The 144,179-nt window shown below is 38.7% G+C and overlaps 1 long non-coding RNA gene and 1 pseudogene across 1 annotated transcript; one reads left to right on the plus strand and one right to left on the minus strand.

The window, feature by feature from the left end:
* Positions 1 to 18,908: 18,908 nt before the first annotated feature.
* LOC111564077 (N-acetyltransferase 9-like protein) lies at positions 18,909 to 72,027 on the minus strand (annotated as a pseudogene).
* Positions 72,028 to 107,350: 35,323 nt separating this feature from the next.
* On the plus strand, positions 107,351 to 109,769 carry LOC118469829 (uncharacterized). Its single transcript, XR_004846794.2, has 4 exons — positions 107,351 to 107,490; positions 108,766 to 108,874; positions 109,031 to 109,143; positions 109,288 to 109,769. It is a non-coding gene; the product is annotated as an uncharacterized LOC118469829 (long non-coding RNA).
* Positions 109,770 to 144,179: the final 34,410 nt, after the last annotated feature.

Below are 144,179 nucleotides of genomic sequence, written 5' to 3' on the forward strand. Positions count from 1 at the left end.
CAGAGAATGCTGTTCATGGTGAAAAAAAATGCTGTACATGTCCACAGGAATACTGACTATTGTACAGGTGTGTAGGAATGGCTCAGCTGTTTATTACAGTGATGGCAGTGGGGAAGAAACTGTTTTTGTGTCTGGTGATTTTTGTGTACAGGGCTCTGTAGCGCCTGCCAGAGGGGAGGAGGGAAACACTTTATGTACAGGGTGAGTGGGGTCTCTGATGATGTTTTCTGCAGTCCATACTATAGGCTGTAGTCTGTTTCTGTCCTGCTGTGTGGCTGATCCAGAGGTGCACAGGACAGATTGGATGACTGCAGTGTAGAACTGGATCAACAGCTCCTGCAGCAGGCCATGTCTCCTCAGCTGTCGTAGGAAATACATCCTCTGCTGAGCCTTTTTCAGGATGGAGTGGATGTTTGTCTCCCACTGCAGGTCCTGAGAGACTGTAGTCCCCAGGAGCTTGAAGGACTCCACAGCTAACTATGATGTGATGTCTTTAGCCACCTGTCCATCTATTTTCAATCATGATCATGTCTTTGATACTTTAATAAACTTCTGGCACTCTGCACTTTAACCAAAGCACAAGCAGTACCTCCTCCACCACAACTAAAAACAACATGGTGTGAACTTCATTTCATCTTGTGCACATTTTGGAGTTGCTAAGAACAGCTGTGTTTTCTTATTTCTATGTATATTTTCATCCAGTCATTCAGTTTCACAGCTACCTAGTGACTATAAGAAGAATGGTTGCAATACTACATTGCACGAGAAAGTAAATTAATTAGAGTGACTTGCTTGTTAAGTCAATGGAAAAAAAATGCAGCTTGCATGTGTTCTGTTTATGTGTCTCTGTAGCTACATGTAGCTTTCATCAGGCGTTCCTGAGCTGGCAGCTGCACAGTTTGCATTTACACCTGCCTGAATTCTTGGTCATTGGCCTCGCTGTTCTGATCATGCTTGCAGGCATTTACACCTGTAGTAATAATAACAATGCGAAAATCAACCATGGTCTCTGTTTACCGTGTCTTACCAGTGATAAGACGTTGCTGTTACGTGCTGGAGGTTGATGTTGACAGGGTCGGTGTCCGAGTTGTTACTGGTGCTGAAGCTGGTGCTGGGGAGGAGCCGCTGCTGGTGTCGGAGAAGAGGCAGGGGAGCTGGGGGCTCCGCGACGGAGGGGGAGTAGGCTTCGTACGTGGAAAGGATTCTTGAACAGAAATAAACATTCACCCTAAGTACACGAAAAACACGACATTGTAACTTGTGAAAAAAATAAACCTGTACGACCACTAGCTTAGTTCGTCATGCTGACTGAAGTATTAGCTTCTGAGAGCTAAACGTTAGAAACAGCAGCACGAAATACAAGCAGAGCACGGAGTTAGCGCTGATGGCTAACTAGCTAGCGCCGATGGCTAACTAGATAGCTTATTGTCTGCAACAGGAGACAACAACGTTACTTTCTAAATATACTTGTTTGCTTAAAAGAAGCTTGCCACCAATGGGATAAATGATGTAAAAGTTTCTTGAAGTCACAAAACACTCACCATCCTCGAACGTCTCCAATAATGCAGCGGCTGAGTCTCCCTCCTGTTGGTCGCTGGTGCGGTGCCAGTAAATAGCTTCCATTAAACCTCTTCCAACACCTCCTGGTTGACCCACGCCGGCCGTTGTGGTCCTTGGTGGACCAGTAGTCATTTTTGAGCTTTTTCAGCTTCTCCCTACACTGCTTCTGTCCTCTTTATATACAGTCTACTGTATATGTGAGCGGCCATCCGCTCAGAGACCTCCTGATAAACCTTCTCCGTCCAGCTCCCTCTGTATTCTTTGGTCCACCACCAAAGACAGAAAAGTCTCGACCTCTTCATTCACCCACGGTACAGGTCTGGCTGTCATATTAAAATTATGAAGAACAGAGAGTTCCGTGAAGAGCAATGCACACCGTCGCTGTTTAGTTTTTTTAAATGCTGGTTTTGTTTTCGTGCTGGAGTCGCTCTCGTTTGTCGTCACTCCCTGTCCAATCAGTTGCCTGCACTATGTAAACGTCACATCTCGGCTCACTTCATCTCGCTTGGAACGTCAGCCAAGAAGGTACGGAAAATTGTGCCTGATACCGTGCACTAATCCATATGGAAACGCTCGCAAACAAAGACGAGCCGAGTCGCACCGCGCCGAGTAGGTGCTTGTGGAATCGCGGCTATAGACTGTATGCGCACTACGGACAGGAAAAGCTCGGGACTTAAAGGCAGCTTTGGCATCTACTAAGAAAAACATCTCGTGGAGAAAAATGTACCATTAGAAAAGCTTGTTTCAGTTACGACAGACGGGGCTTCTCCATGACGGGTCGGCATGCAGGCTTCATTGTACGATGCAGAGGTGATCCAGACTTCCCAACATTCCTACATTACCACTGCATCATTCACCAGCAGGACATATGTATGTACAAAAATGACTGGATTTGATCATGTGATGACTCGTGTCATGAAGATCATAAATGGCTCCAAAGCCAAACAACCAGGACATTGAAGGTGCTGCTGGAGGAGCTGTCAGCTGAACATGGTGATCTGTTACTACACACAGAAACCCCATGGATCAGCAGGGGACCAGTTTTGCAGCGTTTTTTGTCACTGTTGGCCAAAATCAAAGAGTTGATGCAGTCCAAAGGGGAAAACACCTTGCTGCTTGAGGACACTGAGTGGATTCTTGACCTGGCATTTTTAACGGACATCACTGGGAAACTGAACCATCTGAACTGTGAGCTGCAAGGTAAAGGTAAGACATGATAAGCTCTGCAATGCCAGGCTTCCCATTAACACACATTTACAGACAAAGAAAGAGGTAACATGTTGTCATTCAAAACACCATGCCATTACACAAAAATGTGAAAAATAATTAGTTGAAAACATGTAATGATTTGTTGTTATGTTCTGTTAAAAATGTTGCAATGCTGGTGAAAAATGCTGGTGATTAGTACTAATGTGATAGGATTCATTTCAAAATGTGAAAGAGTTGATTTTTTTTTCTTACATACCTGCTAATTTGTACAAACATGGGACAGAGTTCATGAATTGTTCAAAAATCTTACAAAGGTAGGGGTTTGCACAAATGAAGCATAATTTGATGACGGTTAATGATTTTCTAAAAATGTTAGAAGTAACAATTTGCACAGAAATGTAACTGGTGTAATTTTGAGCAAAATGCTGCAAATATGCTGATTCATACAAAACTGCCAAGAAATATATTTACCAAAGTTTCAGAGATGGGATACCTCTGACTTTTAAATATTGGAACAGATTTCCATATATATGTGTGTGTGTTTCGTACCGTCATTGTTGTGGAAATCGTTGTTAATAATTATTGTAAGAAATAATTAACATAAATGTGATCAGATAGTCTTTTACATATTATTTTCATTATGATTATTATTGTTGTTTAAAGATGATGGCACAAGTTTGCTATTGAGGAAGTTTGTATCAAACAAGGTGCCCTTCGTACTACTCAGTACCCTTGAAGTTGCTCTCAGGTTCAAAAAGGTTGGTGACTCCTGGTCTAGATCCACAAATTTGTTAAAGATTTCTGTATCATTGCGAGATAGCAGCACAGCTTTACTGTAACTATGGCTAGAAATGAACACTACGTCAGCTACCTGCTGACTATCACGATTGCGATCCTAATACAAATCGACCGCTGTGGACCACAAGTGTTTTTTAAAGATTTTCATCCGTTGGAAATCATACGACGACTGAGCAACCTTGGCAGAGTACTGCTCCCTCTGAGTAGTTTGTGAAACACATCTTTGTATTAACAGGTGGACAGGTTTGGTTAGTTTACTGATCTAGTAGAAATAATGTGATGTGATAATAGCTGAATGATGATTGAAGACTAAGTCATGGTTTTTACATCATTAAGGTGTGTTGACTGACCTTGAAGATGGACATTGCACGAATGGTTCTGTTCATGCCCATCACATCAAACACAGAAAAACACACCATGCTCCCATGGATGTTTTTAAAAGGCTGGATGAAATTTTACACATTTTACAGGATTTAATTACAGATTGGACTGTAGCACCATGTCATTTAGTATATTCTGAGGTAAATGTCTGGAGTTTGTTGCTTGATTTCTGGAAAATTTTGAACTTCCCACTATGTTTAGGTGCCATCGATGGAAAGCATGTACAAATTATTCTTCTATTATGCTTCTAATGCTTCTTGCGGGCACTTGTGAACTTTGGCTAATGATGACATTTATGACATGCAGACCCTTCCAGATATACAGAAAGGATGAACTGGCCTTAAATAGACCTGAATTAAAGCTTGGGGGTTCAAACCAATGTCAGAGACTCAGCAGGTGTTGTAACAGCATAAGCGAAAGGTGAATTCTAATGGGAGCCAACATTAGCAAGACTAAGAAGCATCCATAGTATGATAGGAAGCTAGCTACCCTTGCTTGCTTGCATCCATACATGCACAACAGCATGAGTCCTATGAAATGCTGAATGTAAGGTACACAGAGGTATGACATGCTCCAAGTAGTGTATCACACATGCATAATGGGTCCTCAAATATCAGTCTACTGCAATCATTGGAAACATCGCTTTCACAAATATATCCCTCTCTTTGTTGTGTCTTATAGATTGATTAGCAACCCAAAGACAAAAAGAGGAGGTAAAGCATCCCCCCTGTGCATAACATCATCATAGTGTTTAATGGTGAAAGAGGAAAGCTTAATATAGTCTTGTTAGAAGCACTATGACTATAGGCTTGAATGGTGCTCATTACAGGGAGAAAGAGAGATATAAAGAAAGCTTAACACTGTTAGGTTCACTATCACTGTTGCTCTAATGACTCTCATTCACATTGTTCAACTGATCACACCTCATTTGTAAGAGAAACGAGAAAGGAGGAAGAGAGGAAGAAAAAGTGAGAGAGGAAATGTGGTGGAAATTGACAGAGGGAGAAGTTAGAGAGAAAGAGTGAAAGTGCTGCAAGTGCCAGACTCAATATATCATTTATCAGCATTACAAGGAACAATTACACTGCACACCCTTTTGCATTTGTGCACGCACGCACGCATGCACACACACACACACACACACACACACACACACACACACACACAGAGCGATCCCAGCACTGAGCCAGTTAGCTGCTCAACCATACTGACTGTGAAATGCTAAGGAGGTACTAGTGTGTGTGTCTGTGCTCTCAGAAAAGTCCAAACTTTTCACCAAATGAGAAGTTTTCTAAATAATTTTTAAGGCAGGTGGACAAGCACTATTTGAGCATTTCAACTTGTAGGTGTATGTGTAGTTGTTTTTAGCATGCACACGGCTTGTGTGTCACTTTGCCTCTGCAGCACAGTGGCACTGAGACTCAGCAATTCAGGCTATTCATTTGCTTCTCAGCAGGAACTTGGCTATCGGCTTGTTAGCACTTTCTCTAAAGTTGTTATCAACACAGTGAGGGAGAGAGTGCTAGAAAAAAGGCGACAGACTGAATGACAGCGAGAAATGGACAAACAGCACCAAAAAGATAAAGCTGGGGGAGATTATTGAATTTAAATTGGACGTTTGAACAGCTCCAGACATACTAAAAGCTGATTTGGCGTAGTTTTGTCATAACCAACCAATACATAACATACTGGTCCAAATTTCTAACATACAAATCTAAGATGCAGTACATACAGTACTAAGATGCTAGACAGAAATCTCAGCTCCTGATCAAGTGATAGATGCATTAATGATACTGATGAACAGCTCCATCAACCTCTACAGTTACATCAAGGATATTTTGTGATACTGATAATAAAAACTGAATTTATGGTTTACTTTTGAATGGACTACTGTAGCATGAAAACATCTTATTGCTTTCATTTTGCAGTGTGGGTGCATGCCAAACAGCCACTGTTGCCTGTTGTGATTCATTACACATAGTGGAACAGAATTACTTACAGGTTATTTGTCAGATTACTTCTGGGTCTTCATCTTTTTCCATTGTAGTGGAAAGTTTCTGTTGCTGAGCCAAAGATGAGCCATCACACTAGCAGCTATTTCACTGATGACAGGGAGGCAGAGCAGTTCTAATACATCATATGAGAGATGTCTCCGGGAATATCTAACCAGGATGAGCATCACAACCAAAATATGCTTGATTTACTGAGTATTTTACCTCGCTGTAGAGCCCTTCAAGATCCCCAAGGATGAGCTGGAGAATGGAGCTGGGCAAGGCAATACCTGTACTAGTCTGCTTAATGTGCTGCCACAGGAGTCCAGCCTGGATGAGCAAACAGACTAATTGGTTGGATGGTTGGAAGATGGGAAGCTCAGTGAGACAGAACAAGTGACTGGATGAGATGAACCACACAAAGTGAAGGTTTGGTGAGTTCTCAAATACATCACTCAGTGTGGATGACTTAGGAAATTCTAAAGTCATACATTGGGACTGTACTTATGCACAGATGTAGAGAACTTAATGCTAACAAGCTTGCAATAAAAATGCAACATCAACATTTGCTAAACATAGTAAGTACATCTGAGGCTGATGGACATGTTATTATTTTAGAGATATTTGATCATAAAACAAAGACAAAGTGCAAAAAAAAAAAGAACACATCCAATGCCTGTTGAGATTTGACAACAAGAGAACAAAATTGTACTGTATAAAAATGTTGGCTGGCCACCTCTAGCGATAAGACAAGACAGGCATTGATGTTTGTTTATCTATAAAACACTGATTAGCAAAATGCCACAATACATCACTTCCTTGTCAAATTCATCCCAAAATCACTATTCAACTCACTCAAGCAGTTGGCTGACACTTGAAGTTCCATGTAAGTACTCTTACGCAGCTGGTGAAAATGCTTTTAGCTTTTCAGCCGCACGTTGTTGGAACATCTTGCAGAGAATATTATAGCTTGGTGCAGCTGTAGCTGTTGAGCAGTTCAAATCCATGATCATTCACTATACTGCTTCTGAATGTGACTGTTTTTAACTGTGCTCCTTCCTTTTGTTTTCTTGCCAAAAGAGCCTATTTGTCTGAAAACAGCTACTCATGTTTCTCTGTTGTCAAAATAATAAAAACGGTTAAGGTCCCACAAAGGGACCCAGGTTGATTAGAAGTCAATACCTCTCGAACCATTTGAGGAACCAGTTTAGTTAGGTCCACGGCCCATTTTATGTTCTATACTCAAGTGTAATGAGCTCAGTGGATCAGAATACATGGAGAGCAGTTCTACAGTGTTCATTGTTTAAATGTAATATGCAGCAGAGCTGTAATGACTGTGTGCTCATTAGAGGCCTGAACCACTTCACATTTACATTCCAGGCAATCAGTTGACTCTTATCTTGAACATTGAGAGTAACACAGAATAAGCCTCAAATCATAGCTCTCACTTGGGACTTTTAGCACATTTGTGACCCGAAGTACATAAAAGAGCACATGCAATAAATCCCTTCACTTGTTACTGCTGATGTTTTCTGCAGAAAATTGTTTTGTATACGAAGAAGTACCACAAAACCAAAAAGAGTTCTAGCAAGATATAGCTTTATCACCTGTACCAAATGTAATTTTACTTCAAATACTGTATCAGATGGCTGTATTATACTTCGTTTGCTCGCCATACTTACATCACTGCTTTTTCCTGTTGTAGTCTTATCTATATTATACGTTTTGCTGCTGCTGCCCCCTGGGCAATCATTAAACTTTCAGCACTTTCACCAAATCGTAGCTTAAGGGGAACAATGTGACAAACTTTATACATTTGGCTACAAATAGTCAGATACTGCCAGGATTTCCTGAAATTAGTGCAAACATCTGTGATAGTCTTTAACATTAATCTTATTTTACTGAGAGTGGAATTCGAGGTCATGTCTTACAACTTTGGTACATGTTGTGAAAGCAGTGTAAAAGGATGCTTAAACCTCCTTAAACGTACTTGCGTTCAACCTACAATAGTAGCCCACATGCCCTCAATGGCAAAGGAGCACATCATTCACTAACTAGTCCATTAGTTTGGAGGGTTACAGTTTGCACTGTGTTGTGACTTAACCTGCCCACTAAGGGCAAGTGATGATCAGGTAGCTTTGTCAAACAAATTTGCAAGTCTTCAAAAAGTTCTCAAGAAAGAGTCTTCAAGCAGTCTTCAGAGTCTGATGCGAATAATGTTTATTCAATACAGAAGCTGTAAGAACAAACATAAGCAAAATCTCGAGATTTTAACTCACTACACAAAGCGTTACATTGTCTTATATACCTATGCAAACTTCTCCTAAACACTCCTCTGTTCTGGAAAGCCACAACCCATCGTTTAAGACCCAATCAGGATGTATATGATGTAATCGTATCAAACGTTTAATCACTTCCAGTTTTTTTATTTCTGATAGGGTAGCATTGTTTCTGCCTTGTTTAGCGTGACCTTGGTTTCAACTCACGAGTGCAGAGGAAGAGAGGGCATGAACTTCCAGTCTTAATGCCTTATATGGCTGTTGCTGTTGAGTTGCCGCTTTCCACATGATTATTATGTATTATGCATAAATTCAGTTGACACGTTAGGTTTTCCAGTCTTATCATTGTTTGTACTAGAATCTGATTTACTCATCCTATTCATCTAAATTTATCATTTGTTTAATCTTAAAAAGCCACAACAACTGTAAAGAAATCACATTCATGGCTAGCATGTCCATGGTGTAGAATTACCCTTCCATGTGGAGTTAGAGTTAGTTAATGTAATTGTCTCGTTCCTGCTCTGTATTAGATTTGGAGGACTTTACTGGAAACAGTGTTGTATTTGTCAGGTAATTCTTATCCTAAAAAACCCTTTCACCTCTAAGGTTAAAACTGTAGACGTGGTGCAAAACGCAGAAGAAAATAGTCTAATATCACATTTATGCTTTTCCCACTTAGAGGACTAAATAGCTCTCTACTGCCATTAGAGACTACAGCGTTCTATATTTCCATGGGTCAGCCAACCCATTTGCTAAGGCCAATTAGCTGACTAGCTTTTGCCACTAAAACCTGTCTTTAATAGGAGACATTCCAACTTTAGAAACAAGGTGAGAAGCTAGAAATGAGAACTCTGTCTAAAATCAGGAATACGGTGTTAAAAAAGAAAAGAACTAGAAGCCTACCAGAAGCAGCAGCTTCAACCTATTGCATGGTCAGTTGGGAAAATATGACAAGATACTTTCAAAGTATCTTTAGAAATCTCATCTAACCTTTTACATTCGATTCTGAATGTTTAGGAAAATGCAACAAGTTTACATTACACCAGCATAATGTAAATACTGAAGTGAACTTCAGATAACTTTTTTTTTTTTTTTTTTAAACATGTGAGGCATTTTAGTCTCCCTGTGATCCACCTTTGGCCCCTAACAAAGTGTTTGACAACCACAGCAGGTTCAGCTCAGCAGTGCTTCTCAGTCAGAGGAATAACTGTGTGCCTAGTAGGGTGTGTGATGTTGTCAGCTTCTGAAGCCTGTGTTCACACAGTGAGGCTCACTGAGACACAGAAACAGTGTGGGAATGTGTATATCTGTCAATGTGCTTTGTGTTAGTTTTGCTCTACTGAGCACCGTTCTAGTTTCACACAAGTCTGTCATTCTCTGTCTCAGTCATCTACCGTCTTCTGTTTCCCCATAGTGTCTCTCTGTTTTGGTCATAGACGCTGTTGCTTTTCTCCATCATTGTTCCTGTCTTATACTCTTTCCTTACTTTTTTCCTGAACTACAAGCTGCAGGTCAGGTCATGCTGTACAAGCCAGGCCAGCCGTCTTTGCTGTTGAGGAAAGCAGCCCCAGTTGGTGACAGCTGAATTTAAACTGTATTGGTTATTTCAGGCCGTGAACCTTATATGACCCTAAAGTGGAAATACCTGTCCTAGCAAGTGTTTTATCAACTATTACATTTTCAATCAAATGCTTTTTCAACTGTTTTGTCAGATTTCCTGGAGGCTACGAAGTTGAACTTCCCATTTCTTAGCCTATCCCAGCTGACTTATGGCGAAGGCAGGGGACACCCTGGACAGGTCACCAATGTATCGCACTGCTACATATACAGACAAATGACCAATCCCACATTCACACCTATAGACAGTTTAGAATTACCAGTTAACCTCAGCATGTTTTTGGACTGTGGGAGGAAGAAAACTGGAGAAAACCCATGCATGCACAGGAAGAACATGCAAACTCCATGCAGAATAGAATAGAATAGAATAGAATAGAATAGAATGTTTTAATTGTCATTATACACACACAATGTATAACGGAAGTAATGACAACTCTTGTGTTGTATATTACACTGACAATTGAAAAAAAATTGATAGCAACTATGATGTGTTCAGTACTTGTATTGCACTTGGTTAAAATGTGGTGGTGAATCTGGATGTGCGGGCCTGGATGGATCTGTATCTCTGTATCTGTAGAAAGATGCCCAGAAGGTCGGGACACCAGAAAGCTTCTAGCTGCAAGGCGAAAGTGCTAACTACCAAGCCACTGTGCAGCCCCTGAGACAGACATGTTAAATTGTTATCTGGTTGAACACAGAGTACACGGCTATGGAGTCACAGGAGTGCCACAATAAAATATAAATAAATAAATAAATAAGGAAATAAATGTGTAAATATAAAGAGAAAAATAAATAAATAAATCTGTTAAAAATAAGGAAATAAAGGTGTAACTATAAAGAGGAATAAATAAAAGAATAAATAAATAAATAAAAAGGAAAATTTTGTCTTTGCCTTTCCCTTTTCTCTTTTTTCCTTTTACTTTTCCATTCTGTTATTGTCTTTTCCTTTTTGCATTTGCTTTTTCTGCTTTGCATTTGCTTTTTCATTTTGTCATTCCTCAGTCCACCAAGTAAAGCCCCGCCCAGAGCCATTTGATTGACAGCTCAGTCCACCAAGTAAAAGCAAATTACTTTCTTTCTTTCTTTCTTTTTACTCAGGGGTCCATTAAAGTAGTTTCAATGAAATACAAAAATCTTAACAAAATCCATAGAGTATCTTGAAATTCCCCATGAGTTCTCATAAAATGTACTTTAAAAAGAAGAAAAATAGTAGCTGTTTTATTTAAAATAGACTGCAAATTGTGACTGCTGAAGTTTTATGTTTTATAGCTGCATAGTCCCTCTTTCACCATTGGGTGTGGATGAAATCTTAACACCTTGTTGGTATCAAAGACCCCTGGAGTGTTGATAGAGAATCTGATGCTATTTTTGTGTATTATTAGTGTCAGTGTGTACATCTCCTCTACTTTATCACAGTCTTTCAGTGCATGGCCTTTTCACTGACCTGAGGAAATGACTCCATAGAGGGGAGGTGAACTGCAACAGTGACAGCAGGGTTGCCAGGCCTGAAGTGAGAAAGAACCTCTTGTGGACTCTAATGTTGTTGGTTTGACCTTTTCAGCTTCTTTGCCCATATGCTTTGATGTAATTGTTGACATTTGGATCCCAGGGTGTACAAACCGCTTCTTGTCAATGGACCGATGGCTCTTTGATTGGAATGTTTGGTATTGCTGAGAGGTTAAAGAGTCTACAGTAGACATCCTAGAGCTGTATTCCTGGAGACTAAAGTGCTCTCTGTGGATGCCACACACCAACATTCACTATGTTCATGATGGGAGTGTTTTTACTGTAATAGATTTCCTCTGAGTACCGATCCTCATAGATTTGTAAAGTCCACAAATAAACCTCTGCATTATTTTAGAGCTGGGATGTCTGATTATACCAACATATATACAGCACTGTACAAAAGTATTTGCCCCCTAGAGAAATCTTCTATTTTTGCATATTTGTCACACTTAAATGTTTCAGCTTACCGAACAAATTTTATTTTATGACAAAGACAATCCAGGAAAACGCAAAATGCAGTTTTTAAGGGAGGATTTCATTTTTTGAAGGAGAAATGCTGTCCAGCCCATCTTGCACTATGTGAAAAAGTAATTGCCCCTTGAGCTACCAATCTACCAAATGACCAAATTCCCATATCAGTTGGGTTCAGTCTTGCCAGCCACATCAAAATATGATCACTGCCAGGCTGATTGAATCTAAACATCACTAAACAGAACCTGTCTGGCATTGTGGCATAGATAAAGGGTCTCAAAAAACAGCGCTTGATGCCCTGTTCTAAAAAGATGGAAGAACAAATTTGTTGACATTTATCCACAAGAAAGTAAGGTTTAAAGGGCCAATTACTTTTTCACAGAGGTGATATAGGTTTTCAATATTCAAAAAAATCCTTATTTAAAAAAAACTGCATTTTGTGTTTTGTGGGTTATGTTCATATCATATTTAATAAATATGAATATTAGTTTGATTGTCTGGAACATTTAAGTGTGAGAAGTATGCAAAAATAGAAGATTTGTGTAGGGGGCAAATGCTTTTGCCCAGCATTATACGTTAGGGGAGCTGCCAGCAATTACTGAAATTTATATATAATGGTGTAAAGTAGTAACAAAGAACAAATAGTAATTTCCACAGGTGAGACCCAAAGTGGTAGGCCCAACATTCAAACCCAAATGTCTACAATTAATTATGTTATGCAATAAACATCATGCTAATCATTGACAGCACATAAAAGAGCGAGCATAAACATTTGTTGAGAGCATTAAGTCAAATCCTGCTCTACTGTTTTCCACACTTTGCTAATGTGATAATGCTGATAATGTGAATGTTTTTACATAACACTTAGGATAAAGTTACTGTATATCCACCTTGTACTACATCTACATTTCTATGAGGGTTCAGTGAGTTCTGGCAAACTGAGATCTGACCCCAGACTGAGTAGAAACTCTATTCATAGTAGGTAGGCTCTCGTACTTCCAGGTCTCCAGTCTATGTTTTATTTTTTATTGTTGTTGCAGAAGGTGAGAAAGTCACTTTAAATCTTTTGCATATGCTAAATTTGTCTTTGTGGCATAGAAAGTAATTATTTCTTTTCCAGGCCTTCACATTTTAGCCTACAGTATTATTTTATTTCTGCTCTTTCCCATCAAGCTGCTTGTAAATTGTTCAGGTTGGCTGACAGTATTTTAGATTAGGTCTAACTATCTTTGGTTTTGTTGAGGTCCATTCTGAATGTATTCGAGCCCTCTAGGATTCTGGTCCTCTTCAAAAATTCATGCTTGGATGTTAAGTTTCAGCAGGTTTTCCAGGGGTCTGTTTTGGATTTTCGATTTATTTTAATGTTATTTTTTTTATTTTGGGAGAAGTTTAATGCCTTTATTTTACAGTGGCATTGGAGAACAATAGTGGTGAAAGAGGCTTAGATGAATGACAAGCATCAAATTATTCCCAGCTAGGAACAAAGCCAGGGACATGATGTCCAGGCCATTTGCACGCTTTGGTTTGTGCTCCAACCATGCATAACGCCATCAGCCATTGGTGTCATTGGGTTTTAGACTTTTTGTCACACAAAACTTTTATTGAAAACTGAAATGTGATTGATAAAGCTTCAGGTGAATTAATGATTTTTATTAGAGTATAGAGTATGTATTTGTTTTATATTTCAGTTTAAAAGCAGCATGCTGCACATTGCTGTTTGTCTTCATTTGCACGATCCTTCATTTGAAATCCAGATATCGTGTATAGCCGGTGCACTAAGATGACAATGTGTACTGAAAAAGTGGACAGGTGAAAGTAGTACAGTAATCTTACATGGAATGAACAGGCATGATGCGATCAATTCACCCTCACTCTTCTGATAGAATGGAATGATGACTTTTGTAACACTACTCAACCCAATGACACCACAGTAGGTTTGACACATGGACAGCCTGTGAGCTAATGCAGGAACATAAACAGTATTTATCACACAAAGATGCCCCAAGGGCCTGCTTTCATGTCATATGTATGGTCACATTGGAATTCAGTCCATGGACGTGTTTTCATGCCACAGAAACAGATGGTGATGAATCATTTGTGACACTCGTAGCTGCCGAGCACCGGCAGATAAGCTCCTAGCATGCTATAAGATAAGCATGATTAGAATAGTTGAACAAACAGGATGATAGTATTTGTCACTGTCTGGCCCAGTCGGACTGCTGACAGTTGTTTTGCAGCATTTTTTAGTCTTCTAGCACAGGGATCAGTCATACAAGACATAATGGAGGGACAATCCCAGCATTCCAGTAGAATGTGAGAGTCAGTGCAAGTGTGATCCTGCTTCTGTGATGCTGTATGTGGTTCAAATAGGGCTCTAGCCAAGACTAGTTACAGCAAGTTGAGACAGAGACAATGGCAAGTCTGAGCAGCTCCCAGTGAGAGTCCAATAGATAGTAAGATTGAGTCAAGATCAAGTCAAAAAAGAGTCCACCACTTTATTTACTGATTCCACAGACGCTTGATATGCTGAAGTCAATTATGATAACAATGCACGTTATCTGCAAGCACAATGTTGATGTAGGTCAAAATGTGGTAGAAACTAATGGGTTTTTAATTTTTTTTTTTTTAACAAAGTCAGAGATGGGGGCAGAAACCAAGTCAGAACATCTACTAGACTGAGGCAAATTAGAGAGCTGCACATCTTAAGACTAAACTCGAGACCAAAGCCAGGCTTAAGTATTACAGTGCTAGATTAAAAAAACAAAACAAACAACAAAAAAAAAAACGTTTGGTAAGTTTGGACATTCAGCTTTAGCTGTTGTTATATTCAATTTTACATTGCCACAGATGATGTACAGTCTGGTAAATATATGCATTTTCTCAGTAAATGTGAACACCGTGTGTGGCTTGTGTGTTGCTTTCCTGGATGTAATCCATGTTGATTTGCAGCATTTCTACTGTCTTAAACATGTGTCTCATAAACAAATAGTTTCTATTGATACATTCAAATGTGTATGTGATTTTTTTTTTGTGAACATTATAGTAGCAGAACTCCACTGGTGAGCTGTGATTGGCTCCTCTCATTTATTTCTATACTTCACACACATCTAACTGGATGGAATATATATATATATATATATATATATATATATATATATATATATATATATATATATATATATATATATATATATATATATATATACATACACACACAGAACTTTGATGCAAGTGACATTCATATGATTTCCAAGACTTCTAAAATTTATTTTTAAATTTCCTTAACCAAATCACATTTCTGGAAAACTGCAAACCACTGAATTATGTGTGGCACCTGTTTTCCTGATCAACAGTGTGTCTACATGAGACCATTTTGCGTAGGTGTTGACTAATGATGTCCACAAATATATTTTTTGCCCCATGAGCCATTGCAGTCACTCATAGTAAACACCGAATGAGCAACGTGTGTCCCGACTTCATGTATACGCCTCCCGATTTCTTTATAATTAGACAGTGAGAGCATAAAATGGACCATAACTACCAGCTTCATCTACCGCTAAAAATGTTTTTTTTCTCAGCAGCTGGTTCCAACACAACTTTTAATGGTTCATGGACTACATTTTATAATAATAAAAGTGGGTATATTTTGACTCAACAAATGCTGAATGGTGCTCTTGTCAAAAACAGTTTGAATCTTCAATATGTGCCAAAGAGCGAACATGATTGATGAAGACCTGCTGTGGTCAACAATGTTCATTTTTAAATTGTGCTTCACAAGCATGCCATGTAGCCAAATTAGGCTTGTAGCAAAACTGCATATGGGCTTCTACATCAGAGCTTAAATTTTCAGAGCTTAAGACTTTTTTTTTCTTTCTTTCCTTTGTTCAGACCAAGTACAGGTATTAAAATAACAGTACCCTTAGCTAACAGCCGATACAGGTATTCATTCATGCTAGTTAGGGCCATTTTCCATTATTCTGCTTTAAAATGCTGCTGAGCAACTTAAAGAGAAAGCTAGATTTGAACCAGTGAGCCAAGCATAGCATAAGCACTGGAACTAGGAAAAGATGTTTCATCAAAATGTCAAAAGACAACTGCACCGAAATGACAGTTTACTCTATTACTGGGGTTTATGTGGCTATCTATTTCTTGGTCAACACCAGTAACCTCCTTTTTTTTAAAAGATATGTATAAGATCGGACGGAGAGATTGGAACACAAAATGTATACACCAATCAGCCACAACATTAAAATCACTGACAAGTGAAGTGAATAACACTGATTTTCTCATTACAATGCCATGTTCTGCTGGGAAACTTTGGGTCTTGACTTTCCTGTGGATTTTACATTGACACTTACCACCCACCTAAGCGCTGTTGCAGACCAAGCATGCCACCGCTATGGCAATGGTATGTCCCAACAGCAACAGTCTCTCCTAGCAGGATGATGCCTAATCATCCCAAAGACACATTGTCACTATCCTGTCCTGAACATCGGGGTTGTTTTGGCAGAATGAAGGGGACCTACACAATATTAGGCATGCAGTTTTAAAGTTGTGGCTGATCCATGTAAACTCTTGGCAGAATTAAGCCAGTGAATAGCTTCTTCCTTTCATTCTTCAAAATGTATTATCGGTTTAACAGTGCTCTCTTGCTCAGGCGTAAAGATTAAACCAGAGTTGATGTTAGGTATCGTCCAAAAGTTATTCCTGTGCTTCCTATCAGCTCACTGACTGTATTCATTTGCATTCTTTGAGATAGATTCTGAAACCTTCACTGCTGGCTTAGCTTTCACCCTCATTGCTTTAAATCCACATTCCTCAGAAGCTAAATTAGCTGCAGTGGATTCATCCTCTCCATTTAGATTATTTAGCTGTAATGACAGTGTACTAACAGATGCTCTGGCAGAGAAGAGGAAGAGAGGGGCGAAGATAGTTTCCAAAGAGCCCTGTTTTATTAATGTTAACACGGTGACTGGGCAGAATGATCAGTCTCCTTCAAGCATACATAATTACTGTGGTACCCAGAGAAAGGAGGTGTGGGGATGGGGGTGGGGGGGATAAAGAGCAGAGGGGGAGAGGGAGAAAGGTCCAGACAGGTGCAGTGAGGTGAACAGCACTGGGGAAATGAGGCTCCATTAAGTTTGTCATCAGCAATACGCCACCCGAGGTCACTGCAGAAGATGACACCCCCCATTCCCTCTCTCCCCACTTCCCTCCTTGGCTTAATTGTTTGCATCTTTCCAATCCTGTCTCTCAGCTTCCCATCACTCCTGTATTTAAAAGCCTCTCTGTCCGTGAGGGCGATTAAAGTGGAATGGAGCGTGTACTCGACCATCTCTCTTCCCCAATCCTTCCCCTCCCGTCTCTTTATTTAATATGCATGGCTCCAACCATTAAGGTGAACACAGCACTGTGCTCCAGTGTACCTCGATCCAGCTCTCTCTACCCATTACGCCTACACAATAAGGAATAATTTAAATCAAAGCCTCACTTTGGGAGAGGAGGGCACAGAATTCACTTATTCACTGATAGTGTAAAGGAAGTGAATTTTCATGTATAAAACTGCAGATAACAGCAGGAGTAAATCGGCGGACTATAATTTTAAATAGAGTGGTATTACTCTGATATGGTGACAAGGTTTAGGATTATTCAAATTAAGGCGTAGAGGACGACTAATTTTGTATTATCCAATAATGTCGAAGAACAATTTATCCCTGTGTCAGGATGTATGCCAGAGAGCAGAAATAAAATGAAATAGGTAAAGGCAGGGAAATGAATTCACATGACACAAGCATAATGAAATTAATATTTTAGAATGAATTCATTTGTAGAGGTGGGCAGTTTCCATTCAGTGGCTAATCGATATTGTTTCGCTCAGCATGATATTTAGTGTTTATGGGGCTTCATTTGTTTCAAGTATAGCTTCTATGGCTTCTTTTCATAGAACAAATAAGGTTAACGTTATCTTTAGTTAACTCTCTATCTTAGTGCACTATTTGTAGAAGTAGACAGAGCAAAGCAAACTTTCACATGTTGCTACTTTTTTTTATTACAGGTAATACTGCTCTTACAAACATGCATTGCCTATTAAATGTGGCTTCATAAAGATTTCTTGCAATATTTCTTGCACATCGACTCAATATCCATGAGAATAACAGCCAATAAAAACCCCTTTTTTCCCATAAAATGTTTGCAAAAATGTATTTTTTTAGCACAGTGCATCTATGGGTGTGTGTGTATATATGTGTGTGTGTGTGTGTGTGTGTGTGTGTGTGTGTGTGTGTGTGTGTGTGTGAGTGTGTATGTATGTATGTGTGTGTGTGCATGCATGTGTGGAAAAGACCTCTGAGCTTGCATTGTGATAAAGGAGATCTTTTTAAACTTGAAAAAATGTAGGGAAAAAGAGAAAACATACACTGGACTGCAGAGGAAGAGGAGTCAGAGGATGAAGATTACTGAGAAACAGGCCAAAGCCATGTGTTATCAGGATGCAATGAGTGATTTATTTTTTTCTTTTCTTTTTTCTTTTGTATTCATGTGTCCATTCCTTCTAACTCTTTCCTTCTCTTCTTGTGTTACAAATGTTACAGTTCATCTTCTATACACCACTTAATCCTCATTAGGGTCGTGGGTGGCTGGAGTCTATCCCAGCTGACTCGGGCGAAGGCAGGGGACACCTGGACAGGTCACCAGTCTGTCACAGGGCTACATACAGAGACAAACAATCACTCTCACATTCACACCTACGGGCAATTTAGAATAATCAATTAACCTCAGCATATTTTTGGACTGTGGGAGGAAGCCGGAGTACCCGGAGAGAACCCACGCATGCACAGGGAGAACATGCAAACTCCATGCAGAAAGATCCCGGGAAAGCCGGGACACGAACCAGGGATCTTCTTGCTGCAAGGTGAAAGTGCTAACCACTACGCCACTGTGCAGCCCTGTTGCAATTCATTCCACTATGAAATGTTTTCCCCTGATCAAGCCAGCATCACCCAAATCTTATTATATTTATGCTTCACTTCTCACACTTCTCCTTCACGTGAGCCATGTTGTCCAGCAGCTTCATCCAAATGGATTTATCCACCATCAGCTACAGAGTCACCTCTTTGAACACCTTACACAGCGACACCTCCTAGAAGAGCAGCTTCTTGAACATGGCGATGCTGACCTGGCTATCCAGCCTGATCTTTGCTTGAAACTTTCCGTAGCTCATCATCATACGTGTCACCTTCTTCCCGATGCCTTTTCCTCTGTAGCTGGGCTCTGCTATCATGATCTCCAGCTCAGCTAATGATGGATCTGTGGGGTCAGTCAGGAAGATGTTGACATCTCCCACCATGCACTGCTCCTCCTCTAGACTGGAGTCCATCCACCGCTGTTTGTCCAAGATGATGAATGTGTACTTCTCGTCATCTTCCCTCCAGCTCCTCTGCATGTTGTATTCCTGAATTAATTAGTAACATGTTGCTGTTACAAATTAATTTCCTATTAAGGATTAATAAAGTATATGTTCTTATTACAAAAAACTGACTTGGCTTCTGGCTGCTTTTGATGCAAAAAGTAAATCAGTAAAAACAACAACAGCTCTGTAAGTGCCTCAATGAGACATGCAGGCCTCAGTCCTCAAATCAAAACAGAGTAGAATTAACACAGACCATAAGTATATAACTTCAAATAAACATCACAACTTTAATAATTTCAAACAATTCAACTAAAAGTTTTGTTTTCATTTATCACAGCCCTTCAAAACTTATTAACACATAAATGTATGAATTTATAGATTTTTTTTAAAAAAAAGAAGAATTAGGTGTGACTTGATACAACCAGTTAAATCAATGTGCTGTTGGCAGTTTACTTAAATTATTAAGTTTCTAAAACATATGTCAACCATGTATCTGCAGACTTCTCAGCATAAATTGTTTGAGAGATAAAATGGTCCAGAAACCCAATCTTAAACAATTTTCTTGGCCACATAGGAGCAATTGAAAAGCGACCGACACAGACACACTATCACCTTTAAACTAATACAGCAAATGTGCGTCCGCAGTTGCATATTTTCCAAGCCTAGCAGTTATTTTTTTATTCATTTGGAATATATTTATTCACTCTCCTTTCAGCTTTGTGTTGCTTTCCTCTAACCTCTAATGGAATTATCTTTTTAGCTGCTAACTGCTGCATGCTTACTTTATAGTCACTAACTTTCTTTTGAGATGTACTCTTAAATCTATACATGTTAAAATGACACTTTGTGCCTCGGACCACAATAAACAACATATGCACTTAAAATGGAAATGAATGTTGAATGTGATGGACTCATATCATTTAACAAATGAAGGAATTTGCCACTAGCCAGAAACGCTAAACTACACACAGTTGAGTGATATATTCCGTGAATTTTTTCAACCAAAGGAAGATGCAAGTCTGTTTAGATACTCTGAGTGAAGGATTTTATTAACATGCTCAATGATCCTCTTGCCGGCAGCCCATGCTATAGCATTAAATCACTATGACTTTTCTTTTCTCTTTGGTTTTTAGTCTCTTTTCACATTTACTCAGAGATAAATCGCTGCCTTGATTCAGTTAAAATCATAAGATTTGTGTCCATTCAAACACAGGAAGAGACACATTTTTGTCCTTGTTGAAGCATCATTCTAATAAAGCCATGGCTACAGGCTACCACTCAAATGCTCTGTAAGATAACTCAATTTAGGCCCGAAAGAGACAGAACATAAGACAAAGGGGGTGAAAAAGGGAACAAAATGATGGAGAAAAGGTTACCAGGAAGCAAAGTAATGAGAATAGTTAGAGAGTGATGTAAATGGTCAAGGGAGAGGATGGACACCAGGGAAGAAAGGAAAGAACAGCAGGGGAGGAAGAGAGAGAATAACTGATTGTAAATGATCCTTTATTACTGAGCAGAGTGCAGCACTCAGCATTCTGTGAGCTGATGAGCCGCATCATGTGCTGTGTGATCCTCAGAGGGAAGCCAGGACTCACATTTATTCTGGAGCCTCTGTAGACTCTACTGTCCTGCCTGCTACCATTACTTTGGCTATTTGTTTCATATAGGGGTGTGTGTGTGTGTGTGTGTATGTGTGTGTTTCTGATCTAGTTCCTGTCTGCAAAATGTATTCAAATGTTTGATATTCTTTTGAGCAGTATTAGTGACTTCGTAAGTGTAATAAGTCAAGTTTCTATTTGCTGAAAGTCAAACTTCCTCACGGTTTGTTTTTCAATTGAGTTTGACATTTTAATTTAACACCGACACATTTTAGGATGAGTAGTGAAAAAAGTCAGTAGTAGTATAGTAGTTTATCTTCCTTTTTTTTTTTTCTTATCGTAAAAAACGCCCAGTGAAGTTGGGGACTTTGCGGGGAGCTGCCATGCAGATGAGTTCTTGCTGCTCCTCCCTGGTCAGAGGTCAGAAAGAGTTTCACTGTGAGTTTAATACCAATTAAAGAAAATAACCTTCCTCTAGACAACTTAAAGTCATCCTTAACAGCTCAGCACTCAGGATGCTAATTTCCTTAACTGAGTGTTGACCAATTATTTGTTCTAATAAACAAACAAAAACAACTTGAGATGCATTTAATATTACAAAAGCTAGTGGGACAATTTTCAACTGGCAATACTCATGTTTGAGACAAAACCTGAGATTTAAGGGAAAAAAACTGTGAATCCCAAGTTATACAAAACAGTAACGTCATTTAAAACTGCAGTCCTTGTCCTTTGTAACTTTTTTGTGATTGGCCCTACAAAACCTGAAGTATATAGCAAACAGCTGCACAACGTCGAGCTAGATGTGTTGGAGACATCTAATTGAGTGACCTCTTTGCTGTATTTAACAGTGCAGCTGCTGGAAACAGCTGCTCAGCTGAATGTCCACGAATACTGTTGCATCAACTTCAACGTGTCACTATTTACAGCCACTGCTAAAGTGTAATAAACATGTAAGGTGTATGCAGTTGGAGTCCTGCTGATGCTGAACATCAACAGCATCAAGCCCTCATTATACTCCCTATAGCTGCAGACACCACAAAAGCTTCTGTTATTTAACCTGTCTAATCTGCAGAAGTCTGCTGGGAGGACAGTATTTCATATCGACGCATTCACACCTGTACACTTTTGCTAAGCATTAGTGTACTCAATGGATGGGTCTATGAGGACTCTTGCAAACTTTACAGCACACGGACATGCAAACGTGGAAAATCAAAGCCTTTACACTGCAGTGTGCATCAATTGGCTACAATTAGAATTCATAGTTTAAAAGTCCAGTTGATATGAAGAAATAATCTTCACATTTTCATTAAAGCATGGAACTTGGTACATTTGCACATTCTGGGGCCCTAAACATTTGTAGAAATGGAGCCATCACTAACAGCCATAGGAGGCATTTTTATTTTTCTGCAAATCCAAATGTATTTTGCATCATATGTCCAGAACTCGGCATGACATCACAGAAAAGGTGATGTTCGCCCATATGTTTTGACAGTGATTACAATGAGACTGTGCACAACATTCTAAACTGTCTAGATGAATAGGTATTTGTGAATTCAAAAAAATGCTGTTAGAAAGAAATCATAGTTTCTGAGCATTTGCTGGATTTTATATTATCAAGTCTGTAGCATTCATCTTGTGTTGAGTTCTTGAAGGTTGATCCTACTGTTCACTAATCCTGACAATACAATGACTGTAAAAAAGTAGAACATCATGCAGTATGACCCTCTGAGCTTCAAAAGAGTCTGTCAAACACAAATATTTATTTCAAAAATATATTCCAAGGACATATTTGATAGTTTTTGTTGTTGTTGTTGTTGTTGAACCTATTCTTCTCCTTCACAGTCTGTTCCACACTAACACTGAGCTGCGCCCTTTTAAAAGGCTTTTTCTGTATTTTCACTGCCCCCAGCCTTTCATACAGCCACAACTTCAGAATTCAAGGATGGATACAGTTGTGAAAGTTCTTCTGTGTTGCTGTCTGCTTGTTGGTTTTTGCTGCTTATGCCAAACTAGCAGCCACTGCTTCACATAGTAGAGAGCAGAGTTCACATTCGGATACAGCAGGACATCCACAAGATGTTTCTGTGATGGTTCCATAACTAACTAGCAGGAATCAGATCTCTCACTGCTGAAACTGTCTTTATTCTGCTTATAGAGGCTACACACCTACTGAATGGTGGTGAAGTGGGCAGACATCAGCTTTGCATGTCCTCTGGGGAACAAGCACAACAGATTGCTGTGAAGGCGCATGTTTTTTTGTGAGTGTGCGTGCGTGCGTGTGTGTGTGTGTATGTGTGTGTGTCTGCACGCCCCCCCATAGTGTTACTGACAGAAAGTAGTTGACAGTGAATGGAAACTAGCTTTGTGGACACTGACAGGACCCAGGATGATTTCACAGGATTATTACATTTCTGTGACAGCTACCACACTTTCAAAAAGTTTTGACTACGTTTGTGAACAGGAACAAGCCTCTCTGACAGATGGAGAAGAGAAATAGGATATACAAGTGTAGTGCCAGATTCAATGTTAGTGTTTGTTACCTTCACAAAAACGAGATATGACGGACATAAAAAGAACAACTGCATGAATTACTGTATGAATTATTACATGACGGGATGAAAAGGTATAAAAAAAATTAAACCTATAATAGAATAAATACAGTGATAAATGCAGCTTTTGTTAGCGGTGGCTGTGACTCAGGTTGGTCATCAGGTTGTCCTCAAATAAAAATGTTCTTGGACAAGACACCGAACCTTCAGTGTGTCCCAGTGTCAAACCAGTGCCATGCTTACTGTTGTGTTTGTATGAATGCGAAGGCACAGTAAGCACTAGACATTTCACCAAACAACAACACAAATACTACAACATATATTACAACATTTAGACATTAGGAATAAAAAAGTTGCCGCACTGCATCAATTTAATGACTTCCTGCAGTGTTTAATCCACACGTTGGAGCAGTGAGGCCTGTAAGGAACCCAGTTTGACACTGTGAAACCAAAAAGTTTTGCAGTCAGTTTAGCTGACCTTATGGGACTCAGACTTCTCTGTTTGATGACAAAAGCTGATATACTTCAAATACACGATAACGACTTGAAGAAAATATGGCCTGTCAGAGGCAACATTTTTGAGTGTACACTACTTTAAAAAGAAGTAAAACCATTTGAGTTTTAAACTGTACAGAGGGACAAACTGCACCACTGCACACTCGAAAAACAACAGAAGGATCTATTTACTTGCTCCAGATGACCTCACTCTCCTAAGAAGATAAATATATTGTTGTACCTTGCTACAGTATAATCTATATGTGTACTCCACAATAAAGCCCACATAGAAGCTCAAACGTTTCAAGGAAAATATTGTTCAGCTGAAAATAGCAATTCAACACTGTAAAGTGTCTGATTAGAGCTGACACAATGAGTTGTTTAATTGACTTTTTTTCACAACCAAGTCATTTTCTGAGAAACAGTAAACATTATCAAGTTCCTGCTTCTCAAATGTGAGGATTTACTGCATTCCTTGGACTAAATAGTTATTTGAGGAAATAATCAGCTGATTGTAGCTGTGATACACAACACTGAGTTGTAGTCTTCTTTCAATTTCTTATTATTTAAATGATCCAATATTGGTTCTTAAAACCCCAAATCAATATTAACAATAATTTCTTATTGTCATTTTTCTCAAGAACTGTAAACATTTTGGCTAAATGTGATGCGTGTAGTGGTTGCTTGATGTAAATGGTTCAGTTAGGAATTTATGATATCTGACGTGGCCACTTTGGGGCAGGTATCATAATTTGCATGCAAGATTTGAGTGTCGTGACTCAGGAGGGTTGGTGGACTTGGGCTATCTATAGATTGCATGCATGGGTGTGGTAGATGGAATTCCACACACGGCTCTGAGTTCGTTTTTTTTTTTTTTTTGTGGGCATGAGGTTTACTTTGGTTAGAAGGAAGTTGAGTGGACAGTCCTGTCTGCATTTAGTGCAATTGTCAAATTACGCAGACTTATTTAAAGTATTAATTTTTCTTTATTTCTTTCTATGAGCTGATACACCTATGTGGTATGTGCTGTAAGTATTCAGTTATACACATGTGGTCACATTATTTTCAGTCTTTACTAGGGGTACCATCATTTTTGTCCAGGCCTGTTTGATGAGTTTATTTTTAAGAAATAATTCTGTTGAACCACGGTTCACAAGCAATGTCTGATTTTCATTGGTTAATTTTCATAGAATTTTTATTTATTATTACTTTTGTCAGATTCAAATTATTTGTGTGACCATTGTGGGCTTTTCTTTCATTAACTGAGGGGTACCAACAATTTTGTCCATGTGTGTATGACCTAAGCAGCAAATCTCAGGTTAGATTCTTGGCCGGACCATTTTTTTTTGCATGTCATTCTCTCTTTCTGCACATTTTCTTTCACTTCTACTGTCACTGCAAAAAAAAGGAAAAACAGTGCTAACAAAGCCTTTACAAGTGGTGCAGGACTTACATTATCTTGCTGAAATAGAGATTTTTCTTTAATTGTGGATTTTGTGGTTTGAAATTGAATCAGAATCGATACCTTGTCAGCATGTATGGTCTTGTCAGTGTGTATAGTCAGAATTCTGGCTGCACACAAACGTATGTATTCACAGATTTTCATGGGCTGAGCAGATGACAAAACTGACATCATTTAGGTTATTAGGTTTACTCAGATGCTGAGAGAATTAAGTCTAAGGCAGAATACAAAAACAACACATGCAAATGTAGACAAATCCAAGCCTGATATTTCCAGACGCTTAATGTAATTTTGCAGACAACAGAGCTTTACATGCAATACGACATGTGACTGATCTGTCAAGACATTTTAATTATCCATCCTGTTGACCAAGTCCCTTCAATCCACTGAGTCCAGCCCAAAATGATCTATAACACTTCAAATGAACTTGAAATGGCTTTATGTGCTGCATCTTTATCCAGCAAGTCTAAATTGCACATAAAAATGGCATAGAATATGACTTTAGGGTTCATTATCAGATTCAAGTAATATAGTGATGCTTCTCTTAAAAGGCAAAAATTGACATTTTAGTTTAACAACTTGTGCAGTGATTGTACCTCTTCAAGTCTGTTTTAAGGTATGTAGGGTTTTACACAATATAGGTTGTTTCATTAGGTTTGCAAGTTGAGCATCAAATTCAAATTGATTATAAGAAGTCAACATGTGTAACATGAGCTTTAGCAGCTGCAGGATGTTTTTGTGATGTCCTCCTATCTTACATTGCTGTTACACCTTCACAGAATGTAAAGCTTCCACACGATCACAAGATGCAATTAAGCTTTTAGGAACTCAACAAAAGTGAATTTCTTAAAGCTGTGATGCAGATGTAAATCCCACCTACACATGGGTTCAAGCTGAGTAGCAAACATCGCAAACACAAAGGAGCCCTCAAGTGTTGACAGAATTATTTCATTACACTCAAAAAGCTATGGTTTATAAGAAAATAAAATTCAAAACATTTTCCAAAACATCAATTGGCAGCACTAAATGCAAGTTTTATGATTCATAGTAAGACCAACATTTGTCCATTGGGAATCAGGCATTTCAAAACAGCAGCTGAAGAAAATCTGGTATTATTGCCAAAGACCTGCAGGAAGACCTGAATAAGGCTGGAACAAAAGTGTAGATTATTAGAAAAAACAAGCAACGCTTCCATGCCCAGAAAACTGGCTGTGCTCCATTCTTGACCAAAAAACACATAAACGTTGACTTAAAGATCCCAGAAAAAGCATTGCTTATAGGCCTGTTAAATTCTAGGAGTCTTTTTTTTTTATAAAGTGAATAAACTGGAACTGATGGATCAGAAGTATATCTATATGATAAGAACACAATCCCCAGCAATCAAGCAAGGATTCCTCTGTCCTGTTGTTTTTGCACTTGATATTTTACATTTATTTGTCAGGCACCATGCACAGAAAAATATTTTTCACAGGAAAAAAGCTTTTTAGCTATCGGCTCATTTCTATCTGAAATCCAAGAGTAGGCACAATAGTAAATATAACATACAAATGTATATCCAAGATGACATGATTAAAAATCCACACACAGCCTGACAATCAGGGCTGGATTGGGGCAAAAAAGCAGCCCAAGCATTTTTGGCCCAGACCGGCCCACAACACTATCGGTTGACTGATTCAAGCACTGATTTTTGAATGTGTTACAGGCACCAGACCTAGGGGTAATCTGGACTGGCAGCAAAGATTACACAGGACAGGAAACACTGTGTAACCGGAAGTAATTAATGGCTGTGGATTAACAGACAGAGCACCAAGTTAGTGTCTTCCTCATGCCTCATTTATTTCTGGGCTGGGCATGGGCAGAGCTTACAGATATAGCTCTCTGATGGATCCACAACAGAACCAGATCACCACCTACTGGAGAAAAAGTGGAATTGACCTTAAAATACTGTTAAAGCAGTTCAAAAATTAGAGGGGAGGTGTCTGTTCAAATACAAAAACGTTAAATATGGCATTTCCAACCGACTACAAATGAAAGGACAAAAACTGACAGGTCAGATTTTCAGAACAAAAATTCAAAAACATCTTTAGAGACCTAAACAAATTTGCTGACAAGTTGGAAAAATTGCAATTCAGTAAAGCAGGGGTATTCAACTAAAATTCAAAGAGGTCCAGTCTGAGAAAATGTATTGAAGCAAAGGTCCTGAACATCATAATGTCCAACTGAATTAGTGCGATATATGTTGATGTAACCTAGTAGTTTTATTAGTGTCTGCATGTAATCAATAACTGACCGTATACCTGTACATCTTAAAATAAAGTGCAGAACTTCATAAAATAATGACCGAACAACCTGAAACAGCTTATATACATCTTTAATAATACCTAAATCTCAAAAAAAAAATCAGCAATTGAACACTTTTACATTTTTTTCCTGTCTTCTATCACTCCCCTTATATCCCTGCTGCTTAATGGGAGAACTGAGCTTCAGCTGCCAGTATTCTGAATCGTGGTCTGAACGGTGTCAGGGTTGTTCTCAAACACATCTGGAGCTCATTGGTGAGTCTGGAACCATATTTAGCTGTTCATAGTTGAAAAAGCTGCCTCGCAGCTGTATGTTTAGCCGAACATAGTCAGCATGTGCAGAGCTACTTTCTTCTTGGTGTCACGTTATTTGTTTTCCTATTTTGTCTATCCTCTTTTCGTCTGTCCCTGTCTACTGTTTTCTGAATGCAGAGCTTAGATGTTTAACCACAGACACACCACAAAACTCACATATGCAGTGTACACTGACTCTAATCCAGACCATGTTGAAGAAGCATGTGATGCCCCTTGAACTTTACAGCAACATAATGATCCCAAACATACATGCACGTCAAACACAGCTTGGTTCAAGAACTGTTCCTGAAGTGTCCTTAAGTGGCCTCACAGTCCCAAGATTTAAATCCAACTTTTGGTGGAAATTACACAAGGCAGCAGCAGCATGAAAACCAAAGATTATGAGTGATCTGGAGGATTTTACACACAAGGAATGGCTTAAATGGTACAAAAAAGAGGTGTCAGAAGCTTTTGAGATATTGGTACTATCAATAAACTCAAGATTATGTTTTTTTCTTTTTTTTTCTTTTTTGGAATCTTGTCTTTACTAAGGCTTTCGTTGATGTTTTCATTAAATTGTATTCATGTCAGCTGAATGTCTTAATAAATGGAATCCACATTAAACAGAGACATTTTTTTTCACAGTGGAAACTGTACATTTGTGTTTATTCCATGAGGTAAACACCAGCAGTTTTACAAGAGCTGTCTATCCCGACCTCACTTTCACCCATGGGTGCTACAGTTTGCTCCCACATCAACCCACAGAGCTGTTTACCACTTCGAAACGCCACTCAACCTGAGAACTGTCAGTGTAACCCCACCACCCTGCACCTGCTGGGAGACTACCAAGTTCATCCTCCAACACACACGTACACACACACACACACACACACACACACACATACAGTAGAGTGTTTGGAAATCTGGAGACAGGGTGGTTTAGTCACAGTTGACCCTTTAAGAAGCTGAGGAATGAAAGAAATAACACACACACACATGAACACACATGAACACACACACACATACACACACACACATTGGGACCAGTAGCCAGACAGGCGGCACCTTGTGTCCTCACTTTGACTGTTAATACTGTTAATTCCTTCAGAGCAAACCTTGTTGGTTCAACCTCATTACCAGGTCAAGGCTAAAGGTTCCACCAGCTGATACTGTGTGTGTGTGTGTGTGTGTGTGTGTGTGTGTGTGTGTGTGTGTGTGTGTGTGTGTGTGTGTGTGTGTGTGTGTGTGTGTGTGTGTGTGACCTGCTCTTAGTAACTGATTCTAGGTATATTTTTGTGCCATCTTTTGAGAATATCCTCCACAGAGGGAATTGATTTACATTCTTAATATTATATTAATACTTCAGACATGCAACAATCCTTAAACTTGACTATTTTCATTCACCTCTGTTATCTAGTGTAAAGCAGCATGTCTGACAGTTAAGCATTTTGGCATGTGTCTCGCTTATAAAACAGGGTAGTAGAGCAGCACTTTGGAGAAATATTTTAGGGCTATGAGACAAACAGGTTTAACATTGAGGCTGGAAGCACAGCTAGGGTCCAAACAAGCTAAATACAACAGGCCATTTCTCACTGAAGGACTTTGCAGGTCATTTCAGGGTGGCCTAAACCTTTATATGTGTTCTCACCATGAGAAACGCCTCTGTTGAAACTCTTTCAGGGATATTTTCTGGATAGATCTAAGCACCTCCTCCAGGTACTTCTGAATGGCACCTAAAAAACTCAGAAAACCCAAAATTATTGCTTAAACTCAGAGGAATAGGTGCCCTTTTTCTGCACTCTCCTTATTGAGTAGCAGTCTTCTCTTCTTTAACATCACCATCAACAATATAAATATCACCATATAAAGCTAACATAACAAACGTCCATTATTCTTTTAGTCATTATTTTGGCGCATAAGCTGTCGAACAATACACCCCAATTGAAAATAAAAGGCTTAAAGGGCTGATTGCGTGGCCATTCCTGTAAATGTTCACACTATCGCGTGTCTGCATCATCCCTGCAGTTATACGTTTCTGTAGAGCCTAATAATAAGGTTTCAGTTCACTCCCAGCCAGTCTGTCTGGAGCTCCTAAATAGTGCGACTTCTTGAAGCTGAAGACAAGAAAAAGATACTTTCACTGGATCCCAAGACCAAAAGAAGTTACTGCAGCTGAAAAGCTTGGATGTTTGGTTCCCCATCAGTCTTGTTCCATTTGAGAAATATTGCCAAGCTTCAGTCTTTTCTTAGCCAGAAAGGTGGTGAAAAACTAACCCGTGTCCTTATCTCCAGTAGCTAGATTGCTGCAGTGCACTTTTTAATGAAATTATCTACTCAGAGGCCACATCTTACTTAAAACTGTACTGTCTGGACGGCGTATTACTGTCACCCACTGTTTAATCAAACTCCTCTGGTCTCGTATAAAATAGATTTAATTTGTCTTCAGTGTCACGAAAATCATCCAGTGTTGGTTTATTGGAATTTCCAAAACAAAGGATGAACAAACTGAAGGTTGCAACTTGTTTATAACTAAGCTCCTAAACTATGCAAGCTCAAGGCATCTTTGAGATAATGGTTTTATTATTTATGTGTTGACTTCATGTGCTCTTCAAGGTGATTTTGAAAGATAATCTTGCAATGCACTAAGTTTTATTCTAATCATGCTATCTGTATTTGTCTGTACTTGAGATATATAGTGTCCTTGAACACAAGTAACGGAATTTTGCTGTTTAGCTTGGTATTGTTAAACATTTTTTCCCCTTCTATTTGCATTTTCTGATGTATAAAATGTAAAAGCAAATAAATGATCATTATTCAATAAGTATTATTAAAGGTATACTGACAGAGCTGCTGGAAGCTCCTGTTGCCACTGTACCCTTTAATGCACCCACCACTATAACTGGACTACTTAGATACTGAAGAACTATGTAATATATATTGATTCTGAGGTACATTAAATGTGTTTTTGGGATTATTTCTTTCTTTCTTTTTTTTTGCAATGAATATTACTATCCTTGGATATGTTGAGTCACTCTGAATTTTTATTTTTATATATATATATATATATATATATTTGCATAAGGTCTGTGTATGTGAACCTCTGCTATAAATAAGTTTAAAAAACAAATCTTTGCTCTGTGTATATATGCATTGTAGGAAATCTGCACTGAAAACCACAGACTGTGTTTTTTTCTTTTTACGTGTGTGTGTGTGAGAGAGAGGAAGAGACACAGTGAGCGAGGCCTTAAGTTAATTAAAGTTAATAGAGGTAATTTATTTTTCCAACCTCAGTCACCCTACAATCCGCCTGTAAAGAATTAACCTCATGTATCCTCACTTTATCACACCACCACATGCACACACACACACACACACCTATACTGTGTGCGCATACACAGCAGAATCTTGAACCAGCTGTCCTGGAATATCCTGATGCTAATCTCTAATAAGGTCCTGCTGATATTTAATCTGACCTCTGACCTGACCTCTTTTACAGATTATTTGTGTGACACTCCACTCTGTGGCACTGAGTGGAACTGCAAACCAGACAGAAGGTCACAGGTGCAACACACACCGACAGTGCAGTTTGCTGTCTCTCGTAACAGAGCAGCTCTGCTATGAGTATTAGCACAAAGCAGTTCAGCTTCTTAGAGTTGACAGAAACCTGCTACACAATGAAATAAACTCAGCAAATGCTGTTGAAACAAGTTTTTGGCTCAATTTTGAGCCTGAAAAGCCATAAAACACATTACCTCAATCAGCTTTAAACTACACTGATCAACCGCAACATGATGACAGCTGACAGGTGAAGTGTGAAGTAAATAACATTGATCATCTTGTTATAATGCAATGTTCTGCTGGGGAACCGTGAGTCCTGACATTCATGTGGATGTTTGACATGTACCCCCTACCTAAACATTGCAGGTCAAGAAGAATAGAATAGAATAGAATAGAATAGAATAAAATAGAATAGAATAGCCACTTTACTGTCAGCCAGAACATACAGTAGCTGGTGCAAGAGGTCCATATAGGTTTCATTATACAATCAAGCTCTGAAAATTATGTATTAAAAACCAATTCAGTGGCATCACTGTCTTATTTAAAAAAAATCAATAAATAAATAATTGAGTTTTGAAAGCTTCATTGATCGTTGCTTCATCAAATGAATCTTTAAATGCCTCAGTAAATCAGTGCCACAGCCACTCTGTGGATTCATCCAAAGACAGGACGGCAGCAGGGTCACCAGAAGGTCAAACAGCAACAACTGCAAAATATCTTACCGCAGAACTACATTTGAACAGGCAGCCTTTTCAATCAAAGGCTGTCACATCTGCAACGCATTACCAAACAAAATTAATATGATAGCAGACTTAAAAACCTTTCAGCAAAAGTTAAGTATTGGCTGAAAGAATAACAAGAATGTACCCACATCTATAAGGTCCGACTGACTGTGGATTGTGTTATTACGTGTGTGTGTGTGTGTGTGTGTGTGTGTGTGTGTGTCTGGGTGGGGGGTTATAAGTTTATAATGTTGTCTATGCTGGTTTTTTTTGGTGTTGTTGGTCCTCTGGCTACTATGAAGATATCACTTTTCCTGGTTACATATTTTTCCATAAAAATAAGTTGAACTGTTTGTGTTCTAGTGCTTGTGGATTCTAATGGATGAGTAAACTTTCTTGTCCCAGAGGGAAAACCAGGGCATAGCGCTACTGCTTTAAGTATAGGCATGACCATATCATAAAAACATGAAGAGACCATAAAATATACAGAAAGGAAACTCTACAAATTTCTGTGCTTGTGAATGTATTGCACATTATGCTTTCTCACTTTGCTATATTGCCCTGATGTTTATTATTGGAGCTCGACAGCTTGTTGTAGGGCGCTGGAACAAATGATAGCTTTCAGTGGTTTGATTTGCACTTTAGCACCTCGAGTCTTTCTCCTAATGCCAGAGGTTTATATCCAGTGAAGAGGGGATGTTGAGAGTCTGCAGTGATTTTTTGTTGCTTGTTTCTTGTTTGCCTGCTCATACGGGCTTTGTATAAGCTTGTATTCTTTCATTCCTGTCAACTTCATAGATGTTCTCTATCCTGCCAAGCTTCCTTTTCTGCTGTGCTGTTAGGCTGCCACACCATGCTGTAATTCCATATTGAATGGTGCTTTTGTGGATTGACCGCTAGAACATTAGGATGCCTGTATGACTTTAGGAGGAGAAGCCCTTTGTTGCAGCCTTTTGTGCAAATTTTCAATATATGTTTTCCAGTAAAGGAGGTCGTCTATGTAGATACATATGGTTAATTTGACAATACTTAATTTAGGTGTCTGTTTCATTGTGGCACACAAAATGGACCGTGCATTTGTGGATAAGGCCCAGAGGCACAATTTTATCAGATGATTAAATGATAGAATTATTGTGGTGTAAATTAGTACTGGCGTTTGAAACTAGTGTAAAACGTATAGGTGACGCCACACAACTGTTTGTACATGTGGTCACGTCAGCTAGAAAAGCAACAAAAGTGACATGATAGGAACTGAAAGGCACTAAAATACTGTTATTTATGGAAGCTTATTCCACAGTCAGATCCGACCGTCAGATTCAGAGGCAACACAAATGGCTTCAGGAGGGGCGGGACAGATATTTGCTGCCTCTAATGCTGAATAATACAAGGAAAACATTTTTAAAAACTCTCCACTTGATGAGAAATTTAGGCCTGTTTCTAGTTTCATAGCTAATTGGTTTCATAATTCATTTGTTACTGCATGGGTAAATTGCTCTGGGAGGTTGTTCATGAGATGAGAGGGAGGCGACTGAACTGAATGTGCTGTCAGAAAGTGCTCCAGCCAGTTGTTGAGAATCACTGATGTGACACCAGATCCATGCACAATATTTAACACACACGCACACACACACACACACACAAACAAAACACATTAAAAGAAATCAATGACTATGATTTATACAGTGGTTTCATAAAGTATTCAGATCCCTTTGCTTTTTGCATGTTTTATTATGCTGAAGATTTTATTTCATTTCAATAAAAGTGGCCTTTCCCCCATTCATCTACACCTGTTAATGACAAAATGACAGCAAGTTGTTCTAGATTTTTGGAAATCTCATTTCATTTAAGTATTCAGAACCTTAATTCAGTCCTTTGTAGAAGTCCCATTGGCAGTAATTACAACTTTGAGTCTTTTTGGGTAAGTGTCTGCAGGCCTTGCATACCTGGATTTAGGCAATTTATCTTTTTTGTTCTGTTTTTTTAGAGAGGGAAAGAGAGTGAGTGAGTTACACCCTAGTGTGAAGAGGTTATTGAAAGGCTAAATCAGGGAATGGAAGTCATAAAGTATTAATTAGAGTACAGTCAGTCATCATTAAGTGTCAGATAGCCAACGCGGCAGAGGCGACCAGTGAAAGAACCAGAGAATCAGAGATTCAAATCTGTATTTCTTTTTATTGTTGTTTGTACACCATAATTCCAGACAATATTCTGACATGTTCCTCCAACCATTAAAAAAAGTAGCCTGTGGCACTTCTCTCCACTGATTTATATACCCTGTACCTATCAGGCACATACCACCTGAGAGGTAAACCCCCAAACACACCCACATAAATAGATATTAAGTATTTACATTAAAACCATTACAGACTATATACACTCAATAAGCACAACCAACTTAAACCCAATTTAATAAATACCCCCCTAAATACTTTAAACAATTATTTACACAACTGAAAACACAAACTCCCCTCTACCTACTTCCCACATGGCACCTCCGTCCCGGAACTAATAAAAGGCATCCGAACCCCCGGGGAATGCTTTTGTCCGGACACCCTGGGATGAAGAGGACAAGCAGAGGTACGTTTTGCTACCAGTAGACCAATAAACTAACATTACATTTGCACAGTTTGGTTAAATTGTACACCTTGCTTCTTTCCACCACACCATCTACTGCCATGAATCACCTGCTACCTTTGTTCACAGGTGAAGGTCCTGATGGAACTGTGGCATCACAGCTGCAAACCATGTGCTCCAATCAAACAAAAAAGCGAACAAATCACAACATACACCTAAATAAATCATTTTACAAATGAAAGAGTGTGTTGGTTTTTATTTCAATATACTAATTAACAGACCTCTGGTAACGGCAGTCCGTCGTTAGATTAAGAAATGGAAAGAACATGGCACATGACGTGAATCTGACTAGAATAGGTCATTTTAAAAAAACTGAGCGACCCCATGCCAGAAAGAGTACTGGGGATGCCACCAAGACATCAATGAGTCCTCTAGAAGACATGTGAGTTTGATAGAAGAGAGAACAAGACGTCATCTGGAAGATTATTTGGTCTGATCAAACCAAAATTTAACTTTGGTCATCGACTAGACACTTTGTTTAGCAGAGACCAAACACGCACATCCAAGCACACACCACTCCTAACATGAAGCATGGTGGTGGCAGCATCACAATATGGGGATGCTTTGTCGCAGAAAGCCCTGGAAGGCTTGTAAAGATGATGTAAATGATAAATGAATGTAGCATAGCATCCTGGAGGACAACCTGATGTAGTCTGCAAGAGAACTGCAACTTGGGAGAAGATTTGTTTTTCAGCAAGACATTGACCTGAAGTTTCCAGGAAAAGTTACATAGACCTAACTTTGGAATCTAACAGTTTGCAAATATGGGGGTAAAATTGCAGTGTTTACATGGACGAGGCCGGTTCATATCCTTTCACTAAGGCTCAATGTAATTGCAGTAAAAGATGCATTTAATAAATACTGACTTAGAGGGAGTAAATACTTGTGCTTTCACTTATTTTAACTTTTATATTTTTAATTAATTGGCATTGCTTCATAGAAATCTGTTTTAAGATTTCTATAAAAAGGGAAAACTTCCAAGACTGGGTGAATGTTTTTTTTATTGGCACTGTATATTCATTTAATTTGAGAATTTAGCAATGAATAATGTTATGGAGAAATCAGATTCTATCTAAAAAAAAAATGTACAAAATGTGTACACAAGACATCCTCCCACTAAAAGGTGAACACTGAATAAAACATACTGACTCAAGGCTTTTTCCAGTCACCTTGCGTGCACTTAAGGGTAACGTGGATGTTTTGACCACTGGCAAGAGAAAGCAGATGAAGTACTACGGATTCCTGGCAGTGGTAAAATGCTACCCCACTGACTGAAAACTGAAGGTGATGTACTGATAAAATATAGTCAGTCAAGTACCTTAAAGAGATTATACTGAGACCTAATCAGAGTAATCTTGTCAACTGTTCTGGAAACCACAAGCCATGGGTATCACACCTTCAGGTATAGATGATTAAAACCCACATTTGCAATATAATACAGACTTTAAAGGTTATAACTTTGGTTTCTGCTCAGGTTGACTCCACTAATGTTAATTTTATTGTAAAAATGACTGCCAGTCAGACATCACAAGTGTATTGAATTAAGTGAGCTGTGTCCCTCTTTGATCATTCGAAGAGCCATTTCCCACATTCTCATGTTTGTGTTTGTTGTTTCATTGATGACTTTCTGAAAGTGTGTCAAGCCCACACATCTATTCAGGCAGGGTGAAATATTCCTCTTTAGTTGAACAGCTTGTATGCGTGGGCAAAGTGTGCATGTTTATCTGCGTGTGTGTCTGTGTGTGAGAGAGACAAAATGATTTCATTTTAAGACTTTTATTTCTTGCTTGCTTGTCTTTCATTGAACTTGTACAGCTTTCAAAACTAAATGTAAATTTGAATAAAAAGGGTTGTCTTTGAAAGCATGTGAGTCATCTGTCGGTTTATCAGAACCTCCATGTCCAGGAGTGAAATATACACAGAGAGCCAAGCTGGGACATGAGGAAAGAATCCAGAAGACGGCACACTGAGGGTATATCTGACTCACTTTTTTGACTTTGAAATTTTTTCTCTCTCTCTTGTATATAAAATGTTCCACTGCACCTGCTGTTACTTTATTTTTATTTTTTTTACAGAACTCCCGATGCCCCCCTCCACTTCTAACTAAATAGTCTTACAAAACACAATAGCAGATATCATTAGCAACATTTGAAAACTAGATAGCTTTGCCTGCCAGGTCCGGTGTCCAGTTTTAGGCATGACGGCGACCACACAAGCTGACTGACTCTGGCCATCTATTGCAGCCCACAGGGGCACTACATTACCCATCTGAGGAAACTCCATGGAAATGTTGACATTCTGGCTGCAAAAATGAACATGAATGAAATCCCTCGGTTAATGAAAGAAAAACCCACAATGGTCACAGAAATAATTTGAATCTGACAAAAGTAATAATAAATAAAAATTCTATGAAAATTAACCGATGAAAATCAGTCATTGCTTTTGAACTGTGGTTTAACAGAATTATTTTAAAAAATAAACTCATGAAACAGACCTGGACAAAAATGATGGTACCCTTAATATTTTGTTGCACAACCTTTTGAGGCAATCACTGCAATCAAACCATTTCTGTAACAGTCAGTGAGACTTCTGCACCTCTCAGCAGGTATTCTGGTCCACTCCTCATGAGCAGACTGCTCCAGTTGTCTCAGGTTTGAAGGATGCCTTCTCCAGATGCCATGTTTCAGCTCCTTCCACAGATGTTCAATAGGATTTAGATCAGGGCTCATAGAAGGCCACTTCAGAATAGTCCAATGTTTTCCTCTTAGCCATTCTTGGCTGTTTTTAGCTGTGTGTTTTGGCTCATTATCCTGTTGCAAGACCCATGACCTGCGACTGAGACCAAGCTTTCTGACACTGGGCAGCACATTTCTCTCTAGAATACCTTGATAGTCATGAGATTTCATTGTACCTGCACAGATTCAAGACTTCCTGTGCCAGATGCAGCAAAGCAGCCCCAGAACATAACAGAACCTCCTCCATGTTTCACAGTAGGGACAGTGTTCTTTTCTTGATATGCTTCATTTTTGCGTCTGTGAACATAGAGCTGATGTGCCAAAAAGTTCCAGTTTTGTCTGGTCTGTCCATAGAACATTCTCCCAGAAGCTTTGTGGCTTGTCAACATGCAGTTTAGCAAAGTCCAGTCTGGCTTTTTTAGGATTTGTTTTCAACAATGGTGTCCTCCTTGGTTGTCTTCCATAAAGTCCACTTTGGCTCAAACAACGACGGATGGTGCGATCTGACACTGATGTACCTTGACCTTGGAATTCACCTTTAATGTCTTTAGAGGTTGTTCTGGGCTCTTTTGTTACCATTCGTATTATCTGTCTCTTCCATTTGTCATCAATTTTCCTCCTGCGGCCACGTCCAGGGAGGTTGGCTACAGTCCCATGGATCTTAAATTTCTGAATAATATGTGCAACTGTAGTCACAGGAACATCAAGCTGCTTGGAGATGGTCTTATAGCCTTTACCTTTAACATGCTTGTCTATAATTTTCTTTCTAATCTCCTGAGACAACTCTCTCCTTGGCTTCCTCTGGTCCATGTTTAGTGTGGTACACACCATGTCACCAAACAGCAAAGTGACTACTTGTAACCCTATAAATAGGCCAACTGACTGATTATATGTTTGTAGTCACCTGTGGTGCTAATTAGAGGACACACCTTGATTGAACATGTCCCTATGGTCACATTATTTTCAGTCTTTTCTAGGGATACCATCATTTTTGTCCAGGCCTGTTTCATGAGTTTATTTTTTAAATAATTCTGTTGAACCACGGTTCAAAAGCAAGGTCTGATTTTCATTGGTTAATTTTCATAGAATTGCATGAATTAGGATATTCAAAAAAAAGCAAGTACTTATTTTTCAGACAACATGGATTCTGTTTTACAAGAAAATATATGTATAGAAATGTATGTTTAACTCAATGCAAGTTCACCACCACTGTGAGCCTGTTGGATGTCAAGGGGATCGAGGAGTAGGTAATTGTTTTCAGTCCAATTACAACATGAAAAACAAGGTAGAGTTCTATTTTAATGCTCCTGCAACACTTAGTGACCAAGTAAGTGTGTTTACATGGAACACTGTGTGGGCAGTGGGCATGTTTTATGTGGGCAGCATGTCTTGGAACAACACATGTACTGTGTCACAGACAGAGTGGATTTTATGTAGCTCCAAAACAGAACACGTCTTGCCCAAAGCAAGACAACTGAGCCAGTACTCTCTCTTATAATCTTGTCAAGAGAGACTGTCTGGAGCTGTTCCTTTCACTTCTTATGGGAGAATGACTTTGTGGTTTCAGATTGTTTGCTTCAGTCTTTTACACCCAAGTGATTTTTATTTCAGAGCTGCACTAACAGCTCTGAAGTAGAAAATGGTACCCCTGACTGGCAGTTCACCCGTACTGCTGTCAGTTGTTCATAGTCAGCCAATTTAAAGTCAGGCAGTTCATGTCATCTGCGCCCTCGTCTTGTCAGCACTAGAGAGCATCTCTTGATGACATTACAGATTTTAAAACACGGCTTTGTAGGAATGATGGTACTGTGTTGCCTTAGAGACTACAGCATTATCAAGAAACAAATTATGGCCAAAGCTTCACCTAAAACTGGAAAAAACTGTAGATAATGATTGTCAATCAATTGTACAATTGCATCCATCAATAAATGCTACTAATTAACAAATCAGTGGACATAAAAATTACTTTAAATCATAACCACAACTGAAAATAAGCCATTTCTTATGTTTCTTAATGTAATCCATAGTGTAAACTTGCCAAACTTGAATTTGCTTACCAGCTGAAACACTTAAACTACTTTTGAAGACAGTGAACTGTAATGCTTCATATTTTATAGGATTGTGTCCTGGTGGGTTTAGTTCATGTTAACTTTCCTGAAACCTTTGATATACACAAAACAGATGTTCGACTTTGCACTTTCAACTAACACCAGATTAAGACAATGTGTCTGACAGTGTACATACAAGGCTTTTTGATTTCTTTTTAGGATTCTTGACTGAAGACCCTTAAAACGTCCGCTCATGTTTGCAGCGCCATCATACCCTTGACCCCGGATGTTTTCCAACTTCAGATCATTTTCTTCCAGTAGAGCTATCACTTTCTTTTCAAGAGCATCTCCACTTGTGTCCTGCACATTGCACACCTGAAGAAAGCGCTCCTTGATTGCAGCATCTGTAGTTTCATCCATGAGAACTGAAAAGGTTTTGCTCTCTTGGATTTGTTTTTGGATTACCCGTTTTACTGATATGGCCAAAGCTGATCATATCATTCTGACTTCTGTTGGAGAGGAGTGAGACAGGAGGTCGTTTACCAGGTCCCTGCTTCTCTTTTATGGCGTCCAGGTGGAATCTAATTACACTGTCATATTTGCTAAAAAGCTCCACCAAGTCAAGGAAATTACCTCGATTTTGGCTTGACAGGGTTTCATCGTCTCCTCTAAAAGGCATACCCTGTCTTGCCAGGTAAAGACTGATGGCTAGTAAGTGGGACAGAATTTCTCAGTTTTTTTCTCTTTCCCTGTCTTTTGCGGCTTGTAATGCATGGTCACTCATTTTGAAAGCTGCCTCCAGTGATTTCTTTTCGTAGATGTTCCACCTCACCATACCGCACATGTGAGATTCTGAGGCACTGTGATCTTTATCCCTCTCGAGAGCCTTTCTCCACCGACTGACTCCTTCTGTTATCTAGGTTTTGCGGCTTGTGCATTTTTGATCATTCAAAAAAAGACGGCAGCTAAAACAAAACATGGCATCAAGACTTGGGGGGTATTCTAGCCATTGATTATTCTCATACCATGTCTTTTGAAATGACCGCCCCTCTTCATTTTTTGGAACTGATGAGAGTGCTGGTTGACAGGGTCCAATATTGTTACAAAACTGAATAAAGGCCTCATCATATTTGATGTCTTGTTATTGTTGTTTTCGCTAACTGAACGCCTCTGCAATGTAAATAGCTGGTACATGTCTCATTCTTGCCTTTTGTGCTCTTTCTCATCCAGCTGGTGAGGGATCCACTGCCTTTCGCAGCCTCACGCAGCTCCTTTTGTTTTTCTCTTGACCTCCTCTCCTTATGAGGCATCTCTGCAGAATGAAATATGATTGATGAACCACAATCTGATACACACACACACAGTGACATTTCATACCTTTTCAAGACATATACTGTATAGCCACAGATTTGCTTCATTGTGCTGATTCATAATTTGCCCTTTATTATTCACAGTGCTAATAATAAAGTAAAAAAAAATGAAATGATATAGAAATCATGTATTTAAACGTATTTGTGCTTTTATTCAGTTTGACTATCCACTTTGCACAAGACAGCAAGGTTATAATATTTAATTTATATATACAGTATATATATATATACACAAATGTTCTGCACAAGTACTGATATGTTTAAATGAGAGGTTGAGAAAGTCACAATTCAAATTCTTCTAATTCTAATTGTTATTGTTGTTGTATTTATACTGTAATACAATAATTTGTAGTAGTCCAGAATTAAGTGAATATACATGTACATGGCATAGTTTTAGTGAGATAACATAACCTATGTCTCATTGCCTCTAGAAACACAGGAAACACACTGCAACTCACTGACAGTAAAATAATACATCTCTCTAATGCACTTTGCCCATGACAAAAGAAACAAAAAGAAACAAAAACACATGTTGTATGCCACAAACACAACACATTTTTCTCACTCAATTTGCTCTACACTGTCAAATGTTTTAGGTCACAAAGTGAAATGCCCATAATAATGAAAGTTTACTGCATTAAACACACATTTACAGCGGAAAGATCAATGATACTCATCGATCATGAATGTAATCCCTTTCACCCTTTCTCACTTGTGTTTTCTCTCCTTAATTAATTCTCTCTGTGTAGATGTGGTCCTGTGTCTTTTGTCAGTTCGTCATGTTGGCTTCTGTTGATTTTTCATCTTTTTGCACTCTTGTTTTGCTACTTTTACATTTTCTTGGTTTAACTTCACCCTTTCTTGGATGTGTTTGTCTTTGGATTACCAGCCACTTTTTGTTTGTTCACCTGTACTTCTCAGTAAGTTTCCTAAAATTATTAATACTTTTCCACAACCTGTATGTCATGTCTGTGCTTGGATCTTTTTCTGATGAACCCTAACACATTAATATGTCTGAATGGCTGCATGTTGTCACCTTAAAGGACTGATGAAGCTAGCAATGCTACACAATTGTTTCCTGCTAACTGTTGCAACCATTCATCTATTGTTCTTAGAATTTTTATTTATTTTTTCATCATATCTACAGTGAAATTTCATAATCATTTTAAATGTCTCTTGTCTTGCGACCACCTCAGATTTTTCTATGAACCTATGTGGGGTTCAAAGCCCACTGCACTTTTAACTTCACTGAAGATTAGCATACTTTTTCTAACTGCAAATAAAAACTATAAAAAATAAATAAGCAGTATGTACAGTAAGTCTCAGAGAAAGTCTACTAATTGTTATGTAATTTCTACTTTCCTCTGCTACCTAAAATGCTGAATGAGTGTGTAATTGATTGGGAAAGAACTCCTATAGTTTTGAGGGTGGGTCTCTTTGGGAGAATGTCATGTAGGTTTTGTTCTTCTTTCAGTTATTTCCAGTTGAAAGAATAATTAAATAATAATTTATTTCTCATTCCACAAGTAACTGCTGTGCACTTTACATCGCAGGATGCTGCTATGGACACTTAATAACAATTCAACTGCCACTTTGTCAATATTGCGAATTTTGCAAAATGACATCTTAGGGATGTGTGTATGTGTGTGGGTGGAATAGTTGAGTGTGTGATTGCATAAGTGTGGGTATTCTTAATTTAATTGCTTTAAATTGAATCCTTGAGAAACACTCTCATTTTGCCTGCACTGCTGTTGTATGTGCAGCTGAATGACAATAAAGCTTGATTTGATTTAATTATAAACATTCCAATTTTCAGCCCATGTTAAAACCACTTCAGACACCAGACAAACACATAATATTCATGTTATTTATCTTTTAAAGGGCCTCAATACATCTGTTGTTTCACCTACGCAAGAGATTTCATTGCTATGTAATCAGTTTGCACTGATAAATGCATTTTAATGTACAGAAGGCTACACTGTGTATTGCATAACAATTTGTAAATAACTAATGAGTAGTTCTATTTTCATTAGGCAAAGGTTTGCTCAGTTATTTCTGCTTTAACTCGCCCTTGCATGACTGACACTTTGTGACTAACTGCTGTCCTCCGCTGGTCCATAATCATTAGTCACGTCAATGTGGGCGCTGAGTGATGGCAGTCAAGCTCATAAATAAGGCGGCCATGATTGCAGTAAACTGAGGATTTGAGGCTGAGATGTTCCTGAGCTGAGCCACAAGTAGCCACATATGATGGTTAAAATTTGATGTATTTTACATAAAAATGTTCAAAATTGTAGATCTAATGTAAATTAGCACTATATTTGGATTTTGGGGCTTTAGATTCAAAATAATGGGCATGTATTTGTCATGGCCACAGCCAGAGGCTGTGATTAGTGGCAGTGCTCTCCCCTCCTCCGGCCCTGCTCGCTCCTTCTCTTAGGTGTGCACTGGCTCAGAGGCCTGGCAGCAGGTGTTTGGAATCAGTGGTTGACAGAACGTGAGCAGGTGGGAGTCATGCAACCAAGCTACTCCTGCTCCTGCATATAACCAGACGCCACTGTGCATCGGATGCGGGACCATGAATAACTACTAGTTAGTGCTTAGCACTATTCAGTTTGCACCTCGTTTTTCTTATGCTTTCAGTAATCCTGCCTGTTTCTGCCACCCGGATCTTCAGTTTCCCTCGCTGTCTGGCTTCTTGGTTCTGCTTCATCACCAAACCACCCTCTGAAGGAAAACACTTGCTGCCAGTCACGCCTCTGGGAACATCCAGCCTTGCCACCTAAGACACCATACACACCACGGCGGACGCCAAACCGAGGGACGCCAGTCTTCTCAGTCCCCTTCTTCTTCAAGCTCCAGCCGCTCCACCGCTGGTCCCTAACCCCAGAATTCACTACCTGGACTGGTCTGTGCCTGGCTCTGCCATTCCGAACTCCTAGTGTCAGTCTCCATCAGTGAAGTTTCCTTTCCAGAGCAATACCAGACCTACTGTTTAACCTAACGTTAGTATTTACAGTCTGTTTGTAGTATTTGTGTCCTGTAATATTCTCTGGTTAAATCATTTCCTACGGGTTTCTTAATACTAGTTTGTAATCTAGTGTTTAAATCTTGTCTCTGGTTACTCTTCAGGGCTACTGGTAGTTTTGATTTTGTGGTTTAGTAGTTCTTGCATTTTCTTATCTTATTTAGTGTTCCTGCCTTGGTGTTACCAATCGTGGGTTTGCGCTTTTCAGTTTCTCTTTCGTGTAATTAGTCCGCCAGTTCATTAGGGGGATTAGCCCTGGTCTGTCTACGGCAGTTCAGTTTGTGTTTCCGTTTTCTAACTTCCGGTGTTAGTTGTAGTTCTTTGTTGATTCCCCTGTGTTGTAAATAAAGTTCTAAAACTATATCTTTGTCTGTAATCTCTTCCCCGCACTTGAGCCTCTGCACTCGCCGTAACAAATATTTCACTTTGTTTGATTTCTTTATTTTTTAATTTATTTTTTATTTTTTTGGTTGTGTTCAATTCTTTTGTTTCTGCTCTTTTCACCTCCTGTCTCCCCTCCATTCATGCTTGTGCAATATGAACCATTCCCCATTCACCTCAGCTCCTGTTTAACTTAAGTGAATTTGATAATTCAGATACAGATAGCACTTCACTCCCCCCCCTTTTTTCTCCAACTCTCTCTTCTTTTCCCTTGTATTTGTTTTTCACCATCCATCCACTTGCTCACTTTGATTTCCCATGTGCTCTCCACATCCCATCCCACCCCTTTTTTTCTCTCTCTTGCTCTTTTCCATCTCATGCATGGTATTTAAATTCTCCACCAGTCCTGCCTTAACCCCATGTTCGTCTAACTGAAAGTGATAGGACGGGGCTGCATAGCGTGTGGGAACCGCCATGTTGTTCGCTGAAAATGGACCGATGATATATTCATCACGGCACACACGACTGGAATCCCGTGTCGTGGAGACAGAGGGTCTAATTCGGCTCAGTCCGTTCGCTGTGATGGGTGGCATGGGTGGGCGGATGTATGTGTGAGCTGATTGTTTGCGTGTGCATGTGTGTGTGTGTCACATCATTCAACTGCCCGCTTCTTCAGCTGTGACACCTTGCATAAAAGCCCATTGCGTGCAAGCAAGCAGCAACAAAACACTGCTGCTAATGCAAACCCCGTGTTTGTGTTTCTTTGTGCCTGTCTGTGCTCTTCATGTGTCATGAGATGTTCCAAAACTCAGTTTGTGCCAAGGAGGCATCAAAGTCACTTTGCTTTAAAAATAATAATAATAATAATAATAATAATAATGGCAGGTTATTTAAAAATACTGTGTATTATAAGAGTCCAGATCTAAATCCCATTGAACACCTATGGAGAGATCTCAAAACTGCTGTTGCAAGAAGACACCCTTCAAATCTGGGAGACCTGGAGCAGTTTGCAAAAGAAGAGAGGTCCAAAATTCCATTTGAGAGGTCTAAGAAGCTTGTTGATGGCTAAAGGAAGCAATTGGTTTCAGTTGTTTCTTCCAATGGATGTGCAACCAAATTTTGAGTTGAGAGTGCCAACAATTTTGTCCGGCCCATTTTTAAGTTTTGTGTAAAATTATGTCAATTTTGGCTTTTTTCTCCTGCTTTTTTGTGTTTTTCCAATGCACATCAAGGAAATAAACACGTGTATACCAAAAACATTTGTAATTGCAACAATTTCTGGGAGAAATTATGTATTTTCTGGAAAAATGCCAGGGGTGTCAATACTTTCGTCCATGACAGTACATTAGGAATCGGTAAAATGATACGTGCTTACAAGAACATATGCTGTGTGTAAATGGTTGGATTTTTAGGTCTTTCTTTAGTTAACTGCAGCCATTCATTCTCTACGTTTGGACGTTGTATTAAACATTTCTAAATTAGAGAACACAATGCATTAAAGCGTTTTTGTCTACCATTAAATCTCCTCACGTGACAGTGATTGAACATGTCACACTGTAGGTGAACTGCTTCATCATTACAAATAATTTACTTTATGATACAGTGCTGTGCATGTTTTGCTGAAGGTGAAGGTCATAGATGTTACCTGACGTGCCCTGCCTTCACAGTTTTTTGCACTGAAGCTGGGCTCCTCAGTAGTAATCTGTGAATGTATGTGTCACATTGCTTCAGAGACATCTTGTTCCCAAAGTACAGCGGGCAGGTCATAATGATGGTTCCAGGCTCTCTCCCTCCTCCTCCTCCTCCTCCTCCTCCTCCTCCTCCTCTCCAGCAACTCGCTCCTCTGTCTCTTTCTGTGTCTGTGTGTTAAAGTAGGACAAGGACATACAGAGACAAAGTAGTGCTTATGAGTGTCCTGCCCTGGACACACAGACACACATGTGCAGTGCCACAGCCTCTCGCCTGAAGGTGACTGCGGGAGATGAGAAGAACTAGTCATTTTGTTACAGTTACCTCCTGTTTTATCAGATAAGTACAGACCATCCAGATGGTACACTAGGTAAGGACACATGAGACTTCTCTTCCGTGATTATTGTCCCATTTTAAAGGTTGAGAAACAGTGATGCTAAAGCTCTGGTGCAGAAGCCAAACTGGAACAGACAAGAGCTGGAATAGATTTTTTTATTTTTTAATGAGCAAGGACAGAGAGTTTGATGTCATTAAAGCTCTCAGTGACTTATGATCAGCTGTGAGGAATGTCAAGGTATTTTAAATGCTGCATGATATCAAATCCCACCTCAGACAGTGATTTATAGCACCAACTGTGTTATGTTAGTAGCATATTACAGCCTGACAAGTTGTACAAAAATATTAATTTACTTTTGTTGACTGTTGGGAAACCTTCCCAAAAAACACTGATATTGTGGCCTGAAGCTATTATCATTCGTTTAGATAAACCTCTGCAACATGGGAATTTCCCCGTTGAGGGATCAATAAAGTTTATTTTAACTTATCAGAATCAGAATTAGAATCACAAAGCCTTTATTGCTAAGTGAGTACACACAAGGAATTTCACTTGGTGTATAGAGAGCAGTGCCTAGCAACAACAGACAGTAAAAGAATAAACAAATCTAAATCTGTAAATTTTAAATAAGGAATGCTACAAGTGTAAGTATAAGAAGTACTGTGTAAAAGTAAGTTCAAAACCAGTGTAATAAATTAGAATATTTTTTTAAATTACAGCATTGCACATATACTTATCTTAGCCTCCAAAAATAATACTTGGCAATGCAGTATCAAGACTTAAAATCCCTGTTTCCACATTGTGTTTTCTACAGTACATATAAAAGCCAACTGCAGTGCATTTAACCTGATTAACAGTAAACATGGTGGAAGTCCTTGTACACAACTTCTGCTTTGTATACTCAGCATGTATGACTGCTAAAGGTGTTTATTTACAGTGTTGAATACTATAGCCAAATTAGCATTGCAAAGGCAGAGCATTAATCAATTAATGATAACACCACTTTCTTAGAGTTTCGAGGAATAAGCAAAGAAAGACTGTCCCTGAAACTTTCTCTCTGAGATGGAGCTGAAAAGAGGAAATCATTTAGCAGCCATTCAGTGCAATGAAGCTTAAATGAATTGTTGCTGTTTCTGTGAAGGCCAGTAAGTTCTGGAACAGTCTTCCACTCTCCATCAGGGAGTGTCCCACACTAGCAACTTTCAAATCTCACCTAAAACAGTGGCTGAAAGTGAACCAATTCTGTGACCACTGACTTATAATTTCCTTGTGTACACTTTGTAATGTCCTTTTTTTTATTTTTTTTTGCAATCTACTGACCTTTTATTGTGACATATTGTCTTTTTTATTGTGACCTATTGACCTTTTATTCTGATCTATTGTCCTATCTTTTATTGTATGTTTCACTGTTATGTTTTCTTTGTGCACTTTTTGCAATGTCCTTTTATTGTGACTTAATGTTTTATGTTTCACTGTTAGGTCTTTTTCTTAGGGACTACAGATGTAAATTAGCATTGTGCTATAATCCATATTTACGCCCATTTCTGAATAAATGGGCATTCATTAATGGGCACTGCCCCTACCAAATAAAGAAATAAATACAAAAAATACATTTAAAAAAATGTTTGATAGCTCGTCTTTACTTTGGCAAACTGAAAAATGAAAAAAAAAAAAAAGCAAATTGGCAGGACTGACCTTTGAGGGGCTACACAGAGGAGCTGTCATGTTTAGTCTGCTTCACTGTGAAATTAGAAATGCTCAGCTGTGTGAAATGAGAGGCAACACTAAAAGAGCTCTTCTCTTGAGCAAAACAGGTTTAAACCATGATGAGCCTACAAGTGGCCTACTGGTTGCAAAGATGACATTTTGCTGGTGTGAGTTGGTGCTCAGATTCATTCAGAGCTTGCAAGAAATGCTGCACCCCACGTTTCCCGTGATACAACCAAAATACACTTTTCACGACCCTCTTCCTTTCCGACTGATTAAACTGCATATTACCAAACACACTGCAAATAGTCCATCAAGAATTTACCTGAACATACTCATGCTAAATAAAGCTTTACTGATTGTCTGCCTGACTGTCTGACTGATTGAATGATTGATGGCACACCTCTATAGCTTAACCAATCAGGGAGTATTTATTTATTAAATTTTTTTTTAAATCCCTGGTATGACAGTTAACCAGATCTGTCATTAGCAAAGACCATCTGTCACTCAAAGCAGGCGTTCACTACCAATTAAACTGCACAAGCTGACAGAGCAGTGTGCGCATATATATATATATATATATATATATATATATATATATATATATATATATATATATATATATATATATATATATATATATATATATATAGTGTGTGTGTGTGTGTGTGTGTGTGTGTGTGTGTGTGTGTGTGTGTGTGAATGAATAAGAAAGCGACGCTGCCACATCAATTACTGTGGCTGTGCAGCTGTCAATAGTACGCCATGTGTGTGCATCCAAGCAGAGTGTAAGAGTTAAAGAAATGCACATATGTAAGTGTGCACATGTAGATTTCTGTCAGTCTAAGGAATCATGACAATGACATGGTTGGTTGACAACTTTCCTCTATCTCTCCTCTCTCCTTCTCTCTATGCACCCCTGACTCACTTTCTGTCTTTGTCTTGTCCTTTTTTTCCCTCTCTTTACCTCTCCTCCTTCTTCCTTTTCACAATCAATCCCTCTTTATCCCCCTTTCCATCCTGCTGCTTTTTTGTTTCACTTCATACCTTACACTCTCTCCCCCTCAATCAATGTCACACATAATTAACGCCTGCAGCTTTAGCTGGGCAGACCTATTAAAGTCAACCGTGGGATCAACCTCCTGTTGACCACCTACCTGGAAGGTACAAATGTGACTTAGTGTCATTTGTCAGTCCTCATCCTGGCTTTAGTACTGACCACATCCAGACTTGCGCATGGAGCTTGAGGGCACAAAGTGTCAGCTTCATTTTACAAATCAATTAACAATCACTACTCATTTTAAAAAGAGATTAAAATAACAGTGAATGCTAACAACACATTTTAGAGCAGCTATAGTTAGTATTTTTATTACAATGCAACACGATTACTTGTTTGTAAGGAAACAAACAAAGAAACAAAAAAAAACTAAAGAAAAACTTCACTATCTGCTCAGCACCAAACAACAAATAAACACAATTTGGAATTTCCTAGTAAGCATGTAAGTAAGCATTATGTGTGTAACACAGCATCACATTGCTTGCGTTTTTATTGTTGCTTTTTGTGTACAGCACTGTTAGTTGCAAATATTGTATGAAACGTGCTATACAATTACATTATATTACATTATGAGAACATTATTGGGGGTGGAGTTTTATTAATCGAAAATAGATGTAAAATCAATATTAATTTGGGGAAAAAGCAAAATCACTTCAATATTTGGGAGAGAGAATAATCTGTGCATATAATAGTGGAAAATAATACATGACTAATCTGAACAAAATACTGTTTGACCTCAAGTTAATAAAATATGAACATTAATGTGCTGAAATCTAAGACTATGAGTGAGCAGGCACTTGAGCTGCTTAATGTCCTGTCATAACCACCATGATATATTCAACATAGGTGGAAGTGCTAATAGGGTCATTAGCTAAGGTAATTAATACAATGATTAGGAAATCTTTTTTTGTGTCAACGTACTTGTCGTTTCATATGCATGAGTGGACTTATTTAGCCAGCCATGGTGGTGGGTTTTTAAAGGGTGCATGTTGATAGGATCAGGTCAGTCTATTCAGGTTTTGTAAAGAAAGGAGAACAAACGAGTTTGCAGAGAGCAGTAGTCAAGGTCCAGAGAAAACAATTCTCTTTGTTTTTGAATGCTCACTCAGCCATCAAACTCTCAAAGTTTTGGTTTCTGAGAAAATAACCACAGAAAATCCACCTCAGTGCTTTGGTACGGATATTATCCTCTCTTTTTCTACAATACCCACTGTTGCCTTTACAGCTGGAAATGCTCTACAGTATGACTTGTGTTGTTCAAGGGGTGGAATTTTAAAGCTTTGCTATTCTTGACAAAACTAAAAGTGCATTCACGTCAAATGGGAATGTCCACCACCACAATTTGACAGCTTACAGCAGAAAGTTGTTTTTCATGTATTTTTAACCTGTTTGAAGCCATCAGAACCCTGAGTAGGATCTTGTGCACTGAATTAGCTGAATGAATGTGAGAAACGGTTAAGTGGGAAGTGATTCGCGCAGCCCAGAATCAAATTCTACTTATTTGATCGCTCATTTCCCTCAGGCTCGATGTGACCTGTCAAACAGTGGCTTACAAGCAGCTCTAACCTCCAGGTCTCCACCATGAGGTTAAAACATTGATGCAAGACTGCCAACTCAAGCACACTGACAATTACCCTGCCAAGATAATGATGTATAATTTTGTGTAATTACTATTTTCCATCCTCAGTGCAGGGGGATAAATAATATCTTCATCATGATATTATCATTTATAGCTGCAAACATTCACAGTGACTCTCAACAAGAATTAAGTGTGTTGTGGGTGCTTTTTTTTACTTCATAATTAAAGCAGCACAGTTGTGTGGTTTAATTACGCTTTACAGCTTCCTAATATGAAGACACATCTCGTGTGATACCTTGCTCACCTCACAGTTGCATCCCATACTTGTACATACATGTTTGTTTCTGTCCTTTGTCCTCTTACCTCCCCAAAGGGCTAATTTCTAAATAAGATTTGGATTAGAATTACGAGAAGCACAAGTACACAGATGTGAGCACATAAGCCTGAAGTAAAGCTCACACAAATAGGGGTTCTATCCTACTGTAAGTACATGATTCCTTTTGCATTAGAAGAGTAGTTACACACATAGGAGCAACATTTGTGCTATCACACATTGTTTCATAGCCAGTCCTTGTCAAGTGTGGTGAGGAAACACTGATGAAGGTAACACCTTTTATCTTGTCTTTAAACCTCATCCCCCTTTTGTGGTCGATGGTGTCAAATGCTGCACTAAGGTCCAACAAAACACGTATAGAGACCATTAACCTTCCATTAAACTGCAACTTGTCAACATTAATCATTTTTAAGAGCCAACCCTTAAATGCATATCATGATTCTTTAGTGACCTGGGATTATGCAGTAGTCCTGTATAATTCACTCACTTGCTTTCATCTCCCTCATAGATATAGGTGTTTAATAGAAATTTGGTGTCAGAATAGAAAAAAAAGCTTTTTGTTCCTACACTTTTTGCCTAAAAACCCACATAACTGAAACTGAAGGTTGATAAAATATAAAATAGAAGCAAACGTTCTGATTTGCAGTTTGACTTCATGAAACAAACCCCATACACAGTCATACAGTTTGGCTTTATTGTCTGTGACATAATGATAGAAAGCTGCCTTAGATTTGGGGCTCACAAACAACATGGAAATATACACTCATAAAAATTTAATTAAAACGCAAACAATTTCATAAATAAATGAGAGCAGACATGCAAAGATGTGTCAAAAAAAGCACTGACAGTCTAGTTGGCCTTCTTTTAAATAGTTATTGCAGCGAGAATGAAAGACTTTTGCGAGTTCTCCCTTCAGCCAGAGGTGCTCTGAAGTTGCTCCGTGATGGGAGCAGCTGAAAGGAGTGGTGAAGGGTCCTTAATGATGGAGTCTGCCTGTCTTTTTACTGCAGGACTGTGAAGGTCTGAGATTTGGGTTTGAGTGGAGTCTGTGATTTTGGTTGCATGTTTGATTTGTTTGAATTTTTCCTATTCTTTTTTAGTTTGAGAAAGTTGCACCACAATGCAATGTTGATTGTGAGGACTGATTTAATGATATACTCTTGTTAAAACAGGATGTCTGACATTAAGACCTCCCAACCTCCCCAGAACAAACAACAGACATTATTTGTATGTTTTGTGAAGGACAGTTGGTGGTCGATCTCAGTGTCCAGGTGATATGATGACATTGCACCTGGTTACACACTCAGTTCAGAGCAGCATTTCCCTTGATATTAAAGGGTTTGAATGAAAATAGCTCTGCAAAGAAATACGCACCTGAAGCTGTTGATAACAAGTTTGCATGCACTCTGAATAGCAATAGTCTACTATCAAAATACGTCCCAGTAGAAGAAAGAACTGATGAAGGAGTTTCATATTACCTGCTAACTGTTGAACAGAAAACCCAAGGCAAGATAACTTTAGCTTAGTGCTAAAATGTTTTCTTAAAAGTCCCACAGGTCAAATGTAAACTAACTTAACACAAGAGTCCCACACGTCTCATTAAATCTTGATCTTCCCATACATTCGATACACCATTATTTCCTTGTATCGCTCCATGTGAGTCATGTCAAAGGTAATTGCTGCCCACTGGGCAAACAGTGGACAATCATCTAATTTATCACAATATACCCCATCCAATAAACACTGTTGTTATTGATGGCATCTGTTGAGCACATGCAGGTTTGAGGGTGTGTGCTGTGTGCACTGCCGTGTGGGATTGACAGACAGTATAGAACATGTGCTGCAAATGAAGGTGCAGTGTAGCTCATTGCTCATAACAGACGTTACACAGAGGAAATGGCAGGGTTACACATGCACACTGCTCACACGCCCTGCACCACCAGAGAGCTATTTTACAGTAAGTGTATGTGTAAAAGCAGGCACATGCTTGATTGTGATCGATGTTTCCCATTAAGAGAAAAGAGAAAGATGGACAGAGGGAGGGAGGGAGAGGAGGAGGAAACAGAAAGAAATGAGGAATAAAGCTCTTGTAGGGGGAAAAAAAGTCCTTTCATATCCTCAGCTACATTTAAACAAACTGTAATATTCTTTTTGTTACTGAGGGTAACTGTACAAATAGTCTATTCATTAGGTGGAAAATATGAGTGTCACATCTTATTTAGAGCAATCTGTGAAGTCATACATATAAATACAGTATCCTGGCAGCAACAGCAATACTAAAGCAGTGTTTGCTAATCAGTTACATGATCACTGTTTGGTATGTTGCTCTGCTGTTTCCTCATCTTGCTGCATTAAGTAGAAACATGCACATACAGGCTACTGCAGAGTGATAAGTGACATTTACCGAATTAACTTGGGCCAATAATTTATTTGACTTAGTCGAAAGTGTTCTGCGTCTCTACACAGTGTACTGCCTGTGATTCATTGACTGCATAAGAAAATAGTCAGCAGTAAACTCCATCTGCTATGTGTCAAAATTAGGTAAAAGTTTAAGCTAATTCCGTCTAATGTTGAATGGTAAATGCAGATCCATTAATTAGCATTTGCCATTTAGCAGTGGAACTGTTTTATTGGGTAATTTTTTTCTCTTTCTTTTCTTTTTTCTTTTAATGGCAGAGAATAAAACAGATGGATTATGTGATGTATAAAAAAATAAAAAATCATTACAAAATAAGAAAAAAACTAGCTACATAGCCATCCCTTAACTATATATGTTGCTACATTTGAATGTGATATTTATTTATATTAAGTGTTAATCAATCAATCAATCAATCAATCAATCAATCAATCAATCAATCAATCAGTATTTAGGTTTTTTGAGATGGGTACTAGAGTGTAGCTTGTGGGCAAAATAACAGTTCCATCCTTTTAAATTAAAATCTAAAACACAATTATGTGTGCAAGAAGTCATTGGGAAAAAAAACAAAAACAAGTGAATGGAACACACGTAAACTGATTTTCTCAGCATTTTTAAACAAGCAAACATGCAATCCTACAAAGGTGATATACTCTAACAAAGCCTTTTTAGTTGTTTTCATTATTTAAATAAATAAAACAGATCAGCCACATGGAATAAATAAGTCCCCCAACATCTGTCCCACCTTCACATCCATAAAGGCAGGATAGCGATTCCAGAAGAGGTCCCAATGTTTAGAACCCCTCAGGGACTGACAGGTGGAATCTGTCTTATTCAAACGTCAGTTATCCACGATCCGGTGATCTCTTTGCTATTGAACTCTGTTGTGTCATCATGACAAGATCTAAAGAATTCTCTCACCTTCAGAAAAAAAGGTTGTGGATGCCCTTGAGTCTGGCAAGGGATATAAAAAATCTCCAGTTCATTTGAAATAAATCCACTGTGGGGAATTTCAGCTACAACTGATGTAGATATCAAAGGACTCCAGATTTGTCCGGGGTTGGCTGCCCTAGAAAATTCAACCTAAGATTGGGCTTGATTCAAAGAGAAGTCTCCAAGAACCCAGCATTTCATCAGGGGATCTGCAGGTAACTCATGCAGCTGTTGGTGTCAAAGTACATGTGTCTATAATCTGAAAGAGATTGCACAGATTTGACCTGCATGGGAAACGTGCCATGAAAAAACCTTTGCTGTCCAGAAGGAACCCCACTTTGCCAATACCATAGAAAAAGAACAATTTCAATGGAATGTATTTCACTTTTTCACAACATTAAATAGCATACACAGTAATAAGTGATTAATTCCAGTTTTTACATAACTTTCTGGTTAAGCCAAGAGCAGTATTTAACAGCTATTCAAGTTTGTGGACAGCTGTGGATGCCACAGATAGTTGGTGTTGTCTGCTTAGAGGACTGAGCTCCGTGCATATGCAGTAGGTTGTCATCTATGTACACCACACACACACTACTGCCCTTGTGTAGTCCATGCACACACACAATCTGTGGAGGGATCCAGCTGCAAACTCATCCAGATAGTGGAATATACCTCACACAGAGAGAGGGATGGATGTTTTCAAATCAGTGAGGACCACAGAAGAATCCTTGCGGGACTGCCTCATGACTGCTTGGAATCCAAAGTGCATAAGGAGTCTGTACTGACAACAAACCATTTAACAGTTTAAGACTGGATAAACACCGGAGACAAGAAAAGCATCCACTGAAATGTGTCAAAGCTGAGAAAAAGTTCAAGGAGGTTAGGGTATTTACATCTAACAATGGACATATTAAAAAGAACTAGATATTTGTTTAAGCCCATGGAACTTGTTCTATAGGATCAAAAGCAATTACAGAGTAGTATTGAAATACATTGTGATATTTAAATAGGAAGCCTGCCAGGTTGGATTTTGAGCCCCCTGAGCTTGTTGATTTCCTTCTGGCTCCCTGCACACATGTATGAGATAAAATAAAATAATCACTTGGCTCTTCTAGACTTAACAAATGTTGTTTAACCGAATGGATCAAATTGTGATATTTCAATGGTTACATTTGCATGCTTTGCAATGCCCAGAAAAATGAGATCACCATTTTCCAGCCTCCTTTTCCAATGGTGTTACATGAGAAAAATACTTTGTAGACCATTCTGTAATGCAAATCATGTGATGAACTTGGAAATTGTAGAATGATTTAAAAGACCAGCACTGTTTGTGAAGGTCTGCATCGAACATCAGGGGCACTTTTTCTTTCTTATTTAGGATCCCAATCAGCACCAGCATAACTGGCTGTTCTTCATAAGGTCTAGTCAAACATGCACACAGAAACCCACATCATCCTGGCCTTTAACTTGCAGCGTTTGTTGTAAAGGATGGGGAGGGTGGTCCTGATGGTGCGCTCAGCCGAGCGGATCACCCTCCTCTGGGCCAAGAAGTCCTGCTGGGTGCTGCTGCCCATCCAGGTGGTGATACTCCCAACCAAAACACTCTCAATGGTGCAGGTATGAAAGTTCTTGAGCACCTTGAGAGGGAGCTTAAAGTCCCTCAGGCATCTGAGGTGGTAGAGACGCTGTCGAGCCTTCTACACCAGGTTGTTGATGTGACAGGACCATGTCAGGTCCTGTGTGATGTTAACAACCAGAAGATCTTCAAGAGTCCCTTGTATCAAAAAGAAAAGAAACTTAAAAGACAATGTGTAGCTGTTGTTAGAAAATGTTGATGTAATTTGTGTTCTAGCCAACAATTGAAGATGAATACCCTTCATATGGCTGTTTCATAAGGACAACAATCAGATTTGGTCTCAAGGCTGCAGACCAAGAAGCAACAGGGCCACCAACAAGAAGAAGATGTCACCAACAAAGTTCTTCCAGCAGAGCACAGTAACCGGCAGCACATTGACTCAAGGGGAACAATTGAAAAGCAACTTTCAAGCTACTTGCAGTCACTTAGTGTATAGAGCAATACAGATCCTCTTAAACGGTGGAAGGAACATGAAATGTCTTTCAAGCACCTGGCAAAGAAATCTCTTCTGGGACCAGCCACCAGTTCTCCTCTTCTCAAAGGCTTTTCAGTTGCATCGGTACATTGTAGCCTGCCGCAGGGCATTCCTGAAGCCACAGGCTGTAGATAGACGAGTCTTCCTTGCACAAAACCTGTAACCGATATAAAGGAGGAAATACTTTCTGCTTCAGCAGAAAAAATAACTGCTTTGTCAGAGCAAGTAGGGTTGTTGTTATTTTTGTTCTGTTTACTATTTTGGGGGGGGATTTGCTGTCTGTTTTGTTAAGCTGAAGTGGAAAACTCATAACCGTAGTCTAGTTTAATCAGGCTGTTCAAAACAGATAGGCAAGTGGCTTTTTACTTTATTAATACTTTTTACATTTTGTCGCTTATTTATTCAGCCCCACTATATCCATATGATTTTTGGTCCATATCTCCGAAACCTCACCAAATGTAAATAAAAGTATTTGAAATGTCATCATGATTTTATCCAGATGAACACCACTAGAAACATTTAAATATAACTAAGTATCAGATTAACCTTGTCAGTGTTATTTCACAGCCGCTGGAGGTGATGAGCGCTGATGGCAAACAACTGCTGGTAGGATGCAGCTGCAGCTCATCCTGATCACCTCCTGTATAAAGACTGTCTCCCCACACAGTTCGTTGTGAGATTCTACTAGGAGTCACAGACAACGGTGCATGACCTGGAACAGCCTGCCGTTTTTCCCTGCCATCCCGAAGGACATGGACCCCTGCCGCCTAGTGAAGAAAGGGCATAGTGAGTTTTTTGGCCTGAGTGCCATTTTTGTCTGTTTTTGTGAATAAAGCCCTGTGTAATCATTCCTGCCTGCCATCCGCTCTGTGCTGCTCTCACTTTGGGTTCACACCCCCCCCCAACGCACCGTCACATGTTCTTATAGGTTTCATCTTGCTTGATAAAAGTCCTACATTTACAAAACATGATCTGAAATTTGTTGTTCTCCAATGAATGGTTTAATGTCATTGAGCTTTATAAGAAGTTATATCCTAGTGTTAGTATCCCTGATTTCCCCACAGACATCAAAATGACAAAGACACTCAAGATTTTAAAAAAAGAATGCTTAATAGGACAATAATTCTTGTAATTGTCACCAAGAAAGAGTCAAATTAAGTGAGACCATAACTTCTTCTTTGATATAATATTTCAAAAGACATGGGAGCACATTATGAATAGACCTCTCTGAAGCCAGAGGGTTATAAAGGCAGCATTTAGCTGAGGTTCAATAACAGCTGCACTTACCATCCTTTTGTAAGAGAAACCAAAGACAGAAAAGCAGCCAGTGTCCATTTTTGGCTAATTAAATACAAAATTATCTGCTGACAATCACTTAAGTAACCCCCAGTTCAATTTATAAGGAGAAATACCATTATGTTATCATCCCAGGGGTGGAATACTTTTGGGTACACTGTGCCAGTTTTTATTGCTGGATGTGACAGGGCAGGCACAGTTGGAGGAAATGAACCCAGAAAGCGAGTCTGATGGTCCTGATGGTGAAGTTGGCAAGGTGCCTTCTGTAATCTATTCAGCTCTGACATGCTGCTGCTGTGTTTCAGGCAGCTCAGGCTGTTGAAACACTCCAGACAGTCCAAGCAGGCCAAATGACCCAAACAGAACAAAGCAAATCCAGAGACTGATGAGATGATGCCTTTGAACAACTGATGAAGTTTAGCACATTCAAAGCACAAAGGACAAAATATTTGCAAAAGGGCAAGTCATGATTTAACCTGATCATGTTTATCATGGCCTCCTCACTTCATCCACCTTCATTCATGCCACCAGCTGGTTCTTTAGCTTCATTATACCTGTTTTTAGTGGTCATGGAAAGTAACTGTCATAATAGGTAATGCATGTGTTGGAAATGAGTGATAAAATTCCATTTTTATTTATAACATGTTTCCAAACCAAGTCTTTAAATACTGGGCATTTGCTGATACAAATTCCAATCCAATAAAATGGGTCCGATGCAGTGAACGTTTCTAAACGCTGGTGTTTATGATGCAGACAATGAGTCGGGTCATAACTCAGAGAAAGGCCATTCAAGTTTTCCAGTTCCTCCTGAGGGGCTGTTATTTACCAATCCTGAGCATCTGATAACACATCTGACAACCCACCAGAGGGTCCAATCCGGCCCGCAAAACAACTTTGTAAAGTGTAAAAATTAAAGAGAAGACATTAACTGCAAATTGTAAATTTGTAAAACAATACATTTTAAATAATTTCCAGACCTTGACAAGTTGTTTTGATCATACAGTAAAATATTATATTGCTCATTTTCTGTCTTATTTTTGCCGTTTTGTGTCTCGTCTTTGTGATTTTTTGTCTTGTTTTTGTTGTTTTTTGTCTGACTTTTGTCATTTGACTCATGTTTTTGTCGTTTTGTTTCTCGTTTTTGTCATTTTGTGTTTCCTTTTTGTCTCTGGTGTTTTTTTGTCTTATTTTTGTCATTTTGTATTTTACTTTATTCATCATTTTGTATATCATTTTTGTCGTTTTGTTTTACACTTTTGTCAATTTTTGTCTTGTTTGTGTCATTTGTGTAATTTTTTGTCTTGTCATTTGTCCATTGGTTTGTCACCTTGTAACATTTTGTCTAATTTTTTTTCTCTTTATTGTTTTGTTTTTTGTCATTTGTCTCATTTTCTGTCATTTTGCTTCTCATTTTTGTTGTTTTGTATCTCATTTTCATAATATTTTGTCTTGATATTGTTGTTTTTTGTCTTTTAAAAAGTCAAACACTATATCATTCAGTTCCAGATACCTGTGACTAAATGTTTTGTGCCTTTATAGATACTGGAAGTTGTAATGTGTAAATGATAAACTGAGGCATAATGTTGTTGAAATTGAACTTATTTTTCTTCACAAATTTCAGTTTGTTCATAATGTTTTGTAAAAAGATAATTCTTTAAATGTGAACATGGTGTAACTGGTCCGGCCCACTTGATATGAAATTGGACTGAATGTGGCCCCTGAGCTAAAATGAGTTTGACACCGCTGACCTAATTGAAGGTGTTTGACTGTAATAATTAAAGTCACTTGAATTAGATTTTTTAAAATTGGAATATTGTATATTTTTTAACCTTTTTTTACATTTCTTTATCAGCAAGCACTCTTGCTGATAAAGAAGACAAACTTTATCAGCAATAAACTGACAAACAGAGCGACACTCAGCAAATAAAATGAAAGGATACCAAACTGAATGGCCATTTACACATGCAGTCTGATGAGGCCAGGTTACAATCGCTGATATAGATGAACAAGTACAGATCTGTGTGAAGTAAAAAGGAAAAAGAAGATTAAAAATATATGACATTAGTAGTTTTTATTTGTCGCTTAATGTCACACAAAATGTTGTAGCGTACACAGAGAATTTCAAGACACTTGGCAGGTAGATTACTTCAGGCATCTTGCAGATCTTGCCACACTTATTCTGTAGATTTATTCTGACTCTGTGTCTTGTGTGTCCTGCTGTAATATCAGACTGACTGTGATGTTGTCATCAGAGCTCTGTGGGGACCAGACCATCTGTTGTAGGATTCCTTATTATTTTTATGGCTGAAGGTACTTCCTTTTGATTTTGGTTGTGTCCTACTACAGAATAAATTTAAGAACAATCAGATGCCTCTCTAATGCTGTTGCTTGATGGGTAATAATCTAAACATTGCAAACTGATAGATTGTACAGAACAGTTAATATTTCTGCACATACGGATTGCAAATCCATATACAGATATTGCATCTTTTTGCTTGGCTCCATAATTGCTATATCTCTGACCATAGTTGTGGTTCTGTGTGGGCCTAGAATTCCTGCCAAGTCACACATTGAGCCCCACTGTGCTGACTGAATGTACAGTCAGGCCTGTCTAGGTAGCAGTCAGCTACAAGTTTTCTTTTAAAAATCTTCCTGATGGCAGCTTGGATAAAAGCGTGGCATCACGGCACCACCTCATTGTAAAACATGTTGCTGTTAGCACCAGAGCTAACGTTAGCTACGACAGTCCTGCTAACAGCTAACGGTGTAGCCATCCCATAATAGACCACTTTTCTAGACAGTGCTTGAGTTTACAAAAAGTCTTAAAATGTTGAATAAAATTGCTATAATTGCACTTTGATATTGCAGTAATCTGTGAATGTAGCAGAGAGATGAAAAATGCAGATAAATAGAAATGAAGCAAACAGTTTTGTGGTTTAAGTTTTTATTCTGTCGAGGCTCTGCCTCCTTGGAGGAGGAATAACTTAAACAACAAAAATATCTGTTGTTTAATAACTTAATCATAAACTTTTTGTTTATAAAAAAAATACATAAATAAAAATTTATATTCCTATAAAAAGAACCATCAAAATTACACCATTTATCAGACCCAGAAATAATGAAATCGGTGGATTTTCAACTTTCTGAAGCTCCTTGAACTACTTATGCTGATTTTATGTGCCATACAGTGGAAAAAAACAACAAAATCCAGGCTTTAAATCATCAACATCATTTTTTTCTTTGTCCCATTTTACTTTTTTTAAAAAAAAAAAAAATTAAATTCTAATCTGTTCATTGATTCAACTGTCAACCGCAATTTTATTTTGATTGAAAAACTTCACTTATTGTGTCAAATATTGCTATTTGACAAAACTGCACTATTGCAATTAATTAATTACAAAGCCTGTAATTAATTATTTTTTTTTAATTGCATCCCCACCACTAATGAAAAGTGCTATATAAATCAAATTTGACTGAGTGATTGATTGATTGATATCATGCATAAGGTAAGAAAAAGTAAAATGATTTTAAAAAATGAATATTAAACCTGAGGGTGATGCAACAGGGGCACATTGCAGAAACAACTTGGTGTACGTAACAGAAAAGAGTTCAAAGCTGGGATGGAATACAAAAGCTTCATCATCCCTTCACATTAACCTGGACTCTGATACAATAGAGAGATTCATGCAATACTGATCCTGTAAATGTTTGAGCCCTTCAATTGCATGCATGTGTGTTTATGGGTTCCTATTTCTTGAATGTATTATTTTCATTTATTTACATCATGAGCTTTTCTTTTACTTTTCAACATAGGCAAGCGTTGTATGTTCTTTTTTGTACTTCTAAATTACTGAAAGAAATACTCTGACAACTTTCTCTACATTTGGTTGAAGCAGCAGTTGATGGTGCTTTGGAATTTATTGATGTAGTAATTACATGTCTCTGAAAGTTACAATACTATGCAGTGAGAAGGGTGGGCATTTCCCAGTGGCAATGGATGCCTAGTTTGACATTTTGAATACATTGTAACTGACCTCCAGCTCCTGCGAATAAAGGAATTAATGAACCCATGTGAAAATAAGGTGTAAAGACTTGTGCAGCAGGAAGCTAAATGGGTTTACTACCTGTGTGCTGTCAATCAGTTCTGAATGAAAAACTTTTATTTCAATTCAGTGGATTCAGAAAAAAATCTATGCCTTTCATGTTTTCCCTTTTTTTTTTGTAGTGTACATTTCATATTGAATGGATACTAATTGCCAAATTGCCCATAAATTTACATATATTTACGCGATGCAACACAACACGTTTTTAGAAATATTAACCTATAATTACAATAAATAAATACAGGTATGAAGGGGTCGGTTTTTATGGACAAACGCATGTTTTATTTTTTTATATCCTAACCTGTTGATGTTGTGGTTTTTAATGAGATTTTATTGCATGCATTTTTACCCGACTGACCCTGAACGCCTCACAGACAGGCCACAATCAACAACATTAGCGTCAGGTGTGGGGATGGTGCCTTTTAAACTCTTTAAGCAGCAGCAGGGACGTAGTACAGCAGAAGAGCTGCCTCCACTGTAGCCACACCAGACCCGTGGGGAGGTTAGCAGGACGCTATCTCCGGGAGCCGGCAGAACCCCGACCTGGCAGACTTGACGAGAGGAGGGGAGCCAAGGAGACGGCCGCCGGGCCTCAGCACAGAGGGAAGGTGCAGCATCACTGTCTGGGGCAGAGGGGAAGCTACATGGGATAGTAGAGGGGTGTGTTCACGATGCACCCCCCTTCAAGCTAAGTACCCTCTCCATTCATTTTAACAACATATTTTACCAGTAGATTTTATTCAACTTCTTTTAAGGAATTTTTATTACTTTTATCCTCACCCACTGAGTTTTCTTTTTTTAGAATAAATTGTTGAACATCAATTTGATTTTGCGTTTTTTTTTTTTTTTTTTTTTTTTTAACCCTGCTCACCCCCGATTACAAAGAACCTGCATAGTTTTTAATTGAGTCCTAGGCTCTTTTTAACCTAGGTGGCGTTGTCTGCCTTTTATGCATTTTTATCTTATTTTAAACTGAATTCTAATTGTTCAACCTCGACACAGCCACACATGACCAATTTAGATTCGGCTGATACATTTGGTCGTCCAGAATGGGGTTTGTCAATGACATTGCCTGTTTCTTTAAACGTTTTAACCACCTTCGCCGCCATGGAAAAAGCAAGTGGAATCCTCCTTGGATGACGTGCATTAAATTCAACTGCTATCTTTCGATATGTCCATCCTTCACGTCGTTTCTTCTTTCAAGAAAGCCATATTAATCTGTGGAGGCAAAAAAAATATATAGTTAATGAGATATCCTATGTGTCCAAACTTCAGGGACACCCTGTATTATTACAGTTTTTCTGTGTAAAATGGATAGCTGAGTAAACTGAAGTCATTCAGCTGCTTAGTTTTTCCTCCTCTTCTAGTCACCTGACCACTATCTGTCTTTTAGCACAGTTGCTCTTAATTCAGTCACAAACTCTCTATTATACCGTTTTCTATTACTAAATAGATGGATTCCCTCACATCTCTCTAATGTTGTTGCTACACAGCCTTTGCATTCCTAATGTTTCTCTTTTTCTCTATATCTGTTCGTGTATGTCTATTTAGATTCTCAGTCGTCCTGATCACGATGATCCTAGGCGCTTAAGTAAAAAATAAATAAATAAATAAAAAACAACTACGCTTGTCTTTCTTTGTTCGTCTTCCATCACTAATGAAGCCTCTTGGATGAGAGATGAAATGTCTTTAAAAACCTGAAAGACAAACTTGCTGCATTTTACTGAAAACACTAACTGTGCCAGTGTATTATACTGCCTTTTGTTTTTGTCACTTGAATTTCGTTAGTTTTTAAATTAGTACAAAGTGGGAAAATAAGAGAAAAAAAGAACACAAAATGTTGTAGTACCATCTCATATATTTACTATATAGCTTGCAGGTTCGTTATTCAGAGCACAATTCACAGTGATAGCATCGTACATAGGATGTGTTAATTGAAATGGTAAAGAGAAATGAATGAATGAGTTTCTTTACTTTCTTCTGGTATCCTCAGATTAGTCTGACAGGAGTCTAAGATTTACTGATTTTTTTTTTTTTTTTTTCTCGCACAGGATAATAAATGAATAACCTTCCTGTTCAGCATCATTGTTTACAGTTTCATTAGTCTGAGGGTTGGGGTATTTATTCACTTAGAACAACAATAGAACACAGTAAAATTACACTACGCTGACAAATATAAGTGCATATTCACCTGAGGAAATGTGCTGCTCTTGTGTTGTTTTGGTTTTGTATTTAAACATTTGAATATGCGATTAATCAATGTTTCTCATTTTCTCTCAAATACAGCACTGGTCAACCTCAGAGCGAAAGTGATTTTTTTCAAATTCGAAGATTTCGGTGATGATTTGAAAACCATTTTCTGCAGACAGGGGATTCTCCTGCAGCCAGTTACACATGATGGCCTTTTTCCTGCGGCTATGAAAATTTTCAATAGGCATGGGTCACTCCCTCTCACTTGAACAAGGAGATCCACAGGTACAGAGCAAGGAAAGTCTTTGGAATTTGTAGGCTCAGAATTGTTGCCTTTCAAACTCTGTAAATTGCCTCAGAGCCCTCCTGCTGTGCTTAGGAGTTTCTTCATCTTTTAATTCAGGGTGTTTTTTTGTAGCACTGAAAATTAAGCAAAATATTAGAGATGGGGAATAAGTACTTGTTTTAGATCTCCTGAACAAAATCATCTCTCTGAGATTAAACACAACTCTGCCACCATCCACTTCATTTAAGTGTCTCTTTCACAGAAAATGGCTTGCTGCTCTCGCTGAAGGCGCCAAGCTGCTAAATTACTGCAGAAATGTTGTGGAAAACTACTGTCAAAGTACCGACCAAAATGGCCACACTCGCACTGACCAAAACACCCCATCTTTGAGGCAGATTGAAGAGAGAATAATTTAGTCAACATGCCTATTCCAATCTCTTTGTATGGAAGAAAACCCTTTTGTTCTGGCACATATTTCATATGAGTAAAACAATTATTTTAAGGTGCATAAATGTACAATTTCCGCACCCTCTTACACTTAAAATACTGCCACTATCCTCCTGCTGCTTTGTACACTTAAAAGCCTGTAGCTCTCTCACTGAAAGACGCAATAGACATATATGATCTGACAGACATACAAAAGTCATACAGTTAAGAATATACAACTCTAAGTCAATATGACCAAGCACCCTCTCATCTGTGCAGGTCAATATCTCAAACACAACACATAAATGCACACAGAGGATGTCACTCACACACACAGTGATCTCAGTGCTAGTGTGCAGTACTTTAAGATGAAACACGCAGAGTGGGTTCCATAACTCAAGCATACTCAGTCAAAGATGGCAGGTTAGCATGCAAATGTTAATGGAGCCACATCATCCATGATTACAATGCCTGAGTGGTTGTATATCAACCAGGAGGCTTCTGCATAGATTCAAAGAGGGAGTCGTACATTCCCACCCTCTTAAAGTAATACTGAAAAATTTAATGGGAGGTGTTTACGTCCTTTTGTGGCACACAACATGCTGTGCACTAATGGGATGAGCTTATCATGTTGGTACGCATCTGAGAGAAACAAGCTCCTCATGTGAATGCAGTTCCAGTTCAGTGACGGACTCATAAAACACCCCCACTCATACAGCCGAGCTCTCGCTGTCGTGCTGTGAGTCCACTGAAGTTGAGTCACTGCACAACTTTCATTCTTTTCATGGTTCGGCTGAATGCTGTTGCAATACAGTGTAGTATAGTGAAATACGGGCCCACAGCTATTGTACTGTAGTCAAGGTTACATGAGTTGCAATAATATAATTGCTCAACAATGGGGGATTTAAGAGCAGTCACCTGATGAGGGCTTGTTATGACTAAAGGTGTGATCTATATTTGTCTTTGCCTTTCTTACTTGGTTTTAAATGAGTCCTTGGGAGTTGTTTTGTGAATATATTTAATTTGCTGTTCCAAGACAGAAAAAAATGCTTGTATTTTAGTGAATATTTTAACCAGAGTTACGGACTTGAGTAAGACGAGGCCACAAAATCAAGATGAATCAAAACCAGAATTGGACTTGACTGCTGTGAGATTTCATTACTGTGACCTAACTCCCTAAACGCTTGTCTTGACTTGACACTTGAAGGCAAACATGATTCACTTTTCAAAGTTTTGACTTTGTAAAAAAAATCACAGAATAAATTATTAAAATGAGAAAAGTTCTTGACACAGTTTTGAAAGTAAAACTCTCAGAGGCAACTTTATCTTTAAGTGCTTCTTTAAGCAGAGGCCAAAAAACATGTGGAGCCTTATTTTCAAACTGCCTAACAAGACTTGAGACTTGAAAAAAGTAGCTTTCAAATGTGACTGAGGACTTGATTTCACACGACTTGAGACTCGTCTTGGACTTCTATCAGATGAGTTGAGATATGACTTGTATTTTATTGTGCTGGCTTGACACTTCAAGTTGACACAGCCTTACATCACATTGGACTTGCCTCGACTGATTTCAGACTTGTGCCCTTTTTAAGCAAATCATTGATGGCCCCCCCGTCTCCAGCATGCATCTTGCAATTTTTCGGCTCAAAATACTTAAAGACGGTTATTGTCACTATGACTGAATCACTTGTGATTTTAGTCCTGTTCTAAATGGGCTGTTTCGGCATCTAAAGCTCTGAAAACCAATGAGATGCTGCTGTCCTTGCCCTCTTCTTGAAATAACCTCTCTCTGCATCTGTGATCAACAGCATATACACCCAGTGTGTGTGTGTGTGTGTGTGTGTGTGTGTGTGTGTGTGTGTGTGTGTGTGTGTGTGTGTAAAACAGTATATAGGGTGCAACTGACAGCTCTAACTACAGACCATCGCACTGCTGTATGGAGTTAGAGCTCAGGTACACTATAAGTGCTTTTCAAGGTAAGGATTCACTTAAGTACAAGTGTGCCACATTGGATAACTATATGAATTTGTCCTAAATAGTTTATTTAAAACTGATTAAGGCCAACTTGTAAGTAGATGCTTCTCATGAGAGTAGATGATTAGCATAATTAAGGCCTTCAGAGTGCTGTAATATAATTATTCTGCCCCCATTTGCAGGTTGGTGACATTCTTAAAAGTGACACCGAAGGGTAGAAAGAAGAACATTAGAAGTGTAAAACCAGCACTGGGAGGATTCGCACCACAGTGCTGCTGTTCACTCCATCCACTGAAAGATTCTCCCAGGCACAAAAGCAGCTCAATTATTATTTGACTAATTTCTCCCTGATGTTTTACTCCAGAACTTGTCACAGCTAACTTTAGTTAATGTTGTTATTTTTTGTTGTTTTCCATCTGGTTGGGACTGCAGGTACTGGGGGTTTCTGCTTACATATGATGCAAACATGCTGACTGTGATACACACTGGCATTGAGAGTCATTTCTTGATCACCTGCCAGCAAAGAACAATTAGTCTCAGTAATTAAAGCATAGAGGTAGTATTTACTGTGAGCTGCATCGATGTGTAGTAGCGAGGCAGTGCGTGTTTGAAGTATTTTGCTTTCGTTCTCTGCAGGCATGGTGGGGCATGCCGACCACTTTTTTCATTTCTCATAAAACACACTTCAGGTTTTATGGCTGCAAGAAGAGACCAACAGTCAGCAAGTTGCCGATCACAGATTTAAACATTTGCCAGAAATACACCATTCGCAATAACTGCATTCTGTAAAAACAAACAATTAGGTGCTCTCTGGCATAAATGAAAAACAATTAGCAATTTGGCAGTGACCAATAGTCTTGTGACAAAAGTTTAGATGCTTTTTGTTGGGACTGTGCTGAAATGCAGGCTGTCTTTTACACATAACACATAGGGAACTGGCATGGAAACAAATAAAAATGTAATTAGTAGAATATTCATAGTACATGGAGCTACCATTCTGTTTCCAGTGTTGGTACCATCTCTGGGCACTTGATAAATGTTGTACATATTAAAACCAGGGGTTCCATCATATTTTGAGTTCTTTCTTATAACCATGGTTGTCTGTTTCCACAGAGGTGCAGGACTTTATATAATAGTAAAAGAAGCCAACGGTGAGTAAAAATGTGCTAACAACACCTGGAGACTGTTTGGGGTCACAGCATCGTGGCCATACCTTCAAATATAAGTGAAACAAGTGTAATTTATTTCATGACAAGCAACCTTTTTCAGCATAAGACTTTGACAAGGTAAATATGGCAACTATAAATGTTTAATCAGTTTCCTGCAAAAGTAGAAGAAGTGAACAATTAAAATGCCCAGTAAATTACTGCTGCTCTTAGATCAGCAAGGACTTCACCTTTTGTAAGCAGCAGTGTGACATGTAAAGATGGAGAGAGGTGCACATGTAAAGAGCTTATCTTAATGAGGAGTTCCTCCAGTTCTGGTTGTTCTTAAATTTTATTTATTTCTTTTTACATCCTCACTGCCTTGCACTGATATTGTGAAAGCAATTTCTGATTTTCTTCTTTTAATCAATGGGAAAAAAAACAAAACAAAAAAAACAACAAGAGTTTAGATTTTGCTGGGGTATCATTTCAGTGTCGAGGTTGATATATTCAGGTAGGTCCTGTAGTCATAATTAGGTATTGTGACAACACTAGCAGGGACTACCACTGCTACTACCACTACTACTACTACTACTACTACTACTGCTACTACTACAACAATAACTACTACTACTAATAATAATAAAAACAATAAGAAGAAGAAGAAAGTCAAAAAGAGGACTATAGATTACATTTCACAAAATAAATTTTTAATACATTTTAATAAACGTATACTTATAACATTAGCTAAATGACTAAAGAGGCCAATATCATCTGATGAGGTATCATTAGATCAGAGCTAATCAAGGAAATTCCAAACTGATAGGTATTGGCAAGAACCTAAGCCCAATCATTTGTTTTTGTCCTCTGTGGCAATCAGTCAGTAATTGATTATCTGATAAATTGAGCACCCTTTTAATTAATTATGTGCTAATATTGCTGTCAAAGCTGAAGACATACAACACAGGCAACAATAGCAGCGGTTACATATGCCACTGGGATATACATTTGCAGTGGTCAGAGGTAATTAAGCCTCACCAAAGGCTTTGTCATGGTACCCTTCTGCTGGCTAAAAGCGCACAATGCTCTCTGCCATTTCCTCTGGTCTTTATACTGGTGAACAGTAAGAGGCTTTGGCTGGTTGTGCAAGTAGGTACTAAAGATAATCTACAATACTTGAAGTGTGTATCATCTAGGAAAATAGTATAGTATCTGCAGATGCTAAATATTAAATGACTCAGACAAGATAAGGGGCAAAAATTGCTTTTTGGGACATTCATAGTGACAGATGTGAATATGTAGAAACAATAAAATAAAACACAATAAAACGTGGTAAAAAGGAGATGTTACTAAATATTTTGCATGAGATATTTTTTTTACTCAATCTATCCTGCATGTTTACCATGAAACATGTCTTACTGTCTGCACAAATAAATACAACAAAGTCATGCTTGAAGTCTAATAAATCATCTGGCTCCCTAAAATCACATTTTTTGGCAAATAAATTACACCTTATGAGGACAAGGGGACTTTGTGTTTACACAGATAATTGCTTTTGAGTAGGACGACTAAAAATATCAGGCATGACTACACCATGATACTGGCAGTGACGTGTCCTTGTCCTTTTAAATCTGTCTGCTCGGCATCAATGGATGGGTCCTTGCCACCTGATTTCTGGCTTTTTAATGAAGTTTACTTTTCAGGCACTAGCAAGAGACAGCTGTTAACCCCAGGAGACACACATCTGTACAGCTCAAACACATCCGTCATGAGTGCTCATCATTCACCACATTAATTAGGACGGAGCACAGAGATGCAGCAACACCTCTCCACTCTGCTGTGTGTTCACACACTCCGTGCGACCTACCGCACAAATACCCACTTTAACACGCCACCTGGCGCGCACACACACACCCCTGACTCTACATCAGCATGCATTCGCACACTCCTCCTGCCCCCAACACAGTTTTAATGGCTCTTTAGTGAAAGACACCTGACATGCTGACAGCAGGCACATTACCAGGCACACGCATTCACCCTCACGCTGGCATCCTCCATCATAGCAGCTTTTCAGCCGCGAAAATCAACACACACTTGATATGGAGACACGGACAGATTCACCGGAAGGTAGATAAATGCAGACGTACTTCATGAGGAGGAATTCAAGCGAAGTGGCAGGCCACCCCGCATGTATTCACACAGCATGCCGTATACACACAACTCGTCAGGCACACATGCATACAAGTAGACAATTTTAACACGCTGCAACACATGCTCTCAGAGTGCATGCATCAAGCTGATCAGACACCCACCCACACGGCAGACAGGTAGAATCAGTAAAATAACATGAATGCAACTGTCACACTGCAACAATTAATGTAATCAGCGCACTCCGGAGGCATCTTCTATGTGTGTGTACATTAAAGGATCACTTGAAATCTACCTTACTCGCTGTCAAGGCTTTGTGTGTGAAAAGTAGGCCAGCAAATGACAAGCTCCATTTTTCATTGCTGCAATTTCAGAGAGCGAGTAGGAACGGATGCCCCGCTGGGACACAGAAACACACACACACAATGACACCCTCCCACATGAACGCACATTCACACCAAAACTGCCGACATGCAGGCCTTAGCCGACCCTGTTCGGTTTAAATTAAAATCACTCTCACAAGTAATTGAACCAGTGCCACACTACAAACCAGAGATGACTCCTCTCAATTTGCCACACAAATTCAAGTTTGCAATAATGTTATGATATTTTGGTGACATTTCATAACATAGCACTGAAAGATGTGTTTTCTAAATATAGCCTATAATGCAACCCGAATGCAGGAAACATAGCCAAGAAGCTGAGAGTGTGTGTCCTGCTCTAGTTAAGTCAAAGTTGAAAGAACACACACAAAAAGTCCACAAATATGCACGAGGCAATGCTCAAACAAACAAGTAAACATCAAATCCAGTGTTCTATACTGCAAAAAGAGCCACATATTAAAATTGGGTGTGTAGAAACATGGAGATAAACAAATCTCACAAATGACCCTTACCTTTTAGCTGGACTTATTCTGCCTGTAAAAAAAAAAAAGAGAGAAAAGGCAGCATTAAAGCACAACATCCACATTGAATGATCTAATCTGCAGAATGTTACCTTGAACCCCAGTCCACATACTTTTGTGTGCTTGGTTTTTACTTTATTTCTTGCAGCTCTGGTTAAGAGAAATGTCTGTAAAGCAGTGACGTGCAGTGAGGTTCATGGTTGGTGAGGCACTGACATCATCACAGTCAGATTTACGAACATGAACGCTACAGAGTAGCTTATTCACTATTTGACTGGCAGCAGTTAAAGTGTTTTGTTTAAAATTTCATATCAGCATTCTTTACATGTACAAACTGTAGCATAGAAAAAAAAGCACATTAAAAAAAGCGTTATTATCATCTTACCTTCACTTATAAATGAAGTCCATGCATCGCTCCTTCTGCAGAAAAGCATCGATAACTTGTTTGTAGAAGTCTTCCTTATCTTTCTTCAGTTTTGATAGTCTCTCTGTCTCAATGGAGATCACTGCCAGTGAAGAAAGTCGTCCTTGATCAGTCCTGTTTCGACTGCATGCTTTCAGTCTTTTCAGTGCTGAGAATGACCGCTCCACCGATGCTGTAGTAGCTGGAACAGTGAGCACCAGCTGGGGCAACTTTGTCGCCTCAGGAACAGTTTGAATGAGATCCTTCTGGGCCAAAAAGCTGAGAAGCTGTCCAGGAGATTTACATTCATCCCTCACCGTTTGTGAGCTATACAGTCCAACGAGATCCGCCTTTACTTTCACAAAGTAAACAATTTGGCATATTTTGACAGGCTCTACAGTTTCGCGTCATCAAAATGTTGTGACATTTCACTGAATTTTGCGCAGTCCATCAAACCAAGGAAAGCCAGCTCACCAAAATGATCAGACCTAGCCTTCATTTGACTCTCTCAAATCTCTCAGTTCTCCTTTACCTTAGCATTGTGGATGCTGATGTTGAGTCTTCGCTGGTCGTCCAAAGCCAGGTCTATCCTGGACATCCCGAACGTTTTTAGCGATTTGACTTTGAATGTGCGTGGTTGACCGCTCATGTTTGATGAGGCTTCTTTGCAATTGTTCAAGTCACAATATCCCATCTGAGTCCAGACATTGTCACAAGATGAGAAAAGAAGGCAGGAAAATCAGAAAAAGCGGTTTCTTGCTGGACATCCACACAGCCAGCCTTTTCGTGTGTACCACTCCGTCTTCTGTCCCGTAGTCTGAAGCAAACCTTTTAGCTCCGGCGTTGGTCTTCCCATAAAATATTATCTCCTGCTTCGACTGAAAGTCCAGTTTAGAAAATTCTTTTAGTTTAGATATGTAATCCTCCATTTTGAAAATAAGGCCAAGCAATAGGAAAAAATAACTGGATGGCTGCACTTGACTTGCTAACTGTTTACTGTAGCTTGCTGTCACTAATTGTATTATGTGGCCGATGAGTCGTAAGAAGAATCCCTGGGATCACCTCCTACCATGAGGCAGGAGAACTGCGTGCCTCACCTAGTGCCTCTTCGCAGCCGTTTTATGATTGCTCAGCACAAGAAACACGTTACGCACATACAGTTGGTGACAAAAAACACAGTACGTTATGTACATCAGCTAAACTATGGAAATTTAGTTCATACGGTGAACATGTTTGAAGATTTTAATAGCGACATACAGAGACACAGCAATATGGTCTCACTGCATAGCATGCCAGCACAGTTAGCAAAGTCATTGTGCAATTCCTGGTGAGGCTCAGCTGGCTGCTGTCTTACCGCTCATCTCTTCTTAGTATTTGAATGGCAAATGTGAAAATTCAGCGATTTTGAAAAAAAAAAATCAAAAAATGGTGAAGTTAAATGGAAAATAACTTTATAGTACAAATCACTAAATAAATACAACCATTTATTTTTTCATTTTACATTTTTTTCTTTCTGACTGCTTCGGGAAGTGGTTCAGATGTTGCCGCAAAGTTTGACAGCAAAACAAACCCCTCAGGCTCTGTTTAAAATGTGGGTTTTTGATAGAGAGTTACGGTCAGTTGCGAGTTTGGATAGTTTGGATACTAGAGTTTGGATAGTCTTTCGATAGCGTTTATATAATTTGGAGGGTTTAGATAGAGAGATAGTTTGGAAATTTAGGAGAGTGAGAAGAGAAGGATTGGTGATAGGATGGAGCCAGCCAGGAAGAGGAGGATTTCTTTTCTGTGGGAACACTTTGATTTGGTAACTCCCAATAAGTTAAAAGCTAAATCTAACATTATAACTATATTGCAGACACATTAGATTTGCTTATCAAGAACTATATTTTGTTACTGCTTCTTCTTTTATTCAAAGGTGAGGTGTTTAGTGCATGTGCCATACAAAGGGATCGTTTAAAACCAAAAACTGTTGAGAAACTGTTACTTCTAAATGAAAGGAATAAAATCTCCCCTTTCCTGTGCATCATTGTCCAAGTTACACAGCATATTCAGTGCCATCTTCCTAGTCCCACAAGCACTTTCACTGTCCTCTGCCTGCTTAAGGCCATGCTATTTTCTTAAAGTGACAGAAAAACATTATTACACAACCTGCCACATCATATGATACTACCATTTGGGGAAAGTTTACACACACAGAATACATGAAAATGATAATTTATGTGCAGAAATTATTTGGTCATACATTTTTTTGTAATTCATAGTCATTCCCAACAGCCATAACAGACACAAAAATTCAACGCATCACACATTATGTTGTTCAGATACAGCTGCCTGTGATTATACACCTGGCCAGTAGGTGGCTTCGTGTGCTCATGAAGCTTCAAGAAATGAACCCTTTCTTGAACAAATTGGCTCAAGTGGTTCGATGCCTCATGAGACTTCATCTCACCATCACTACCTCCATCCTTGGCTTTAAATACAGGAAACCCCTCCTACAATACTAAACTATGCTTAGCCCATAATTAGTTTAGGCATTCAACTTGTGTTTTTATATGAAAGCAATATAAATTATTTCTGACTGGTTTTAATCATCCTGCGCTAGAAATATTAACAGCACACATTGTTTTAAGATCCTAAAAAGAAGACTCCCTGAAAACAATGAAAATAAAACCGATGATGGTGAGCAGGAGGACGGAGAACCGACTGCGGGAGCAATTAATGAGGAGTTCCATAGGAGGCTAGCGTGGCTAACGCTAGCTCGGCGGCTAGCATCCTTTGGATTGGAATGTTTCACCGCACTCTGTTTTATGGACCAAACAGCGTTGCAACACGTTGTTGCTTCAGACTGAACACGGACAGTGAGTAGACTTGTATGTGTGTGTGTGTGTGTGTGTGTGTGTACGTGTACGTGTGTGCGCGATCATGGAGCACAGATCGAGTTGTGTTGTTTGGTGCGGGTGCTGCATCAGGTTCACAGTTTGATGAAATGACAGCTGCAAAGTTATTATCTCCACAGTTTCAGTTTGGTCTGGTGGTGCAGAGGTAGTCGAAACATGAGAACTAGGTTGATGAACTGAACAGCTTAACTTCTTTTTTTCCAAAACTTTCCATCTGAAAAACATCCCCAAATGTATTTAGTAGCAACTCCACAACTGTAACGTCAAAAATGAACAAACTTTGGAGCTATGAACAGGAGACGTTGCAAGACAGCGTCTTGAGTTTTTGGAAAAGCGCTTTATAAATAAAATTTATTATTATTAAGACAGTCCAGCTGTCTCTGTTACGAGCATGACATCTGAAAAACTCGAGCAAAAATTGACATTTGGATTTCTGGCTAATCATTAAAGCTGTAAATTTAATTAGATGTGCTTCAGTTCTCCGCAACTGCCGTACTTAGAATATTCTCCAAAAGTTTTCAAAAGCCTGAATGGGAGCCTAAATCAAATCTTTAAAAAAAAGATTTTCTTTGCCTCCAGATAGAGCTTTCTCACAGTGATTGTGAATTTGACATTTACGTCATTGTCATATGATGTGGACATTCAACCAACACATCATCCAGTCTCATTTCAGCGATTAGTGCGTGCAGTAAAACAGACAAAAACAGATTGCCTGTCAAATGTGTTTTCACTCACTAGAGCAACACCTTCCCCCGGCCTCTTATCCAATGTCCAAATATCAAAACAGTGTTAATTGTACTGATATTTAATACTTGAGATCCAAATTGTTAAATGGCCCCTACTCTAACTAGTGTCTATTTTAGGACAGTTATCGTCCGCTGTCACCCAAAGGCGTTCTGTCAGACTGTGACTAAACACAAAGTGGAAACAGCACTGCCCTTTAGCCAGAAGTATAATAAGCCAAGTTTCCTTTTTTCTTTTTTTTAACTTTAAAAAAAAAAAAAAAAACTAGTTTGCTGTTTCAAACAAAGTACTATTTAGTGACTGAACTGTAGTTCATTGTTTCCTATCAATATGCAAATGAGAGTTTAAAAGTTGTGGTGTTGGTGTGTGTTATGAGTTTGTGTTGGTGAGACTGATGACAGTGTAACAAAACAGAAATGTGATCAAATCTCCTTTTTTTTCGTCTTTTTGTCATTATTTGGAGGCAGTGGTGTATTACAGTTTATTTTCAGTACATGTGGAAATAGAATCAGAAAAGTAATTAACTCTGCAATCGTACAAAAACCCAGATGATAACAGCGGCAGAAATACAAATACATACTCAAGAGACCTCACAGTATATACACAGCTGTCAAAATTATAGTTTCAACACCTGCAGTAGCAACTGTTTGTGTGATAAAACAGTAAATTGTCTTTCACGCTTATTTGATCTGGCCAGCCGAGCATTTAGCTTGTTCACCCATAGAGCACGTACCACAAGAGTCCAATTAGGACTACATTCTCACCTGTGGCGTAGCAGCATTTGGAGAAGTTGGGCGAGAGCATTTAAACCTCAAGACAACCCCCCACCTAGCTCCACTACCACCAAAACAATACTTTAAAGACCTCTTCTGGTTAAAAAAAAAAAAAAAATCTATACATTTTTTTAACCTACTTGACATTTCTATATGGTGTTTTTCATATGCTACAATACTGAATATTCCTACCTTGAAGCTACAGTGTGCTGATGACAGTGTCAAAAACACAAAATCAGACTTCTGCGCTTTCATATGCAACATACCTAAGGGACCAAATCTGTGCTGGGAGGAGCTTTCTGTATTCTGTTTTGTCTTCAGAATCAGTTTGAGCTGATGTGCTTGAGCTACAACGAGTGATATAAGGGTAGGTGGGGATAGATGCAGAGACATGATAGTTCATCATAGTGTTGTTACATTAGAGACATTCGAAGGCAAGAAGGAATTATTTTCACGGACGAAACTTCAAAATATGCAACTTTGGAACCTAGAGATCAGTTTCAAGTGTTTAATCAATGACCAGAAAGAGACTTCAATCAAGAAAAGTGCAGTATGTGCATTAAAAACTATGTTTGCAGTGTTCAAAATGAAGATGCTTCAATGGAAACAGGACAGCCTTTGTGGATATCAGATTAATGCCACTGATGGACAAACGAGTGTTAGCACAAAGGTCCAAGCAGCAGCAGGACTTTGTGAAATTGGATGACTCTCTCATCGTATTCTTTGACAAGTGATATGATTTCTGAACAGAAAATGTAAGTGAAACTGATTGCCTTCTATGTGGAGTTCTCCTTCACTGATGTGGAGCAGGTGGTGTCTGCCCTCCTAATCACAGAGAGGGTCAGTGTGGACCAATGAGTTTTGTGCTACCCTGGAGGAAGTACAGAAAGCCAGACAGGATATCACAAAACCCACCAGTGAGAAGTGGATGGCAACTTTCCAAAATGTCGGGAGAGCCAATTTGATCAATATGTTCAGGATTGTCTCATTTGTCTTCAGTGTGCCAGACTGAAATGCTTTTGTTGAGAGGATTTTTTTTCTCTAATGATCATTAAATGTCAGATTCAGGAAACATGCAGTGATGCACGATGCATCGTGTCTGGACTTTGATTTCGCTGTGCAATAGGACTGCTTCAATTAGCCAAGAACAGCAAGAAATATTGATTAATTCATTTTCAATTTGCACAGAAATAAATCTTATGGGACAGTGCAATAGAGGCAGGCTTAGCAAAAAAAAAAAAAAAAAAAAGCCACATGTAAAGCTTATGACAAAAGAGACAAAACATAGTGGCAGATGGAAACACCATGAAACCTATGGGATGATTAGAAACATTCCTGAAGGTAAATCATGAAATGAACGTAAAATTCCATATTTCCATCAGGTTTTCAACATTCTTCTTTTGAGGTTTGATTGGTGCTCTTTCATATACATTGTCTTGTGTTGTTTTCTTTTATATTGGCTGAATGGCACCCAATGGAGAGCTAGTGCCACCAACTCAATGAATCAATTCTTAATTTTTGCATGATGGTAGCGAGGAAGGAACTTTTTCATTTGCTTCTTTGTCTCAAAATTTTGTGCTGGTATAGCGAGATTAGCTCCACAGCTGTATGGTCTAAATGAACAACCTTCGCTATATGGATGAGAAACAGAAAATCTCAGCTGCAACTCTACCAACTTTGATGCAGGAGAAACAACAAGTACAGCAAGACCCCACTCATTTTAATCCCTGTAGCTCTGGGCAGCATTCTTTACTGAAAATGCCACTCAGCATCCTTCTGAAAATAGATTTCTGTTGCAGATACGGCCTCATCCTAACACAGGCGCCTTCGGGTGTGAAGGGGTAAAGTTGACAAAAATGGGTTGTACATACATTTATCCTACTTCAACTTGCAGTGTATTACATTGCATAGTTTTTAGCAGTAGTTTAGTAATTCTTTACTTTCTACCCTCTCTATATTAACTACATGTAGTACTATAATCACAGTAGTATGGACGAAACAAATAGGGATGATTTTTAGTTTCACTGTTGACAATACTGTTATTTTTGTGATTGCACAGCTAACATCATTGCAAATGGACTAGAACTTTTGGTCATTAGTATGCTACATTTAAAATTCAAAAGGAGCACTGGATTTCTCACTGACATGTCTGTGGCTTTTGTTAAGCTGATTTTATCAATTATGTTCAAGTTGTTTGTTTTTTTTTTGGTATTAACCTGCAGCTTTACAGTCATGTGTCTTTTAGCGTGAGGATAGTTCCTGGTGCTTCCACAGCTAATATATCCAACTGGATATTTGCCCACAGTCCCCCTCTCAGTACCTCTACACTGACAACACTGAGCAGTTCCTCCAACATGGACAGAATCACTTTCTGCATGATTTCTCCACCACCATTGACAAAACAGCAGGGGCTCCTGCCCAGGCTGCCCAGAAACCTGCACTAATTCGAGACAACCAGCAGTTTTTGTGAAGCTTACGCTGCAGCCAAATCCTGATCCTGCAGGTATGCTCCACAAAAGCTGTCAAATCAGACACTCTCTCACCATGAACGCTGACCAGCTCAAGCTTTAGTGTTGTGCTCACGCCGTTTCATTTTGTTGAAATTGCCAGCAGTTCTTTTTTGTGCATTACTGTCGATGGGGAGCAGCTTGAAGATGGACAGGTACCAACTGCTTTGAAACCTCAACACTGCCCTTTAAAGAGATCACAAAGGCAGGCCATGAAAAGGCAGTTAATAGTAATGAATACAGCAGTTTAAATGACAAGAATCTTAAATAAAACAAAAGAGATAGTACTGCAAAAATAACTTCTTTGTGGAGCTTTAATGGATTGAGAATTGGACATAAATACTGTTTGCTGAGTGAGATGAACTGAAACAAAGCAGCTTTTCATCAGCAGCACAAAATGCAGTTGAAGCAGCACTTTTCCTACAATAAAAACAGAATAGTGCGAATGTGTGCTCTTAAACATCTCCCATCTGCTCTACTTAATTTGCCTTCCTGTGTTGCTCATCAGCCTCACACTCTACCGCTCATTCATGGTGTCTGACTTCAGTTCCAGACTTGCACATTGGCATAAGACGTTCAAAAGGATTTATATATAAGATCCTTTTTAATGTTAAAAGTAACTGAAGCGAGAACTGTGTAGTTGTCCTAGTCACTTTATTGTCGTCTGACATTTTGCAGGGTCAAATACTGCAGCTGGACGGAACAGTTCAGTATCTGTATTGTGTTTTCACTTTCACTTGCAGAAGGACAAGGAGGAAGAAATAAGGAAAAGGGGTAGAAGGAGGGTGAAGAACAGGCGCTGGAGCAGGGATCATAACATCTGGCCCTTGTTCAAGTCACTCAGATTCTTATGCTGCTCATTTTCCCGCTTCCAGCGCATAAACCTGAAGACCGGACTATTTCTATGCTGCCTAATAAATCCCTCCTTTTGATAGATGACACCGTAATGAGATGATTAATGTCACTGTCAGTGGTTTTAATGTTGTGGCTGATCAGTGCATACACTCACTAATGCCTCTGACTGTTATAAATAAACATGGGTGCTTTTCATCCCACAGTTAGTTAGAGCACTTCAGCTGTCAAAGACACATTAGGATGAAGAGAGGAGGGGGCATTTCTGCTGAGTGTATCTGTGAGAGAGACGAGAGCGTGTTTGTCTGAAGGCATTTCTCACAATTATGATCTATGTTGAATTACCCATGAGACTCGTGTAGTTACTGGTTTCGTGCTTCCCTTTTCTTGGCTTAGCATTCTGTCACACACACAAACTTTCTCAACAGCACAAAAACACACCTCCACATCACTTTCTGTTATCATCAAAGTCAGCACTTGAAACTATCATGTGTCCAAACCTTTCTTCTGGTGAACTCATTCGTCTCTGTTCTTTCTCAGCCTTTTCTCGGCAGCGTCTGCTGGTTTCTACACTATTGAGTCGGAAATCAATATTCTTTATATGCTGCTTCATATAGTCTTGCCAATAAGTTCCTGAGAAATCTTACAGCTCTTTGAGAGGCAGACAGAAACATAATTTAGTTGGAAATTGAACGTTAGAGAATTGTTAGAGAATTGCTGACCTTATTTTTGATAGTATGGCATAGCTGCTGTGGTTGTACTAAAGAAAAATGGAGCACAAATTGTATCATCTTACAGTAACTGTATCATGTGTCAATTTCAGTATGGGGCATGTGATCCTATGTGTCGATAGAAACAAATAAGGTAGATGTACAGCAAAACATGGGCCCCAAAGTCCTTTACCCACCACTGCAGAATCCTTTTTTCTGTTATTTTTTGAATGTTATTTTAAGTCTGCCTTTACTTTTCATGACAGATTGGAGCCTTTTCGACATGAAGGATACCTGCCTGTCACAGATCTGGAAAGATGTCCTGCCGTTCCTCACAGATGATCCTCTTCAGCCCATGTTTGATGGAGGAGTTTTACTGCTCTACCTTGTTCTACTAGATTTTAGTCAGGTAATATACTTGGCTCCCTCTTCAGTAATTGCTGCAGTGTGTTGGGATCATTGAAATGTTGGAGTTATTGTTCCTGAGACTGTGGGTCATCCCATCTCCATATTTCACAGGCAGCACCCTGAAGGCGCTGTGGTAGCTTTGGCCAGGTCCACTCTAAACTTGCTGGACCCCATCTAATACAAGGGATTGTACTCTGCATTTGTCTTCTCACATTCTTTGGCAATGTTGCATTTTTGCACTGTTCTGTAAGCAGTAATTTTCTTCTTGAACACTGGCTGTAGAGTTTGACTTCATGCAACGTCCTTCACACTGTCTGAGCTGTTACTGAAATTTAAATATTCCTTTTGCCAAGTCGGAGCCACATTCCAGTGTAAACTGTGAATCATGTATGGTGTCATTTATCAAGGACGCCCAGTACACCTTTGTTATTAGTAGTATTTATAGTATCTTCTTGTACTTGCTGTAAATGTGCGTCAAAGTTTGATTAGTAAAATATTGTGTTTTCTTGATAATCTTTATGACGTCTCACAATCTAGCTTGTCTGTTGTTCAGATAGTTCCTTACCACATGCAGTCATATTGCATTAAATATAAAACAGGTAAAAGCTGAGAAAGCTGTTGTGTTGACAAGTTCTTTTAAAGCTTTGGTCACACATCGAGCGGAGATGGTACATGTAGGTTGTGTTTTGTCTGACTAACCTGTTTCTACTGATGCATACTTCATAATACAATTTAACTTAAAACTTTACATTTTAAAAGGTTATTAAAAGATGATACAAATTTGAATTATTAAATTGATAATTCATCTGATATTGCAAAGATGTTTTGTTGTGGAGGTGCATATTTATAGTATAAAATACGGGATCTTTTTCCCCACTAACAAACAAACAACAGCAAAAAATAATTACGTTAGTCTTTTAGATTTTTTGTTTTTGTTGCTTTTATCTAAATGATTTCTGAGAGATGAGAGAAAGTAATGATGCAAACTATAAATGATATTTGTACTTCAGCCAAGAGTTACGTATTATTATGTTATCCTGAGAGTTCACACCAGGTCTCTCATTTCATCTCTTAGCTGTCCTTTAAAAACCACCTCGGGTGAAAATGATTTTTTCTTCTTCTTCTTTCCTTACAGTGTTTTTTGTATGCTGGAAGACACCTCATGAGCAAAATAAGCCGTCAGTGCCATAGCTGAGCATTTACCACCTTAAAGCTGTAGTGTACTGATGACAGTCTAAAAAACAAAGATTCGGAGTCACAATTTTAAAATGTGGCAGCAAACCAATCCTGTTAACTTCTGGTGTTTGGCTTTCTGCATCATTATTTCTCCTTAGAGTTCGTTTCTACTTTGATCATCTATAGCTGTATTATTCCAATACTACAACTTGTCATTGTGTTTTGTAGAGTGGCTTCACAGTGTTGGTGCAGAGTCCTCTGTGAGCTGGTGTGCTTGAGCTGCAGCTAGTGGGGTGGGAGAGTGCAGATGAGGCTGCAGCTGCACATTCAAGGAGTCAATGGTATTACATGTAAGCAGTTTAAAGGCGGAAGGGGATATTTTGATGGAATAAAAATGTTATTTTACAGACTTTAGCTGGGAACTTGAAATAAAATACTTGATAGCAGAACAGTTTTCACTGAGACAAACTGAGTGAGAAATACGACTACTTGCTGCTTCCCATCTCCTCTTGCTTAATTTTTCATCTTCCCGGCATCTTTACTTTTGCACTCTCTCGCTCGCTCTTTTCTCATTCAACATAGCTCGCATACTTTTTGAATAATTAAGATGCAATAAATCCCACTGTCACATCAGTTTTTCAGACTCCATCCTGCGCCTGGATAGTGTGTGTGTGTGTGTGTGTGTGTGTGTGTGTGTGTGTGTGTGTGTGTGTGTGTGTGTGTGTGTGTGTGTGTGTGTGTGTGTGTGTGTGTGTGTGTGTGTGTGTGTGTGTGTGTGTGTGTGTGTGTGTGTGTGTGTGTGTGTGTGTGTGTGTATTTCACTGTGTCTGTGAGACTGCAGCAAGAGAAGCAGAGCGACACTGTGTATGTGTGAGTGCTGGAACAAAATAGTGAAATGCTCCAAATGGGCGCTTTAGCATTAAAAGAAGCCTACTTTATTGATTGTCACCCTTTCTCAGAAATACCACACTCTCATGCCAAACAAATATCCATGATATGCCACTTCCTCAAGTGTTGTCACCAGAATCCTGGCAGAGACATGGAAAAAGCAGCAGAGAGCAAATAGCTGCTGGATGAAAGTACCTCAATCCGCTCTAATATGATTCAGTCCAGCTTTTCTTTGACTGCTGCAGGAGATTTTGTTTGGCCCTCATATTCTTTACACTTGAACGCATTCCCAGGACACACCTGAGTACACACAATACACACACCCTCAACATCTGAGCCCATACACTCATACATAAATATGTGGGGTTCTGTGGGGGGAAAAGAATAAAACAGCCAAACTCCACAACAGCTAATGCAACTAATCTTCATTTCATGCAAACACACATACACGAATACACTCATGGTGTATCTGTGCTGGAGAGATAACCCAGAAAGGATTAGCTATAACGTGTTGCGCTGGAAAGAACGACACACCTAGGCTGTATGAGAGAGACAACGTCCGGGGAAATAGTTACAGAGGAGAGAGTTAGTGAGTGTGAGCCAGAAACACTTCCACACACCGTTGCTAGTTAACAAAGAGCGACTTGCGTTGTGTTTTCAACAAAAAATATGTCATGTATCAATCACATTATCGTCAAATACAACACAATGTGGACCAAGGTATCATTCTCAGACTAGTTCTTTTGTGTTAAGTCTGTTTGCAATGCTGCATTTACACAAGTTGTAAAACCTAGTTAGCAACAGTAAACAATAGGAACGACCATTTTTCACACAGTGACTTAAAATACATAATACATAAAATTTCAATCATGCACCGCAGTCCAAAAAGTTAAATCTGTTGTCATGTTGGCAGACCTCATAAAGAGCCATCCCAGTGTAAATGAACAGTAGACGAAGCCAAGGAAAGAATCTTAAAGTTTTCCCCTTTTTTTCCTGCCAGAAAAGTTTAGCAAGGGTCCAGACAGGGATACTCATATCAAAGCTGTTAATTATTCGCTATTGTACAGTTTTTGTCGAGGGAGAATGTGGCTGCATACAATTTAATGGATATTTTTAGAATTGCAGTGGTTGAGTTTATCGTTATCCTTGCTGCCAAGAATGAACACCCAGTTCCATAATTATCACACTACAGCAAGTTTTCTCTATCTTCGGGTCAAAGTTGCAGATATGTTCTAAAAGATCTCTGAAAATCACCAATTTTGTAGATGGGTTATTGGAATTTCACTGCAAAAACAACAAACTCACAGTCCAGAAAGTTTCATAAGCTCATTTCTGGTGGGATGATGCCTTATGCCGGGTTCAGACTACAAAATATCAACCAGATAACATCCTGACCTGAAGGCAGGACACCCAGACTTAAAATGGACATTGGTGTTACATCTGCTGTTGCTGGATCTTAAATGTTTTATGACATCCCTCCAAAAAAGCCAGCTTTCCTTCTTTTGCATACAACACTTTCTACATGTTTCACATCAGTGGCTAATTGAAGGTCAGAGCACTCTTCCCTGAACAACAAGGCAAAGTGAGAAAAAAGCTAAAGGCTAGACAACCTCTAATCTTCATCAGACACTATACACACTAGTCAAGGGCCCACTGTTAAGTTATTGTCTCTGAGTATTTATAGAACTCATAAAAAAGGCAATATGTTTATTTATTAATTTTTTCCCCTCAGAATGACACAGATAAGCATTTTCCAATCTGACAAAACTATCAGAAAGACATCATAATTTGTCTTTGCCTTCCAAAACAGTTACAAATCACTGTTGCAAAAATAAAATTATTTCGTGTTCAGTTTTGGTTGTGTACAAAAGCATGTGGTTCGAGACAGATTTTGATCTTGGATTGAAAAATGAAACATGCAAAAGGAAAGGCAACCCAAACAGCTGTCACACCTGAAAAATTCCAATGTCTTGTTGACCAGTCCAAGCGTCCCAGCCTCCACTCGTGTCAGACCTTTTCATTATACTAACATGTGTCCTCGCGCCTTTCACTCACATCTCTTTCTCTTGTCGTAGGCTCCACCAGAAGCCTCCATGTCTCCTCGAGCTGCATTTAAGGGATTGGAATATCCACCATGATGGCAGAGGGGAAAGGCTTTCCAGAACGCAGGAAGAGAGAGGATGCGAGGAGGCAGAAGTTAGTAGAATGGAAAACACCCTCTGTGTCAACACTGTCACTTTGAAGATTTCCTATCTCTCTCTGTTAGGAAGAGATGCAATGAATGTGAGGAAACACCCCACATCCTCCATTACTGAACAGTTCTAATCCCCACAGCAAAGTTTTGAGTTTGGAGCCGATGGAATTGTGGCAACTTTTCATACACAGAAATACAAGAAGACGGCAATGCAGATTTCGTCAGTTTACGATCATTTTCCATTTCGCGTTCCCTTCTTGTATTTCTGTGACCAAGCTATTAAGTCATGTGGAATGTTAAAAAGGTAGAACTGTGCAGAACAAATCTAATGCTTTTTGAGAAAATAAAAGGCATTAAAGCAAATTCATGCAAATTAAACAACTCCATGATTATGGAGTGCATAAACTACAGCCACAGTTATGGAAATATAGTATTGCATTAACCTGTAGCTGACTTAGAGCAATGAATGCAAGACAGCATCTAGGGAATATTAAAAATGAATAACAGTAACTGACATATTGTGACATATGTATGGGAGAGGAGAGCAGCATGAGTGTTGTCAGACCTCTTCTGCTGTCCCTGCTGTGTCTGGCTGTCTACACTGTGTGCAAACACAGACGTAAGGAAGATAATTCATCTCTTAAGCCGTGAAATATCCTCAAGGCATCTTTAAAAACCTGCAGAAAAACTGTCACACTTAAAATCTGTCTCTCACACACACTTCAGCCCCTTGAGGTGCCAGTAGAACATCTTCAAATTGAAAAATACAAAATGCATCAGGAAACCTTAACAGAAAAAAAAGAGGAAATAAGTGTGTGTGTCTGTGTTTTTATATATATATATATATATATATATATATATATATAGCTATAGTAGGATTTCTTAATATGTGTTTGCAAGGGTTAAATAGTTTCTCCACCAATTAAAACTGTAAAATTATTAATAATGTTTCTCCACCAATATTAAAATGTAGGGTAAATGTTTGCTCAAATGGGGTTAAGGATTTTATGCAGAATTATTACATAGTCTACCTGATATTTGACCAGTGAAGTATTTAGATTAGACAAATATAATAATGCAGCACATGAAACACTTCTTGTTGCACTGTCAAGAAGAGCTTCAAGAATTGTAAGGGCAATTATTTAGCTTGACAGGCTATGTATAAAATTGAGGTAGCTGGATTCTATACAAGTTAGGGACAAAATGTGAACAACAAAACAATTGAGGCACTGAACTTATATTTATGTACATTTATTATGCTAAAATAAACAACAACAATAACACACATTAAGACTAACAAGAACAACACAAAACAAAAAGGATGGTGAAATGTGAATGATGGGAAAAGGAAGGAAGAGAACACAATATTTTAACGTAACACTGGGATTAATATTACGCTTGAAATATGGTGTTCTGAGGGAAAAGGGATAAAAAGACCACACCTGAAAGCAGCCGTCAATTTGATAGTAGGCTAATCTGTTAGCCCGTAAATTTTATCTTTGAAAAGATAATTTGGGAAAGTTGCACCAAGTTCCAGTGACTGAAAGGTACTTGAGTGCCGTGATGAGGATGATGATGATGTTGATGAGGATGATGATGCTGCTGCTGCTTCGGTGTATGGTCCAGTTGACCTTTGTTGATGTGAGTCAGAACATCGGTGGACAGAGTGGAGCCTCGGAGTCGGGAGAACTCTTCCGGGAGGACTCTTGGGTAAAGGACGACTCTGATGGTGCAGGAAGACTCAAAATGGTGCTTTCAGATGTTGTCTTTTAAAGTGGGCCTTTGCATATCATTAACTCAGCAGGGGTCTGGTACATCCTCCGTCAGGGAGGGCTGATGTCCAGATGTCCCTCACAGAGTTACATTTTCAGGTAATTTTTGTGGTATCTATAACTCCAAAAATACTGTCATCTGGTGAACGTGATTTACCTAGGTGCATTACTGACAGAAAGGGGATCAGAATGATACCAAATATGATCATGTGAATGACAGGCATGTTACGAATTATCATATTGATACCAATCAGGAGGAATAGAAGATTAAAGGAAATGCAAGATGTGGATTGACCATGAAGTTATTGAAAAGTTCACTTGTTCTGTGAAATGGATGTATATAAAAAAGGAGTTTAGTCCAGAATTGTGAGATGATTGTCTTTGTTGGTTCTGGAGTGAGTTCAGAGTTCTTTTGTCAGTGAGTAGAATGTCTTTGAAGTTGTCATCCAGGTTCCTGAGCCTCCCCCCTGCAATGGCTCAGGAATCATTCCGAATGTGTATTGGCAGCCATTTGGTCCTGATAGTGGCTGGGGGTCTGTGTAGGTAAATCCCTTAAAGTCTGGTCTCGAGCTCTCCTGCTGATTCGTTACTTCGCACCCTCGTACCAGATCTGGAAAGCGTCTCGCTTGCAATGTCTTGGTGTCTCAGCTCCACAGATCAAAGCCAGCCTCGTCTCCACTCTGGCTGGTGGATCCTACAATATATACAATAAATCCACTCATACAGTATCAGTTCATGACCAAAACGATCTGCTACCGTCACTTTAACCTAACATGCTTTGCCGCAGTTTTTTGTGTTCTGGTGCGACAAAGCCAATTATTTAGCTTCACTAAACCATAAACCAATACTTTTTTTTGGGTCACTGCATCTAATGGTGGAAATTTATTTGTATATGTTAAGAGTGCACCTTTGTTTTAACAAGAGTACAAATGTGTTCAGTTAAGCAGCTTAATTGTTAAAGTTTATGTTTCTAAAGTGTTCATTTCCTGTTGTGTAAATACAGAAATATGAAGTGTATAAACTCAGACACTAAGAGTTTAATTAGGTGTGATGAATTAGATACAGGTCAGTGGAAAGCACTGTATAGAATCAGTTAAGGCATCAGTATCCTTTAAAACAAGTGACAGTCACATTCCAGAAAGCGTATTACTGGAGAAATATCAGATTCAAAATCCATGGATCATGATGTCATTTTCTATGATCAACTCCTATTGAAAATGCATTTTTACTTTAGTAAACAGCATTCTTTATCCTATAGCTCATGGTCAAATAAGATGGGCAGTAAATTTGCACACAGATTAGCTTAGCAGCAGTGCTAACCTGCTAATTCAAAGAGATCCCTCCTCTGTAACAGCAGACTTTGTGTCCACCTTCTCAAGTGAATAGCAACACATTTTCCCTCAGATTTGACTGAATGACACTTTGCAAGACCTCATTCATTTGAAGCAGAAACCTTTTGGACTTTTTTTCAGGATGCGCATTGCTTGTGGGTGATGTTGGTGATTAGGGAGGAATTTAAGGGATGCAGGGTTTCAGGATCTCAGTGGCTCTGGGAAATGAGCTGAGCTCTGATCCATCTGTCTGGAAGGTCACAAAACCTCCTACCAGATGGCAGAGGTAATATGCTTCTTTATTCTCTCAAAATATTGATTACAAACATGCGTTGAAAATCAAAATAAAACTGCAGCAGTAGGCTGTAGTCCAGCCAGGACGAGAGCTGATACCAGCTCATGTCTGATGAGTGCTACTTCTTGTAATTACAAAAAACTTGTAATTATCTGGCCTGGTGTCATGATATCGATATTTTGTGACTTTGTAAAAGGTTAAAAATGTTTATTTTAGAGATAAATGGGAATACAATTAAAAGGTTAATTATGTCATAAGAAAAGGTTATAAGTCACTGAGACTTGTACAGCTAATGACAAGATATGTTAAAAATAGTACATGTGTAGTTTGGTGTGATGTCAGAGACGATATAAGTGACAGAGACGAGTTTGAATGGAGGGATTTTTGTGCATTTGCTTTATCAAGCCCACAATTGTTTATTATGTCAGATTCAAGATACTGTCTATACATTTGGTGTTATTGAGTAATAGACACAATTAATAGAATATTTTCTGTGTCATTATTTCCTTGTTGAAGAAAGCAGAATAAATCCTGCAGTCGAGCTGAACAAGCGCTGAAGCATAGTGTCTCTTTGTTTACACGTACAGGATTTATAAACACACCCCACCTGACATCCGTTGGGCCAAGGGGACGACACTTACTTCAACAAAGGAGTCTGATGTACTATACATGCTTCACAGTTCTTTTGACTTAATCAGGCCAGAAACAAAATTCTTCTACCTTCAGTGAGTGCCACACGTGAACAAGCCTTTTTGACAAATGAAGCAGTTGGGGTTTAGGGACGTTCTGACAGCCTGTAGTTTATGCTGCTTTTTGCTCACTTAGTGGAAAAACCCCAGAAGTGAAACTGACAAAAGTGACTGACTCACTCCCACCTTGTATGAGAGAGTGCACTGTGGTGGGGTCAGCAAATGTCACTTTACTGGCTGCCCATGGGATGTAACACAAGATTCAGTATGAAGACAGCTTTCAGTGATGTGTCTCTAAATGTCTTCCTCTGTAATTCTGTCTGTGTGGCCTATAAGACATATTGTGCGATTGAGTATATGTCATTTGCCTGTTACGTTTTTTATGAAGACACATCTGTGGAACTGCAAAAAAAAGAAATGTGTTTCTTCCATAAAACTGACTCTTAGATTAAATGACTGACTGAGAGCGATATTTCTGCAGTCAATCTCACACTGTGAATCCCATGATTTCAACTCCCCAGGCCTCCAATTCATCAGTCCCATCTACTCGCACTATATAAGCTTTTTCCTGATTAAGTTCAGCCTGTCACATCCTACTGTGATTCCTATTCCAATATTCCCACTGGCATCAAAAAACAATTTTCAGATGCACTAGTAGTTTTAATGGCATGATCTGTCATCGCAAAAGATGTTGAATGAATAAGAGCTGATGAGTAATGATCAGGTGCATTGGCTTAGGGTTGGGTTATGCTTTAATATTCCAGTTTAGGACTGCATGTGATGCAAATCCAATTTGTCAATTTCATGTTGAAAACTGCATATAGTTTTGGCCTTCCTATGACTCCAGATCAACTGCAGACTTGGAAGAAAAGACTGCTTTCAGAATTATAACAAAAGGCCATTATTGCACTGAGAGAAAAAAATGCTCGCAGTGAATATTTTTTACCTGCTTACATCAGTCAAGAGTGTTTTCCTCTGCTGTTACCCCAGAGCTCACAGTAGTTATCAATTAAAGGAGCTAAAGAAACCGCCAGTAGCAATCAACTGCAAAGTCTGAACACTGCACAGTGCGCAGATGTCAAGGACTCCATATGTTGAATACATAATCACATCTGCTTGTTGGAGTGCATGTGTGTGCACTGTCCAGCTAAAACTATGTATGAACTAGTGTCAGTCCAAGCGAACAGTAGTACCAGTAGCAGTGAGAGGTGCAGTATGAGCGGGCAGCTAATAATACTGGGGCTGATACAGCCTGTATAATTGCAGGTAGCTAACACCGCTATTATCTCAATCCTCTCTAGACCATTTACCACAGTAGCTGACTGTCCTTCCAGCTTTCACATGGTCCATTCTCAGCAGGCATGTTTTATTATACTGTCTCATAGCTGCTGGTAAATGCACTGTCTGCAAAATAAAGTAAACTATCTACCTCTGCTATTTGCCAGTCCCCACTATCGGTGTCAGCTGGTCATCCAGCAAATCTGACACTTTTCTTTTCAAAGTGGGCACAGTATTTGGCCATCCACGGCAGCGTTTTTATTAAAAGGTCTCTTTGAATATGCTTGACTCAGTGAAGAGGCTGCCTAGTACGTCCATGACTAGAATGGGTTTAGCATTGATAGGTTTAATTTCTGTTGAACCCAGTTCAGACATTACCATTTGTTACTATGCCCATAGATATCACTGTAGCCGCTTATGCATGCTAGTAGGTTATAAGTTCCATTAACATCCATGATCACTGAAAAACAGAAAGTTATCCAAATTACACAGATGACATCTTTCAGTTGTGTAAAAAAAAAAAAGGGCCTGTGAAATCTATGGTCTCTTCAACCTGGAGACCTACAAAAGAGAGGTTTCACCAAGTGAAAAGATATATTTTATTCCAAACTATGATATTTTCCTTAACCTAACCAAGTAGGTTTGGTGTCTAAAACTGAAAGAAAAAAAAATATGAGTAAAACACAATACGATGGAACTCTAGTCTTTCAGGTGAATGTCTGCTGACTTACTCCAAGCTCCTAATGTGTGCTATTGTTGCTTTTTGTAAGTGGAAACATGCAATATCACCATTGTTAAACGGGGTGACAACAGAGTACCATTCAATGAGATAATGACTGGCTACAAGCCTAATAGATGGAGGCTATCTACTGCTGATACCTATGGGCATGATCACAATTGATAAAGGCCTTTAAATGGTCTGACAATCACCTAAATGTGGGTCTGTTGCTGCACATTTGGTGGGGATGCAATTGAGTTGACTCAGTACTCTAATTCTGAGTTTCGATTAGATAGAAGTAAGAATGTCTGGCCTGCCAGTGGGGACAAGAAGATTTGTTGCATTTCACGTTGAAAATTCCAAAAAAATTGTACTTTTTTGCACTCTGGGTGAGAACCCAGAGTGCTAGTTGCTAGGTGCTTGGAAGGGCATGTCACAGATTGATGCTACAGAGAGGGTCTCCTTTCTTGTGTTTATTGAGGAGATCAATAGAGGTATGGCATGGCCACTCTGAGGTAAAGATCACGGTTTTGTTCTTCTTGAGGTATGGCCTTTTTCTTGTGTTTTTCTAGTGTTTGATATGTTACATCCCATGCAATATATCTGTCCCTTACCAGCATGTTGGTATCAGTTTCCAAATATTTCACGTTTGCACTCTGACCAATCTAATGACCTCAGTAATCCTCAAATAAATTGTGTATCAGCTTGTCTGAAGCCATCTGAATATCTAAAGCCCCTTTTATACATGTGGAACTGAATGGGTCTCCCACATCCTTTTGGAGCAGAATTGCATGATGTTAGTTTCAACATTTGCAACTTTTTGAAGTGGATGATCAGCTATGACGTCTTCAACCACTTGGCTAAAAAGTACAGAGGATTTTAAATCATATTTAAATTCTTAACTCCTATCATATAGAATAGAACCAAGTGCAACATGAATATCTTTGAGAGAAGATCGTCTGGAAGTCTGTATCAGTATCTAGTAACATAGCATTCAGTGTATCATCAGTTGTAGACTGTGGGGATAAGCTTGCCCTTGAAATACTCTTTTTACTATCTACTGCTGTTACCTTTTTCAAAATTACCTTCACTATGGGAAACAACAAGAACCACCTCCAAGCAGACACCTACCACACTGAAAATTTTAAGTTTTGATGAAAATTTGCAGTAAGACTGCCCTGTTTGTGTTGTTATTGTTTTTGTTGTTGTTGAATTAGCTTTTATAATGTCAGTTCCAGCTTCCTGCATGCAAATATTACACCAAAACAATTCCCCATCACTACTCTGAGGAGACACATCGCTCCATCCTTGGCTTTAGTCATAGTGACAGTACTGGTAAAAATGCTTGCAGATTGCATTTTAATAGTAGATATAGCCTTGTCCCCGTACAAGCACCTCAAGAGTTGGAACAGTTAAGTATACTGAGTACAACTCACATAACATCAGCAGTCATCACGTGGCATCTATGTACAAAAGGAGAAAATCAAATTCCTGATAACACCCAGACAAATAAAATCTTTGTTGTCAATTGTAACAGCTTTTACATGTAGTTGTTAAGGATCAATTGGACTTATTTCCAAAGAGATCATTTATTATCGTTTGTTGTCTGAGAAAACTCGTGGTCTCTCCCTTTCTTTCTTCTTCTCATCGGTCCATTTATCTCCCTGTGGGCACAGGAGGAAGCTTGATGAAACTTCACCAGGCAAAGAGACCAGTAATTGTTTATTGATCTATATCAATAAGCACAAAGCTCATCTGTGAAGAACACCTTAGTCCAATAAAGCCGAACAAAGAAACTGTGACGTTGATGACTCCATTTGTAATGCACTCACATCTTACTGGTACACTTCAGTGAATAAAAACATGCACAAAGAGACTGAGAAAGAGAATACAATAGTAAATAACCACCAGAAAAGGCTAATGGAGCTTAAGTAATAAATAATAACACTGCCTGTAATATTATTTTTCTGGATTTAATTTTGATTGTGTGTAATTATAAGGCATGCACCCTGATGACGATGTCTTGAACTGGCAGCTGAACCCCCTCCAGCTCAAAGACCACGGATCTGTGGCTGAGACTGACCTATGGCCTTGAGTTAGAGAATTTTTCACTCAAACTAATACAAGATCTGAATATGTATTCTTTGTTTTTGGATATGCTGTGAAAGTGTGATGAAATGCAACGCACTCCACAAATATCAAGCAAGTGTGTTTCCTGCCAAATGGACACTGCCATTCAACTCAAACGGTAGATTATATCTTTGTATAATATATGTTACAGGCTCCAGTTGTTGGTTCAGGTGTATAGAAGCAATTAAACTATTCTGACACTGCACAAAATGTGACACAGTACAAAAGACAATGCCGTTTAGGGAAATCTAAACAAATGTTTAAATCCCCCCAAAATAGCAGAATTCCAGTCATGTTATCAGGAATTCTAGTCATGATACCTCAAAAAACACCAAATGAATACAGTGACAGCCTGTTATAGAAACTGTACATAACCAAAGAACACATACAAATCCACAACACTGCCTGTTAACTTAAATTCTGTTACTGATTTTTACTAATAACATTAAAATTTGTACAAAAATTGTGAGATCCAAAAAAATGAACAATTTTTTCCTCACTGTAAACATATCCAGCTAATGAACATAAACATTACACTAAAAGGGACAAATGGCAAGATTATCTGAACTAAAAAATAGAATTACTGTTAGATTAAAAACACATAAACACTAAGTCTAATAGTACACTAATTAGCAAATAAGCCAAAATAGTTTAAAGTAATGGTTACATTATTGAAATAGACAGTTATAAATAATGGATAAATGGTTGAAATTGTTAGGTAATTCTATATGAAATGGTCAATATATAGAATAATGGTAATGGAAGAGTCAAAGCCGTGGTTTTAATAACTAAAGGCAGTGAAAAGAAGTTGAAATACTTATCTATGTTACAGCGGGTACAGAGGCTCAGGTGCAGGAAATGAGATTATAGACAGTAGAGCGGTTTAAATATGCTTTTATTTACAACACAGGGAAAAATACAAACAACTGCAATTGCATACCAGCAATGTGAAAACAGTCCGGCATCGAATGCAGAGTATTCTGGTTTTATGGGGAAGCAGGAGTAGTTGATTGAATGCTATTTCTTCAGTATGATACTGAAGTACTACTGCTGCTGTAAATACTCACCAGAAAACCATTGTGTGTTAAGTTGAGCTGAAAATAGTCCTGAGCAAGTTCAGTATTTATTCCTATTTGAATAATTTGCTAAAAGCTACATGCCCAGATATTTAGACAAATCACTTGGTCAAATTTAAACCCATCTTCAGCTAGTAGAGAATGGACTGTGTAATTAACGCACATCAGTACGATGTGCAGTATAATAGACCTCTTGGGTTTTCAAAAGTGTCTAAATTTGCTGTGGTGACTGTCAAGTCCAAAACATATTTCCCTAAATCAAATCAGTCAAAGATCTGGAAGATGTGAAACTTTTTTTTTCTTGAAGCCAGTGTATAAAGTTCTCATTTATCTTTACCGGCCCCTGTTTATGTTTTGAGTGACTAATCTTTGTTCTGTTTTAACTTCTTAGTTTATACACCTCTTTATGCCAGAGAACAGCTTTACTTTGGAATTTTTGGTGATTTCAGGGACCATAATTATTGTCCTTCATGAGTCAAAACTGAGTTTCCACAGTCAGTTCAGTCATTTCACCTGTTGCAGTTGTTATAAATGCCAGAAAAGGCTAAACGCTTGACTCAGTCCTGTCTTTTGGTTTACTCCCATTGACCCTTATAACAAACAAACAATATTTATCTGACCGCTTCATCTTCAAAGCAACATTTTTGACATTTTGGCAGAGCCCCACTCTACTCGGAGACCTCACCTCTAGAAACACCAATCAGTTATTAGAGCAGAGATGACCTTGACATTCTTTTAAACAGTACCTGGTACCCATCAAAGATACAAAGCCAAAAACCGACTTTCATCCTGACTAAAAAAAATAGCTAACATAAAGGAAATACAGGGAATGTGCACAAATCAGAACAGAAAAGAATAAAGACAAAGACTGTCAATGCTTTCATGATAATAGTGATTCTGACTGTAAAGTATGTAGTGTGAAAAGGAGCTGCTTGAAGTAACTATCTCCAAGAGAATGATCTCTGATTGCTCAGTTCCTCTCAGTTTTACTGGGCCTTTTTACTTTTTTCTTGCTTTACTGCAACTATCACTAATAAGCAGAAACTGTTTTTAGTTAAAACAGCTTGAATAAACCCATCAAATGTTATGTGTGGCACCAATCAGCAGGCAGACAAAGTTAGTATTTCCCTCAGAAGTTGGTGGAGACCAAAAACAGAGCTAAATGAATGAATATCAAATACCAAATGAATGCTAATGTATCTGTGTCTGCTGGATGTGTATGGGTGAGCTTAATAACCTCCAACCCCCCAAAAAATATTAAGATAAAACTTTACTGATCCCGGAGGTAATTCTTGTGAAATATGAGACATCATCACAGCTGATCCATTGAATTTTACATTGTTTACACGTATGCCTTACTGCATCCAATCATTCACACTGTTACCATGTCAGCTTATACTGACATGGTAACAGGTCTTAAACTCTGTTGCTATGCCCACTTTCTGCCTTTAAGCATCATCCAATAGATGTTAGAAGTTCCTAAAATTTCTGTCACAACAAATCTCAGTGGTGCCTTGCAACCATTTAACAGTATTATACACAATCCAATCAAAAGTATTCACATTAGTGAATAATGCTTGGCAAGAGAGCAAAACCATATTTACTAAATCATTTAAATAGTTGCTTTAAAACACTCTGTGGTCAAGGCTCTAACCAACCACTCTAACCACGGATATCTGCAGTATCACAGCCAGATTTAGTTTTTTTCAGTTTGATTATGCAAACTGGCTGAATAATGTCGGCACCCTGCTCACCCCTCTTTCGTTTCTGTTTTTTTAATGGAGTCAACCACTGATATTCTGCCTTTTCTCCAGACGTGAATACAAGAGGAGGGACTTTCAAATGTCTAACTGGTGTCTTGTTTGTTTCACAGACCACACTTGCATTCAGAGTTTTAAGATGACAAATCCATCCTCAATGTGTGCCAATTCTCATTTAATTAACATCTCTAGTGAACAAGGAAATGCAACTTGTCAAATAAACCATTTTGAACATAGAACAGAGTCAATTAACTCGTGTGAAAGAGTCTTGGGCATTTTTTGAAGCTAGCTGTGTTTCTGTGAGGATGTTGTCAGTGGTTTGTAAATGAGTTGATGAATCTATCAGGTTTCTGAGACATCAAAAGCATATTAATTTGCGAATATTTTTTCATGAAAAAAAGAATTACAGCTGTAATAAAAACATGATAGCGGTGAGCAAGTTAGGAAGAGTTTTCCTCTTATGTTGTTTATCCTCTTGTGGGGTTCACTGCCATTATGTAATCTGTGACCTCAAATTCCAAATAGGAAATGCTAGGAATGATTTCAGGCATCTGTGCCCCAAGATAACATCAGTTTATAATGCATCCAAGTATCTGGCTGGTTACTACACATAGTAATACTTCCCAAGTCAAGTCAAATCAACCATCCATCCATTATCTATTCACCGTTTAATCCTCATTAGGGTCGCGGGGGGCTGGAGTCTATCCCAGCTGAATATGAGCGAAGGCAATGGACACCCTAGACAGGTCACCAGTCTATCCCAGGGCTACACAGAGACAAACGATTACACTCACACCTACAGACAATTTAGAATTACCTATTAACCTCAGCATATTTTTGGACTGTGGGAGGAAGCCGGAGTACCTGGAGAAAACCCACACATGCACAGGGAGAACGTGCAAACTCCATGCAGAAAGATCCCAGGCCCAGGCTGGGATGTGAACTGGAGATCTTCTAACTGCAAGGCAACAGTGCTAGCCACAGAGCTACTGTCCTGTCCGATCCAGCAAGTCTACTAGGGGCTTAAAGCTGATGATTTGCAGACCTTCAGAGAGTCTGCTTGAAGTTTTTTCACAGATACTGATGCATGATTTGTATCAGTGCTAATACAGTCTCCAATGATAAAGCTTGCTTCACTGAAATGTTATTCGTAGATCCAGGTTAAGTTCAATATGAATAGTTGCTTTGCATAACTGTTAATTGAAAATGAATTGCTCAGTCTGACCATGTCTTTTTTCATGTGCAGACAATAGCCATAGCTATTCTAAAAACTCTCTCTGAAATGAGTGATGGGGTCAAAAAATTTGATTCATCTCCATGGAAACACTCCAGGTTTCAAGTCCTGTTTCATTCCATTGCTTTGAGCTCCAACACCTACAGACTTGACATGATGAACATGTCATAGTATGTGTGACAAAAGACTGTGAGAGGCTCAGTCTGCAGGCCTGGAGGGTTCACATTAGGATTCAGCCTAAGATTACCTTTTTGTTTATGCTGCAAATGTGCAAGAAGATGTGATCATACAAGAAAGACCAGCAACTGAAGGTGACTACACCCTAAAGGGTGGACTCTGATTTCCATTCCTTTCAGACCGCCACTGCTGACATTCATCACTTCTTCTTCATGACAGCTTCTGCTGCAGTCAACTGCAATGTGCTCACACATCAATCACCAATCTTACCTCTATTGAAGATCATCTCAAATCTGATAGAAACACAATACAGGAGGACTTTCATTTTCTTTAAGCTCAGTGGGCTAGAAGATGCGTTAAGTCTGAAGTAATGGCCTTATTGTGACATGTAAAGAGTAAAAAACACAATGCATTTTGAATCTTATTTGCTCCATTAGGTGACATGCAAGCTGAGCAACTGCACCCTCCTGTACAGTCAGCCATCAGCGATACAGTCACTCTTTCCCTATGTGTTGCTATGACAACCCTATTAGTACTACAAGCGACCTCTGTAGTAATTAGGTGTGTTTGTGTGTGGGAGTGAGAAAGATAGGAAAAGGGAAGAAAGAATCACCTGGCTGCTTGCAATACTGACTCAAATGTATCGCCAAAGGCTGTAATTAAACCTTGTCACCCTCTTCAATGCAACAAAGTTAATTCTGTGCAATCATGAGTGTGCTGCCTCAATGCATATAATCACTTTGTTAAAATCCCACACAGCTCTTGCAAATGCTAGTTATGTGACTATATATTTTTCTATCAGTTTTAACACAAGTATTCATTAGCATTTACCATGCACATCATTTGCACCTGATAACTTATTTTGAGTGCTATTGATCTAGAAAAGCAACTTAGAGGATTAAGTGTCAATTATGCTACAAAACACAGAAAATGATGCAATCTCCTGTTAAATTACGAGCACAATAATGACAAAGAAAGGTGAAACTTGCAGACAGAATTATTGCCCAACTCTATTACTAACAGTACACATTGTTAACATGCAGAAAAACACCCCCATTATTAATTCTGAGACAACTTAATCAACATTAACTGTTGGTCCCACTGCATTTCTGTATCTACTCTGTTTGCTTTGACTACACTTGCAGAAATTTCAATTATATTTCTTTGCTGTAGTGATCATAATCATCTCCATAGATGTTTTATACACATATAAATTTTTCCTCCCTCTCCAAGGGAGAGGGAGGAAAAATTTTGTATTTAATTTTGTCCTTTTATTTTGATAGGTAAGTCGACCTCCTAACGACTAGTGTGGTTTTCTTTATTATTTTTGGCTTAGGGCTCATTCCTAATTAAAGTTACACCTTGCCCTCGATTTGCTTTTGTTAACCGGAACCTTTGCTTTTCAGTACAAATTTATTGTAAATAAACTGATAATTTCTTCGAGGAAACGTTTTGGTGTGCTGTTTGAGACCCGTGCAGGATGGCGCTTCATGTTGCATTCAGTATCCCCTAGGCTTGGCGTAACAAAGTATCCAATCTTACTGCTGTTGTCAGTTAAAGATCCTTCAATCCACCCGTCCTCTTTGAAACAGACTAATTTCTAAATTGATACATGCTTTCTGTCAAATTTAAGCAATACCTCAGGATTTGAGAGTGACTGGTGAAACCATAGATCAAAAAGCAAATGATTGTAGACCACAAAGAAAGAGCTCAGTGGGTTGAGCATGAGACTCAGGGACCAGGGACACTCGGACAAAGGACACAGGGAGAAACAGAGTGAGTGTAATAATAATACAGTAATACAATAATGGTATATATATTAAATATTATGATAGATAGAGAAGGGCTCAGTGCATCCAGAGAGGTTCCCCAGCAGCCTAGGCCTATAGCAGCAGAACTAGGGGCAAAACTAAGGGACAAAGGGGAAGTCAGTTGTGCAAATGAAGACACCAGCTGACCCCCCCCCCCCCCCCCCCCCCCCCCCCCCCCCCCAGGTCACCCAGTCAGCCTTAACTATGACATTTTTCAAAAAGGAAGGTTTTAAGCCTGGTCTTAAAAATAGAGAGGGTGTCTGCCTCCCGAACCCAAACTGGGAGCTGGTTCCACAGGAGAGGTGCCTGATAACTGAAGGCTCTGCCTCCCATTCTACTTTTAGAGATTCTAGGAACAACAAGTAAGCCTGCAGTCTGAGAGCAAAGAGTTCTGCTAGGATAATATGGTACTATCAGGTCTTTAAGATATGATGGAGATTGGTTGTTAAGAGCTTTATATGTCAGAAGAAGGATTTTGAATTCTATTCTAGATTGAACAGGAAGCCAATGAAGAGAAGCCATATTCTAATGAATTACAATAATAAGAAGAATAAGAATGTCACTGCTCCATATCATATTATCATAATAGAAATTATTACAGTATAATTCCATGATGATATCTCCATCATCAAAACATGACCAGCTTTCATCTTTACAGCAGCGAAGGTAGGCGATGACAACTCCCCGCTGTGCTACATAATGAGATTTTGTCCCTATAAAGTGTCACACTTTTCACGGAGACCAGTGTGTTGCAGGATGAAAGTTTGATGCCTGTGTAACTAAAAGGACACCTTATATTTTAAAGCGGCACTTCCCAGTGTGAAGGTCAAAGACCCTCTGTAGGGGACTGGGAGCTTTCAGAGATGACACAGGGGGCATCTGAAAAGCTGGCATAAACTCCTATTACTCTCACTGACTTAAGTTGAAAAAAAAAAGCTGATGTCCACAAACCCTGCTTTGAGTGTCTTTAACTGTCTGCTGGTGTATGAACGTGTGTGTGTGCATCAGCTGTTCTCCTCTCAAGTCAACATCTGCTGCACAGTAATTGCTGTCTGGAGATGTATAATGCTTGCAAGTGTTTCTGTGTGTGTGTAACAAAGAGAGAAGCAAAGGGAGACAGAAAATAGTTTATAGAACACAGACCGGATAAAATTGGATTTCTTTTATTTTACGGACAGCACCTAAAGTGCTAAAATATCCTGTTGTATGTAAAACAATATAAAATGTTTACGCATCTTTGAAATTTTCTCCCTTTATTGCCTTTCGACCTGAAATGAAAACCTAGTAAATCACACTCATTTTTGTTTTCATTTTGATGTATTATAGTAACAAACAGGAGGAAAACAAGAAGACTATTCATTATAAGCTCGTAAACAGGAGGTAAAACTCCCACTTGCTGTTTGGAACAAAAACTGCAATGCAAACTGGAAAATTTCAAAGGATGCAAGACAGTTTTCTATATATCCTTTTGTCATTTTATGAGAACAGCACGGCAAACATCTGTCAACCAAAGTGAGACGTTGACATTGTCTTGATGGTAACAGGCTTAATCATAGCATAGAAGTGCTGCCTAAGGACATGTGCTTTAGAAATACAATTACAGATCATTTGCACAGTATACGCTGTGTTTCTCTTGGAATTAATGGCAACAGCCATTTGAAATGCAAAGCCTTGTTTTCTTAGTAGTGTTTAAAAAAAGTTCCACTTTAACTATAATGATAGTTAAAGTTAAACTTTTTATCAAAAAAAACTTTGCTTTTGAAAGTCAGATATAAACATCGAGACAATTCTCATATATGTCTATTAGTCCACTGAAACCCAAAAAATTGTGAAAAATTTAAAAGGCATATGATATTTTGAAAAAAAGCTGCCAAAATTACACCATTTATCAGAGCTGGAAACTGTAAAACAGAAAGAATCATCAGTTTTTCGTTTTATTTTTTTTTATTCTGTTTTCATCATGTACACTTATGATGTTTCATCTCTTCGTGTTTCAGTTTCCATGCAGTCTCTCTCAGCATGTTTCCCCACAATTACAGAAACACACACATACCTGCCTGCTTTCACAAGGGAGTTTCTGATACGATATGCTCGTTTTTCGGTGCCACAGGGGGATTGCTGTCACTGTTTGATTGTAACAGCACATGAAAGAGGCAGAAAACACAGGAGCTGGAAGCTACTGGCTAAAGTGAGCTCGCCATGTCAGGAGCGTCTCAGCTTGTTGGCAGGTTCACTCGCTGATGTGCTGACAAATTGACTAGTTTAGTGGCTGACAAGTCAAATGATGACGGAGAGACTTTGTTTGGCTAGTTAGAGTATGCTTCTCAGCTGACAAAGGTGATTTTATACAAAATTGCCCATTGGCTGTCTTGAAGCCTGTAGTCTTTCTTAAGTTTACAAAAAATAGCAAATATTTTCTCTGCTTATTGTTTTTTTTATTGTCCAGCTGCCCACATACATAGGATGACTTGCATTTTAGTTTAAAGCGACTGTAATAACCTTGACACCCTCTTGCACACACACAATCACTCGCAAACCGACAGCAGTGCAAGCCATCTGCAGACAGTAAATTATCTAGTTAGCAGATAACACGGCTGAGGGACAGAGAGCCAATGGGCAGCATGGAGGAGGGAAAAAGGTGTGTACAGAGGCACACACATATACACACACAGAAATGTCCTTGCTTATCTCTGTATGGACCGTAATGTTGGACACATCGCAGCCATCCTCATTGTTACACTTTGCTTTAGGTTGTGTATTCGTCCTGCAGTAGTCTTCAGCTGGAGTGCACAGTGACCAATGCAACTACCATGATTGGAGATGCACTAGTTTGCCTCAGTAATAATGATAAAATGCTAATTAAATCCAAGGTAATGAAGTGAGGATAATAACAAGCAGATATTTCTGCTTAGAATAAACAAAAAATTGGAAAATGATTTTGTGTTCCAAACATATTCCATGTATGAATAACTATGTGTATCAAGGATCCAAAAAATAAATTGGATTTTCAACTTTCCACCAGTACTTGAACTTTTCATGTGTGACTTTTGTTTTTTTTTGTGGAAAATTAACTAAATGAAAGTATAAAGTCAGGGTGTGTCATCAAAATGAAGTGTACAGCTTGTATGACAGTGTAAAATTGCTGTCCCCTCAAAATAACTCAACAAAAGTGAGTACACCCCTTAGTGAAAATGTCCAAATTGGGCCCAAACTGTCAATATTATGTGTGGCCACCATTATTTTCCAGCACTGCCTTAACCCTCTTAGGCATGGAGTTCACCAGAGCTTCACAGGTTCCCACTGGAATCCTCTTCCACTCCTCCATGATGACATCACCGAGCTGGTGGATGTTAGAGACCTTGTGCACCTCCACCTTCTGTTTGAGGATGCCCCACAGATGCTCAATAGGGTTTAGGTCTGGAGACATGCTTGGCCACTGCATCACCTTTACCCTCAGCTTCTTTAGCAAGGCAGTGGTCATCTTGAAGGTGTGTTTGGGGTCATTATCGTGTTGGAATACTGTCCCGTGGCCCAGTTTCCGAAGGGAGGGGATCATGCTCTGCTTCAGTATGTCACAGTACATGTTGACATTCATGGTTCCCTCAATGAACTGTGGCTCCCCAGTGCTGGCAGCACTCATGCAGCCCCAGACCATGATACTCCCAACCAAAAAGGTTTATCTTGGTCTAATCGACCACAGGACATGGTTCCAGTAATCCATGCCCTTAGTCTGCTTGTCTTTAGCAAACTGCTTGCGGGCTTTCTTGTATGTCATCTTTAGATGAGGTTTCCTTCTGGGACGATGGCCATGCAGACCAGTTTGATGCAGTGTGCAGCGTATGGTCTGAGCACTGACAGGCTGACCCCCCACCCCTTCAACCTCTGCAGCAATGCTGGCAGCACTCATATGTCTATTTTCCAAGGACAACCTCTTGGATATGATGCTGAGCACGTGCACTCAACTTCTTTGGTCGACCATGGTAAGACCTGTTCTGAGCGGAACTTGTCCTGTTAAACTGCTGTATGGTGTTGGTCAAAACCCCGCAGCTCAGTTTCAGGATGCTGGCAGTGTTCTTATAGCCTAGGCCATCTTTATGTAGAGCAACAATTCTTTTTTCAGATCCCCAGAGAGAGTTATTTTCCATGAGGTGCCATTCTGAACCTCCACTGTCCAGTATGAGAGAGTGTGAGAGTGATAACACCAACTTTAACACACCTGCTCTCCATTCACACCTGAGACCTTGTAACATGAATGAATCACATGACACTGGGGAGGGAAAATGGCTAATTGGGCCCAATTTGGACATTTTCACTTAGAGGTGTACTCACTTTTGTTGCCAGTGGTTTAGACATTAATGGCTGTGTGTTGAGTTATTTTGAGGGGACAGTAATTTTTTATTTGTTTATTTTTAAATGGCATGAGTAAGCAATTTTTGAGAGATTCACGAAAGCATGTACATCTTACTTAAAAACGTAATTTGTTTGATAGATAACACACATACAGGCACAGCACACAGTAAGTGTTTCGTAATGATTGGGATGATAAATGGACACATCACAACACCTATTATAAGTTGCGTATTAATGCATGCATACAGTAGGTACAAACAAATACACAGAGAACACTAGTGATGTGTCCATCTATCAGCCACCTAATTATCAAACACATTAATCGTGTGTACATGTTTTAGAAAAAAACACATTGTTTATTATAGCAGCAGCCAATAGGGTTGTATTAGTGACAACAGGGAATGATGGAGAGGAGGCGAGCAGAGCCGAGGTTGGTGACATGCTCATGAATCAGCTCCACATCCAGTTCAGACTGGTGCATATACTAGCTTTAATATGCAAGTCCATCCACAGCACTGGGTGCAGAATACAGTATATTCTTCTATAAAGTGATTTTGCTCTTGTAATTATGCGTTTCAAACCTTTTAATGAAAGATTATAGAGAATGAATAACAATCAAAGTGGTAAACTCTTTGCCTCCTCTGGGCAACATTTGAAGTATTAAAACAACAAGAAAGTGGAAACTTGAAATAAAACCAGGTATTTGTTGGGGGAAATTCCACTATTGGCTTACTATTGTTGAGTTGCTGTTGTACTCTTTGAGTGGTTGATAAATCATTTACTTGATAATTTCAATAAATTACAGTGAACACATTGGTAAGTGTACTTAGTGATAACATTGATAGGTGGCTCCACTAATGAAAACTGTCATCTGGGTTTTAAAGTAACAGAAGAACATCAGAAGAAGGAACGCCTTGGAGTTATGTGATGATCGGTGTATGTTTGTCCATCTGTTTGTTTGTCTGTCTGTTAGTAACGTTACTCAAAAACGGACTAACGTATTTGAATGAAATTTTCAAGGAAGGTCAGAAATTACACAAGAACCAAGTGATTAGATTTTGCCAGTGATGCAGCTTATAGTTTGGAACCATGAATTTGTTAAAGACTTCTGTATTGTGTATTGTGTGTATGCTTAAAAAAATCACCACCACTAACAGTCAGGTAGCTTAGCATTGCCCATCGGCAGGATACAACATATTTCATATCATTTGTTTAATCTGCAAAGAACAACAACTGCACAAGCACACATATTGTGGTTTATAATGAAGTAGTGCAACCGAGCAGCAACCTTCACGGCTAAAAGTGGAAGTGCAAAGAACTGCCGTTCCTCGAGGTGTCACTTGAGGTTGGTTCAAAAAGCAAGACAATCTCCAAAGACACCCATGTTAAAATGTCCAACTTTACAGCAGCAAAAAACATGTGAACAGTTTTTGTCACTGTAGCTATTTTGCTTGTTTCATGACCATTGTACAGATGATTAATAGCGACTCTCAGCAACTCTCGAGTTTAAATTGGATTAAGACCTAAAGGTATGCACACTTAAGGGCTTGGCTACTCTGAGTGACAGGTGGATACCATCATAGGACAGGTTATTGCCCAGAGATGTTGGAACAGCTTGCTTCAGCTCCACCACTTGGAAAATTTTTTTCAACACATAGGCAGACTTATGGAAATCCAATTTTTGAATTTTGATTACCTTGAAAAGGTAATCAAAATTCATTAGTCTGTTTTGAGCAATGTTGTGAATGGGCAGACAGTCGGACAAACCAACGCTCATCGTCACATAACTCCGCCATTCCTTGGTGGAGTAATAAATAATAAAAAGATAATTGCCAACAGGAAAAATAGAAACATTTTTCAACATTTCCTTTTATGACAACGTGCTTACAGTATGCTAATAGGGTCCCATGTTTGTGGTGACTAATAAATAAATCTCACTTATTTAATTCTGCAACACTTGCTTTTTTTTCTACCTCCTTGTTGTGTACACATTATTTTCATGCAGCAATTTTTCCACTGGATCTGTAAAACTGTGCTTTTTGTGGGCTCTGCTCAGGCCCTGTTGTCCACATGCCTTTTATTCTCTTCATCCACCTTCCATTCTCTCGTGATCACCTCCATCTCTCTCATTTCTTTGACTCCTTCATTCCCGCCATCCCACTTATTTTGCTGCAGGCATTGAAACTGTTATGGTGGGCGGAGGTGGCGCGCCTTTCACTGCTGACAGCAGGAATGGAGAGAAAGCAGGCCTGAATTGCAAAAGAAAGAGAGGACCAATGAAAGAGACCCAAAAAAGTGAGAGGATTATATGTGTGGTGCTGCCACGTTAAACCTAATCTTTATCTGGGTAATAAACAAACTCAGCTATCTCATCTTTCTCCCTCACATATTTTGTTTGTCTTTCACGCTCTATTGACTCTGTTTCTCCAAATGCTACCAGCAGTGACCAGACATGTCTGAGTATTTCTTGTCCCCAGTGTGCGTGGTTATATAAAGTAAGCCTGGAGGCAGACAACATAAATAAAAACGTCAATAAACCTTTGGTACAGACAGCAGTCACTAGAACTGATGCAATAGATGGTTACATGTGGACAAAGTAGAGCAGAGTGATAATGTTAGTTGTCTACAATGTCTTCATAATCCCTGTTACAAAAGCATTGTGTATTCTACTTATCTGCTCTGCAGCAGGTCACCACCACCGTTCAGCAACAGTCAAAACATGTCAAACAGTGTGGTCCTAATATGGCTGATTCAGCCTTCTATGTAGTGAACATGCAGAATTTAGATTTTGTTTACATCATACCATTTGAAGTGCAACTGTGAGCAGCCAAGGGAGATAATCTGTTCATGAACAAATCCTACCTGTTGACACAGCTGCGATGAAAATAAAATCCTGTATTTACAGAGAGAAACCAACAGATTTAATGAGTTTTGTGATACAGTAATCATTTCAAAACGTATAAATGCAAATGAGGTCTTCAGAATAAATACATTGACCAAAATGTTTGTATCATTGAATGAGAAGGACTCTAGTGACTTTAGCTATACTAATGGTCAGCTGAAAAGGCATCTAGTGCACAGGTTTCCACAACTAGTCTTTGTGAAGCCATGAAAGAGAACTTGTGAGCTAGTGTTGTGTGAAACAGAATCGACTCCTCGGGTCTTATATCACTGTACATGCCCTGGTGCTTCCAAAAGTTCTGAAACAGAGCCAGAAACCACTGAAATGGACACTAGCAGTGATGCAGAAACTATCCTTCAAGAAAATTTGAAATAAAAAAATTCCACTTTCTAGGACGAGGATGCAATCCGCCCGTTATATTTAGCAGCTATTTTCTTGAATAGGGCACTGTCAGATAGCCCTTCTCCAGTTCAGAACTAGCCTCCATCTGAAAAGGATCTTGATGATAAGGCAGTTTAAAGGCTGTTCCCTGGGTTCTGTTCAATTTTTTTTGGCCTGGTGTACAGGTGAAACAGATGAGGTGTCCACCACTGAACGTGTGAAAACAACTGAGAAGAGCAGGAAAAAATTGAACTCCATTGCACAGGATATAGTTTACCTGACATCCAAGGGAAGGAAGCAGACCCCAAAGCATCTTACTTTGGGCATGACCATTCACCACCTATCAGGAATATCTACAATCATCGGCCTGTTGAATAGACTGGGACATTCATATTCCCATACATCAGTCTTGGAATTTGATGCTGCTTTGGCTGAGAAACAGATTGCTAGAGGAGAAAGCATACCAGATGGAATAGTAGTCAATAAATTTGCTACCCTAGTTTGGGACAATAATGACTTTGGTGAAGAAACATTATCTGGCCATGGAACAACCCACAACACGAATGGGATCATCATTCAGAGGTCCTATATCTCAGTGGATGCACATAAGGATGGGACCACCAGTCAAGGTATCAAACGAAGTAGGAAAAGGACAATCGAGCCCTCTGAGAAACACAATGATGTTTATCGGGGTGGGAAGAAGATAGGACCTCAGCAGATTTCTCCAACACTCTGCTTGTCAAGTCAAACTGGGAGAAGCTGAAACCTCATAGAAAGAAGAAGCTGAAGTCTGATAGAAAGAAGAAGCATTCACACAGGTGCTACACTCAGCTGGGACGGAACCAATCTGCGGCTGCAGGTTTGCTACCTGCAGCATAAAAAGGGACACACGCAGCACTGAGGAGGAAGGAAAATGAATGACCTCCTGAAACAAAGTGGCTGTGAGCGTGAGGATCTGCGGCAAACTGTGCAGGACTGCCTCATCTACAAAAATCCGGGTAGCAGCCGGTAAGAGCAGAATCATGAAAGATCTAGGAGACTGTTTAACCTGCCGATGTGTGCCGCTGCAGAACGTGTTAGCTTTAGCATTAGCCACGGAGATCGGCGTCAGCCATGAGCGGCTGGTTGTTAACTTTCTTAGATCTGTATGCCAATTATTGCTGTGTTTGTAATTACTCAGTTGAAAATAAGATTGCAGGCTAATTGGTGCTAATTAGAGGTTTTCCAGCTAAGGTTAGAAGACCAGTTAATTCATTCTGTTTGTAATGGTGGGTTTGTACTATGCACTTTATTCTATTTGTTTATTTATTGGATCTGGAACGGAATGCACTTTAAAAGTCACTTTATGCACTTTAAATAATTTTAAAAATATGAATTAACATGTATAAAAATAGTTTAAAAAGTTTGATAGAAATGTTAAGAGTAAAATTTGTTAAAATGTGATTAAAATCAACTCTTTAAAATGCAGGTAAATTGAGCGGCATTTACTAATGAGGTGAAATTGTACATGGGGAATGGCTGTTACTATCTGCCGAATGCAATATTGTGAACATTTTTCTTTTGTGTTTTGTTTAAAGGTTTTTCACCTAAACCTATCAACTTACCCTATCAACTAAACCTATCACCAAAGTTGCCATCGTTGTATTCCATGACCTTGCAATCATTGCAAAATAAAAGAGGAAGAAAAAGAAAGCAACTGTCTGACTCATGAGTGGAGCCCAGCTCATAACCTGGGTAGATGAAACATCCTTTTTCAAGTGGGGAAACTGCACACAAACCCTCAAAAATCATCAATGATATTCACACATCATTGAAAGTGGGAGAACACGTGACACTGCTGTTAGTCCACTACGAATACGCCAGCTACAGTAGTTCCACATCAATATTATGAATGCTACACCAGCTAACGTGGTAGGACACAGCATCAGTGATCAGAGGTTGGCGTTGAACTGTTGTTTGCTAACCAGTTAACCGCAATGAAGTAAAGAGTACTGGTAATGTGCAGCTACTTTTATCATTTCAAAGGAAAATGCTGATTGTTCTTGAGGTTTCAGCTTTGCAGATGTGGAAATTCAAAGCATTGATCTCCTTTACTCAGATTTTTTTTGGGTGGTTTTCAGTTGTGCCTCAAAGCAAGGCATTTAGCAGTGTTGGAAATGATTACAGGTATTTTTGTAACACTTTCTAACATCGTATGGACAAAGCAATAATTAATCAGTTAATGGAGAAAATGGTTTTAAATTACAGATGCTATCAACAGCATGTCTTGTTCATTTTATTTAGTTGTCAGCCTTGGATGATGAGGTCCAGTTACCAGGATCACTACTCTGCAGCTCACTGATCCCATCCTGCAGCTCATCCATGCCGTCCTCCTCTCAACAGACCAAATCAAGTAAGATCTGTTTAGACTGTGCAAACATGAACATGATCAATATGTTAACTTTCGGCCCATCCTAAAATCACAAAACAGAACATTTATTTTAACTGTGTTTATGAATATAGAAAGTAATTACTAACAACTAATGCCTTTTTGGGTGCTTTTATGCAGGAAAAACTAAGCAGGATGCTACTGTGGATCTGCTCTTCAGATTAGCTCTGCTATGATTAACAATCTGCCTTCATCGCAGTCACAGCCAACGGCGACTACGTTTGAGAAGACAGGTAATTGTCAGAGATGTTTTGACTCTTAACACTGAACATGTTAGCGTTAGCTTAGTCACTTAGCTTCAACTATGTTTTCATCCATTACGTAACAGTTAAACAAACGCAATAAGTTGATGATAGTATCTATGTTCATCTTTATAGATGGTCTTAAGGCTAAATGCGAGGCAGAGGTCAGCTGTTGCCTGGATATCTGGGATCACGCCACTGGTGGGACACAATTGTACTGGATTTCAGCTGAAGGCTGCTGTTCTGTCCAAACTGTCATGAGACATTGACATTTTTATTGTGAAATACCCACCACTGTTGTTAGTTTTTGTTTCAATAAATTGTTTGAGATGAGGAAATCACTGTTGCATGTTTCTACGTAACTGCCTTTCATGATTTGGTATCACCATAGCATTACATTTACATTTTCCATAAATTTCACCCAAAAGTTGAATAACTATTTGTGAGCGGTGTATGTAGACACGTCATGTAAGCACACTTCAATAATATATCCGCTGCAGTAGTGCAGTTTATCTATCTTATCTGTCAAAATGTGTATAACAGAAGTGTGCACTGAACACTGAATAAAGTCTGTAGATTATAGACAAAACATGCATCTTTCATCACAAATTTCTGTTTATTCACCCAAAGTGCAAGAGTAAAAATACAAAACGGGTGAAGTTAAACAAATAAAATGTAGAAAAATTTACAAAAAAAGAAGTGTTTTTTCTAGAAAAGGGCAAAAGTAACAGTAAAGTAAAGACATTGCAGTTTATTTCTGTGACAGTCTCTCCAGCACTGACACCGTACGTCCCATCAGTCCAACCAAGGTGTCTGAATTTTCATCCATCCTCTGGATGTTCTGGAGCATGGCAGTGGTCAGGTCTTGGTGTCTTCTGAACTGTTCCTCTGACCTCTCCAGATACTACAGCAGATCCACAACAGCATCCCGCTTCCCTTTTCCTGCATAAAAGCACCCAAAAAAGTACTAGTTGTTCATACAATGTTACAAAGTGTTACAAAAAATACATGTAATAATTTCCAACAGTGCTAAATGCCTTGTTTTATTTTGTTTTATTTGAACAACTAAAAACCACCATAAACATCTGTGTATAAGAAATCAGTGCATTGAATTTCCACATCTGTACAACAATCAGCATTTTCCCTTGAAATTATGAAAATGGCTGCAGATTATCAATTCTCTTTACTTCATTGTGTTAGTTTGATCATTTGAATCATTTGTTTTATAGACTTGCATTACTGACAAAACATAATAAACACAAAAATTAGAATGTGTTCACAAAGAGTTCATTGGTTCTTAAAGAGAAATTTCAATGATGACCATATAGTTCAGTAATATGATTAATGGGCCGTTGTGTAACAATGTGGGAGGTTTTGAATACAGGTCTTGTTAGGAAATATTGCTGCTCCTTTTCTCAGGTTTTATAAGGAATTGTTTCATAGTTTGTTAGCTTAGCGGCGGCTAACTGGTTAGCAAACAACAGTTCAACACCAACCTCTGATCACTGATGCTGTGTCCTACCACGTTAGCTGGTGTAGCCTTCATAATATTAATGTGGGACTACTGTAGCTGGAGTATTCATAGTGGGCTAACAGCAGGGTGCTGGAGAAATAAAACTTACCAGGATCAGGATCGTTGGTCTGCATGGCAGACTCGTAGTGCATCAACTCCAGCACGACTGTGGCGTTCAGGGCCCCGGCTGGAATCACAGAATGCAGCCGGTCAAAATGGGATTGTTTTGGCCGATAACTGCTGCGTCCCGAGGAGCCGGTGGTTAGTTGGTGCTCAGTCAGACACTGGCTCCGTACTGGCACTGGAACCAGCTTGCTCGAAAAGCAGTATCGTTTATGTGAAAACTGTGCCTCTTGTTAAGCACTGCTTGAATGTCTTTGTATTTTCAAAGTAAAACTCTCGTATGGGTGGGTGTCCTCCGTTGTCGTTTCGCCAAACCGACATGTCCCTTCCGGGGCTCGGTAGGAAAAAAAAGTCGGAATATATTGAATGAAAATCTGAATATATTGAATGAAACTCTGAATATATGGAATGAAAATCCGGATATATGGAATGAAACTCTGAATATATGGAATGAAAATCCGAATACATGGAAAGAAAATCTGAATATATGGAATGAAAGTCTGAATATATGGAATGAAAGTCTGAACAATATATATATTCCGACTTTCATTCCATATATTCAGATTTTCATTCCATGTATTCCGACTTTCATTATATATATTCAGAATTTTACATGTATATATATATATATATATATATATATATATATATATATATATATATATATATATATATATATACATTTCCTAAACGGCATGCCATATGTGTGTGTGTGTGTGTGTGTTTTATTTCTGCTGTAGGGACAGAGATGACATTGTGAGGACCTTGACCATGCATTGTGCCAATGAATATTCTTACAAAGATACGAGTGTGTGCGTGTGTTTGTTTGTGTATGTGCCTGTAGTAGATGCAGTAAATGAAAATAAGACGTGAGGTGAGGCTCTCTTTGCATTTATTTTGTATGAGTGTGTGCAGCAGCCAAGGAGAATAAGACTGGCGTAGTCTAAGAGAGGCTTATTTAATGGTACCACCTGTGTTTGTGTATGCATATGTGTGCGTGCGTGTTTTGATTCCGGACCTCTCCAAACGCTAAGATGTCCCCTCTGACTTTAGACGTTCGGAGAGAAGCTGCTTACATTGAGGCTGTCACACACACTCACAAACACACTGGGGATGCACTAAACAAGAGTGATTTATCCCTGACCTCTTTCACACACACAGCGTACTAAATGTGGTCCACAAGCTTCCTCCGTCACTCTCTATTGTCTGTCACGCACACACAAACACACACATGCACACAAGAGCCATTAAGCTGTTTCTTCTGGTCCCGGTGGCATATTGCTGTACTGAATACATATGTGTGTTTGTTTAGAGAGGATCAATGGACAGTTTAGCTCTAATACAAAGGGGTCTGGAGGGAAGAAGACAGAGATAGAAGGACGGGCAGAGATTAAAAAGGAGAGGGGGGAAAGAGGGAAATTAAAGTTCTGGCAGGGCTGAGATAGAAAAGAGAACAGAGTGTTCTTAGCTCCTGCTTCCTTTTCTCACCTCTTCTTTGTCTTCCTGAATCCCTTATTCCTCTTGACCTTCGCTGTCTGCTTTTTCTTTGTTTTCTGCACCTCTCTTTACAAACTAATTTATCTTCCTGTCGTCCTGCTGAGTTTCCCTCTGTGTTCATAATGTTTTCTTGTAATTTGTTAAATAACAATCATTTTGTCAACATGACAAATCCATCCCTAAATACAGCACAGCATGATGCCTTGTGATTAGTTTTTCTTTTTTGCCACATCACTGTACAAGTAGCGGAAGTTTCAATTTTGCGGGCTGCCTGCCCTTGTTTGTATAGGATCACTGCTGTCCATCTGTTTTCCAGTAATATGACATAAAAAATACCAACATAATTTCTTGTAAAGTGGTGGAGAGAGGGAGTATGGTCACAAGAAAGAACAAACTTTGGTGTGAACCTTGTAATTAAACTTAGACAGGCCTTGTCCTTGGCAGTAGCAGTGCTCTTCATAACGTCCTTCTAGTTGTTAGATACAATAGCTGTACTTTCTAAACTGAAATGAAGCGTACTAAAATAAACCTACACTACCCTTGAAAGGTTTAGGGTCACCCAGGCAATTCCATGTTTTCCATGAAAACTCACACTTTTATTCATGTGCTAACATAATTGCACAAGGGTTTTCTTGTTACGGTTAGTGGAATTTTTGAGAACCCAAGTGAGAAATACACAGAGCGGTAGACAGGTGGGTATGATCAGACTCTTTTATTCTGATAAAATAAATCAATAATTAGCCACTATGGCCAGAAACTCACTAACGTAGGGAAGAGGGGGGAGGTAGGAAGGCAGGCTCCTGAGACTCGGCAGTGTGGGACAGAGCTGGTCGGTGCAGTCCGGAGGAGGCACGTCCTGTGTCTCCAGGCCAGTGCTGATCCAGGACCTCTATCTGGAGGTCCCACTGGAGAAGGCAGGCAGCTCGGTCGCTCAGTCCGGAAAAAGGCTCAAAGTCACTCAGAGTGCACTCAGTTCCACGCGAACAGTGCTCACTCAGAGCAACAGTACAAACAGTACTCACTCTGAGCAAACAGTACAATCCCCTGACTCACTCTTAAAGCCATGGTGATGATGATCAGCCACAGGTGAGGATAGTCACAGCTGCTCTCCCTCTGCGCTGATCACCAGCCGAGCAGAGGGAGAGGGGAAAAAGCCGATGAGCCAACCAGGAAGAGGCGGTCAAACGCTGTCCATTCAACACCATTAGCTAACACAATGCAGTATTAGAACACAGGAGTGATGGTTGTTGGAAATGTTCCTCTGTACCCCTATGGAGATATTCCATTAAAAATCAGCTGTTTCCAGCTAGAATAGTCATTTACCACATTAACAATGTCTAGGCTGTATTTCTGATTATTTTAATGTCATCTGCATTGAAAAAAAAAATGTTCTTTCAAAAATAAAGACATTTGTAATTGACCCCAAACTTTCCCGAACAAAGTTCGGGAAGAAATGTGGCGTTTATTATTGATCATAACTCTGGTTTTACCTGGCCGATCAACACGATCCAAAAACTGGTAGAAAGTTCAAAATCCGCACTTTCGACACAATTTTAAAGGGAGACTCGTCGACGCTTCATCTTCCTGTTTCGTTCGATTACAGGCTCGTGAGGGTTAATAATACTGTCATTGCACTGGTAGAAATAAACTGCCCGTCCAAAAAAAAAGTCGCACACTCCAGAGTTGCATTAATTTTCTACCAAGATCTTGTACTGATGATGGGAGAGTTGGACCACTGTGCAAAGTCTTCTCCAGCACACCCCAAAGATTCTGGGGTGTGCTGGAGATGGGGAACTGTTGATAGACATCTGGTATCAGTGGGGTGTGCCAGATGTGACGACCACCCTGATACTTTACTAGTGCTATCAAAACTACTTCTCTCCCTGTGTTTGGTCCAGGCACATCTTAAATCTGCTTGGTGGAGGAAAGTGACAAGGACATGTACCACAGGATGTCAGTCTCTGACATGTTTGTTTTGTTTTTTTTGTCAGACAGGAGATGGTGATTGATTCACATGCAAGCAGAAGTGTTTTGGAGCAGGTCCTTAATCCTGCTCCTGCAGCTGAGACACAGGACAAGAAAGAAAACTAAAGGAAAGTGCATCGTTAAGTCTAGTAATGATGATGAAATAGAAGCTGAACTTCAACCTGCCATCACAGCTGAAGATCTGTGGGAGGAGGATACTGAAATGATGCCAGAGCTGTTGGAGCAAATGGGGGACTCCTTACCAACTGAGCTTATGTAGAAAGAAGTAAAAAAAAAAAATGTGGTACTACTACACAGTAAACAATAACATTAAACATGATCATTTTGACATAAAGAAATGAATTAAACTCTCTTTCTTGGAATTAGAAATTACCCTCATGAAGCTCTAAAAGCAGTTTACCTTTTTAACTCAGCTTTAAATATGGATTCTACGCCTAGTAATAAATAAAACTGCTTAGAAATCCAAATTTGCTAGAGAGCCATTCATCTTTACTTGTAATTGCATATTAAAGTGAACAGTTTAGAAAGATTAATGGAACTTTCTTTCTCACAATTAGGGCCTAGAAATCTGGCTTTTTAAAGCTGGTTTTAAACATAAAAGTTGCTTTATAATTAAAATTAAAAGTGTTTCTTCTTTTATCTTATCATTATGAAGTAAATGTTGATTGCACAACATAATGGTTATAGAATAACCACTGGCATTTAGATTGCTTCATTATAATCCTAACTTTCACTATGCAATTTTGTCCACGACTTTCTTAGAAGTCTCCAAGGAAAATTAAAGCTTCAATTACAGTTTAAAGATCAACAGAGACTGAATATGGAAACTCCAAAGAGCTCCACTGTCAGACTAGGCAAAGTGGGAGAGTGATAGAAACTGCGGTAAAACAAGAGTGAGAGCTGGTCTAGCATACATGCAAAACAGAGAGTATTGTGACTGATTGTGTTTTTTCACAAGTAATCTCCATTATTGCTCAATTTTTTATGTTAGATTTAGCCACTAATATATTGTATGTTTTGCAGGATTGTGACTACAGGATGTCGTCTGATAAAGAAGATCTGTCCATCACTCCACTTCCACCTCTACCTCCCTTTCTTTCTTTCTGCATGGATGTGTACTTAATGCAGCTCAGTAAAATTCTTATTGGTCCAACGTTTCACTACAATCATCAGCTGAATCGATCTGCTAGTCAACCATTTGCAAATATTTTCTCCAGTCTACTTATTTCCCCTTCCTTTCATTATGTTTGTGCTGCCTTCCTCTTTTTCATCATAGTTTCAGTAAATTATCTATCAGTGTACTGCAGACCATTATCCCCCATATAGCAGATGACAGATGGCAAATCTATTTCCTCTCCTTCACTCTCCCCTCCTTTGTTTCTCATCATTGCTGGTTTACCTTCACCCTTACTCGTCACAATGTCTCTCCTTGCTCTGCTGCCTCTCACTCTTCCCAAGTCTCCTCAATTCCCTCCATCTTCCTCATCATCTCACCTTCCCTTCGATCTTACCCCTATTTCCCTCCCCTCATCATCCCATTTTACCTCCACTGACCCCATTTTCTCTTCGTCTTCTGCTAACCTTCACTCCCCCTTTTGGTCATTTCACATCCATTTGTCTAAAGTGACCCCTATATGCTCCCTTCCTCTCCTCTTTTGCTTTGGTCCTTCATCCCTCCATCATCTGGTGACCCTCATACTTTCCTTCTGCTTCTGTCTACCCTCAATCCCTGCCCAGTGATGAATATCTACAGTATTTATCCATCTATCCATCTGTCGATATTTATCTGCCTTCAATACCACCATTTGACACCCTTCCATCTCAAATTCAATCTCTCTTCTCCCTTTCCTCTCAGTCCAGCTCCCCCTCCAATTCCCCCTGTTATCTCTCTATCTGCCTCTCTAATAGTGCTCATCTGCTGTCACTTTTAGCATTCGACACCCTTTCACCTTGTCCTCTGATTTAATTTTCCCTTCTATCGGCCCTCCCTTTTCTTCTTCTCCTCCTTCTTTCACTCCATTTATCCCCATCAGTCCATTTTTTACTTCTTGTTGGCTGCCATTGGAATGATACAGAAAATCATTTCTCACTTGATTTAACCTTGCTTATTGATTAGCTTCTTATCAAAGATTCACTTCACTCAGGATAGAAATAATCAAGTTTTTAAAAGAAATCCACCGTGGATCTTCAATATTCTGCATAACATTTTGACGTCCAAACAACAAAAAGTAAAATCTGTCCAGTTAAATGAATTTCCTAAATATATTTTTTTTTAAAAATAGTATGACAGCAACTAGAGGGTCAACAATTAATGTATGTATGTCATTTTTATATTTTAAGGAAAGTATCATGAATTCTGTCTTGAAGGACACAAGTACAACATCATATCCTATAAATTCCAGAAATCAAGGTATCCTACTCTCTGAAAATCCTAATTAAGAGTCAAAAGCGATGTAACCTTCGCTACTTTACTGTTGCACATGGTGTCATTGACTGACCCAGTCCACACATTTGCTGTTGCAGAAGTATTTATGTCTCACTTACAACTCCTCAGGACAGAAAGCGAGCAACCATTTCTTTCTCCATCTTTTTACCGTGTAATTGTCCTCCAGGACACTTCAACACACACATGAACACACCTTGGGTAAAATGTCATCACAGGCTATCATCTGTAGCCAGATCACTCTAATCTCTGTCCCATCGTATCAAGGACACCAAGACATTCACACACATACACACTGTTATGGCCTCTGCATCTAATGCCATGGAGTGGCAACTTCTTCTCTCTCTCTCTCCAGGTGGCGTGAGCTTGGTGTGTGGTGCTGTGAGCAGGTGCTGCTCATTGGTAATCACAGGCAGGTGGGAACAATCAGCAACTACCACCTTCTCTTCACTATATAAGCGAGGCAATGCCATCACTCGTCGCCGGACCGTTGTACAACCCAGTTAGTGTTTTCGCTCCTGGCCTTTGTCCAGCTCCTCAGTCTACTGTCGTACTAACCCTGTTTTCCTGTTTCCCAGTTCAGATCCTGCCTGCGGTTCAGCTTCATTCACTGCCATCCTCCTATTCTGTATTACGCCTGGTATGTCTTTCTGCCACTCAACTCTGCAGCACCGGCTCGTCTCCGTCTCAGCTCCGCCCGCACACATGAACGCCATTCCTCCACTCACCTCTGCCGCACCTGCTCGTCTCTGCCGCCATTTCAGCCACACACCAACTCCGCCACCTGTGTGAGAAGCCGGCGCCAAACTGGTCACTTGATACAACATCGGCATCTGTGAGAATGGACAGTTTTCACTGAATAATTGGTGAGAGAAACTAAACAGCTGCACTCACAGCAAGAATGTGTGGCACTTTGTGTCCACATTTTGAGAACAGTAACGAGGCCATGGACTGACAGATAGAAGCAACTTGTAACCATGTGCTTGGACTGTCACTGTTGGGAGTCTTGATGAAACCAGATGTAATGATTTACACATTAATTCTACATTGTTTGTCTGTGCACTGGTAAACTTTTGTTCTTCCTCAAGTATGTGTGCTAATGTTAATAAATTTGTGTTTGTCTGCCTAAAACCAAGGATGACCAAAAACCTAAAACTTATTGTGTTCCTTTAAAGGCTAACAAGACAGACAGGGCCTGGAGAGAAACTGTGGATCTCGATTACTTTGGGGTCATTGCATTGTGAGAGGAGAGGAAAAGTGTTGCTTCTGAGTTTCTAATGCTGAGTTTGATTTTCCGGGAAACCATTCGAAAGAAAAAACTCTTCACCGTAGCAGAAAAAACATCTGGGCTCACCTGACCTAGCCAGTGGAAACTGCTGTTTGATTTTTTTTTTTTTTTCCTGTCTGACTAGATATGCTGCAGTGGAAGATTTTTTTCTTTAACAATTATGCTAGAAAAGCATGAGAGCTGAGGGGTTCTTTCAAAGCTAATTCAAACGAAATAACTAGCTTTGAGCTGTAAATTAGTCATAAATCCCACTACAAACCTTAACATGAGAAATCATCAGGTGCTGATCACATTGTCTGAATAAGAATTTGTTGTTTAAACTCCATCTGCTGCATTCGGGGGAAACTGATGTTGATAAATTTAAATGAGCAAGCTCACATGCGTATCTCCGGTCAAATAAAGGCAGGTTCAAAGAAACTCCAACCCTGTGGAATGCATCACAGCTTGCTTTGGTCCTTATGATGCCTTCAGGTGCAGCTCATGGCAAGGTAATGGGTCCCCAGGTGGTCCAGGGAGCTTGGCCAGATGCTGCTTCAAAGACAATTAGATGTGATCATATGTGAGAAGCCAGTGCAAGACAACATCATTTTGGCTTGACTGCTGAATCCTACTGGTTGTCAGGGAACTGGTGAAGCGAAGACAGGGATCTGGGAGAGATGATGCAAATAGTATGCATTTATGGAAAGGTGGAATAAGAAGTCTGTGGATGCTTTGTGTGAGGAGATGCAAGAAATATGAAGTGGAGTTGGAAGTCCAGTGTCGGATAAATAACTAGTTTGGCAATACATAATCATGAACTGTCACTCACATTACTATAGATTGGTGTTACACAGACAAACGATAAAGGATGTTTGTGTGGTAGAGGTGTTGAAAGTCCATTGCAGCTTCTCTATGGACTACCAATATTTCAAAAACTGGTTTTGTGCTGGCGATGGGCAACTTGCCATTACATTTACCATCAAAAGAATATTCACATAATCCAGGACACAGTAGAAAGTCATATCCCTTTTTTTTATTATTATTATTGACATTTACGTTGAAGTGATCGATTGACAAAGTCAACCACCGAGTCACTGTGCAACCCTCTGTTTGCTTTAGTGTATTTTTAATTTATGTCAGCCATAGAAAACAATGTTCATCATTAACAGCGGTGCGAACACTAACAGTACATACAAAGTGGCACAACACCACGCTTGCCTGTAGCACTTCAGGCTGTCTCGCCTTTTCCTTCCGCACTCACACACAGTGCCCACGGTCACGTTGAATACGATCAGCTGTTCTGACATCTGTGTTGTTGCTCTCTATTAGATCAGTCTAACCATCTGATATGTACGGAGGCTGTGTGTGTGTGTGTGCGTGCGTGCGTGCGTGCGTGCGTGCGTGCGTGTGTGTGTGTTCGTTCGCGCCTTTGATTTTACTGTTCGAGTGACTTTGCTGTTTTGTGTATTGGAGAAGATCTATGTGTAATTCGTTGTGAGAGGGATATATTTATATTCTATCTGAAACAGTTTATTAGGCCTATCAGGGAACAAATTGAGAGTGAAACAAGGTTTATATCTAACAGATAAAAAAGTAGTAATTTCTTTTTTGGGGGAAGTTTTAGTTACCTATTGTTTTATGTTTTTGTCTTATTGAGCTTTTATGTGTTAGGGAATTTATTTTATCTAATATTCTATTAAACAAGGCCTCTATGCAATTTTTGACCAAAAGTAAAACTCTCTGCATCTCATTCTTAATTAGAACTTTTTGTTGGAAATCTACTCATTTATTTAATATCCACCTTTATATTCACGAACCCAAGCATCCACCATTCTCGAGCAATTACTTCCATAGAGTGGCTGTTTATGGGTGCTACATGTTCATCTGCAAAACAGTCAGGGACAGTCATGGAGACATAATTAGTTTAAGGAACAAAAAATATTCCATAGAGACTTTTTGTAGTGATTTTTGGGCGTATCAGTGCATTTATTAGCTGGCAAACAGTAGAGAGATGGATAGAGATTTAGAGGAAAGATAGACCAGGACTGTGCTGCAATATGAGTCCTCACTAGGACACAAACTGGGGAACATCAATCCTTTAGGCCACATTCTACAAAGACTTTTAGTCCCTTGTAGATTAAAGGTTACTGCTTAATTCTGCCAAACCTTTCAACAGTCTCATATTAAATGTAAAATGTCAAGGGCTTGATGAGGAATAATGTACCCACTCTGTCCTTTAATCCCTTCACACAATTTGAAGTATCATTGTTTGTGTGTGCTGTATCCATAAAGTAACTGGATGCCATCTAGACTTGTGCCATGTTGAAAATGCTAGTAAAATTGTTGTCACGACTTTTTCAGAAAAGTCATCAAGGTGCTCTTTTTGACATGAAGCCAATATAAAGAACAGAGTGCAAGTCTGAAAGGGGTTCAAATGACAGTGATAAAAAATTAAAGGGGTAGAGGCCGAGATAGTATGTTGTATACTAGTATGGCTCAAACTACAAAATCAATGGATTTCTATTAAAAATCTGTAGTCACTGAGCTGTCTTTATTTTATTTTAGTTCATAAGACTGCAGGGATAACCATGTCAATTTACAACATTATAGTCTACTGCATATGTGTTTTATCAAGCCTGTTGTGGCTCCAACAACTGATGAAGTGCATTTCAGTAATTCATCTGTGGTTGTTGAATCAACCCATGAAAACGCATCTCTCTGTAGAGTTCCATATGTAGAAATTTTCTTATTCTTTTTTATGTGAAAATAGTCCCTTCCTGCCCTAAAATGGCTTAGATGTAACTCTACATGATAGCTTCCTGTGGAATATGCAACTCTAATAAGTTCCCATCTCTATCCAAAAGCACAACAGCTCACCAATGACTCAAATATTGGAAAACTACTTACGCCACACAATGGCAGGCTGCAATATTGGACTAACTAAGCCATACATATTTGAACTGTCAACCAATTCTGAAGACTAGGGCTGCACAGTGGCGTAGTGGTTAGCACTTTCGCCTTGCAGCAAGAAGATCCCTGGTTCGTGTCCCGGCTTTCCCGGGATCTTTCTGCATGGAGTTTGCATGTTCTCCCTGTGCATGCGTGGGTTTTCTCCGGGTACTCCGGCTTCCTCCCACAGTCCAAAAATATGCTGAGGTTAATTGATCATTCTAAATTGCCCGTAGGTGTGAATGTGAGAGTGCTTGTTTGTCTTTGTATGTAGCCCTGTGACAGACTGGTGACCTGTCTAGGGTGTCCCCTGCCTTCACCCGAGTCAGCTGGGATAGGCTCCAGCACCCCCCGCGACCCTAGTGAGGATTAAGCGGTGTATAGATAATGGATGGATGGATGGACATTTACGTTGAAGTGATCGATTGACAAAGTCAACCACCGAGTCACTGTGCAACCCTCTGTTTGCTTTAGTGTATTTTTAATTTATGTCAGCCATAGAAAACAATGTTCATCATTAACAGCGGTGCGAACACTAACAGTACATACAAAGTGGCACAACACCATGCTTGCCTGTAGCACTTCAGGCTGTCTCGCCTTTTCCTTCCGCACTCACACACAGTGCCCACGGTCACGTTGAATACGATCAGCTGTTCTGACATCTGTGTTGTTGCTCTCTATTAGATCAGTCTAACCATCTGATATGTACGGAGGCTGTGTGTGTGTGTGTGTGTGTGTGTGTGTGTGTGTGTGTGTGTGTGCGTGTGCGTGTGCGTGTGCGTGTGCGTGTGCGTGTGCGCGTGCGCGTGCGCGTGCACGTGCGTGTGTGTTCGTTCGCGCCTTTGATTTTACTGTTCGAGTGACTTTGCTGTTTTGTGTATTGGAGAAGATCTATGTGTAATTCGTTGTGAGAGGGATATATTTATATTCTATCTGAAACAGTTTATTAGGCCTATCAGGGAACAAATTGAGAGTGAAACAAGGTTTATATCTAACAGATAAAAAAGTAGTAATTTCTTTTTTGGGGGAAGTTTTAGTTACCTATTGTTTTATGTTTTTGTCTTATTGAGCTTTTATGTGTTAGGGAATTTATTTTATCTAATATTCTATTAAACAAGGCCTCTATGCAATTTTTGACCAAAAGTAAAACTCTCTGCGTCTCATTCTTAATTAGAACTTTTTGTTTGAAATCTACTCATTTATTTAATATCCACCTTTATATTCACGAACCCAAGCATCCACCATTCTCGAGCAATTACTTCCATAGAGTGGCTGTTTATGGGTGCTACATGTTCATCTGCAAAACAGTCAGGGACAGTCATGGAGACATAATTAGTTTAAGGAACAAAAAATATTCCATAGAGACTTTTTGTAGTGATTTTTGGGCGTATCAGTGCATTTATTAGCTGGCAAACAGTAGAGAGATGGATAGAGATTTAGAGGAAATATAGACCAGGACTGTGCTGCAATATGAGTCCTCACTAGGACACAAACTGGGGAACATCAATCCTTTAGGCCACATTCTACAAAGACTTTTAGTCCCTTGTAGATTAAAGGTTACTGCTTAATTCTGCCAAACCTTTCAACAGTCTCATATTAAATGTAAAATGTCAAGGGCTTGATGAGGAATAATGTACCCACTGTGTCCTTTAATCCCTTCACACAATTTGAAGTATCATTGCTTGTGTGTGCTGTTTCCATAAAGTAACTGGATGCCGTCTAGACTTGTGCCATGTTGAAAATGCTAGTAAAATTGTTGTCACGACTTTTTCAGAAAAGTCATCAAGGTGCTCTTTTAGACATGAAGCCAATATAAAGAACAGAGTGCATGTCTGAAAGGGGTTCAAATGACAGTGATAAAAAATTAAAGGGGTAGAGGCCGAGATAGTATGTTGTATACTAGTATGGCTCAAACTACAAAATCAATGGATTTCTATTAAAAATCTGTAGTCACTGAGCTGTCTTTATTTTATTTTAGTTCATAAGACTGCAGGGATAACCATGTCAATTTACAACATTATAGTCTACTGCATATGTGTTTTATCAAGCCTGTTGTGGCTCCAACAACTGATGAAGTGCATTTCAGTAATTCATCTGTGGTTGTTGAATCAACCCATGAAAACGCATCTCTCTGTAGAGTTCCATATGTAGAAATTTTCTTATTCTTTTTTATGTGAAAATAGTCCCTTCCTGCCCTAAAATGGCTTAGATGTAACTCTACATGATAGCTTCCTGTGGAATATGTAACTCTAATAAATTCCCATCTCTATCCAAAAGCACAACACCTCACCAATGACTCAAATATTGGAAAACTACTTTATGCCACACAATGGCAGGCTGCAATATTGGACTAACTAAGCCATACATATTTGAACTGTCAACCAATTCTGAAGACTATAATAATACAGAAAGCTCTTGCTTGCTAGTTGACAGGATTGGGTCCTTTGTTATCTTTAAACCTTTAAGTCTGAATCGGTATTTTTGTGACAATCGATGGTTCACTACAGTTTCAAGGAGGAAATGCTCAGCCTTGATATTGACTGTCATTTCACTCATGATTTGTCTTCTGGCATACTGACATGCTAACAAATTTTAACCAGAGTTCAAATAAGAAAACTTTACAAAGTGAAAAATGGTAAATCTTAGGAGAGGCCATCAGATGACAGTGGACTGACATCACGATGCGCAAAACAGGTGAAAATAAAGTTGGCCTGTTGCTGTGCTGATGCGAATCAAGTGTTAGCCCTATTTCTCCTTGTAAACCAACTATGTTCTTGTATATTAGGGCAGTCAAACAATGGGGAGACTTTAAATGTTGTGAAAACCTCCAAAAAGACCTTGAGTCTGTGGTGTAATATCCTTTTAGAAGCTCTATGTTTTCTGCTGGGCATATCAAGGGCAGACAGAGAAAAAACATTTCCTTAATCCCCTGCCAATATGTGCACACACATGCAAATGCAAACATGGGCATAGGCACGCACACACACACACACACACACACACACACACACACACACACACACACACACACACACACACACACACGCACGGATTCACCTAAGCATACATATACAAATGCATCAAGGCACAAGTCGTAGACACACATGCAAACACTCATCCAAACAGGAGTAGTTTGTTGGAGAGGAGGCGGCTAAACAGTGGTTTGTGATCTCATGTTGACCCTGTAGTGTTCTCCTTGACCTCCTCTGCTCAGCTATCCTACCTCTCTTTACCCCAACCATTCTGTCTTCCTCCCTTCTTCATTACCACCATCCACCCCTCTGTTACCTTCCACCCATCCCTGTATCTCCCTCTCAGTGTCTTTGCTATTCTCCCTTTGTCTCTTCCCTTCCTCCTTCTGTATTTTTCTCTGTAATCCTAATACAGAGTGATACTGCCCCCTATTTACCAAACGGGATATTTTCGTCTTTTTTGCTCCCACTTTCTTTCAGTTTGTCTCACTCTCTTTCATCATCGCTTCACTTCACAAGCCAGCACATCTGCATCTCTCTGTCTGCCTTATGCTCTCCTCCCTCATCTTGATCTCTCCATTCTCACTCTGTCATGCTTGTCATTCCTCCCTCCCTTAGTGCGCTTTCACTACCAACATCGTTGCTCTTACTTCTTCACATTTGATTGCTTCTCATCCATTCATCCATTCATCCATCCATCCATCCATGTATCTGCCTGCCTGTCTATCTGTCTATATTGTCATCCTGAGAAGTTGTGGGTAAAAAATTGCCAATAGTCTTTTTTTTTTGTCTTCTTCTGTGTCAAAAAAAAGCAAGCACAATCTGCATTGGGCTCTGAATCTACTAAAATGTATGAAATGATAACCTGTTATCTTGAATTTCATTTTGTGGAAGAAGAAGTCACAGAGAGCTAAATTCAATGAGCAGAGTGAATGAAAAGTGATGACTGTGGAGTTGTTGTTGTTGTCCAGCTGGGAGACCCTGGGTTTCGGCATTCCTGTAGATGTTACCTTGACATGTATCACCCACCTAAATATTGTGGGTCTTTGCCACTATGTTGTAGCAAGGTTCTGGTCTGTTGGAATAGTAGTAAATGGTAGACTTATGTGCTGCTTTTAAAATTTATAATAATGAAAAAAAAACTGTTAAAACCAAGCCACAGGGAATAACATTTCAAAAAACGTGCTTTACATTGTTAGTAAACTAATATATGAGTAAGATGCTAAAAATTATGGTTATCACTTGTCTCTATGTGTTGTTGCATTAAGTACTCCTAAAAGTAATCTGTGTAAAGTCACGGAGTGCTTGATGTTCCTCAGTTAAAAAACTGTTTATCATTAGTTTCTTTAAGATCACATAAGATGTGCTCAAATCTACAGAAGATAAAGTATTTTGGCGTGAAGCCCTGCATTTTTATTTCAATCCTGTATCTTTAATTGCAACCCTGTCTCCCAAACATGGCATTCATCTAGAGCAGAACTGCATTCTCAGTTATGCTTTGAAAGAAACATTTTTGCAAAGCCTGGTAAAAGGAGAAAATGTTTCTACTTTGAAAAAGGCATTATGTGTGCAGTAGGAAGTTGGAGGTGTCAATACACAAAGCACTTTCACTTCGAAGAATGGGATTCTTCGACTTGAGAAGAAACCTCTTATAGTATCTGTTAAGATTTAGGCACCAAAACTTCTTCAATGGGTTAAAGAAAATCTACTTGTTTGGGCAAAAATCCCTTGTTTCAGAACATGATTAAAACTTCTTCTCCATTTTCTGGGTTACCAGAGCGACCAAACCCCCTATTTTTAGTCAGTTGGGCCAAAAGGAGCGATGATAATATACTAAATAAATGTCAAATGTATGATTAGAGACATATCTCTGATAAATTACAGATAAATCTAATCCAAGTGGAAATTAGCTTCCCTCAAAAATATAAGATATTGCAGTTTAGTTGTATAAAAGCCTAGTTTTTGGGAGACAGGACTCAGCATTGTTGCAATGATATTATTAAATTTTAATATTAAGCTCTGTAATATTTGGGGAGTCTAGGAGAGCCATATGATTCAAATATTTTATCCTATCATCAGTAGGACAAGATGTGTGCATGAAGAAAACAGGGAGTCTGCATGCGCTTAAACTGGAATGAATGAGAATTTTTTTTTTTGTTTTATGTGTGAATACGGAACCGCCTTTGAATGAGGTATCCAGTTTTTCTTAATACATCTGCAGTGACTAGACTTGGTGCAGAGAAATTAAACTGAAATGTAACTTGTGGTAAGACAGTTACAGGTGGACCTATTCTAACTGAAAGATGAAGCGTGCCTCCAACATTTATTACACTGTGTTTGAATTAGTTAAATTATGCTGCTTACTGAGCTAACTGATAGCAAAACCGAATGGATCCATACTCTAGCTATTTAATGTGTCTCCCCTTCTTAGTTCTCTCGTGGTGTTCTGAGATAAAAGTGAAGCTTGTCACAAAACAGCACTACCTTCACAATAAATGGCTTTTATATCGAAACAAAATAAGAGGCAGGTGAAAAGGGATTTTTTTTTCCCCCACACGACAGGAAGATGATCAGGGTCAAGAGACTTGCAGCCTGGTTCAGAGAGGGATATGAAGTGTTCTTGGAAGAAATGAGTTTTTCACACACGCAGTTGCATCCTGTGTGAGGTGGGAATGTCATTTCAGCACTGAGGTGCCTGGAGGGAAACGATTGGAGCTGAGAGTGGAGTTATGGCCTGGTGGCTGCTGGGAGGGAAGAGCTGAGCACATGTCTTCGAGGTATACAGGGATGCACCTCACTTAGCAATTTGAACAGCAGAAACGAGGTTTGTGGATTTGATGTGAGCTGCCTCTAGGAGGTAAAGGAGGAGAAGAGGTGATATTGGAGAAAACAGACTTTAAAAGTGAAAATTTTTCGTGGCCCAGTAGTTGCCCAACAATGGGCCGTGATTTCTGCCACCGATTTTTTCAAGATTTCAGCCGTCAGAAATGATTGTGTCATTGTGTCTGACTGAGCAGCCTTGGCAGAGTACTGCACTCTTAAAGTGCTTTTCTTGTCTCCATCTTTTATAATCTAATTAGATTTTTTTCTGATTTGGAGATACAATTGCATGCCTATATCTGCAGATGTACCATAAGCTTGCCATTTCCTATGGCTTTCTCCTACCCTTTTTGCTATCCGTGTGTTACTGTTTTCAAAATCCCGTTCAGTAGAGGAAACTACAACCTCTGAGCAGCAACCTACACACTGAAAATTTCAAGTTTTGCTGAAGGTTTGAGCTGGAGCCTCTTTAATGGCAGTGCTAGCTTCTCAGCATGTCAGTGTTCCACCGAAACAATTCTCCTGTCAACTTGTTGGATTAGCATCTTTGTAGCATTTGGTTCTCAGCCCAGCCCAAAGTTATTGTTTTTGGTTTAAAGAAATACAAACATGCCAGAGATTTTCCACACTCTAGCAAAATGATAATGAGGTGTAGCCAGACCAGTCTGCACAATGATGTGACTATGTGACTGTGAGCAATGTTCTCCCACGCCGTCTCCCTCTCTTTTGCAGCTGCAGTGGTGTTGCACTTCTTTCTAAAAACGTGTTCAAACTCGCCATATGAGCGCATTAAGATTTCCAATTCAAGTGGGGTGAAAAACGCAGCCCGCCACTTCCCCGTTGCCATGGTGACTCGTCGAATCAACGCTGCATTGATGCTGGCTTTTTATAGTTGTGGTGCTTAACTCCGGGTGAAACTACTCCGAGTTGATTAGACCAACTCAAATCAGCCGTTCTGGAACCGAAAACTCAGAGTTTCCTATCTCAGTTTGTTGAACCTGCTTTGTGAAACGGAACCCTGCTCTGAACTCTCCTGCCACATAGTCCCTATAGATTATTCTGTAGCATTCAACCAAATGCAAACAAAAGAAAGGAGGAAGAAATGAATGAAAAGTGCAGAGGCAATGCGGTAGGCGAAACAAATAAGGTAACACTGAATTATCTTCTTTTGCTTTCTTTTTCACTGTATTTTTCAAAGATATAACACAACTGCCTTCTTATTTTGGCTTGTCATGGTTTTCACACACGTGTATATGAGTCTGAGTCATATGCCAACGTGTTAATTAACTCTGTCAGTTAAAGCTAATGCAAGGCTTTGTGAATGGTGATATTAATCATCTCCATAATAAGCTCTGATAATACAATTGTCAGAGCTCAACAGACACACATACTTGGAAATAAGGAGAAAAGTGGATATGCACACACACACTAACACAAACTCCAGTGTGATGTCATGATGATCCATGTGCCTCTCTTCATCCCTGGTTCCCTCTTCTCTTTCATCATACCTGCCATCCCTCCATCCATCACACATCCTTCTGCTTCACTACATCTTTGCAGCTCTCTCTCTCTGTTATAGTTGGATGCTGCCACTTCTTCCAGTCTCTCGCTTGCTCTCCCTCCCTTTACCTCCCTCCATCTGTCTCTTCCAATTCTGTAACCTAACTGACTCTTCTTGCACTGAGAGAAGCAGTCATCACTGCAGGTTTTACACACTTTAACCCAGAAACCTGTTGAGAAAAATCTGCCTGCACCACCACACACTCTAGTCAGTTGTGAGGCATTCCCAGAGAGGAGGAAGGTGCATTAATCAGATTTAAAATACCTAATGACTGTTCAATGATTCTTAAACCCACTGGGGAAAAATGTCCAGAACATGTTCTGTACATCTAGTATCTTTGGCTCTTTCTTTGCCCTTAGGTTTCTATATGTGAAAGTGTCCATTTTGAGCTAAGACGTAGTACAGAATTCCTCATTCTCTTGGTGCATAGCTTTTATGCCTGTTATGTAGCACTTTATCAATGTTTTCCAAACAAGAAATTATGTTTACCTTCTCAAGAAGTTGTAAAAAGAATGACATTTGTGACATAAAGTTAGGAAAGAAAAAAGAAAGAACACTTCCTCTACATAATATTCTGTAGGTGCGGATTCCACAGTATGTCAGAATTCTTCACACTTAGATTCCTTGTCTTCAAACATGACTTAGTGGCAGAATGTCTACACTGCAGACCATGCTTAGACTCTATATGCAAGACGGACATAGCGACCATGACTTCACTCTTTGGTTGTGGACTATCATTGATACTACAAGTTTGGCATTTAGTCATCGCCATCTTAGTCTTTTGGAAGTCACAAGTGAGAGGTGGATCCAATGAAAGAACCAGAGGATATTACGCAATACAATAGCGATCTGTTATTCTCAAGGTACTCATGCTCTAAAGCACACCCTGCTTTATTGTTTCTTTTATTTTAAATTGGACCACAATTTACCATTGGTCTTCATGCTGCATTCAAAAAAATCTTTAAACTATGGATTAACACTGTAAACTTTTCAGGGAAATGTTCACTGAGGTATTAAATCAAGCTAAAAGTGGAGTCATTTTCTCTTAGACATGTATGCAATCTGACTTATTTTTGCAACTGAAGGAGTCACCCTCCACTGGCTGTTGGAAAGAATGCAGGTTTAAGACATTTCCGCAATAGCTTGACACTGAAGATCAAGAGGCTATGTCCACCTTTTATATACAGTCAATGAAACACACAAAAACAATGACTGACTTGCAGTCTGACAATAAGTGTCCAATGCATGTCAACATTAGCAGTTCTGTTGACTGGCTACTATATTCTGAGCTTGCTATTCTATTCCCAGAGAAGTAAGCTGCTAGCTTCATCTCCCTGTAGTCTCTAAATATGCTATAATGTTTGGTTTGGCCGTGTCGTTATATTTACCATGCAAGATGGTCATGTTGGCTATGCTGAATGTTAGCCATTCTGCTAACTGAAGCCAAAGGCCGCAGCTGTAGCTGTGGCTAATTCAGTTTTATGTTCATGATTATGATCAAGCTTGTGTTGTGTGTGTGTGTGTGCGTGTGTGCATGCGTGCGCGCGCGTGTGTGTGTGTGTGTGTGTGTGTGTGTGTGTGTGTGTGTGTGTGTGTGTGTGTGTGTGTGTGTGTGTGTGTGTGCATGTGTGCATGATTAGGGCTGTATTTTGAAATTCCTTGCATTTCTTTTATTAATATTTTTTTCTTTACCTTATCCAGATTTCTACCTACCTCAGCTTTAAAGGTGGATTTATTTAGCTAACACAGCACTTCAAAGTAGCAAAAAAGTTACAAGATCATCCTTTGAAGATACTCCCTGTGCCAATTCTATATTAATTCATATTTCAAACACCGAGTGTATTATTCCCATCTCAAAGTGAACAAGTGTTTTTTTTCCCCCGATAATCTAACTACTCACCTAAGTGTGATGGTGGGAAAAACATGTAATTCAAATGTAAACAACATCTATAAAACATCAGTTTAGCAGAATCACTTCTGATTTCTGTTTCTGCTGAAATTGTTTAATATTTTCTTGCACAAAAGTTTTCTAGAGTTTCCCAAGATTGCTGAAGAAAATACTGGGTCTTGCACATCCTGGGGAAAAACACAGGTAAGGAGGGAGAATCAGCTGAGTCAAGGAAAATGGGGCAAAACTCAATGCCATGCCAGGCTTGGGTTTGTGGATGTGTGTGTGTGTGTGTGTAATTATACATGCTTTAACCAAACTGAGTTCTAATTATAATCACCTCCTGTGGTGTTACATTCACACTTGTTAATACCTTGCAATCTCTTTTTTTTTCTCACTGTCTCATGCACACATACACACACAGTTTTTGGCAGTGCTGGAAGATATGAGGTGCTAATGTATTCTCAGAAAATTAATTTGCTGGTCTACTCTAACAAGTAACCTGTAAGGAGAAAGAGTGATGGAGACAAGGAGAACAGAGACGAAAGTAAAAGGCAGTGAAGGGGAGACAAAGAAGGAAAAAACAAGGCATGGCTAAAAGAAGGAACTCAATAATACACACAGAAAGAGAAAGAATGGACACTTTTATTGTCTTTTAACTGATGTAGACCTGAAAAATGAATGTTCTGGTGCTGTCTTTTGAATCTTCTGTCCCCATTGTGCCTTTTTCCCATTCAAAAAGGTAACAACTCCTGCAAAAGCTTGGGATTTTGAACAAGTGCTTTTACTCTGCAAAAGGATCCTTTAAAAACAGGTCTGAAGGCAGATACAGCTGCTTCAGACCCCTTCAAGTTTAAAGGGATAAAACTGACATCAATCTACACACAACAACTCATGGTGACAAAGTGAAAACATGTTTTCAGAATATGTTGCAGTTTGATTTAAAAAAACAAACTGAATTCTCATTTTTGCAAAGTGATTCATACAATTAATTCAGTTTGTAGAAGCCCCTTTGGCAGAAGTTAAAGCTTTCAGGTTTCTGGGATCAACCTCTTTCACTTTCTCATACCTGGATTTGGGTAATTAATCCTATTCTTCTTGAAGTATCCTTTTAAGCCCTGTAAAATTGGAAGGGAAGCCAGAGTGAACTGTCATTTTGAAGTTTTGAAGGGGTTGAAGTCTGGGCTTTGCCTGGGACACTCGAGGAGAGTCAGATTCTTGTCCTGCGGCCACTCCAGTGTTGCCTCGGCTGTATTCTTCAGGTCATGATAACACTGGAAAGCAAACTATTCCAGCCTCAAGTTGCTGCACACAGGAAGTTTTCTTGAAATACTTCTGTGGATTTGGTGGCATGCATTCTTCGCTCAGTTCTAATTTCATTGTCCCTGCCCATTCATAGCATGATGCTGCCACCACCATGCTTCTCTGTAGGGATGCTTTTCCAAGAGATGAGCGATGCCTGGAGTTCAATGGAAAAGTGCTCGGTGTTCTGCCAAGAGAGATTCATTTGACCATAGACTCTTCTCCTTTGTGTTCTCAGAGTCTTCAAAATGCTGTTTGGTAAAGTCCAAGTAGACTGTCATGACTCGTACTCTGAGTGTCTTCTGTCCAGTTGCTCAACATTAAAAGGCCTGATTTATAGGAGTCCTGCGGAGAGGACTTCTGAACCATTGTTAAGAGTGACTGTTGGGTTCTTGGTCACCTGTTTGACTAAGGCCTTTCTATTCAGTTTGGCCTTCTCTAGACAATCTCACAGTTGCTGAGGCCTTTGAACTCCTGAGAAAACACGAAGATTAAAAATTGCTTTAACACATTTGTAGTTCATTTGAATTCATTGGAGTCCAGGGTTTGTTTTTTCTCCTGACTGTGAATTGCGGGACCTCATATGTACCTTTTCAAACTATGTTCAATCAGTTTATTCTTCCAAACTCCAAGCAAGTTCTGAGTGTTTCTCAAGGATCGTTTAAGCCCTAAAGTTACACTTGATCACAGTTTGCAAACACAGCAAAGGGTCTGAATACTTTTTTAAAAATGTGATTGTCTGCAAAAAATCTCAAAATCAGGTTTTCAGTTTCTCATTGTGAGTGTTTGAGTGTATATTAATAGAAGACAATGCTAGTTTTATCAATTTAAAATGGAAACTACATCACAATATAAAGCCACTAAAAGCTGAAGGAGCAGGAGAGCTATACAGCATGTCATTAAATGTGATAATGTTCATGATCGTGCTCAACTGCATGAGCCAATCTGCTCGTTATTCAAAACCTGGCATTTCCAGCTAATAGAATAAGACCGGCATCTGCGTGAGTGTGGTAATAAATACAGAAAACTGAACAGGCACCTACAGCAGAGGATTTTCCTAATGAACACTTACTCGAGCAGATTACTTGTGTGAATTCAAATTAAGAGAAAATTCATGTTCTCTGTCATGAATTGCATTGAGTTGACATGACGTCTAAACCAAAGAAAACCTTTCTGGAGTGTTTTTCATGGCCTCCTTTTCATTATTTCATCATATGGCACGTTTTTACAACATGTTTGAAAAATGGCATTTTTTTTTCGACATAGTATAGTAAGGCGTTTTTTTGCGCCACAATTCATGATGATTTTTTTTTTCAAAGAAAACCTTTCTGGAGTGTTTTTCACGGCCTCCTTTACATTATTTCATGATATGGCACGTTTTTACAACATGTTTGAAAAATTGCATTTTTTTTCGACAGTATAACGGCGTTTTTTTGCGCCAAAATTCATGATTTTTTTTTCAAAGTAAACCTTTCTGGAGTGTTTTTCACGGCCTCCTTTACATTATTTCATCATATGGCACGTTTTTACAACATGTTTGAAAAATCACATTTTTTTTTCGACATAGTATAGTAAGGCGTTTTTTTTGCGCCCAAATTCAGGATGATTTTGTTTTCAAAGAAAACCTTTCTGGAGTGTTTTTCACGGCCTCCTTTACATTATTTCATCATATGGAACGTTTTTACAACATGTTTGAAAAATCACATTTTTTTTTCGACATAGTATAGTAAGGCGTTTTTTTTGCGCCCAAATTCAGGATGATTTTGTTTTCAAAGAAAACCTTTCTGGAGTGTTTTTCACGGCCTCCTTTACATTATTTCATCATATGGCACGTTTTTACAACATGTTTCAAAAATCGCATTTTTTTTCGACATAGTATAGTAAGGCGTTTTTTTGCGCCAAAATTCATGATGATTATTTTTTCAAATAAAACCTTTCTGGAGTGTTTTTCACGGCCTCCTTTACATTCTTTCATCATATGGTACGTTTTTACAACATGTTTGAAAAATCACATTTTTTTTCGACATAGTATAGTGAGGCCTTTTTTGCGCCAAAATTCATGATGATTTTTTTTTTTAAAGAAAACCTTTCTGGAGTGTTTTTCACGGCCTCCTTTACATTATTTCATCATATGGCACGTTTTTACAACATGTTTGACAAATCACATTTTTTTTCGACATAGTATAGTAAGGCGTTTTTTTTTGCACCAAAATTCATGATGATTATTTTTTCAAAGAAAGCCTTTCTGGAGTGTTTTTCACGGCCTCCTTTACATTATTTCATCATATGGCACGTTTTTACAACATGTTTGAAAAATCACATTTTTTTTCGACATAGTATAGTAAGGCGTTTTTTTTGCGCCAAAATTCATGATGATTTTTTTTTTTAAAGAAAACCTTTCTGGAGTGTTTTTCACAGCCTCCTTTTCATTATTTCATCATATGGCACGTTTTTACAACATGTTTGAAAAATCCCATTTTTTTTCGACATAGTATAGTAAGGCGTTTTTTTTTGCACCAAAATTCATGATGATTATTTTTTCAAAGAAAACCTTTCTGGAGTGTTTTTCACAGCCTCCTTTGCATTATTTCATCATATGGCACATTTTTACAACATGTTTGAAAAATCACATTTTTTTTCGACATAGTATAGTAAGGCGTTTTTTTTGCGAACAAATTCAGGATGATTTTTTTTACAAAGAAAACCTTTCTGGAGTGTTTTTCATGGCCTCCTTTACATTATTTCATCATATGGCACGTTTTTACAACATGTTTGAAAAATCGCATTTTTTTTCGACATAGTATAGTAAGGCGTTTTTTTTGCGCCAAAATTCATGATGATTTTTTTTTTAAAAGAAAACCTTTCTGGAGTGTTTTTCACGGCCTCCTTTACATTATTTCATCATATGGCACGTTTTTACAACATGTTTGAAAAATCACATTTTTTTTCGACATAGTATAGTAAGGCGTTTTTTTGCGCCAAAATTCATGATGATTTTTTTTTTTTAAGAAAACCTTTCTGGAGTGTTTTTCACAGCCTCCTTTACATTATTTCATCATATGGCACGTTTTTACAACATGTTTGAAAAATCCATTTTTTTTCGACATAGTATAGTAAGGCGTTTTTTTTGCGCCAAAATTCATGATGATTTTTTTTTCAAAGAAAACCTTTCTGGAGTGTTTTTCACGGCCTCCTTTACATTATTTCATCATATGACACATTTTTACAACATGTTTGAAAAATCTCATTTTTTTTCGACATAGTATAGTAAGGCGTTTTTTTTGCGCCAAAATTCATGATGATTTTTTTTTACAAAGAAAACCTTTCTGGAGTGTTTTTCATGCCTCCTTTACATTATTTCATCATATGGCACGTTTTTACAACATGTTTGAAAAATCGCATTTTTTTTCGACATAGTATAGTAAGGCGTTTTTTTTGCGCCAAAATTCATGATGATTTTTTTTTAAAAGAAAACCTTTCTGGAGTGTTTTTCACGGCCTCCTTTACATTATTTCATCATATGGCACGTTTTTACAACATGTTTGAAAAATCACATTTTTTTTCGACATAGTATAGTAAGGCGTTTTTTTTGCGCCAAAATTCATGATGATTTTTTTTTCAAAGAAAACCTTTCTGGAGTGTTTTTCACGGCCTCCTTTACATTATTTCATCATATGGCACGTTTTTACAACATGTTTGAAAAATCGCATTTTTTTTCGACATAGTATAGTAAGGCGTTTTTTTGCGCCAAAATTCATGATGATTTTTTTTTTTTAAAGAAAACCTTTCTGGAGTGTTTTTCACAGGCCTCCTTTACATTATTTCATCATATGGCACGTTTTTACAACATGTTTGAAAAATCACATTTTTTTTCGACATAGTATAGTAAGGCGTTTTTTTTTGCACCAAAATTCATGATGATTATTTTTTCACAGAAAACCTTTCTGGAGTGTTTTTCACGGCCTCCTTTGCATTATTTCATCATATGGCACATTTTTACAACATGTTTGAAAAATCACATTTTTTTTCGACATAGTATAGTAAGGCGTTTTTTTTGCGAACAAATTCAGGATGATTTTTTTTACAAAGAAAACCTTTCTGGAGTGTTTTTCATGGCCTCCTTTACATTATTTCATCATATGGCACGTTTTTACAACATGTTTGAAAAATCGCATTTTTTTTCGACATAGTATAGTAAGGCGTTTTTTTGCGCCAAAATTCATGATGATTTTTTTTTTAAAAGAAAACCTTTCTGGAGTGTTTTTCACGGCCTCCTTTACATTATTTCATCATATGGCACGTTTTTACAACATGTTTGAAAAATCACATTTTTTTTCAACATAGTATAGTAAGGCGTTTTTTTTTGCACCAAAATTCATGATGATTATTTTTTCACAGAAAACCTTTCTGGAGTGTTTTTCACGGCCTCCTTTGCATTATTTCATCATATGGCACATTTTTACAACATGTTTGAAAAATCACATTTTTTTTCGACATAGTATAGTAAGGCGTTTTTTTGCGCCAAAATTCATGATGATTTTTTTTTTAAAAGAAAACCTTTCTGGAGCGTTTTTCACGGCCTCCTTTACATTATTTCATCATATGGCACGTTTTTACAACATGTTTGAAAAATCACATTTTTTTTTCAACATAGTATAGTAAGGCGTTTTTTTTTGCACCAAAATTCATGATGATTATTTTTTCACAGAAAACCTTTCTGGAGTGTTTTTCACGGCCTCCTTTGCATTATTTCATCATATGGCACATTTTTACAACATGTTTGAAAAATCGCATTTTTTTTCGACATAGTATAGTAAGGCGTTTTTTTGCGCCAAAATTCATGATGATTATTTTTTCAAAGAAAACCTTTCTGGAGTGTTTTTCACGGCCTCCTTTGCATTATTTCATCATATGGCACATTTTTACAACATGTTTGAAAAATCACATTTTTTTTCGACATAGTATAGTAAGGCGTTTTTTTTGCGACCAAATTCAGGATGATTTTTTTTACAAAGAAAACCTTTCTGGAGTGTTTTTCATGGCCTCCTTTACATTATTTCATCATATGGCACGTTTTTACAACATGTTTGAAAAATCGCATTTTTTTTCGACATAGTATAGTAAGGCGTTTTTTTGCGCCAAAATTCATGATGATTATTTTTTCAAATAAAACCTTTCTGGAGTGTTTTTCACGGCCTCCTTTACATTATTTCATCATATGGCACGTTTTTACAACATGTTTGAAAAATCACATTTTTTTCGACATAGTATAGTAAGGTGTTTTTTTTGCGACCAAATTCAGGATGATTTTTTTTTTCAAACAAAACCTTTCTGGAGTGTTTTTCATGGCCTCCTTTACATTATTTCATCATATGGCACGTTTTTACAACATGTTTGAAAAATCGCATTTTTTTTTGACATAGTATAGTAAGGCCTTTTTTTTTGCGCCAAAAATTCATGATTTTTTTTCAAAGAAAACCTTTCTGGAGTGTTTTTCACGGCCTCCTTTACATTATTTCATCATATGGCACGTTTTTACAACATGTTTGAAAAATCACATTTTTTTTCGACATAGTATAGTAAGGCTTTTTTTTGCGCCAAAATTCATGATGATTTTTTTTTTCAAAGAAAACCTTTCTGGAGTGTTTTTCACGGCCTCCTTTACATTATTTCATCATATGGCACGTTTTTACAACATGTTTGAAAAATCGCATTTCTTTTCGACATAGTAAGGCCTTTTTTTTGCGCCAAAAATTCATGATTTTGTTTTTCAAAGAAAACCTTTCTGGAGTGTTTTTCACGGCCTCCTTTACATTATTTCATCATATGGCAAGTTTTTACAACATGTTTGAAAAATCACATTTTTTTTCGACATAGTATAGTAAGGCGTTTTTTTTGCGCCCAAATTCATGATGTTTTTTTTTTCAAAGAAAACCTTTCTGGAGTGTTTTTCATGGCCTCCTTTACATTATTTCCTCATATGGCACGTTTTTGCAACATGTTTGAAAAATCACATTTTTTTTCGACATAGTATAGTAAGGCGTTTTTTTGCGCCAAAATTCATGATGATTATTTTTTCAAAGAAAACCTTTCTGGAGTGTTTTTCACGGCCTCCTTTTCATTATTTCATCATATGGCACGTTTTTACAACATGTTTGAAAAATCCCATTTTTTTTCGACATAGTATAGTAAGGCGTTTTTTTGCGCCAAAATTCGATGATTTTTTTTTTTTTAAAGAAAACCTTTCTGGAGTGTTTTTCACGGCCTCCTTTACATTATTTCATCATATGGCACGTTTTTACAACATGTTTGAAAAATCACATTTGTTTTTCAACATAGTATAGTAAGGCGTTTTTTTTTGCACCAAAATTCATGATGATTATTTTTTCAAAGAAAACCTTTCTGGAGTGTTTTTCACGGCCTCCTTTGCATTATTTCATCATATGGCACATTTTTACAACATGTTTGAAAAATCACATTTTTTTTCGACATAGTATAGTAAGGCGTTTTTTTTGCGACCAAATTCAGGATGATTTTTTTTTTCAAAGAAAACCTTTCTGGAGTGTTTTTCACGGCCTCCTTTGCATTATTTCATCATATGGCACATTTTTACAACATGTTGGAAAAATCACATTTTTTTTCGACATAGTATAGTAAGGCGTTTTTTTTTGCGACCAAATTCAGGATGATTTTTTTTACAAAGAAAACCTTTCTGGAGTGTTTTTCATGGCCTCCTTTACATTATTTCATCATATGGCACGTTTTTACAACATGTTTGAAAAATCGCATTTTTTTTCGACATAGTATAGTAAGGCGTTTTTTTGCGCCAAAATTCATGATGATTATTTTTTCAAAGAAAACCTTTCTGGAGTGTTTTTCACGGCCTCCTTTACATTATTTCATCATATGGCACGTTTTTACAACATGTTTGAAAAATCGCATTTCTTTTCGACATTGTAAGGCCTTTTTTTTGCGCCAAAAATTCATGATTTTTTTTTCAAAGAAAACCTTTCTGGAGTGTTTTTCACGGCCTCCTTTACATTATTTCATCATATGGCAAGTTTTTACAACATGTTTGAAAAATCACATTTTTTTTCGACATAGTATAGTAAGGCGTTTTTTTTGCGCCCAAATTCATGATGTTTTTTTTTTCAAAGAAAACCTTTCTGGAGTGTTTTTCATGGCCTCCTTTACATTATTTCCTCATATGGCACGTTTTTACAACATGTTTGAAAAATCACATTTTTTTTCGACATAGTATAGTAAGGCGTTTTTTTTGCACCAAAATTCATGATGATTATTTTTTCATAGAAAACCTTTCTGGAGTGTTTTTCACGGCCTCCTTTACATTATTTCATCATATGGCACGTTTTTACAACATGTTTGAAAAATCACATTTTTTTTCAACATAGTATAGTAAGGCGTTTTTTTTTACACCAAAATTCATGATGATTATTTTTTCAAAGAAAACCTTTCTGGAGTGTTTTTCATGGCCTCCTTTACATTATTTCATCATATGGCACGTTTTTACAACATGTTTGAAAAATCACATTTTTTTTCAACATAGTATAGTAAGGCGTTTTTTTTTGCACCAAAATTCATGATGATTATTTTTTCAAAGAAAACCTTTCTGGAGTGTTTTTCACGGCCTCCTTTGCATTATTTCATCATATGGCACATTTTTACAACATGTTTGAAAAATCACATTTTTTTTCGACATAGTATAGTAAGGCGTTTTTTTTGCGACCAAATTCAGGATTTTTTTTTTTCAAAGAAAACCTTTCTGGAGTGTTTTTCATGGCCTCCTTTACATTATTTCATCATATGGCACGTTTTTACAACATGTTTGAAAAATCACATTTTTTTCGACATAGTATAGTAAGGCGTTTTTTTTGCGACCAAATTCAGGATGATTTTTTTTTTCAAAGAAAACCTTTCTGGAGTGTTTTTCATGGCCTCCTTTACATTATTTCCTCATATGGCACGTTTTTACAACATGTTTGAAAAATCACATTTTTTTTCGACATAGTATAGTAAGGCGTTTTTTTGCGCCAAAATTCATGATGATTATTTTTTCAAAGAAAACCTTTCTGGAGTGTTTTTCACGGCCTCCTTTTCATTATTTCATCATATGGCACGTTTTTACAACATGTTTGAAAAATCCCATTTTTTTTCGACATAGTATAATAAGGCCGTTTTTTTTGCGCCAAAAATTCATGATTTTTTTTCAAAGAAAACCTTTCTGGAGTGTTTTTCACGGCCTCCTTTACATTATTTCATCATATGGCACGTTTTTACAACATGCTGAAAAATCACATTTGTTTTTCGACATAGTATACTATGGCGTTTTTTTGCGCCAAAATTCATGATGATAAACTGCGACCTACTGGTTGGGTTCTCTCTGTTCTCATGTTTCTTACATGTTTGTCCCCTGACAGCCGGTTCGTAATGTTTTTTGAGCAACACACCATACCATGACGTTTTTATAATGATGGTTCTACTATGAAGCCAGTTTGACATGTTCAGGTGTTCTTTGTGTGAAAACTCAGAGATTTCAGGTATCAGAAGGTGGTTTTCAACTTTCTTTGTTAACTTTCTGCTTTAACTTTAAACTAAATTTCCTTCAGTAACCCAGCCCTCTGGCCTTCCAGTAAGCTGTGTTCCTATTGGCTGTCCAGGTGGCTGCTTGGTGTTATCAGGAACACCTGAGCATCTTGGTGTTATCAGGAACACCTGAGCAGCTCAGTGTCTTCCTGCTTTATTTAGCTGCAGACAAACATTTCCTCTGCTTCACCACTGAACCGAGTTTGACTCTGTTGCTGTAGTTTTTTCTTTAGGCTTTGGCTTGCAGCTTCCAGCAGTAAAATTGTCTTTAATGTGTTTCTTGGTGTGTTGTAGGGCTTTGTACCGGATAGTTGTCTTGGTAAATGTGGTTCTTTAGCCACAGTTAGCACATGGTGCTGATGTGTGCAGTGATTAGTGGATTTGTTGCAGCTGAGTTGTCTTTATCTTGGCTGTAGTAAGTCTTTAGAGGTTTTTGGTCAGACACATTCTGTATTCTTGTGAACCAACGTTGGTTGTCCAGAAGGTAAGAGATCTTGTCCCGATTCTCTGTTCTCAGAGGTTCTCTGGTAGGCTGCAGGAGACTTTAGCGTTTGGGTTGTACTAGTTTGGTTTTTGTACGGTTTCATTCGGACGACTATCTTGAGGCCCCTCCATGTGGTTTAGTGAGGTTTTCTGCAGCAGTTCTAAAAAGCAACCTGCAGCAGAAGAGACTTTGAGTGATTTTAGGAAGTTCTAGAGACCAGACTTTAGAGCAGCAGAAACATTTGTCAGCAGTTTGAGCAGGAGAAGGTGAGCTTCAGAGTAGAAATGAGGAGAAGGAAACCTTCTTGACCCGTGTGGTGAGGTCCTGTACCAAGAGTTTGAGCAGGTTGTGAAGAGTCTGTAGTTCTTTGGTCTGAAAGCACAAGAAGAGTCGACTCATTAAAGGAGAAAACAGGAGATACTGTTAGTTCTTCTGTCGCTCTGCAGTTTCCTTACACTGAATATCAAGTTTATATTTTAAATGATTTCCCATGTGAGCCCAAGAAGGCTTCAATAAACTCCCTCTATCCCCTGGACACAACACATTTTATTATCATGTTCAATTTTTTTAAAAATGTGTTTTTGAGTGTTAATTATAGTTTTAGCATAGTTTTTTCTGTTTGCTTGTTTAGTTTTGTCATCTGTGTGAAAGGTGCTAAACAAATAAAGTTGAATTGATGAACTGAATAATTGACTAACTCATGATTGTGACAACAGAAGTATTTTCATTGTGATTTAAGGGTATTAATATAGTTTAACTGTATTTAATGTTTACTTATATTAAACAGACAAAATATTGAATTAGATAATTAAACAAGATACAAAACATGTAATTATGAAATTAAACAAAATTTTTAAAATGACAATATTAAAAATTACAGAGAAAATATTTTCGAGAATTACACATTTAAAAAATACAATTAAACAAGAAGGATATTAAACATTTAAAAAATACAAAACATTTAATTAGATGATTAAACCTTTAAAAAGACAAAACATTTCATTAAAAAAATCTATGTTTAATTAGAAAATTAAATCTTAAAGACAGTAAAACTTTAAATAGGAATTAAACAGAAAATACAATGAAGCATTTAAAAAGAAAATTAAACATTAAAAGGTGGTAAAACATTTAAAAAGAAAAACCGTAAAGATTTAATCGAAAAATTAAACATTGGGAAAGAAAAGGAAATTTTTCAAACAACACGATAAAACATTTGAAAAAACAACAATTAAACATTAAAAAGACAAAACATTTCTAAATCAAATCAGACATTAGAAAAGAATAAAAGGTGAGAAAAGAGCAAAACTAAACATTTAATAAGAATCAAACTAAAGAAAACATTTGAAAAGACACCAGTTAGACTTTAGAAGATCAAATTAAACAGAAGAGACAATAAAAGGATCAAAAAGAGCAAAAACACATAAATGTCTTAAAGTGTTTTCTAGTCTGAAACGAAAACATCAAGTTGTTTCTTCAAACATTTCCCCTTTCTATGTTCTTGGTTTGATTGTGGACAGATTTACTAAGTGCTGATTTCAGAAAACTGCTTTCCGGATAAAGTCTACTAGTAGTTGAAGGCATTGATCAAACTAATGTTACCTTCTGATCTCCACAAACTTTACTGTTCAGTAAAGAGAGTCAAAGTTTGTTGAGGATTTCTAAAAACCCACAGGTGAAGGTCTGAGAAAAACTCAGATTGATGGTCTAAATGTGAAATCAAGACTCATGGTCACAAGTTTTAAGGCTTCTGTTAACCAGAAAGTTCAAACTAACAGAGAAGTACTGAGAAAGTTTTAAGATTTCAGTCCTTGGACTGTCTAAAGGTTCAAACTAACAGAGAACTACTCAGGAACTTAGAGGATTTCAGTCCTTGGACTGTCTGAAGGTTCAAACTAACAGAGAACTACTGTGGGACTTAGAAAATTTCAGTCCTCAGACTGTCTGAAGGTTCAATCTAACAGAGAACTACTGTGGGACTTAGAAAATTTCAGCCCTCAGACTGTGTGAAAGCTCAGGTCCTGAGGACTCGGGAGGTGTGGAGGCTTTGGAAAGTCTTGGAACTGAGGGTTCCACCCTCCAGCACAAAGGCTGAAGTCCAACCTCCTGAGAAAAACGGTCGAGTCGAGACTCGAGTTAAAAAAAAACTCGAAAACGACAAAAAATAGATGATAAATGCGCAAAAAAAAGAAGAATTTGTATCTGAGCGAATAGCTCAGGGGGATAAGAAGAAGACTACCAAGCGGAAGGTCGCAGGTTCAAGACCCGCCACCGGCCTTTTCTTTGTTCATCTTTGTCAGGATTTTGATAAAACTTAAGAAGGGTCTGGTCTTGAACCGGCGACCTGCAGCTCCATAGGCAAATCCTTAACTCACTGAGCTACAGATCAGATAAAAAGAAATAAATTCGTCCGCCCTTTGGCATCGTAGTTTCTGAAGTCACCACATGGGCGGAGCCAAGGCGGAGTCTGGGTGGAGTCAGGGCGGAGAGTAGGCGGGGAGGTGGGTGGCGGCCTCCCGCTTCTACTCCCCCACCTCCCCCCACCACCCACCACACCTTCCCCCGCCCGACGAGTTCTTCGAGTCTCCACGAGTTCTTCGAGTCTCCACGGGTTTTCCCGAGTTTCTGGAGTTTCCACCAGGTCGGAGGCAGAACAAGTTGTCATGAAGAGGTGTTGAAGTCAGCCAGGATGGACTGACTTTTTACAGCGACTAGAAGGAAGACCACTAGAAGAGCAGGTCTTTAACCACCATCCATAAAATCCATGGAGTTGACTCCAGAGAAATGAAGGGAGGTCAACTTTTATCAACCTCCATCCACATGTTCAACTCGATATCTTTACTTTGACATTTTTAGCACCACAAACCTTTAGTATCGCACTTTATCATTTATTTGGATTTTAATGGAATCCACCAGAAGATTTTGCTTTTGTTGACAAATTTTATTCTTGTCGTTGTGGGACTGCAGTATTTAAAACTGTTCCTTCTATTTGACCTCATGTTTATTAGTTTTAGTGGAGAAAGTTTTGTCAATTAGTCTCTTAAAAATTAAATAATAAATTGGATTATTCAAGAGGTTTAAATTTCTTACTTTGTCATATTTTAAATATGACAAAAAAGTATAAAAATAAAGCATCTTGAGACAATTTGACCTGTAATTGGCGTTATATAAATAAAATTGAATTAAAATTCTATGTATCTTGTAATGTTAGAGTAATTCAGCCATATATGTTAGAAAACACATTTTCTTTGTCCATTAATCTGTCGTTTTCTCCAGTAACTCATTTCTGGTTTTGGTTTATAAAATGTCAAGCCCAAATATATTCAGTTTACTGTCATAAAAACCAAAAAGATTTACATTCATGATGCAGGAATCAGACAGTTTTTCACTTTTTATCTTAGTTTAGTCAGAAAGACAGTTGATAATGTGTGAATTGTTGCAGCTTGTGAGCCGTAGAAGGTTTTAATCTTTGGGGCCAAGTGTCAAAAAACATTTAGAAACCAACATCAACAAAACACTCAACAAAGATTTAAACATCATTAAAGGGAAATCCAACTTTTGCATGACAATGTCTAATTAAAGGACATTTATTTCCAATGTAAATGTGTGATATTCATCCTC

Source organism: Amphiprion ocellaris, chromosome 20 (assembly GCF_022539595.1).
Source record: "Amphiprion ocellaris isolate individual 3 ecotype Okinawa chromosome 20, ASM2253959v1, whole genome shotgun sequence".
NCBI classification, from domain to species: Eukaryota; Metazoa; Chordata; class Actinopteri; family Pomacentridae; genus Amphiprion; species Amphiprion ocellaris.